This window comes from Mustela putorius, unplaced genomic scaffold (assembly GCF_011764305.1).
Source record: "Mustela putorius furo isolate JIRA1106 unplaced genomic scaffold, ASM1176430v1.1 tig00004035_pilon_pilon_pilon, whole genome shotgun sequence".
NCBI lineage: Eukaryota > Metazoa > Chordata > Mammalia > Carnivora > Mustelidae > Mustela > Mustela putorius.
The window spans coordinates 4882169-5004064 of NW_025422171.1; the positions used below are offsets into that span (position 1 = coordinate 4882169).

At 39.8% G+C, this 121896-nt stretch overlaps 1 protein-coding gene across 3 annotated transcripts; it reads left to right on the forward strand.

The window, feature by feature from the left end:
* The first annotated feature begins 30434 nt into the window (after positions 1-30434).
* TNFRSF19 (TNF receptor superfamily member 19) lies at positions 30435-121208 on the forward strand. Of its 3 annotated transcripts, XM_004774350.3 has the most exons (11): positions 30435-31012; positions 37613-37702; positions 50839-50944; positions 52392-52502; positions 65317-65495; positions 74497-74582; positions 107385-107549; positions 108000-108125; positions 112746-112848; positions 113446-113845; positions 118265-121208. In XM_004774350.3, the coding sequence occupies exons 3-11, from the start codon at positions 50876-50878 to the stop codon at positions 118271-118273; spliced, it is 1248 nt and encodes a 415-aa protein (XP_004774407.1). In that variant the 5' UTR covers positions 30435-31012; positions 37613-37702; positions 50839-50875; the 3' UTR covers positions 118274-121208. The 3 variants fall into 3 exon arrangements, with proteins under 3 accessions (XP_004774407.1, XP_004774406.1, XP_004774408.1); XM_004774349.3 differs by lacking the exon at positions 37613-37702; XM_004774351.3 differs by lacking the exons at positions 30435-31012; positions 37613-37702 and adding an exon at positions 39583-39815.
* Positions 121209-121896: the final 688 nt, after the last annotated feature.

Below are 121896 nucleotides of genomic sequence, written 5' to 3' on the forward strand. Positions count from 1 at the left end.
AAAAGACTCATGAATTTTATTATGTTAATAATATTTAACTTCAGCATTAAAATGTATCTTAGACAATGATAAAAATCATTGCACATAAAATCAGCCACAAATTAATATCAAAATTTACACGTAACATTCAGCAATTCCATAAGTAAAAAACAAACCATGGTGGAAACTGGCAAAGTTATATGAATGGGTAGTTCAAAGAGGAAATATAATTGGTTAATAAGCATATGAAAAGATATTTAAACTCACTAGTAACAGGAAAGTGAAGCTAAAAATAGTAAAATACTATTTTGTACTCATTAGCTGGCCAAAGATTAAACCTAAGCTTTGGGTGGGGATTGTAGAAAAATGAGAACTCAGGGAGCACAGAGAATCAGAGCACCCACTTTAGGAAACCATTTGTCAACAGCTAGCAAATCCCTAAATGATGTATTTAGGTGCCCTTTTAAAGATTTCATTCATACACACGTCGAGTAGCAGACAAGTTCAGTGGGTGTCCATTGCAGCATTTTGTAACAGAAATGTTGGAAACAAGCTAATACTCATCATCATCAGGGCAATGAACAAACATGAACTGTGAAGATCCATGTGAAAGAGGTGTTTGTCTCTAGCCCTTTCCTGAGGCTCAGTACCTAGAACAATGACTGGTTTTTAGTAGACACTAGACACATACTTGCGACATAAATGACTCAATGAATGTTCACGCCATGTTATATCATACAGCAGATAAAATACTCTACGTTCATTGACACTGATGAATCTCAAAGAAAAAAGGCCTGCAAAAGAACTTGTGGAGGATAAATTTGCATGTATGCATATTTTCAAAGCACACAAAACAATGTTATGTATTATTGATGCAGATGTAGGCACGTTACACAAATTCAAAATCCACCTGGAATTAAACCAGTCTTGCCCACGTCCACACCAACTAGCAGAGCCAAACCATCACCAGTCCTGTGCCGGATTATTATTGCCTTACCCTCCAAACTGGTCTCCCTGCTCTGCCCATGTCCTGCCTGGAATCTATTCTAAACAATAGTCAGGATGGTTCTGTTAAACGTTTGTCTGCTCAAAACTCTCAGATGGTTCTCAGAAATTCCTTATGATGGACTGCAAGGGTCTGCCTCGTCCCCAGCCCTTGGATCCCTAACCTTGCTCATTCCTCCAGATCTGCCCCAGCCTCTCTCCTTAAACCTAGGCTCCCTTGGCCTAGAATATCTTTGGCCCTGATGACTGTGTGCTTTTCTCCTCTTCATTCTTTAGCTCTTCCTAAAATGTTACCCTGTCACTGAATTGTTCCCTGGCGATCTTATCCAAAATTGAACACCCGTCCCATCCCCGCCCTGTTTTTTTTTTTTTCCTGCTTTATTTTTTTCTTAGCACATGTTCCCATCTAATATACTATTTATTTTACTTAGTTTTTGCTCTCTATCCCTACACTCTTTTAAGCGTCAGCCTCAAGAGTGCAGACACATTTGTCTATTTGATTTGTTGCTAAATATCCAGGAAGTAAAACATTGTCCGGTGCAGAGTGGGCTCTGAATCAAACATAAAAGCATAGTAGTCAGGATGCAGGCTTCTTCCAGAATAGTGACTGCCTTTGGGGACCAAGAAATGTGGGTAGAATGGGGGGGCTATTTCCAAATGCATTATATTGTTTTATATTCTAATCAACAAAAGAATGAAGCAAGCATGGCAAATGCTAGCATCGAAAGAATCTAAGTAATATATAGTTGTCTATTCCATTATTTTTCATGCTCTTAAATTGAGGAATAATATCTATATAACAAAGCACACTAATATTAAGTGTACAATTTTTTTTAAGATTTTATTTATTTATTTGTCAAAGAGAGAGAGAGCACAAGCAAGGGCAGAGCTGAGCAGGGAACCTGACTTGGGACTCAATCCCAGGACCCTGGGACCATGACCTAGCTGAAAGCAGATGCCTAACCAACTGAGCCACCCATTCATCCCTTGAGTGTACAACTTTGTACACTTTTTTTAGAGAAAGAGAGCATGCAAGTTGGGGGAGGGGGAGAAGAGAAAGAAAATCCCAAGCAGGCTCCATGCTCAGCGCAGAGCCAGACATGGGACTCAATCTCACCACCATGAGATCATGACCTGAGCTGAAACCAAGAGTCAGAGGCCTGACCGACTGAGCCACCCAGACACCCCAAGTGTACAACATTTTTTACATATGTGTACAGCCATGTGATCACCAGCTAAATTAAAATCCAGAAAATGTTTAGCACTCTATAAATGTTGCTTGTGCTCCTTCCCAGTTTATACCACTCCTGCCCCAGATAATCACTATTCTGACTTCAGTTTATCAGTTACATTTGCCTGTTCTGGAAATGCATACAAACAGGTTTATAGAAAGAGACTGTTCTGTGTCTGGCTTCTTTTACTGAACATAATGTCATTGAGACTTTTCCACGTTGTTGTATATACCAGTAAATCACTTTCTAAAAATTATAGTATGCCACTATAAAAATATACACAAGTATCTACCTAGCTTCCCATTCAGACATTTGATTTTTTTTTTCCTCATGTTTTGGCCCTTATGCACAAACATCTATAAATTTCCCAAACATATTTATTATAAACATATGCCCTCATCTCTCTTGTCTGTATTCTAGAACTGGACTATCTGAATCTTAGGTTAGGTATATGCTTAGACTTAGTAAAAATTGCCAAGCAGTTTTCTAAAGGGATCGCTAGCACCAGCAATGTCTGAGTTGCAGTTGCTCACATCCTTGTCAACACTTGTTATTATCAATCTTTTAAAATTGTAGCCATTCTGGGGGCACCTGGGTGGCTCAGTGGGTTAAGGCCTCTGCCGCGGGCTGAGGTCAAGATCTCAGGGTCCTGGGATTAAGCCCAGCATTGGGATCTCCGCCCCGCATCGGGTTTTCCGCTCCGCAGAGAGCCTGCTTCCTCCTCTCTCTCTCTGCCTGCCTCTTTGACTACGTGTGACCTCTCTCTCTCTCTCTCTCTCTCTGTCAAATAAATAAAAAAATCTCTTTTAAAAAAATTGTAGCCATTCTGGAGGGTGTGTGGCCATATCTCATTTCAGATTTTAATTTGCGTTCTCCTTATGAGCAGTAATGTGAAACACCTTATTCACTTCTTGGCCATCGGATATCCACTTCGGTGAGGTGCCCACTTTATAAAGTAGGTGGGTTGGCTTTGCTTATTATTTGTAAAAATTCACCTGTTCTGGAGAAGTTTCTTCAGATGCAGGTTGTGAATCTATGGCTTGCTTCCGTTTCCTTAATGAAGTTTTTGGTGAGGAGAAATATAAGATCTGGATGAGATCCATCTTCATGCTTTTGGATATTTAAAGTACTCTTTAAGTACTTTAAGTAATTAAAAATTCTTAGTTAAAAAGAGAGAGAGAGAGAGAAGAGGATCTTTCCTCTTTCTCGTAGTTAGAATATATATGGTCGGAAGGATCCTTTCTCTTCTTTCCTTCCTTTCTTTTCCTCCCTCTGTCCTTTTTTTTCTTTTTCTTTTTCTTTCTTTATTCCTTTCTTTTCCCTTCTTTCTCTTTTGCTGTGTATTGTATTAACTTACCGAGCACTAAGATGAACGTGGGGGTTAATTTTTAACTAGGCAGGACCCGCTTCCCAGCCCCCCACCCCCTTCTCCAGGGCTGTTCCGGCACCCGCTGTGCCCTGGCCTGTGCGCACCTTCCCCACAGCGCCATCCTGCGGCTAGAGGCGGCTTTGCCTCCCCTGTGGCTGATGGCCGATGGCGCGCAGGCGTGATGGGGCGCCGGGTGAAGGGCCTGGCCGCGGCGGGGAAGGTTGCCGCGGGGTGCCCCGCGGGAGCAGCCAAGTGGCAGGTGCTGCTGGAGCAGAACCGTGAGCTGCCCCGAGCAGGCGGCAAACATTTCTGGGGCTCCTGCTTCATCAGGTTTCGGAAAACCCAGTTGGCCGGTGCTGTGATAAACGCGCAGCGGCGGCAGGGCGGGCCCAGACTCACTCCTGTTTTAGGATAAATAGTTCAGATTCTACTTGAGACTAATTAAGTCAACTCCGCTTCATCAGCTTCAGGAAGAACGACGGGAGTGAAACGGGATTCTCTTGTTTGATCAGTGTGCTGAGAAGCCGGCGCTCACACAGAAGGAAAAGGGCGGAAATGAGCCTTATGGTGCATGAATTTCAGGGGCTTTGCGTTGGGCCAGATTTACAATCCAAGTGATTGCCTGGACAACACTCAGGAGCTAGAGATTGCAGTCGTGTTTCATGAATGCAGGGGAAATGTCTTCTAAGATGAGAGCAGTATCTCCAGCCCTTTGGAGTAGCCACCACCGGGTAGCTTGCTGCACTGCGGCATCTGGAATCGGGACCTTCCTTACTCCACGCGGAGCCTCCATTTCCACGCTTGCTCCCAACCCCCTGCGCTTGCTCAGGATTATCTGGGCACACATCTGTCTCTGTCACCAGACAGAAGCTTCTTTAAGTCAGGCTGTGTTCTATGCCCTCTCTCACATAGAATGTTGCTTTTGTAAATAATACTAATAATAATGAATACTATTTAACTGACCAAACTTCTGCTCATCTAGGCAAAGGCCGTTCCTGAACACCATGTATACCATGTATACTTACTATTTTTTTTTGATGTTGCACTCTGTAAAAATTCATTTATCTATCTTAAAATTTTGATTCCAGTAGAGTTAACATACAGTGTTATATTAGTTTCAGAGGTACAATAGAGTGATTCAAAGATTCTATACATGACTCAGTGCTCATCCAGGTAAGTGCCCTCTTAGTCCTCTTCACCTATTTCACCCATCCCCCCACCGACCTCCCCTCTGGTGACCATCCCTTTGTTCTCTATAATTAACAGTGTGTTTTTTGTTTCTCTCTCTCTCTCTCTTTTTTTTTTTTTTTTTTTTTTTTTTTTTTTTTTTTTTTTTTGGTTGCTTCTTAACCACTTTAAAAACAAGGACTGTTTCCTTCTGGAAAATGTTCCTTGTTCCAGGGATAGCATATGACATTGCAGAGTAAATATGCTAGGATAGGAGGAAAACAAAATAGATCTCTAACTTCAAAACTTTTTGAAATGTAAGTCTGTTAGAACTCCTCTTGTGGAGGCCACCACAACCCTGGTCCCTTTATAGTTTCCAGCAGGACAGTTTCTTTGAGAATTTTTCTGCATCTCAAAACACAAACTTCAACAGCTGCCTTAAGTAGCAATGTCTACTTTGGAAAGCTGGTCATGAAAAATTCTGGATTCTCTGGCCTCTAACAGAAGGTTTCTATTTTATTTCTTAGGTAACTGAAAGGGGCTGGTTTTTAATCTACAAAACTCTGTTGTCTAGATCTCCTTAGAGATCTCTGCTTTGCCTTGCACACTTTTCATGGTAATTAAGATGCTGGGCTTTGTTACTGTTTATGATGCAGAGACATAAATTTTAGGGAACATGATACTTGGTCTTGGAGAAGATAGTATTCTCTTAAAAATCCTCTTATTAATTCACATTGAATTAAGCAAGCACATTTCTGAATAACATGGAATCTGTCTTTTCTGGATGATGGAAAATAAGACTAGGTAGGATGGTGAAATTTTCACACATAGTCGAGGAACATCATAAAAAGTAAAAAGAGTCAAAGAATAATTTATAGAGGAAAAAATAGAGACAACATATTACAAAATAAGGCAGAGTTTAGAAAAGAGAATATGTGTTAATCCATCCAATCCAAATCAAGGAGATAACTGATAATGCCTAACAGAAATTAGTCATTTATTTATTCAACCACTCTTTCTTGGCCGTATGAGATGGTAAGAAGAGCTGCCAACTTATACAAGGCATTGATCCAGTCCCTAAAGGAGCCCTAAGGGCAGGACTGGCCCTAAGCCAAATTAGGAAATCTAGAACATAACATTTATCTTCAGTTTTTTTCTTTTCTTTTTGTGAACTTCTCCCCTGCCCCTTTCCCTTTCTGTGGTTAAATTTCCAAATTCTAGGCACAGAATTAAAAACCTTCTAGGAAATACATGTAGTTAGTATACTTATGGCTAACTAGGAATCGAGGTTGATGTTTCCTCTCAACAGTGGAATTCATATTTTAAAGCTTATCCATTTCAATAGAAATGCTTGACTGGCTCTGGTAAAACAAATCAGAAAAAGCTGGATTCAAATTCATCCGCAGAGAATAACAATAAAGAGATCTTTCTTTGAACCCCCAGGTAAAGCCATCCCACATTTTATTATTGTGAGAAACTAAAGGATAGCTTGTTTAACTGAAAACTTGAAATAACTTCAGTTATAGCCAAAAAGAAAATCTTGAGTTGGGTCAAATGCTTCAAGGATTTACATCATGGAACAGTAAAGGAATATTCTCTCTGCAATCTGCTTCTCCAAAGACTGTAGCTGGACTGCTCGGAGCACTATTTGTTAACAGAAGTAAGTTGATATAGTTGAGAGGGTCCAGAACAAGGCACCAAAATGATCAAAGGAGTGACTTGTGCATTAAGATCAAAAGACCTGGCAGTGTGTAGATTGGCCAAGTAACTGTGGAAAGGGGGTACCTGGATAGTCGATAGCGTCTACAAATATTTAAAAGGTGTTAACACTAAAGAAGGCGGCAAGTCCTTATTTTGCCTGCTTGGAGGTGAAACAGTGAAGGTAAAACTAAAGAAAGAAAAATGTGCCTGCAATATCAGAAAATACTTCTAACAAATAACAATTGACGTTTTGCAAAATTAGATCGTGTGAAGCACTAGGTCCACTATGTCCATAGCAGAAACTAAGCCTGAATAACTTTCTTCGTGAATCATTATATCTCACTGTATTTCTTGCCTCTATGATGCATTACTTAATACTTAGTAATGTATCTTCTTCTGCCTGTTGCTCAAGTTCTTTCACAGCCTTATAGGTTCCACCAGTGACACTGTACCTACTTTTTGGCAAAGTATGACTTGGGTAGCCTACTTATAATGACATACACCAATAGGAAAGCCTTGGAATGGTCGTCATCTTGGTATGTGCTCTATATGCAGCATCTTTGTTAACCAAGGAATACCTAGTTCAAAATGACAGTAGTTTAGGAGCGAGAAGCAAGCTTGATGTAATTAGCATCAGAGAGGCTGAATGACTTCTCTAAAACATATAAGCCTGATGACCAAACAGGGGCTAAAACAAGGTCTTCACCTGGTTTTCACAATGGGACCTGATTTCTACCATATGGCAATTCTTTTATCTCAAAAAAAAAAAAAAAAAATGCAGTCCTCTCTGACTCCAGGTGACTGTCTCCATTTATTTTTCTTAAACGTATGATTAGCAAATTTTAGGAATGTTTTTCCCTCTGCCAGATTTCCAAATGCTCACATTTTAATTATTGCATAGAAGAGATTCATTTAAAACTGCAAACTAGGTTCATAAATAGCATGGTTCTTATCCTAATGGGAGAATGATGTTGGGGCAAAGCCTCGCCGAAGGTCAACTCACTCATTGCCTTTGACACTGAGATGCTTGAGCTAAGAAGGGAGGCCTTCTTCCTCACACACAAAATGAACAGTCCTGCTCACTGCAACTTCTCTACCTAGATCAAGCTTCACACTTCCCATTGAAGTCTGGGATAAGAAGACCTTAAGCAGTGAAGAGCCATGATTGCCTTGTCACCACCACAGTCTGGGACAGTCTTACCAAGTGAAAGTGAGGACCATATCATTTCTTTTGACCATAAAACTTCAACAGTGTTAGGAGGACTGTGGAGAATGAGCTACATCGTATGGTAAGGAATGATGTATTGCCCCGCTGGCCTCCCTCTTCATTGATGGCCCATTTGGTTCTCAGCTAGACTCGTGATATGAGGACAAGTACGACGTAGATCCTGCCTTCAAAGAGCTCAGGGTCTGATGTGCAGAATGGAAACAGAAACCACTTTGGAAGACTGTAGGATTTGGTATGAAAGAGATAGTAGGTGCTACAATGGGTTATTCAAGAGGGAGAGACAATAGGCACCCATTCCTGCTGATGTTAGGGAAAACTACCTGAAAGAGCAGTCTATTTTGGTTTATTAAATGTTCTTCCTGTTCTATTTCTCTACATGTACACAAATACAGAATATTCATATGGTGAACGGGTTTATATATTAGACTGTTATGCAACTTGCTTTAAAAAAAAAACTTAAAAAATATCATAGATATCTTTCCATATATGTCCATGTCATTTTTCCAAATAGTTAGAGAGTATGTATTTCCATCATTTAGTTAACCGTTGCTCTGTTTCAGACCATTGGGTTGTTTCTAATTGTCACTAACTACCAATGTGATCTGAATGACAGCCTCCCCCTCATTTGGTCCCACAGAGGGTGCCTGTCTGCTCATTGGGCTTGGGATGGACCAGGGAGGGTATCTTTAGCTTTTGGAGTTAGAGTCCTCTGCTGGCTGGCATCACCCATCTCCCCGCCCCTGCCCCATCAGAGCACCACAGCAGGGTGACTCATTCAGTGCTCTTCAGAAGGCCATAGAGGAGGGGCTGCACTCTTTCAAAAAATCAATACAATCTCACATCTTTTCAGATCAAATACACATTGGCTTCTCAGGGTCCTGTTAGTAACATTTCCCCCACAAGAATAAGTGAGCTAAATACCCTAAAATATTTCAGCTTTATGGGCAGGATGGAAAGAAGTTGAGGGAGGTGGTGGTCAACAACTGCCCAACAACCAGACCCTTTGTTGTTCCAGCCAAGATGGGTAATGTGCTTCTGTTTCGTTCTCGAGAGGGCATTCCAGGTGGATATTCCAAGATTTCCCGAGTTTCTCTCATCTCCCAGGCCTCCTGAGTTCTGACATCTACTGTCCCCACCCCTAGCTCAGGACAGTTGACCCCCACTAGAGGGTAACAGAGGAGGCCTCAGCCAAACTTCAGTGGAGCCTCTCTCTGTTAGGTTTTTATCACTAGACATGGACAGAAAATGGACAGAGATGGGCATCTCTTGGTGTCTCCCCACTAGTGAAGCTGAAACTGATTAACCACCTGAAGTACCTGAAGAAAACCCAATTTACCATGACTCTATGTGAGGAATTTGTGATCAAGCCTAATTCTCCTATGACCTTGACTCTGACTCTATTCCTTCCAAGATAATGACCTTGGCTGAACTATGTCAAAGGTGCATCAACCTCACTCCTGGCCTGATTACTATTCCTTTTTTTTAAAGCTTTCATTTGTTTATTTATTTATTTATAGTGAGCAGGAGCAGGGCAGAGGGAGAGGGAGAGGGAGAGAGGATCTCAAGTAGACTCTACACTAAGCCCAACACAACGCTCAACCCCATGACCCAGAGATCATGACATGAGCTGAAATCAGGAGTCTAGAGCTTAACTGACTGAGCCACCAAGGTACCCCTGGCCTGATTACAATTTCTAATGCCTCCACATTAACCAAAAACACCTCTGCATGAGCCATCAGGGCAAATGGCACCATGAGCAATTTTTTTTCTGGTCTCCAAGTTTCTCCATTGAGAGCAGGAGTGAAACTATCATTTCACTTGCCACACAAATAAGACAGGGATGTATACCTTGTCAGCGATCCTTGTGTACACATGAGTGCATTCCCAGAACTAGAATGGATCAGCAGAGCCATACTGCCAAGTGCAAATTACAGTTCTTCCATCAGGGTACTACTATGGTAAATATCCCTTTCCTTATGCATTACCAGCTCTTTATAGGTGAAGGAGGAATTGAAAGGATGAGACAGAATTAGGCAGGGTAGAGGGCAAGGCTGGGAGGAACATAGGAGGTGCTGTTAGACAAAACAGCACCAAAAAGACACAGAGGAGAGTAGAAGTTCATGCCTCTGAGAACTAAATCCACTCATCCTAGCACTCGTTGATTTATGCATTCAATAAATGTTTTTTAAGTGCCTACTATGTGCCAGCTTTGGGTATTCAGTATGCTGGGGAAATGCTAGGCATTGAGTATACATTGCTAAACAAAATAGGATTTATGCTGCTAGAACCCAAAGTACAGAATTTCACAGAAGTTATGTTGGAAGTGCACAGAAGGTCAGATCACACACTGTCTTATAAGGAAGCTTGGTCTCCATCCTACAGGCAAAAGGAAAATGATATGATGCTATGGACTGAATGTGTGGTGTCCTCCCCCCATGTCATTCACATGTCAAAACCCTAATCCCCAGTGTGAAGGTATTTGGAGGTGGACATTGAGACATAATTAAGTCATGAGGGTGGAGTCCTCAAAATGAGATTTGTGCCCTAAGAAAAGACAAGAGATGGCTTGCTGCTCTGTCTCTCTGTCTCCCTCCCTCCACACCTACCATGTGAAGACAGGGTGAGAAGACTGCCTGTGAGTAGAACCCTGATCTCAGACTTCTAGCCTCCAGAGCTTTGAGAGGTAAATGTTTGTTGTTAAACCACCCAGTCTATGGTACTTTGTTACACAGCTTGGCTGACTAAAGCATATGATCATAAAGGGGGTCTTAGACCACCCAAACTAACCACAATAGGAAAATAAATTCAAGGAAGCCTAGACTTCAGGGCATGGTGAAAAGACATGCTTGTCTTTCCTCTCCCGGGGAAGGTGATGAGCTAGCACATTTCTAAATTGAAATTGGAGAATGTATCCCAATATATAAACTCATGCTGCACTGTTATACGTAAAGACACTATACCTTAAAACAGTTATCCTAAAAATACAAACACTGAAAACCATTTTGTGCATAAGCTAACTATTCTGAAGCTGACTTGAGGGCTTGATATTGCTGTTAAAAATAAGGATACTCTATGGGACATCTGGGTGGCTCAGTCGGTTAAGCATCAGACCCTTGGTTTTGTCTCAGGTCATGATCTTGGGGTCCTGATCTCAGGGTCCTGAGATGGAGCCCCAAGTCCTGCTCTGTGCTGGGTAGAGCCCACCTAAGATGTCTCTCTGCCTTTCTCCCCCAACCACAAGTCCACGCATGTACACTCTCTCTCTCCCTCAAAAACAAAAAGGATACTCTAATTCAGAGAAAATAGCCTTTCCTAATGATGACACAAAGTCCAGAAATCAGGAAAAAAAAATACTCAATTGTTTCTGTGTGCATTGGTGCACAATGGTGCATACTGGGGAAGGGGATAGAAAATGAAATTAGAAATGAGAATATGGGGCACCTGGGTGGCTCAATTAGTTGAGCTTCTGCCTTTGGTTCAGGTCGTGATCTCGGGGGTCCTGGGATGGAGCCCCATGTCCGGCGCCCTATTCAGTGGGGGAGCCTGCTTCTCCCTCTTACTCTGTCTCTCAAATAAATGAATAAACTCTTTTAAAAAAGAAATGAGGATAGAAGGGAAAATATGCAAAATAAAATGAAGTAAAATACAATTCAGTAAAACAAAAAAGAGTAAAATAAAACAATAGATCAGAAGAGTTTCTACATAGATAATAGTATGCCACAAGCTAAGAATAACTTATTTAATTGATTGTGTTATACCCATATATAAATACAGACAAGTCTAAAATACAAGTAGCAGGTTTAGCAATAATATTTGCAACATATATAATAGACATATTATTTATGATATAAAAATCATTGTTTCAAATAAATCAGAACATGTTAAATATTCAAAAAAGATAGCAAATCACAATAATGGAAATACAAATGACCAATACATTTCTGAAAAACTGCCTAATTTCACTTATACTGTAATAAGGAATAAAAATTAAAACAGTGAGGTAATATTTTTCACCCAATGGACCATAAAAAAGGAAATACTTATAACATTCAATGTGAAGCTAAGTAAAAGTTGGGAAAAACAGTTCATTTTCATATACTGCTAGCAATAATGTTAATTGGTGCAACCTTTTTGAGAGTAATGTGACAATACCATAAAACTGTAAATGCATATCATTTGACCTAACAATCTTCCAAAAATCTTTCCTAATATAATATAAATATAAGGAACATTCTGGCAAAGATATTAACTATGGTATCATTTACAATAACAAAATAATTGGAAATAACCTAATATCAACTAATAAAGGGATATCGTGCTAGCATTCTAATATATTTAGTGTAAAAAAGTAAGTTTTAAAACAATACAGAAAGATACAACATGGTCTTGTTTCGTTTTAAAAAATGTGTGTGGAGGGGTGCGTGGGTGGCTCAGTGGGTTAAAGACTCTGCCTTCGGCTCAGGTGATGACCCCAGGGTCCTGGGATCGAGCCCCGCATCGGGCTCTCTGCTCAGCAGGGGGCCTGTGTCCCTTCCTCTCTCTCTCTGCCTGCCTCTCTGCCTACTTGTGATCTCTGTCTGTCAAATAAATAAATAAAATTAAAAAATATATATGTGTGGGTTGGCTGTGTGACTCAGACGGTTAAGGGACTGATGCTTGGTTTCAGCTTAGGTCATGATCTCATGGGTCATGATACGGAGTCCCATGTCAGGCTCCAGGCTCAGTGGAGAGTGGGGAGTCTTCTTGAGATTCTCTCTCACTCTGCCCCCCTCCATTCATGCAGGTGTGCTCTCTCTCTCAAATAAATGTCTTTTAAAAATGTGTGTGTATGTGGTATGTTGCGTGGCATAGGGTGCGGAGTTTATGCATAGAGGGTGGTGTAGGTGTGTGTAGGACATAGGTATCGTGTGTGTGGAATACGACATATATGCAGTGTGTAGAGTATATGTGTGGTGTGTGTGTGTGGTGTATGAGTGAGGTACTGGGTCTGTGCCTGATATGGTGTGCGGAGTTGGGGGAGTGGTGTATGTATAGTGTGTATGGCGTGTGTGTATGGTATGGTGTGTGTGTGTGTGGCATATGTGCAGTATGGTATGAATGTGTGGTGTGTGTGTGTGTGTGTCCACGGGAGGCATGAGTGTGTGACCCCGGTGTAAAGGCTTTGGATTGGAATTAAGGAGGGAAGCAGTTCATTCCCATTGTACACATTTCAGTATCCTTTGAGCTCTTACTATAGACACCTGTACTGATGTTCTGATCTCTGAGTCATGTTTCTCTTTTCATGCTAGACCTTAACAGAGGAAATGGTGCAATTTCTATTCAAATTCCAGCACAAGCGACCTTTTTCTTAGGAACCTCATCTGAAAACAGTGTCTTATTTTACAATCTCTCCCCAGTGTCAGAGACATGCCCAATAAAGGGACTGATTGTCAGAGACATTTGTTTCATAACGCTTTGCACGTAGATACAATCGTGAGATAAAGCAGTGGCAACGCATTTCCCGTATTAAATATCACACAGAAGCCGGTACTTCAGATACCAACCAGAAGGTTAAATAAATACTAGAGAAGAACACCTTTGGCAGAAACCAGTGTGTTAGATACCTTCTCTGTTTGGTATTTGCCAGTAATGAAAAAGGCAGCCGTACTAGAGGCAGCAGTGGGAGCGGCCTCAAATCAAAAGAATATCTGTCTAGAGGTATGTTCAATGAGCTGTTGACAGGGGTTACTTCCGGGGGCAGGATGAGGCTTTTGCTTCTTGCTTTAATTATTTAAAACTATATAATTTTTAATTAAAAAATCAGAATTACGGGTGATATGAGTGAATTTTTTTTACTTTGTCTTTAATTACCCTATTTTCTATAATTAATATATGATGTTTTATAATTAGAAAAAATCTCAAATATATATAAAAATATATAAATATATATTATATAAATATATATTAAAAATATCAAATATAAATCTTAAAATTAACATTTTCCAGAGATGGACACATAAGCCGCCTCCTACTGGGGATCCCTGTGGCCCAAGAAACCTAGATTAATTTACAGACTTAAGTCAGCAGGGCTCCCTACTTGTGAAACAAAACAAAACGAAACGAAAAGGCACTTTAGAAAGATAATTTAACTAGCAGAAAACAATAGGGCAATAGTGTGATCTTGTAAAAGAGCACGGCTTTAGAATCATATACTCTTGAGGTTGATTTTAGGTATAGGACCTTAGAAAGTAACATCGCTCTTCTGACCCTAGTCTCCTGACCTTTGAACTTGGGGATTTAGTGTGAATCAAGCAGAGTACGAGACAGGATAGAGATAGTAAACCAGGAGGTGTTGTTATCTACTCTGCAGAATGCACATGGAAACAGAATTCCACCACATTCCCAACCTCTCAGAGACCCCAAACGAGCTGTCATGTCATCATCAAGACATTAGACAGAGGGCTGGACACTTTGTTGCCTCTAATTATAAAGCCTCTCATGCCAGGTCCCATGGGCATGCTGGCCCAGAGTCCTTTACTTCTGGTCACTCTCATTACTTTTTACCAGTTGGATACGTCTACCTTTTACTGGTGGAGGTCCTCACTATTCACCGATGTCAGGTACAGTCCCACAAGACCACACCCTTAATCTGAGTACAAGAAGTCTTGTTCCTTCCCAGAGATTTCTGGAACCCCACACCACACCAGGAGAGCAGAATCACAAAAAGCTTTCCCTCCCCAACCTCTGATATACACAGACCACCTCTATTGTGTTCCCAGTTATTCCTCCCTGTCTCCACGGACACCCGCTCTCCACCATACCCTTTGCTTGTGCATTTATGAAGGACCAAATATCCTTCTCTGTTTGGGGCACTCTGTCCCTGGGATAGTGGAAGACTCACTCACTGTGTTACTGTACCTGTATGTGAAGCTTCTACCCATCACTGAAGTTTATACACACTTCATTTATTGTTTTGAGAGAATCTTATTTATAATCTTATATGTTCATCTAAAGAATGGTGCATCCTTAACCTTGAATTTTAACATGAACAGGAATGAGGTATCCCCTTTTAAAACTTTCATAATACACTAAACTTTGTGGTTTGATAATACTGAGATGTCACAGTAACAATTTCTAAAAATCAAAGTTGTCCCCTTTCAGATACAATAAAACATGTTGCTTGCCAAAATGCAAAATATCTTGGTTTCAAAATAAGAAATGCTTTTAAAAAGAGGAATACAGAATGTCTTTCTCTTCCAAACAGAAACAACTTTTTCTCACTTGTTACAGTCAGAAATAACATATCTTTTTTTTTCTAAGCAACACTTTAAACAGTTGAGAGCTAACATGTGTTCCATACTTAGTACAGGCTGGTAGTGTTTTAATGTTGACAAGAACTAGGAGTAGGTACTCTTTTTTTTTTTCATTTTAGAGAGAAGGGATCTGAAGCTTAAAGTGACTTAGGCACCCTCAGAAATTTCTATTGAAATACTGGACTTCAAGTTAAGTGCGTAAACCTGGTGATTCAAAGACCTATACCCCTGGGGATAAAAATATATTAAATGTTTATAAAAAATAAATAAAAAATGAAAAAAAATCAAATAGAATAAAATTTTTTTAAAAATTAAAAAAAAAAAAAAGACAGCCTCATGCAAGAGACCATTCACTTAAGTTGTATGGTTCTAACTAGGACATTAAAATGTAGAAATATGACAAGAACAGTTTCCTTTTCCAAACTCTTTACTTTTACTTCCAACAACATATGTATATCTTACCTACTTTTAATGATCTATGAAACTAGAAGATAAAACCCCAAACTCTGGGAAGCCTGGGTGCCTCAGTGGGTTAAGCCTCTGCCTTTGGCTCAGGTCGTGATCTCAGGGAAGGAATTGAACCCCACATCAGGCTCTCTGCTCAGTGGGGGAGCCTGCTTCCCTGCTCTCTCTGCCTGCCTCTCTGCCTACTTGCATAGGCTCTGTCAAATAAATAAATAAATAATCTTTAAAAAAATTAAAAACAGAAAACAAAAAAACCCTCAACTCTGAGATTCATGCAATCCATAGGTTTTGACTTGAATAATGTCAGGAAAGTTCCATAATGTAGTCATTTTCTACAAATTATGAATAGCAACAGTGCCATAGCATATGCTTTATAGAAAGGTAGTTTTGGGCACCTGGGTGACTCAGTGGGTTAAGCCACTGCCTTTAGCTCAGGTCAAGAGCTCAGGGTCCTGGGATCGAGTCCTGCATTGGGCTCTCTGCTCAGCAGGGAAACTGCTTCCCTCTCTCTCTCTCTCTGCCTGCCTCTCTGTGTACTTGTGATCTCTCTCTGTCAAATAAATAAATAAAATCTTTAAAAAAAAAAAAAGAAAGAAAGGTAGTTTTATATCTAGGGAAGAAATAATACCAGTTTTACACAGACTCTCCTAGAAAAGAGGAGATGAAATAACTCATTCCCCACTCATTTTATGAAGCCAGCATTACCCTATACCCAAACCAAACAAAGACATTACAAGAAAAGAAAACTAGGGATCACTATCATGAACATTTGTACAAAAAAAAAAAGAAGAAATCAAATACAGCAATATTTTTAAAAGTTCATATATCACAACAAAATCCCAAGAATGCAAGACTAACCCAACATTCAAAAATCAGTGTAATTCATTATATAAACAAACTGAAGAAAACCATATAATCATGTCAGAAATCCTACAAATTACCATCCATTTACGATAAAAACTCTCAGAAAATTAGGATTAGAGAGGGCTTTCCTCAATTTGATGAAGATCATCTATAAAAACACCCCTATAGCTACCATTATACCTAGTGGTGAAAACTGTATGCTTTTTCTTTGAGATCAGGACAAAGGCAAGGATGACTTCTCTATTTAACTTAGATTCAACATCCTAATGAAGTCCTAGTTAGTGCAAAAAGGCAAGAAAAAGAAACAGAAGGCATAAGACTGGAGAAATAACAGAACAATCTCAATTTGCAGATACCATTATTTGTGTAGAACATCCCAAAAATCTTTTTAAAATTCTAGAACCAGTAAGTTCATCTAGCATGATGATGGGATAAAAGGCCCATATGTAAAAATCAATTGTATCTCTCTAGATTAGTAATGAAAAATTGAAATTCAGAGTAAAGAAACAACATAATTTACAACAACACCAAAAAATTAAATACCTAGGTATAAGTTTAGCAAAATATGTGAAGAATATTTATAACAATAGATATAAACACTGATCAAAGAAAGCTGAAAGAGAAAGAGAGATCACATCATGGATTGGCAAGTTTAATTCCTACAAAGTCAGTTCTCTCAAATAAGACCCACACATTCAACAAAATATCAGTTAAAATCCCAAAGAGTTTTCTAAAATAGATTTCAATAAGCTTATTCTAAAATTTATATGACAAGTCAAAAGAACTAGGATAGTCAAAACAATTCTGGAAAGAAAAAAAGTTGGAGGGTTTACACTACATGATTTCAAGACTTATTATAAAGCCACAGTAATAAATACAGTGAGCTATTGGCAAAACAGTAGAGTCCTGGGTCAATAGAAGAGAATAGAGGCCAGAAATAGATTCACACAAAATGCAGTCAATTATTTGTTGTGGGGTTTTTGTTTTGTTTGTTTTGTTTTGATTTTTACAAAGTTATGAAGGCAATTCAATAGAGAAAAGACAATCTTCAACATATTGTACTGAAATAACTGGATGGTCACAAATAAGTAAATAAGTATTTTTTTTTTTAAAGATTTTATTTATTTATTTGACAGAGAGAAATCACATTAAACATAAATAAATAAACCTTAATCTATACCTTTTATACCTTACACAATATTTAATTCCAAACTGGTCACAGATTAAAATGTAAAGTGTAGAACTATAAAAAATACTAGGAAAAAAAAAAGAAAATCTGGCCTTAGATTGGTGAAAGAATTTTAAAATAAGACCTCATTTAAAAAAATTTTTTTTAAATTTTAAAAAATTATTGCATTGGTCTTTATTAAATTTAAAATGTTTCCTCTGGAAGAGACACTGATAAAGAATAAAACAATAAGCCACAGACTGGGTGGAAATATTTTCAAATCGTATTTCTGACCAAGAACTATAAAAACTCAACAGTAAGAAAACAAAAGATGGTATGTAAAGAATAAGTCATGAGGAGGAAAGGTACAACACAGGAATATAATCACTAGTATTGTAACACTGTCATACGGTGACAGATGAGAGCTACACTTGTGCTGGGCCTAGCACAAAACATAGACTTGTTGAATCACTATGGTGTACACCTAAAACTAACGTAGTATTGTGTCAGCTATACTTCAACAGAAAAATAAATAATAAAATAAAATATAATGCATAGTCTGCCAAAAATATGTATAACATTAAAAAAAGAAAATTAAAAATAAAACAATTTTAAAACAGGCAAAAGATCTGAACGGCACTTCACCAAATACATAGATATGTGTGTGTGTATACATATATATATGTATATATACATATATATGTATGTAGCAAATATACATATGAAAAGATTCTTAGCATCATTAATCATTAAGGAATTCCAAGTTAAAACCACAAGATACCATTACATACCTATTAGAATAGCTAAAAATGTGTAAATGGCAATCTCAAATTCAAGTGAGACAGTGGAACTAGAACTAGAACTAACTAGAACTAACTAACTAGACTGGAACTCTAACATATTATTGGAAGTAATACAAACTGGTACAACCACTTCAGACAACTGCTTGGAAATTTCTTGTAAAATTAAGCATATCTGTCATGTGACACTGAAATCCCACACCTAAGTACATACTCAAGAGAAATGCAAATTTTTGTTCAAACAAGACTTTGTACATGTTTATAGTTAGCAGCTTCATTCACAATTACCAAAATTTGAAATAACCTAGATGTCCTTCAACTCGTGAGTGGGTAATCAAACTGCAATATATCCGTTCAGTAGAACACTATTCAGTAATAAAAAAGAACAACTGTTGATCCACACCACAACATAAATACATTTTAAATGCATTTTGCTAGGTGAAACAGACCAGACTCCAAAGATAGCATATTGTGTAATTCCTTTTATGTGATACTGTACAAAGGTCAAAAAAAAAAAAAAAAAAACAGTGAGAGGAAAAGATTAGTGGTTTTAGGGATCAGTGAATACAGGGCAAGTGTTGAATATAAAGGAACCATACAAGGCTATTTTGGAGGTGATAAAACTACTCTGTATGGAGCTGAGGTGGTGGATACATAACTATACATTGATCAGAAACCTGTATGCGGTGAAGCGAATATCCTGAATAAATTCTGGTTTTAGTTTATAGCATTGTATCAAGATCAATATTCTAATTTTGAGTTGAAGAAGTTGGCTTTGGGATAAATGGGAATTCTCTGTACAACTTTTATAATTCAGTAAATCTAAAATTATCCTCAAATAAAACGTTTTTCTAAGGTAATTTTATATTAAACTGGGTATGCTAAGCTAAATAAGATTTCTCACACAATTAAATTGAACATATTAAAAAAAACTAATCTGGACATAGAAATTGTGTTTCACAAATGTAGTATAAACTATGTTCCCAAATAGGCTCTTAACATATTTCTAGTGTCTGAAAGTAAATGAGTCACCATCACTCTACCACTCTTCTTTGCAATTCTATTTAGCAGGACAACTCAATTCTACTTTTTGCACCCAGATTTTGTCTTTTTCTGATTTTATCAAGAATTATAACTGTTCTGTGTTTTTTATGCCCTCAATTGTGTGGTAGAAGCTCTCACAATTTCACAAATGGTTGCATCATTAAATATTTTGACTTTAGATCAGCATTTCTTAAAGTACACCTTAAGAAGAAACTATGTTTATCTAACATTGTACTTTCTGATGAAGCTGAAATATTTCCCTAGTCCTTCTCTCTTCTGTGTTATCATTCCCAAGAAATTTCTTAGTATGTCTTTTGCCATTTTCTCACCATTCCATTTGCATTCTTTGTTAGTATTGTTGAGCTCCTGGGAACCAAGACTCATAGTCCGGTGTACTAATCAGCATGAATTCTAAATAGGCAGAAAATGAAATTGTGATTTTAATTGTAAAATACAAGTTTGATAGCTGATCTGAAAGCTAGCCTGACCTCAGAGAAGTATTTGGAGGGTAGTAGGGCAGATAAGAATGGTATTGTAATCTCTTAAATACTTAATCTCTTAAATTGAAGAACAGAAGGGAGCAAGGGTTCATTGTGAGTAAAGAACCATTTTGATCACTGATGGCCCATGTGTCTATATGTATCTGCTGAATTAATTTGTTGTTGTTTTATCAGAATCAGAACCATTGTGGGGATTCACTGTTGATGAACCACTACCTTGGAGCATCTTGAATTTGACAGATTATTAAATCACTAGCTGTTCTATTGTCTTTTAGTTATGGATAAACATTTATAATTTCCAATTTTATATGAGGGACATTTAAGAATTAAAACTACCAGTGCTATAGCACCAGGTAAACAGATGTAAGACTTTGAGAATTAGGTACTAGTATCAGCACAATTAATTTCATGCTCTGATAACAGAGAATGCACCTCTTTAATTAGATGAGAAACTAACAAAAATGGAAACAACATAATTCATAGTATCTAAGCATACATTTCCAATATAAAGAGAATCAAAATAAGTATTAACTACTTGGAAATGATGAAATTCTTTTTTAAACCACAGATGGTTCAAAGAAAAAACTCAAAACCAAAATTCTGGACTTTTTTTTTTTTTTCAAAGTAAGCTTTGTACCTATTGTGGGGCTTGAACTCATGACTCCAAAATTAAGAGTCACATGCTCTACCAACTGAATCAGCCAGGCATCCAGAATATTTAGATAATAATGATTACTATTAAACACAATAGAATTCAAGTCACTTCTGATTTTAGCTCCTACATGTGAAGAGGTTAGAAGTCATGAAAACAAGAAAAAACTGAAAACCAATGACTTCTAGATCCATCAGGGAACTGAGGTCACAGGGCAAACTGCCACCCCAAAATCTGGATAGATGAGGAGATCTCAAGAATTAAACAGAGATCCGCTTACCAGAAGCAGAAGATGCAGGAGCCAATTACTATCAGGAACACTTAAATAGTAATTTTGATGTGTTCTTGGAGACTGAGTGTAGACTTGTAAGAAATTCTGGGGGGCCCAATCTTCATGGAACCAACATACTTTCTTAAATATTACCTCCAGGAAGTTCATCATGTTCTTACAGTGATGATCAGAGAAAAAACCCTTGTGTGTTAGTCAGAGAGTAGGGGAAAGTAACCATTTACAAATATGCCCAGAACATTCTCCACAATAAAAGCCTGCCCTGCAGAGGAAACTACTTTACCAGAGACTTAACTGATTCATATGTGATATAAATTTAAGAATTATCACACAGAGTATTTAAAGCAACTACAATTAACATAATAAAGGCTTGAATTAAAAAAAAAAGTAGACTACATGCAAGAACAGATGGGTAATGTAAGCCAAGAAATACAAATTCTAAGAAAGAATAAAAGAGAAATGCTAGAAAGTAAAAATACTCTAACAGAAGTGAAGAATGCCTTTGATGGTCCCTCTGATAGACTAGACACAGTGAGGTAAAAAAATCAGTGAGTTTGGAAAAAATGTCAATAGAAACTTCCCAAGCTAAAATACATAGAAGAAAAAATAATTTTTAAAAAATCTGTGGAGCAATTACTAATGGAGCAACATGCAAGTAATGGGAATGCTAGCAGAAGAAGAAAGAGAGAAGGAATACAAGAAATATTTAAAATAATAATAGCTGAGAATTTTTCAAAATTAATGACAAACACCAAACTATAAACCTAGGAAACTTAGAGAACAGTGGCCAGGGTAAACATTCAAAATTCTACAGGGAGGCACATCATATTTAAACTATAGAAAAGCAAAGGCAAAAATAAAAAATCTCAAAAGAAATCTGAAGGTAAATAAATAAATATATACATACATACACACATACATAATAAAAACACTTTGTCTATTTAAAAGTAAAGATAAGTTATATCAGAATTCTCCTAAGAAACCACAAAAACATAAAGAGAGTGGAGTGAAATATTTAAAGAGTGGAAAGAAAAAAAAAATCCTTACCAACCTAGAATTCTGTACCTGGCAAAATTATCCTTCAAAAGGATATAAGAAATCCATTTCTGAAGAAGAAATAAACTCTTTCAGACAAATGAAAACACAAGGAATTTGTTGTCTTGAAAGAAATGTTAAAAGAAGCTCTTCACAGAAAAGGAAAATTATATAAAAACTTAGACCTACAGAAAGGAAGAGTGAGTAAATGAACATATAATAAAATTTTTTATTTTCCTACTTTTTGTTGAGCTAATAAATAACTGTTCTGAGCAATAATAGCAACAATGTGTTGGGTGATTGTGGCTTATGGATAAATGAAATAAATGACAACAATGTTATAAGAGATGAGAAAGAGTAATTGGGACTGCTCAGTTATAAGATACATTATACTACCCGTGAAACATTATAGTATTATATAAGAACGGATTTAGATTTGTTCTTAATGGTTGCCCTGGTATGTGTGATATACTTTTACAAATAATAAACAGATTGAGAAGAAATTAAATTTTCTTTGCTCACAGATCCCCAAGGAGCTGACCAAAAAAATTCTAAAACTAATAAGTGATAACAGCAAGGTTGCTTACATTTACATTCTTACTGACAATGAACTTAGGTATAAATCTTAAAACATACAAGACTTAGCTATAAATCTTAAAATATACAAGACTTAGGTATAAATCTTAGGTATAAATCTTAAAATATACAAGATCTATATGAGGAAACCTACAAAATTCTGACAAAAGAAATCAAAGAAGATCTAAACAAGTGGAGAGCTGTTCATGTTCTCAAATAGGAAGACTCACTATTGCTAAGATGTCAGTTTTTCCCACTGTGATCTATAGATTCAATACGACCTCAAGTAAAATTCCACCAAGTTATTCTGTGACTATCAGCAAACCAATTCTAAAGTTTATATGGAAAATCAAAAGACTGAGAATTGCCAACACAATGCTGAAGAAAAATGTCAGAGAACTGGTTTTATCTGACTTCAATATATCCTACAAAGCTATAATAATCAAGACAATGTGGTATTAGTATAAGACGAGATAAATTTCATCAATGAAACAGACAAAAGAGCCCAGAAATAAACCTACACGTATGTAGTCAACTGATCTTTGACAAAGGAACAAAGATAATTCAGTGAATGCTGCTAGAACAACTGAACAGTCCTGTGCAAAACCATGAATCTTTACACCTTTTATAAAAATGAACTCAAAATGGGTCACAGACCTAAATGTAAAACACAAATCTATAAAACTTCCAGAAGGCAAGATAAGAAGAGACCTTGGGTTTGGTGATGAGTTTTAAATACAATACTAAAAGCATAATTATCATTAAAGAAAAAATTGATAAGGTGAACTTTATTAAAACTAAAAATATCTGCTCTGTAAAAATATTGTTAATAGAATACAAAGGTAAGCCACGGACTAGGAGACAGCATTCACAGAGCACATATCCGATACGGGACTTGTACTCAGAATACACAGAGAACGTTTAAAAGTCAACAATAAGAAAACTTACTCCCCAATTTAAAATTTGCAAAAGATGTGAATAGGCACCTCACCAGAGAAGATATACAAATAAGAAGTAAACATATGAAAAGATGTTCAATGTCATATGTCATTGGGTGATTGCAAATTAGAACAATGAGATACTGTTATACATAATGGCTAAAATCCAAAACAAAATAAAACAACAACAACAAAAAAACTCTGACAATGCCTTGACAAGGATGCATAGCAACTGAGACTCTTACTCATTGTCAGTAAGAATGTAAAATGATGCAGTAACTTTGGAAGACAATTTCTTTTTTTTTTAATTTTTTATTTCTTTTCAGTGTAATTTTTTATTTCTTTTCATTGTTTTTGTGCCACACCCAGTGCTCCATGCAATCCGTGCCCTCTCTAATACCCACCACCTGGTTCCCCCAACCTCCCACCCCCCGCCCCTTCAAAACCCTCAGATTGTTTTTCAGAGTCCATAGTCTCTCATGGTTCACCTCCACTTCTGATTTCCCTCAACTCCCTTCTCCTCTCCATCTCCCCTTGTCCTCCATGTTATTTGTTATGCTCCACAAATAAGTGAAACCATATGATAATTGACTCTCTCTGCTTGACTTATTTCATTCAGTCTCTTCCAGTCCCGTCCATGTTGCTACAAAAGTTGGGTATTCATCTTTTCTGATGGAGGCATAATACTCCATAGTGTATATGGACCACATCTTCCTTATCCATTTGTCTGTTGAAGGGCATCTTGGTTCTTTCCACAGTTTGGGGACTGTGGCCATTGCTGCTATAAACATTGGGGTACAGATGGCCCTTCTTTTCACTACATCTGTATCTTACTGGGTAAATACCCAGTAGTGCAATTTCAGGGTCTAGGGAAGCTCTATTTTTAATTTCTTAAGGAATCTCCACACTGTTTTCCAAAGTGGCTGCACCAACTGGCATTCCCACCAATCGTGAAAGAGGGTTCCCCTTTCTCCACATCCTCTCCAACACATGTTGTTTCAGGAAGACAGGAAATTTCTTTAAAAAATCTAACCATTGTCTCACCATGTGATCCAGCAGCCACACTCTTTGGCACTTCTATATTCAAGTGAGTTGAAAACTTATATCCACACGAATACCTACACAAAGATGTTTAGCAACATTTTTCACAATTGCCAGACCTTGGAAGATCCTTGGAAGGTACTCTTCTCTATGGAAATAGATAAAGAAACTGTGGCACATCCATAAAATAGAATATTATTCAGCAATAACAAGAAATGAGCTATTAAGTTAGGAAAAGACAAGAATGCATATTACCAAGTGAAAGAAGCCAATCTGAGAGAAGAAGCCAATCATATAATAGAAATCATATAGTATGATTTCTATTATATGACTGTCTGCAAAAGGAAAAACTATGGAGACATAGTGGTATTGTGATTGCCAGGAATTTAGTGATTGCCAGGAATTCAGGACAGGGCAAGGTGATTAGGTGGAGGACTGAGGATTTTTTTTTTTTTAAAGATTTTATTTATTTATTTGACAGACAGAGACCACAAGTAGGCAGAGAGGCAGGCAGAGAGAGAGAGGAAAGGAAGCAGGCTCCCTGCTGAGCAGAGAACCAGATGTGGGACGCGATCCCAGGACTCTGGGATCACGACCTAGACCAAAGGCAGAGGCTTTAACCCACTGAGCCACCCAGGCGCCCCAAGACTGAGGATTTTTAGGGCAGTGAAACTATGCTGTATGATACTGTACTGATATATACATGATATTATGAATTCATTAAAATCTATAGAATGGCACAACACAAACAATGTGTTTAGTGTAAACTGAGGACTTTGGTTAATGATAATGGATCAACATTGTTTCATTAATTACAAATATATCACTCTGAGGCAAGATGCGAATAATAGGGGAAGCTGTTAAGAAGCGTAAGGGTTAAATGGAACATCTCTGTAAGAACTATTTAATTTTTCTGTCAGTCTAAAACTATTCCATAAAATGAAGTGTATATGTATATATATATATGTACACACACACACACACACACACACACACATATAAAGTTAAGCACTGGCATCAACAAATTGCAAATTAACACCATCATGAGGCACCCCCAGACTCCATTTGAATAGCTAAAATTCTAAAGATTAACAATAACAAGTGTAGTCAAGGATATAGAGCAAATGGGAATCTCATACATCGCTGATGGGAACATAAAATGATGTAACTATTTGGGGAAACAATTTGGCAGTTTCTTGTAATGTTAAATATATGCCATATAACCCAGAATTTCTACTACTAGGTATTTACCTCAGAGAACTAAAAATATATACCCACTCAAAGACTTGTACAGATGTTCATAACAGCTTTATATCTAATAGCTGAAATGTATGCTTTAATTCCTCTTTAATTACTTTCAACAGTGTTTTGCTTCACTTAATAGTACCCATGAACTGACATTTTGGAGAAGAAAGAAACTTTTTTCCCACAGGAGAGGAAGTGATCCAGCCAGAGCAGGAGGTATCCACAGGAGCTGAGAGAGATTTTTAGGAAGTGGGTTGGAGGCTTTCTGATGAGAATATAAGCCTTTTGAAATTTTGGGTGGGCTCTGTATTAGTTTCCTAGGGCTATGGTAACAAAGTACCTATTATAGACAGGGGAGCTTAAACAACGGAAATTGACTCTTATAGTCTGGAGGCAAGAAGTTTGAAATTAAGATGTTGGCAGGGTTGGTGCCAACTGAAGACTGCCAGGGAGAATCTGTCCCAGGCCTCTCTCCTTGGCTTGTAGATGGTCATTTTTCTCTCTGGGTCTATTCACGTCATCTTCCATCTGTGTGTCTCTGTGACTAAATTTCAGCCTTTTATGAAGAAACCAGTCATATAGGATTACAGTCCACCCTAATGACCTCATTTTAAGGTGATTACTTCTATAAAGACCCTACCTCTAAGGGAGGTCACATTCTGAGGTACTGGGGGTTAGGATTCCAACATATGAATTTTGGGGCTGTAATTCAACCCATTATGGCTTGAAACATTTCTTTTTAATGTAATGGAGAGGGTAATCAGATAATATAAGCATGGTCCTTGGCTTCTGAAGACTTGAGGACATCTGTGTTACCTCAAATTCAGATTAAGTGGTCCAAGGACCCATGCGATATTTTGCCCTGCTCCTTTGGAATATTGAGCCCAACTCAAATTTGAGTTTGATTTCCCAAGTTAAGTGTTGGTGTTTCACTATTGCTCTTTAATTCTTATGGAGAAAGAAATGAAACTTGGCTTTCCTGTTGAGTCTTTTCTGCTTGATTTTCAATTCTTCTCCATCTTAAAAATTTTGGTAGAATACACATAACATTAAATTTACTACCTTAACCATTTTTAAGTGTACACTTCAGTGGTACTGAAGACATCTATATTTTTGTGCACCCACCACTATCCATCTCCAGATCTCTTTTCATCTTGCAATACTGAATATTTGTCCCTGTTAAACAATAACTTCCAATGACCCTCTCCCCCAAGCCCCTGGTAACCACTATTCTTTGTTTCAGTTGTCCCTTTTCCCCATACCCTAGGCTCTGGTAAACACCATTCTATTCTCTGTTACTATGAGTTGGATGGGGCTTTTTGTTTTGGTTTTCTTTTTTTAGTTTGTGTGTGTGATTTGTTTTTTAAGATTCCATGTATAAGTCAAATCATGCAATATTATCCTTCTGTGTATGGCTTGCTTCACTTATTGTATATCCTCCAGCTTCCTATACACTGTCAAAAATGTCAGCATTTCCTTCTTTTTTTAGGCTGAATAAATCTCCATTGTGTGGAGATAGATATATATATATACACATATATATCTGGATATATATGCCACACAATGGAGTATTTTATATATATACACACCACATTTTCTTTATCCACTTATCTGTGGAGAGACATTTAGCTTATTTCCCTGTCTTGCCTGTAGTGAATAATGCGGCCATGAACATGGGTACACGAAGCTGCTCATTCTTTGATCTCATTTCCTCTGGATACGTACTCCCATGGGACTGCTTGATCTGCTTTGCATAAGCTTGTCTCAACAACACCGAGACTATAGATGCTGTCATCTTCTTGCAGTACAGGAAAATGAAGCTTTGTCTCTTGCCCAAATTGTTCAAGCTGTTATTAAGTTACAGATAAAAAGATTAAACCCAGGCGCTTCTGGCTCCAGTGCGCATGCTCTTCCCGTAGCATCGAGCTACTTCACACAGGCACGCGAAGTATGTCAATGGAACAAGTTTTACGGTGGCTCCTCCCGGTTTATGTACATACAGCTATGTTAGCTGATAGAAGCCAGGATGCATCTAAACAAAAAGTGGAGAAAAGAGGGCATTAGAAAAGAAGTGGGTTGGGGGAGATTGGAGGGGGAGATGAACCCTGAGAGACTGTGGACTCTGAGAAACAATCTGAGGGTTTAGGAGGGGCGGGGGGTGGGAGGTTGGGGGAGCCTGGTGGTGGGTATTGTGGAGGGCACGGATTGCATGGAGCACAGGGTGCGGTGCATAAACAATGAATTCTGGAACACTGAAGAGAAATTTTAAAAATAACAAAAATTAAAAAAATAAAAGATCTCCAGGTAACTCCAAGAACTTAGAAAAGCGGGGGGGGGGGGGGGGTGGTTGTATTACCTGAACCCGTAGGTCAGGATTGTAGGGATGGATGCGATTCATCCCTCAAGGTAGCGAAACAGAGAAAGCATGTTTCAGCCGTTGGAAAGAAGCTAGCACTCAGCGTTAATAGAGGGATACGTGAGGCGCCCCCTTAAGAATCTCGGGGAGACATGCCCTTTTTGATAGGACAAATGGAAGCTTCCTCAGTTTTCAGTACAGTGAGATCCAGCATCAAGCTCCTCACTGGGGATCAGCTTGCTGTCCCGGCGCCTTTGACACAGCGCGGGGGCTGACACGCCATTTGGAGGAGAGAGTAAAAGAAGCCATTGATAAGTGATGTGGCACCAGGGGTCATGATAAGATGTTGTAACCTGGTGTTATTGAAACAGATAATTAAGGAGAGTGTAGTGACATATTTCTCATCACCAGGGCATCCGATTTCATTTCACTGATCTAAGTTTCTTGGAGGGAAAGAAAAAAGCTTTGCAGTAGCTCCCCTTCACGGTGCCCTTGGGGAATAACAATGGTCCAGGTCACATCTCCACAATGAAGGGAGCTCCGTGGGCTGAAGCACAGCACTAATGAGCCCGGGTCAAGAGGTCACTCCTCATTGGAGGAGGGAGGGCCTTTAGCCACACTCTGCTCCTGGCGACAGATGGGGCCCTAACCTCATTCCCCTTTCATCTCACACGTGGGGTGGGGGGGGAGGGTTTGGGGCCACAAGAGGACCAATTCATAGTAATTTTTAGTGACTTGGTGAATAAACTCTTCCATTGGAGATGATACTGCATCGCTAGATGTATTTTGAACACCCCATCTTCCTTGGTGAGATTTGTATAAATCAAGGATCACTTGACTGGTTTTCAAGCGAGTCCCTGCTTTCAAATGCCTCCTGTAAGCTTCCAGTGAAAGGGCAAGAATCCTAATTCAGTCCCTCACCTATTTCCATTGGTGCTGAACTCTGTTAAGACGCTAGGATTACTTGCTGGTGCAAAGAACCTTACAGAGCATTCAGTTGTGTCGTCAACCGTCAGCGTATGGGGAGACCCTGTTCTTGAGTGTTGTGTGATGGAATATGGATTTCATGCTGGTCGCACGGCTGGATGACCTCCAGGAAGAAATGGGCACATGCCTCTTTGGAAATATTTTGTACTTTTAAATATTTTTGTTGTATTCAAAGGAGCCCTGGAAACGTTATGTGAAGTCCAGATACCAGAGGATTTTTCCTGCTCTACTTTCCTGAAGTCATAAAGAATCACACCTGCACTTCAAACACTATCTGAGCTCTGTGCCTCTTAGAGAAATGATGTATGAGGTAGAAAAATTATAAAAGAGATGCTGAGAAATAAACGTGACCATTTACACGTTATATATATTAAGCTCATTAACTGTTCAAACCAGTATTTTGCTATTAAAATTTGTTGGAGATTCAGAGGACACATTACAAACACTTTGGGGAAAATTTAGACAAAACTAATTAGGGAGGGAAGTTATGTAGGAAAGATGAAATTCTACTGTTTTCTCATTTTTTCAAATATGTTTTTTAACTGTCCTTCCAAAAGTTGGCAAATTTCCATTAGGAAATAGAAAATTTCCCTTTCACTCCATGAAAGAGTGGTCTGGAATTCAGAAGTGCACTGAATCCTGGATTGTAATGAAGGTGAAATTTCTGATTATCTTCTATTTCGATAAGTACTAAAAATAAAATAAACTTATAGTATTAAATCTGCCAATGTGAAGGACCAAGTGAAAAAATTCTAAATATTGTGCAATAGCCTTGATTTTAAATTATGGAAAATTAGACTAATGTGGGGATGTTTCACGAGTTAAGAGTGCAAACTATGGATTTGTGAGAAACAGTCCTAAAGGGACATAAAGCTTTGGGGCTAGCACAGTGCCTTCCTCTACCTAATTCTTTTCTTTCGTGAATTTTAAAATGTTCAACAGGTGTTACAGAATTATACCTATCTACGAACTACACATTGTTTTAAAATCTAATTTTCAGAATCCCTGACGAAGACCAAGAGTCAGAGTAAGTGCCTGTCCAAAGGCTTAGTGAAAGGGTGGCACTGATTAATTGTTGGTTATCCGCCGAATAATTACCTTAATTGAATACACCGCTTTTTAATTGACAGTCACTTCTAATAATTTAAGTTTCAAGGAAAAGACAGCTTCCTTTAAATCCTTAAAGATGTGTCACGTCTTAAAGGCACATTTTCAAAGTATTTACCCTTTCCATGTGTCAGAGCCCCTGGGTGTTTTCTGGAATGGTCTTACTGTGATATTTAACTACTCTGAATATATGACACTCAGTCTTTGTGAAAAATTGTGATTCTTATCAACGAAGAGGCCATTAAATGCTGTCATTTGGAACCCAGATGGATCAGGGATAGTATCGCGCTCCAGCAATCGCTGTCTTTTCCAACTGGGAAGCAGATAACAGAAACCGGACTGCGTGAGGCACAATAGCCTGACGTGATTAGAAATCAGGCAGACTCTGGCTTCTCTGGAGCTGTACTCCCCCACAGGCTGAATTATAGCTCTCCTACCAGTCCCACGGCGCTGAATGATGTCATGGGATCTGCAGTTCAGCGAGATGAAAGGGATAAAGCAGAACCCGCTGGCACTAGGCAAAGCTTCCAACACACAATCCACAACACAGCTTGGGAACCGAAAAAGCTACAGATCCAGCCACTCAGCCCAGGCTTGGGAGAGCCACCGGTATTGCCTGGTTGCAAAGGGGAAGAGGAAAAAGAAAGAGAGAGAGAGAGGAAAACAACGTGATCCGTGTTAAACAAAAGAATTTGTGGACTAGGAGGCGGGAGGGTGACTACCTGCCGAAAGCGAACTTTCTTGATATCCGTGCATATATATAAACTTTGCTCTGCCTTTGATGTTCTGCAACTGATCACCGATCAGATTACGGGCATTTCATCTCCCTGCTCCTCTGCCTTTGATCTGCATGGTTAATTTTATTTTCCTGGATTTGAAGTTTCGTCTGGGCTTGTGCTGACATACATTTTTGGGACGGTGGAAGCATTTGGCGTAGAAGCGCTGCCAAGGAGAAACTAAGCTGTGGAAAGGGTGAGTACTGGAAAGAGTTCAGCACGTTGCAGGTACAGCATTTTATGTTGTGTGGAGCTTTCACTTCACTTCTCCTGTGTGTTCTAAGAAAAAGACGGGTTTAATCAATTAAAAGCAGGCATTTTTCTACTCGAGTGTTGCATTCATTATGTTGTATGCATGTGTCAGAGGAAATATGATTCTCAAAGCCATTTGAATAGTTCATACAAGAGGGTTTGCAATCTGTCATGTAAATTTTACTTGGAAATGAGTTGTTCAAGCAGGAGAAAGCTGAGTGCTAACTTTAGCACACAACCCGCCTTCAGAGCCTGAGATCTGCAAGCTATAATTGCTCTAAGTATTTACAGGTTACTTTATTTAGTAAACAGACAGTGGAACTTTACAGGCTGCCAATGCTTTCCTTGTTTTCTTACATAAAAGAGTATAGTGCATCGCTGGCAATACTGTTCCTTTAGTTTATTTATTCTCCCACCTCCAAGATGTAAACCTATCAAATACATTTCCTTATGCAGTTTGCATCCTCAAGGGAATTACTGAAAAGGCATTCAAGTATGATTAAAGCCTTTTATGTGTAAAACTGAAGAATTTTAAAACAGGGAGCGTAAGTGGTGCCAAGTTTGGTTAAAAAAAATTCGCTAGTGATTTTTCTGTAACCTTTGGGAATAGCACAAGCCTTATTTACAGGAACATTCCCGACGTTAGTGTTCCTAAATTAACATTTACTTTAAATTTATAGTGACAGCTGTTGTAGTTAAAACTTGCCAACTGTTTATGAAAACTATCTGAGTAATCAATAGTTACTATGCTACATATAGTTTTTAGTCACATTTTCACTTTAGTTTATACTCAACTTGGCAAAACCAAAATATATATCACGGTGCGGAACTTGAAAGTTCACTGTTCGGGTTTTTCTTTTTCTTTTTCTTTTTTTTATTTTGTCGACTCAATGATCACACACACATACAGAGAAATCTTTACACTGAGATGCAAGAATTCAATACAGTGGAAAAGTAAGAGCTCCGTGTTCACATTAGTTCACTTTAATGTTCTAATTTTAGGTTTATTTGGGTAGAATAATTATCATCACAATGGTCTATTTTATGCTAACTGAACCACAAAGAAATTATAAGTGATAAGACTAGTTATCCTTTAGTTTGAAATTCTGATGAAAAAGGAAAGGTCTAACGAGCCTCATTTCAAATGTAATTAATTTTTTCAGAGCCAATTAATTTAATTACATTCTAAGCTTTCCTCCAGATATTAGAAGGAGGGTAATTAGCACTGTTTGCTTAATTTTAAAACTTTGATAGCTATTAAGTGGAGATTATTTAAAACCGTTCTAAACTGACTATATTTTAGAAATGTGTCAGTAAGAATTTAATCTAAAAGATTTAACTGTTGTTTTTAGTCATGCCAGGAGAGGCATTTAATTTTTGTTCTACTGACAATGTAACAAAGCATGTTCAAAATATCCTGAGGTATCAGTTTAGGTTGATTCTTTCATTTGTTTGCTTAAAAAATCCTCTTTAAATCACAAAAGCAGTATTAATGTTCACATTTCAATAAAGAAAATTAAGTTTCTTAAAGTAATGAGGGGAGAAGATGCCTGAAGAAACAACATGCTTAGGAATTTGATCACTTAGTTTAGATTTGGGATTTATGAAAATTGTAAATGATTGTTTATTCTGCTACCAGGTTCATTTTAACAGCTACAGACTCTCCTCATTACAAAACAAAAGGGAGAATTAGCAATTATCTGATTAATTTAAGCTTTGTAGAAAACGAGCTTGGGCAAGTCAAGTCCTTGAAAATCCACTTCAGTGTCTGAATTAATTCAGTTAATTCTTTACTACTTCTGTCTTGGTTGAGAAATGAAACAGATTGTATTTGATTTTAAAATAAAGATGGCTATTACTGAATGTACAGGTACAGTCTTAAAAAGCATTTCTTAATTAATTGCCTCATGATGATCTTGATTGTGACTTAAGTTGCTATACTCCATAATACTTCCATGAAGGAAACCCTTATGTCACAATTTTCAAAGCACTCTCCTATCTAATGCTTCAATGGTAGCTTTGTTACTGTAGAAGGTCCAAGTCTTCAAAAGACTTTTATTTCTAGTCCTGATTCTGTCACAGAGTTGCTATGTGACCTTAAGAAAGTCGCTTCACTACTCACTTTTCTCATGTGTGAACGGAGGGAGTTGACTCTACCATTATGAAAGAAGCTGGGTAGAATTTTTAGAGCCATTTTACAGATGAGAAAACTGAGATTAGAGAAGAGTTAACCTGACTATCTGAATCAAGGCCCCATAGCTGGTTTTTCAAGTCCTAATCTTATGTTCTTTCTTGTTCACCGCACATAGTCTGTTTTCTAAAAACTGAACAATGAAACCAATGCGCTGTGTAGCTGAACAGGGAACAATATCAGTTCAAAAGATAAAGGTGGCCAGTTCCTACAGGAGTGTATATATATACAAAATATATATATTTTTTCGTTTCCACAGTAGATAATGTCAGTTAACTGGATTAGTCTGGTTATTTTCCAACTGTTCTTTTTGTTCTGTATCTCTAAGCAGTCTGAACACAATTACTGTTACACATAATGTACCAGAACATTTAAAAAAATTTTTTACCAAAAATTAATGTATCAATGCAACATGGAAATACAGAACTTTGTGTGTTTCTGCCTGGGTATACATGTATATACAAGTTTGGCATTATCTAGGCCATCTTTGTGTGTTTTCAAGGAATACATATTTTCTTAGAAGATGTCAATAGGGTCCCAGAGGAGTCTAATAGTTAATGAAAAGTTGTTATTCATTGAGGGAGATTCCCAGTGCGATTTTTGTGAGATTTCACTTCACAAATTTAATATGGTTCTTACATGATAGGTGTTCCATACTACATTTGATCATGTTAAGAGTGCCATTAACTTTTTTTTCCTGGGGTAAAAAAAATTTTCATGCTTAGGAATTTGATCATTTAGTTTAGATTTGGGATTTGTTTTCTTTTGTTTCTCTTTTCCTGGGGGTGGGGGGCGGAATTTCTTGTGAATAAATTTGATTTATTTATGGACTATAAATTTTGAACATAGAATAAATTTTGATTTATTTATGGACTGTAAATTTTGAACATAGATGTCTTGAGACCAAATAGCTGTCCCTCGTGTCTTATTGTCCTCATAAAAGTTTCATCTGAAGCTTTACAAGTTATTATTTGGTAACATTCACTAATATTTATGAACTCACTAATAATTAATTAATTCACTAATGCTTACTGAATATTTGTATGTCAGGAACTCTCACCATGTTTCTTAAAACATGATCTCATTTAAATTTACAATCACTGTTTGCATTCCCATTATACAGATGAGAAAAGTGAGTCTCAGAGAGGTTAAACACCATATGCAAGATCACGAAGCTAATTAAGTGACAGCACTAGACTACATCTGATTTCAAATCTTGGGTTCTTTTGTTCTAGGGGTGGGTACTTAATTTTTTCCATTACAAGAATTTTATAGAGCCCAACTCAATTGTTAGCAAACATTAGAACAAAAATTTTGACCAAAAAGAGAGTTCTGTATTTTTTCTTTCTTTTGATATATTTTATGAGAGTTATTAGAAATTTTTATAGAGTTTCCCATCACCTAGCCTAGAATATATAGCTATAAAGTATCTCAAGACAGAAATTCTTCTTCTGCTGCTTCACAACTAGACAGAACTCAAGCATTGGACATTGGCTTGGTCAGACTCTCTTCTCTATGATGGCAGAGCCAGACCAAGGCATCCTGAAAAAATTAATAATTTGGTGCCCCTTGAAAGAATGATCTTTATAATTTTGTACGCCCAATCTACAAAAATGGGCAATAAAAAGGAGGGCAGAAGGAGGCTCCTTGGTAACTGTGCTTAATTTCCCCTCTACCATTATAAGGCATTCAGCTTTGGCTCTGGGGTTGTTCCTCAACCCACCCACTTGCTGGAATGACCCCTCAGAAGTTATCAAGTCTCCTGTCCTTAGATTGAGAGGTGGTTCAACACCATCCTTGGTGAGTTCAATCTGCTCTTTGATGAAATGGAGGAGGGAGAGGTGAGGTGGGGAGGTAGAGATTTCCATCGACTTTATCAAACCATTCCTTCACATAAACCACTCGCTGCAAGAGGTGTTCTGACAAATACAGCTTTCTCCATCCTCTTAAATGTCCCCAGTACTTGGGCAGGCCTAGCCTAGCAACAGGGGGTGCTGCCCAGCTAAACGGTTCCTTCATTAAGGCACACACAGAGAAGTCTGCCATATTTATAGGAAAGAGAGGAGGGGAGTCAAGGGTCCATTTCTTCTCCCATTAGAAACATGAAAAGTCTAGCCAGTGGGGGTGTCATAAACTCATGAAGATCAGTGCAAGTGCTATAACTTATAACAACTTTGTTCTATAAATGTCAGAAGTTTGACATTACATAAACTAACTAAATAAACCCTTTGGCCTTTTCATGTATATTGGTTTATGCACTAGTGGTATAGTAAGATTTTATTAAGATTAGGGAGCCTGGATTATTCCAGCTTTATTATTAACTTAGTGTGTGACCTTGAGCGAGTCATTCAATGTCTGGGCCCAGCTCTACACTGAGAGTCTAGAATTGGCCACAGTGGGTATTGGGATAAGCATCTTGATTATTTTTTCCCTTATTTTCTTAACTATATTTGACAAACCTGATTAATCGTTGAGATGTTCATTCGCATTTATTAATTCATTCAACAAATTTTTCACCATGCGTCAGGCACTGTGAACTGACAGAATTCAATATTCTCGCTTAGCTTGCATTCTGTTACATTTCCCAAGGAATAGTGATTTACACTAGAAATGATTAGAAAGTCAAACAATTTTCCTTGAACTTTGCTTCTAGTGAGCTGATGACTTATCGTTGAAACTATTTTTATTTATTTATTTTTAAAATTGTATTTATTTATTTGACAGAGAGAGAAAGAGCACAAGCAGACAGAGTAGCAGGGAGAGGGAGAGGGCGAAACAGGCTCCCTGCCTGACACAGGGCTTGATCCTAGGACCCTGGGATCATGACCTGAACCGAAGGCAAGTTACCTAACCAACTGAGCCACCCAGGCACCCCTGAAACTATTTTTAAAAGAAGTCAGTTAGTTCAATTTGGGGGAGCTGGTAAATATCCTAAACAAATACACTTTGTATCAGCCTAGATAGTGCTAAAGCTGGCTTCTGGAAACCAGTCCTTAACATAATCTTAAAAAAACAGTACTATGAAGATCCTCATGACAATTTGGCTTTTCCTAAAAAAAAACTTTAACCTGTTACTGATATTCAGTGTTTTAAAGGGAGAAGAATGCTTGCAGCCCTGATTCTTAGCATCAGCTTCATTCTGATTGGGCACAGGAATCACATTATTCTTTTTGTACTTCTGCTGACACTCAGTTGTGGCTCTGGGTTTTCATTCAGATACTGGAAAAGAGTATCTGAATGAGTGTGGTAAAGTGGGGAATATTTATTTAACTTAACCATCCTCTTTTTTAGAGAATAAGATGCATACAATAACCAGAGTGCAGGGGTTCAATGCTCTTTGTCCCCATTGTCAAATATCATTTCAATGATCATCTATTTACTGATGCTAGGCATTGGGTGCCCTATAGAAGATGTCCTCCTGCTAATAATGGCTGCTATTTAGTGAGCATTAACTATGTACTGAGCATAGTGCTAAGTGCTTTAAATACTTTATTTTATTTAATAACCACCAAAGACACAACACATTTGCAGATGAAAAAAAAATGGAAATCAAAGGTTAAGTTCCTTTTCCAAAAATATGCAACTAGTGAATGGCAAATTGGCACCTGAGACCAGATAATCTGATGCACAGGTCCATGTATGTTAAAAATAATTTCTCTCTCTCTGTAGTCAACCAATAGGCTAACCAGGCAGATCAATCAAACACACAAGAAATGATGCAAGAACTAACGGACCAAATAATGTCTTACTGTCTCTAAGTACAAAAGGAGGCCAGGGAATAAAAGAGCCCTTGGCTGAAATCAAAGAGGTATTTCCTGAGCTGGCAGATTAAATTCCACTGAGAAAACGTTTATTGAACATTTGCTTGGATGTTTGATATTATCAGAAATACAAGTTTGAACAAAATATACCCTTTCTCTGAAAAGAATTTTTAACTCCTTAAGGAAGAAAGCTAAGTCACAGACACTTAGGACACGAGGGAGGTGTGGCAAGTGCTATCATGGTAGTAAGAAGTCCACAAATCTTGGATGGACCCATGAGAGTTGTGACTTTTGAGCTGGTTTTGAAATAGGAGTAAGGTAAGTAAGTAAAGAGTCAGCACAGTAAGGGAAATAGGTGAGTATACGGAGAATGAGTTCAGAAAGCAAAGGGAAGGGGAAGTTCAGGGCACATTTGAGGCCAGGCATGCAGACCAGTTTGGCCAGAATATAAAGTGTGTGGTCTATAGGAGAGAAAGATAAGACTGAAAATGTGGGTGGAGCCCAACCATGGCAGACGTTCAATGCTAATTTAAAGAGTATGAAAGCCATTCTTTACAATGAGGTACCTCTTGTAAATCTTTTTATTGGTCAGTACCAGTGATGAAAAGCCAGAGGAAGAAGGACTGCTGGACAGACGAGCAAGGAGAAAGATTGGCCAACTGTGGCAATATTCAGGTGAAAGGTAAGGGGTGCCTGTACCATGGTGGAAGTAGTGGAACCAAGAGAAAGAGGGGAAGAAAGGGTGAGTATAGTGACACCTTACAAAGGAAGAAAAAATAATCCAGCTTAACAAAGACACTGAGTGCCTTATGTCCTAGACTCTGAGATGGCAAGACATGCCTTCTGATGATTGAAGTCTAGGTGAGGAAAGGAGTTCAGATGAACAGATAACTTCAATATAATGACAAGCATGTTAGTGCAGAACATGTGGTAGTACTAGGGGACAGCACAGACGGGCTAGGGAAACTCTCTTCCTCTTTCCCGATTAATGTGGCAGACTCCTCTGTGTGTGCTTTAATGAAGGAACAGGCTAGCCAGGCAGTAGCCCCTGATGATCGGCTAGAACTGCCCAAGTATTGGGGGGACATTCAGCAGGATCGAGGAAGCTGTAATTGTCAGAACTCCTCTCAAAGAGAGTGGGTTTTGTGGGAGGGAATGGTTTGATAAAGTTGATGGGAAGCCCCACCTACCCACGTGACCTCTCCCTCCCCCTTTTCATCAGAGAGCAAATTGAACTCAACCATGGATGGTGTTAAACCACCTCTCAATCTAAGGATGCGAGACTTACCTTGGGGTTCAAATAAGATAGTACATAGTATTTGTAAATTGTTTATAAAGAAATTTTCATTGAGGTTTATGTTCTGGCTGGGTTAGATTTGAAGTAGATATCCTTGAAGTGTGACACTTGGAAAGAATCATACTTTTAACACGTGTTTCACAAGAACCTGGTCTATCACTATGGCGTTCTCAAGATCACAAGACCAGCTATCAGAAATTAATTAGAACAACTTACCCATTCATTTATTCATTCAACAAATATTTATTGAGGAGCTACTATGGGCTTTGAGGTATGGTAAGGAAACAGGCTATCGTTCCATCCAAAGAGTGGTGCAGTTGTGTCAGGAAAACAAAACCAACACACAAAAAGTGGGTGCCTCTTTGTACCAGAGTCATGCACGGTATCCTGTGTTGAGGAAATTTAGCCTTTGGTTTACTCACTGGACAGTTGAAACAATAATTGCTTACATTTCTATAGCATTCTACTGCTGAAAAATATTTTTTTATACATATGATTCTTTTACTCTTTCCAACAAATCTGCAAACTGGGCACCGTTAGCTCCATTTCATAAATGCACAAACTAAAGTTTGTAAGTTTCAACACCTTGCACAAAACAATTGTAGAGGTATGGAGCCTGGACTCTATGCTCCCCCGCATGGCCAGGGCTTTGAGCATATTGAGCGACCCTATGGGTTGGACTGGGCTAGTGCTGGTGTGGAAGAGGTGGACACTGGCTCCTACAAAGATTCACCTTCACTGACAACTAGAGGTTTCTGTTCTGGAGTGGGGGGAATGGGTGTGTGCCTTGATTGAGTATCTGCTGGAAAAAAAAAAAATACATCAATGAATGAATGAGAAGGTTATTGATGAACTGGGGGTTTTGATCAGCCAGAGTAAACGTGCCACATCGTTTTCGTGGGGGGGGGGGGGCTTTCCACCTACACAAAAGCAGGTGCTGGGTAGAATGTAATCAGGCAAAGGAAAGGTACAAAAGTCCTGGGAAAAATACGTCCAGGATGGAAAGGAAGGATCTCCCTTCGCTGCAGGCAGTTCTCCTAACAGCCAAGTGCTTGCTGATCTTGGTGTTCCCTTGTCTTCCCCTCGCCCCGCCCCAGCCCTGTGGCCCTCGACGGCCTGCGGGACTCTTTCACCAGCTCCCGCAGCCACAGGGGGCGCGCCCGCGCCTCAGACCTCTGCAGGGAAAGCCTGGCGGAGCCGAGTGGAGGCTCCCCAGCGCCGGGGGCGGGACCAGGAGCGGGCGGGGCCCTGGGTGGGCGGGGCCCTAGGTGGGCGGGGCGCGGGAGGCGGCGGCCGTTGCCGGGCTACGGAGGAGCGCTGAGCCCGCGGCGCCGGGAAGCGCTCGGCGTGCTCTCGGTGAGAGGACCCCGGACCCAGCAGCCCTCCCGGTACGCTGCACCCGGCCTTTTTCGTGCTCCCCTTTGGTAGCGAGTCCGGCTTGGACCTGAAGGGCAGGACGGGGAGCGCGGGCGGCGGAGAGTCCCAGGTGACAGAGAAGGTAGGTGCCCCGCTCCGCCAGGGGCTGCGCGGCGGTCCCTAGTCCTCGCCCCGGGTGGATTCCCCGAGGAATGGCAGCCCGGGAAGAGGCGGCTGCCGAACGGGAGGGTCGCTGGCGAGGGCTGCTCCAGGGCAGAGGAGAGGGGGGAGAAGGCGGGAGAAGGCGACCCCCGGGGCTGGGGTGACAGCCAGGACAGGAGGTCTTGCCTGGGGAGAAGGGACCGGAGATGCTGGAACCAAGGAAGCCACGGTGCGAGCGAAGCGGGAGGGTGAAAGCCTCCCGGTCTCTGTCCACGATGGCAGTGACGGGACTTCGTCTTTCCAGGCAGGGATCTTGTATTTAGAAAACCGAAGTTCCGTGAGTATGTAAATAAATCTGCGTGAGGCTTAACCCGGGCCCGGAACGGTGGCGCTGCAGGGTCTGTGCTGGGCACCTCGCAGCTGCGCGGGGTCCCTGCGTGGACTCCCGCTGCTCCGGAGGACCGGTGCGCGGGCCTGGACCACCTACCCACGCCGCTGGGGAGGTGCAACGAGAACGCTCCCAGCGCTTATAAATAGTCCATAAACAGAGCATTCCGTGGAAAAGTACCTCTCGTAGATATCAGCACTATCTGTTAGTACAGTGATGGGTAGAGCATGTAATACATTTGACAGAAAGGTCAGTGCTCACAGTCCTTGTCTAGGTTCTGATGCCGTTTCATGGAATAGGAATTTACTAATATACTCTTGAAGATGAAATTTGGAAGGATTAAAATTCAAGGATGATCTGTTTTGATGGTAGCCAACTATTCATCAAACATACATTTAGGAAATCCGTGTCACATTTTGCAATTTTATAAAAGGACTCAATTTGCAAACAAAACCGTAAGACTTGTTCAGCAATACTTGAAACAACTAACTGAAAATATTTGTGAAGGTGTGATTTTACTCCATTGAGGGTTTTCCTTTACTAGAAGACAATTTCTTCACGTAAACAGGAAACAGTGATTGTTAAACATGACTTAATGCAAACAGAAGATTTTAATATGCTGTTATTTCATGATCAGATACTTCTCTTCAAAAGGGAGGATTATATTGCATTAGTTCAGGATTTACTCAATATGTTCTCTGTTGTGCAGTTTTACCTTAGGCATTTTTGCCAAAGCTACTTTCATGTAGTTTACAAATATTTCAAGCACTCCTTACTCTCTGAATTAAAGATCAGTAACTTAGAGGGGGTGAGAATTGAGTCCCACTGTGGAAGAAAGTGTTTGGCATTAATTATTATTCACAGAAATGTGGGTACTTAAAAAGAATGTAGCTTTGGGTGATATTTATCAAGTCGTTCTGAAAATACTATAAAACACAGACATGCAATTTCATTGAGAAAATATTACCTTGACATCAGTACATAGAACACTATCATGAGCTCTGTATGTTCTTTATTTTTTAAATCCATGAAACTATCTTATGACATCTATGTTATTACTGAGACCACATGACTTTATTGACTTGAGAATTTTTTCCATAGTAAGTGTTAGTATTTTCTGGGATGTTGATGGAAGTTATCTGCCCTTTGATGAGAGTGTCTTTTGACTCTGACCCCCAGGCTGCATCTTGAATTTGAGGTTAAGAACATGTTAAGACTTTTTACGCACTTGAAGTTGCATCGTTAAAGTACCTTTCCTATCTAGAAATTTGAATAAGGAGCACTGCTAGTATATAAGTAACTATAAGAGGCTTTTCAAAACAATAGAAAATGATTTTTTTTTTTTACCTCAGATGATCATCAGTTTTAGTTTACACTTACCTGCACACACATATGAATAGAAAATGAATGGAGACATGTAATTGTCATATGCTGTCCTTAATATGTTAGTTTAATTTACCAGTTATAGCTCTAGTACATGACTCAAGGGCATGTTGGAGACTTTTGAAACATAAGTGAGAATTTGATTCTCCTATTTCACTTATTTAGATCTTTGAACTGAAGCTTAACCCAACCCCCTGTGACTATTTCCATTATTCAGACATTAATACAACACAAACAAAAAAACTTCAGGCATCTTGAATGTAGGAAGAAAAAGCAAGTCCTTTTAAATCTGATGAGTCAGTATTTAAAGTCAAGCATTTAAAATGCGGGAAAAGGCTAACATGCCCTATCTATGTTCACCACAGGTTGAATGAGAATACCCACCTTGAATAAATGTACACTCCAAATAAATAGACAGCTGCTTATGTGATAAGAGAGCCAGGACAGTTCAACAGTGAAGTACATTCATTTCATGGCAGCTGATTATTAAACGTTCATAGCCTTTTTAAAGTAACTTTCTAGCTGAAGAAAAAAGAACAGTAAAGCAGTATGAACACAATTTCTTTTCAAGATTTACGGGTTAAGCAGTGAGTTCATTCATCCTATTTTATCCAGCTCAAATGTTTACATTTAAAAGTAAGATGTTTAAACAGTATTGGGCTATCTTTTAATCCACCCATCAAATGTACATTTATGTACATTTGTACATTTTATGAATATGTACATTTTACACTGAAGTTTTAAAACCTGGGTTTTAAAAAGAGAACAAGGAGCCCTCAGCAATTAGATAAAACAAAGGAACTTGTATATCTAAAGATTAAATATTATGTAGCCACTCTTCAGTGGACTTGGATATGTCTAATGTGAGGAGATCTGAAGGAATGGACACTACTTACACTGGAAAAGAGCACTTCAGATGTTTCAAAGAGAGGTTTTGGATTTGATCCAGACTTCTAAAATAAAAATTGAAACAGCTGTGTTTTAGAAATGGTTATGCCCAGTTCTCTTAAGATACACTGTGTCGGCATTGGAGGTCCCCCAGTCCTTGATGCTATAGTTGTTCTACTTGTATTTTGAGATAGAGAAACATTTATGAATGGGGGGGAGATTTATGAATTGCCTGGGTTACAATATGCTACATTTCGAGAATACTGACAGTATTTTCTGAACACAAGGATGATAGAGTTTACAACTCAGAGAAACAAAAAGAATTAGTCTCCAAAAACCCTATCCTAAGTTAAGATCTGTTTGGGGTGTGGGGAATATATATATATATATATATATATATATAGAGAGAGAGAGAGAGAGAGAGAGAGAGAGGCCTGACAGTGAGTGGTCCCTAATGTTTTTGAACTTTGGGGGAATTGAAGATATTGTGTTTGGCAACAGAACATTGTAAAGCTTGTTGAGTTTTTTAGTAGAAAATATTTCATGATTTGAAAAAGGGAAATCTTTCTCATTCCCTAGCCAACAACAATATGTATGTGCTTATTACCACATGCCTTTGTGAGCTTCCTAGGCTACAAAAGAGGCTGCCAGCTCTATGATGTAGGAGGAATGATTTTCAGAACATAATGAAATTGAAGGCTAAGATAGAGGCAGGCTAGAGGCCAGGGCTTATTGTCCTGTTTGGAAATAGCTGTATCCTAAATTTCTAACTGATTTTTTATTCTCTCAGCGTATGGCACTGACATTATTTCTAAGCCATTCATGATTATGTTCCACCATTAAAATGTAAAAGACTGTATGTATAGCATTGGCTTTATTTCAATGCTGATTTTATAAATTGTAAGCCTGCCAGTTTACTTTAATGTTGATTTTTTAAAAAAAAAATATTTCAGTTTATTGCATACTGGAAAAATGTATGAGGTGAATGTAGCTTTATTACATAATGGTGATACAGTTTTATGAGATGAAAACTGTTATGTATTGCATACACTGTATGTTAGATAATAAATCAAATAACTTTAAAGGGTGAAAAAATAAAGAAATTCATTTATTCTGGAAAAACTATCCAGATTATTTGAATTATTCTGAAATTTATCTATTTTGGTCATTTGTAAGATAAAAACTAAAGATCATTCTCAGAAAGGTTACTGAATTAAGGGGTGCTTGGGTGACTCAGTTGGTTAAGAAACCAACTCTTGATTGCAGCTCAGGTCTTGATCTCAGGGTTGTGAGTTCAAGCCCTCTGTTGGGTTCCATGCTGGGTGTGTAGCCTACTTAAAAAAAAAAAAAAAGGAAGGAAGGAAGGAAGGTAAGTTACTGAATTGTTAAAATTAGAAAAATAAATAACGGATTCTCGAGTGAGCTTTGTTAATATTGTAGCACTGTATTCAAGAAGTGGTGTCCTGAACTGAATTTTTCAGTTTACTAATTTATATTTCAATCTCAAGTTATAGTCGCACATATTTTTCACATATATTGCTTTAGCCCTTATAACAATCCTAAGAGCTAAAGTATCATCCCTAATTAGTGAAGTTCTTTATTCATTCAATGAATATTGTGGGTGGGTTACCGTTCTAGAGCAAAATCACTATTCTTGTCATTGAGTCCTCAAACCATAATTGGTTGGTTGGTGCTGGAGTGAAGGGAGGGAGCTCAGTGTGTCCTTAGGGAATGATGGAGACTGGGACACTAGAAAAGTACTTGTTCTGTGTAAGGGACATCCGATGCTCAGCTCTAACTCATGTTGCCTCCATGTGGAACAAGATTTTTCTAATTTTTCAGGAAAATTATTTAATTTTATATTGAAAACGTATTTTAAAAATTAACCACTGCAGTGACTGAAGAAAATAATGCCACACATGGCCAGCAAATAGAGTGAAGTAACTAGGTAATCTATTTTGGTCATTTGTAAGATAAAAACTAAAAGATCATTCTGCAATGTTAGAGATGAGCCCAGGGTGCAATGGAAACACAAAGGACAAGTGTCATGCGAGGTTGAGGAAGATCCCAGAAGAACGTTGACAGATTGTACGGCAGGCATGGTAGATATAGTCAGTCATAGTACATATAGGTAGGTCCCAAGGCAAAAGAGGGGGCAGCAATTAGGTACACTGTAGGTTGAAGCAACCACTGTAGTTTGGGATCCAGTGGTCTGCCCAGCCAGTAAAAAATGGTGCCTTCAGCTGCTCCTCCGTGGGGGCTCCTGGGAAGGGCTGCCTGAGACCCCGCCTCCTTTCTGTTGCCACCCCGCACAGGTTTCATGATTTGGACAAGGAAGCAGAAGGGGAGTGCATTTCAGCACCTGTGGGGTTTATCCCCTCTAGAGGCTGGCCAATCAGGACACTCATATTTGTTACCAGTCATTCAAATGAGCAGACTGAGCAGCTTGATTTGATAAGCAGCCACTTTCTGTGCAGCTGAACAGAATGTTTGCCAGCTCCACGCTTCTGGCTCCTGTGTCTTCTTTTTCGCTTGCCTGTTTTTCCCAAGACTGCCACTCCTTTTGATACCGTGGAAAAGCAGTCAGTGAGGCAGAAGTTCCAAACTCCTAGAAGACCGGAGTCCTGTCCTTTCCTTTCCTTTTCCTTTTCCTTACTGCTTGGCTAGAGCCAGTTTCTCTTGCACACGTGCTGCAAAAAATGGTTGCTGGATTGCTAGTAGATGATATCTGGTCCGGATTTTTTTTTTTTTTTCAAACTGTGAAAACCCATAATCCCAATAATCTGTATGTCTTGTGTCTCATGGTTAATAAATCATCTCCAAATAAACAGAATGCTGAAGCATATAAAAACATTTTTCTCTCTGGGCCAAATCCTGAATCCTTAGAAGTTAAAGAGCAATTTCAATAAATACCCTTTTGTTTTCTTATTTTTATTTTAAATATTATTGCTTACACACTCGTTATTTCATGAAAATTTTCTTCTTTTTATGAATACTGAAGTATTTCACAAGGTTATTTCATTTTCTTCCAGGAAATGCAAGGTCACATGTATAACACCCCACCAGCTAAACTGTTGTTTCTAAATACCCCCTTGCTGGGCTGTACTCAAAGAGATGCTACGGCCCTGGCTAAGCTGTGAGCTGCCCGAAAGTACACCTTTGTAGCGCCCTGCCCTGCTTGATACTGCCTCCTTTCAAGCACTTAATAACCACTTAATCGAAGTGTGTTGAATAAGTGGGCAAATCACTAAATGTATTATTTTGTAATGTAGTTTTGCTTCTGTCAATCATTTTTGTTCCCGTCCTCCTCCTGTGCCATGGGCCATTGGATGCTGCAGCCTAGGATGATACGACCCTAAGTCAACCTTGCAGAGTGCCTGAGCACCCCATTTTGGAGTTACTAGACATGGATTTTACTTGGTTTTCACCGTTCCTATTATGTGTCCTTTGACCCTCAGTGTTCTCTCAAATGGGATAGAAATAAATATCTACTCTAGAGTGCGGTAGTAAAGAAAAAAATTATACTTTTTTTTTTTTAAATAAAGCCTTAACATAGTACTCAACATAAAAATGTTCAGTTCAGGCTTTGAATTGATTCTTCGTCTTTGAATGGATTCTTCATCTTTGAATGTTTTCTGCATACTAGTAGGTCCAGAGGTCTTAAAGTGTTAGTGGCCACTGGACTGTGACCGTCTGAGTAATGTCTCCTGTTGTTCTAACAAGTTACAGTCTTCAAAGACCATCACATACATTGGATCATTTGATTTTCAGTACCAATGTCATTATAATAATAATTATCGCCAACTTATGTAGCACTGATTATGTACCAGAAACAGTTTGGATCAGTTCACCGTGTAAGCTGTGCTTTGTAAGTGCTATTAAACTCACCAATTCCTCACAGCAATTTCAGAAGGCAGGTATTATCACTATGCCCAATGTAGAGATGAGGAAACTGAGACTAGGTTAAGTCACTTGGCCAAGGTCACACGCTAGTAGGTTGCATTCTCAGTGCAACTGCCACAGTAACCACATCGGCCCCAGTCATCTGTTAAGTGTTCTAGGCACTGGGCTAAGAGCTTGATATACATTATCTCAGGTAATCCTCACACCAGCCTTGTAAGATAAGTTCTATCTTTATCTCAACAGATGTGTAGTTTCAAATAGAACTTGCTAAGAAATGGGGCTGAAAACCCAGGTGTTCTTGTCACCATTTCCTCCTGAGAGTTTCCGCGAAGAGCCAGGCTCTTTTTACCCATACTCGGTTTTACATGCAGAAAAGTATTTGAACTTGGACTTGAGATCATCCCAACTGCTGTCAGGACAGTCTACCCAGACTAAATTCTTTCCCAGCCCCTTGGTATAAAAAACCCAGGCTAGGAGAGAATACACAGGAAAGAGAAGTGACATATTCCAGTGGTACATTTTTTATCTCTAGCTCCAGAATAAGAAATCTTTTGTTAAAAACTCACATTTTGGGGTGCCCGTGTGGCTCAGTGGGTTAAAGCCTCTACCTTTGGCTCAGGTCATGATTCCAGAGTCCTGGGATCGAGCCCCACATCAGGCTCTCTGCCTTCCCCCTCTTTCTCTCTGTCTGCCTCTCTACCTACTTATGATCTCTGTCTATCAAATAAATGGATAAAATCTTTAAAAAAAAAACTCACATTTTTAAAAAAGTATATTAGGATTTTTAAAAAATACATCACCGTATCATTCAATTCTGTCTTCTAGTCCAATGAACTTAAATGCCTTATAGATATGACATGGTAATAGGACATATCTGAGATAGAATATTTATTCTTATTCACTACAGAAGAATTAAGTGTGCAACCAAATGTCACTTGTTTTCCACAATATACTCTTTATTGTTATGTGCATCTTTATTCACTTAATTAATTCAGCAAACATTTATGTGCCTATATGAGCCAGGTACTAAGCTACACACTGGGAATACAAAGAGTAATATGGTGGTGTCCCTGTTTTAAAGGAACATACAGTCTGTTGAGTGAAACTGGTATACCAGTAAGCATAATTGCTATGCCATATGATTGATGCCATGCATGAATGCAGAAAGGCGTATCGGGCCATGGGAAGCAAATCGCTTTAGTGTGCTTAGTTGTGAACACCATCTCGGCAGAGTGAAAACTGAGTAGTTTCTTGGAGGGATTTAGTGAGAAAGGCTCTCAGACCAAGGTTACAGTCTGTGCAAGGGGGCAAGACCACAGGTGTTCAGGAGAAATGTGGGCATTGGGCTATGGCAGCGCTGGATGGGTGTGAGCAGTGACCCGGGACGACAGGGGTGGGGGGCGCTAGCAGGTGAGGTTATAAAGAGGACAGGTGCCAGGCTAAGGACTTTCAAGGGTAATTTGCCAAGATAAACCCACTCAAACTATTCAACTTAGCATGTGTGTTGAGAGACTAAGACAGGTCAGCACATAGGGTATAGTTCCGTTCAGGTTTTTTGTGCCCTATCATCTAAAAGAAATCTTCTAATGCAAAAATCATAGTACTTCAATTTTCTTTTTTCTTGTAATGGTGTTTATGTGGGTTTTCTCTCATGACTGCTTTTAATTTATAGACTTTCTTTTTTATTTCTACTTATTCATTTGAGAGAGAGAGAAAGAGCACAAACAGGGAGAGAGGGAGAGGAAGAAGCAGACTCCCCACCTGAACAGGGTGCCCGACATGGGGCTCTATCCCACAATCCTGGAGCTCATGACCTGAGCGAAGGCAGATATCTGCTTAATTATCTGAGCCACCCAGGTGCCCCATAATTTATAGACTTTTCAAGGAGGACTATGTAATTTGCCTTTTTGCTCCAAGAACATTATACATGTATTTTTTTTTTCATTATTAATGAAGTACTTACACTAGAAAGAACTTTTAGGAAGAAGAGGGGAAAAAAATTCAGCCAGAATTCCCCGATATGAACCTAACTGCTGATAGTTTTTGACTTGTTTATTTTTTTACATAAAACAGGTGTATCTTCTAAAGTCAAAATCATATTGCCATAACTTCTAACTTGATGTGCATGGTAGTGATTGCCTTTACAAGAAGATGCTACAGTATTTGTGTATCCTTCACAATAATTAGTACAGAATTCCAGTGTAATGGTCCATCCAAACTAGATGCTTGATTGTGGTATGCACTGACTCTGTCGATCTCTTTTTTCTCATATTTTGTGTAAATGCTTTGGTATTTATACCCTCTTTTCCCTATTAGCTTAATCCAACAGATTTTATGTTTTTCTTTTAAAAAATCAGCACATTTTAAAAAATTAGGACCATGTCAAGAAAGAGATAGCCCAAAACACACCTTTCAGGGAATGTGACTTTATCTTCTCATCCCAGTCTGGTGCCTGCACAAGCAGGAAGCTGTCTGGGTAATGGCTGGGTCATTTCGAGATATGCAAAAGAAGCTATGACCAAGGAGCTGGAAAAGCCAAAAAACTTTTGAATTCAGTCAAAATGGGTCATTCATTCAACAAACATAAGAGTGATTTTTCATTGTGCAGATAATTGGAGCTATTCAGGCAGCTGCAATAGTCTTGTGGGGTTGTCTGTCTCCATACTGTGCTCAAGCTCACCCCAGGGCTGGCTGCTTGGCCAACAGAGAGACAGCAGCCTGACAGCGGAGCTTCCTTTGTTGTTAATTGCTATTGTTTTTCTTAAGGTCTTTGGCCCACAGTTCTGGTTCTCTGCTCTGGTTTCTTTCTAAGTAGTCACATTGTCTGCTCTTGGTCTCTGTTAGTTTTGGAAGATTCCACTTTGAAGAGAAACTGAACCCTTGTTTCTCTACCGAGTAGATGGAGCCACCAGCTGAGTCTCCCCCTCCCCCATTTTTTTCCCCCCAAATTAATCTCTTCTCTGAACATTGTGTGGATCTGAAAAGAAAAGAAAAAAAAAGACAACCCTGTTTTTTCCACATTTTACGTCATTCTCGCAAAGATAAGGTTTGGTTTACCTTTTCTTGAAAAGTGAATGACTCCAAGTTCATCATTTGTAAATAATTTTTAGATGTTTTAAAATAATTGCTCATTTTTCTGCTCATAGATTATTTTGACTGTTCTGGCTGGAGGAAGAACTCACAAATGCCAGACATTAGCTGTATCTGGTTCTTAGTGGAGCCGGAGGCCCAAGACTCAAGTGTAATGTCTTTATGAAACAGAGCAGATTGTGTTACAGGATATATACGACTTAGGGACACTGGAGCCAACCCACCCTCGGTGTGAATCCTTCTCTGCCTCTTACTAGTGTATCTTTTTGTTTTTTTGTTTTATTTTTTCAGTGTTCCAAGATTCATTGTTAGTGCACCACACCCAGTGTTCCATGCAATCCATGCCCTCCTTAACACCGACCACCAGGCTCACCCATCCCCCCAACTCCCTCCCCTCTAAAACTGTCAGTTCGTTTCTCAGAGTCCACAGTCTCTCATGGTTAGTTTTGAAAAAGGGGCTCAGTCCTCTCTGAGTCTGTTTCCCCATCTCCAAAATGGAGATAAGGATAGAAAAGGATAATATCTACTTGTGAAGGTAAATGAGTCCATTAATAAGCTGGAGAATCCCTGGCCCGTAGTGCTTGGCACATATTCATTGCTGTTTTATCACCATTCTTGACCTCTTGGCACTGACTAAACACATCCACATGGAAGGTTTATACAGTCCCTGTTTGAATATAACTCTCTACTGGGTAGAGTGGTTGAACACTCTATAGAGACTTGGGTAGAAAATAAAGGCATGTGTAGGGGCATCTGGCTGACTCAGTTGGGAAAGCATGCCACTCTTGATCTCCGGGTTGTGAGTTTGAACCCCGCATTGGGTGTAGAGATTACTTTAAAAAGTAAGATCTTTAAAAAAAGAAGAAGGAGGGGCGCCTGGGTGGCTCATTGGGTTAAAGCCTCTGCCTTCGGCTCAGGTCATGATCCCAGGATCCTTGGATCGAGTCCCACATCGGGCTCTCAGCTCAGCAGGGAGCCTGCTTCCTCCTCTCTCTCTCTGCCTGACTCTGCCTACTTGTGATCTCTGTCAAATAAATAAATAAAATCTTTAAAAAAAAAAAAAGAAGAAGAAGAAGAAGGAGAAGAAGAAAATAAAGTTAGGTGTACCCTAGGAGTTCAGAGCCCATAGGAGTTTTGCATATGTGTAGGGATACAGAGCTTCCAGTCTCCTAACCTAAATTGTGAAAGGCTTGCCTATTACTTGTCCATGTCTCTTTTACCAAGTGATCTCCTTTAAAACATAAATAGTGTGACCTCTAGTATATAGGTTAATGGTAAACTTTCTGAGTGAGTACAGAGTGAGTACAGTGACCAGCGTCATCATGGTTAAGTACACCTTCTTGTCTTTTAGAAAACTTCTTCAACAATAAATACGTGTAATAAGAGCCATGGCTTTAAAAGTGCTCCTGGAACAAGAAAAAGCATTTCGCACCATCGCAGTTCTACTGGTCTATTTGGTGAGTCAAGTCTTTACTTTCATAAGAATGTGGTGGAAGGGTCATTTTAGTAGCACCGAAACTATTTTTGATTTCTAATCCCATCTTTTGAATTTTTCTTTTAAATTGTAGTTTATCGATGTTGCAGGTCATTAACAAAAGATTGTTGCTCAGTCTTGACATTTATAGCAATTGTTTGAGATTATTTTATTTACATTTAGATGAAGTAAAAAAATCACAGCGTTACTCAGAGCCCCATGACAATGGTGCTCCCTTGGGTGTATGGGCAGATGTCTCTATAACACACCCGAGGCCCTAATGAGACCACATTCTTTTTGGAGCCCATGACTTGCATGGATTGTGAAGAAATTAGAATCTGTTTTTAAAAGAGCTATTCTTTTTATATGGTTATTTATATCCTTTTTGGTTCCAAAAAGCATTAAAGACAGGTGGAGAATTTTAATGTTTGAAAACTTAACTCGAAAGATCTAGGCAGGTGTCAGAATTGAAATTTATTTAATCTGGAGATAAGATCATTATCTGCAAACGTAAAATGAATTACTGGATTATTAGAGACAGTACCTAAAGTCTTCTTGAAAGACAAAGCAAGAGGAGTTGGGGTCACATTGGAGTCTGGGAGAGAGGGGGAGAGAGTCAGAGAGAGGAGGGAAATTTTCCTTTCTTTCAACTGAGGCTGTTCCACATCCATATGAACTGTCTAGAATGGAGGCAGTGGAATTTCTTTCTCAAAGAGATTACAGTCTCTCTGTGGCTAAATGGAATCTCCTTCCTCTCGTAAATAAAATCAGACTCCTTAGGATGGTTGTCAAGGGGAGTTAAGAGAGGCAGGAAGAGATTATTAGACCTTTAGCCCCAGATTTTTTTCTACTCCTGAATTTCACACCGACTTCTCCCTCCTGCCTGCTGGAGAGGTTCAGACTTTGATATTATTTAGTTAGTTTGCAGGACTTCATTATAGGTACTCCTGCTTCAAGATGGAGGTAGTTTGTACTGAATAATTACTTATTATTACAATCATCAGAAACAATTTCCTGTGCCCCTGGTGTAACAGTCATTCTACAGACAAATAGATTGTTCACCCAGTGCTTCTTTCTTAGAAAAGAGAACAGATCCTGAGTCATTTTCTACCTTAGACTCTCAGAAAAGTATCAGAAGAAGACAGCCCTGAATTTTAAAAAAAAAAAAAAAGAAAGAAAGAAAGAAAGAAAAGGAGCCCTCATTCAGAAAATACAGAAGAGAATCAGGCTTATTGATTTATTTGCTCCACTGACTTATTCAGAAGGTCATTTTTCTTCCTAAAATGCGAATTAAGTTGGCCTCACCCTGAATTTAAGCTAACATTCATTGATAGAGTGAATAATAGATACTGATGATATTGTTCCTTTCTTGCAAAAAAATGTAATCAACTTTCTTTAAAAATACTGTTTTGTGAAACTTTTTTTTTCAGACATGTAAAGTGATTTGTGAAACAGGAGACTGTCGACAACAAGAATTCAGGGATCGGTCTGGAAATTGTGTTCTCTGCAAGCAATGTGGGCCAGGCATGGAGTTGTCTAAGGTAAATATCGAATGCGTGGTGAAGTTGCAGATCTGTGCTTGTTTTTTTTGTTTTTGTTTTTGTTTTTTAGGATTTTATTTATTTATTTGAGAGAGGGAGTGAGAGGGAGAGAGAGCACGAGCAGGTGGGAGGAGCAGAGGTTTGTTATTGAGCAGGGAGCCTGATGTGGGGCTTGACCCAGGACCTTGGGATCATGAGCTGAGCCGAAGACAGACACTTAATAGACTGAGCCACCCAGGTGCCCTAGATCTGGGTTTTTAAAGTACATTTTTTTTGCGGGGGTGGGGGGGCTAAAAAAGAATGTACTTCACTAGTTCATTGCTAGTGAAGATTCTTGGCTCATTATGTTACTTTAGCCAAAGATTACACTATACCTTTGATTATGTCTTACTGAGCTAAAAGGTGTAGGTTCTAATAGAATTTGTTATTTTGTGTAATTCATGTTTATCATATTTCATTGAAAGAATGGAATTTTTTTTTAAGATTTTATTTATTTATTTGACAGATAGAGATCACAAGTAGGCAGAGAGAGAGAGGAGGAAGCAGGCTCCCTGCCTAGCAGAGAGCCCGATGTGGGGCTCGATGCCAGGACCCTGAGATCATGACCTGAGCTGAAGGCAGAGGCTTTAACACACTGAGCCACCCAGGCGCCCCGAAAGAATGGATTATTAAGGTGTATTTGAATTAATTTATAAGAATCTACTAAAGAATTAAAAATAAAGCAGTGATAAGAGAATATGCTAATGCTACTTTCTTCTACTGGACCTTCCTTCTCTTAAAATAAGTATTACCATTGCTAGTCAAGAAGTAGCCTCTCTCATAACCAAACTCCATGGTGGCGGTACCTTTCCAAACCAGGGTTACATGCATTCTTTTGACAATGCAAGCACTATTATTAGTCGCCATGCTAGGCACATGGTATTCCCAGGAGCATTTTAAATATTTTCATCTTACCCACTATTTGTTAAGAAGCGGTATGTTTTAGGAGGGCATATTTCAGGGTCTTGAATATTCTCAGACCTTTCTTTTTTGTGAATGTGTTCAGAGCTATACATCCATTTGCTTTATTTTCTGACCTTTTGAAGGTGTAACTTGTGGATAATGGATATATCATTTTGTTCTAAATAAAGCATCAAAGTCTGCCTGTTAGAAAAGGAACAAAAGATTTTTCTTTTTACTTAAAGTGACTTTTAAAAGAGAAGTCCTTTTCTCCTAGAGACTGCCATTATTTAAAGTTGAGTCTTGTCATTCCTAGATTTTTGCATCAATGATCCACAAACAGCAGGAAACAAAGCATTCTGCATTCTGCAAGTAATTCCTGGTGGATGGCTTTTCTCTGTTGGTTGTGTTCAGTAAGTGGGGCCATTTAATATCCTGAGTTTTCCATTTGGATTGAAATTGGCTGACCTTCAAACCCTGTGTTACCTTGAGTGTTAGCTATAGCATCTCAACCAGTGTTTTTCAGCTCCTACTGATTGTAGTAAGGTGCATTTTCAGAGGTAGGTTTTGTGGTGTTGGGTGTAAAAGGATTCTTTAGAGCAGACTTGTAGATCTAGGATCAGTGAACAGAATAGTGGAAAATGCGACAATGCCCCAGAGGAAAATAGACAATGAAGTTGCTACCTCTCAAAAGTTCTTTCCACAAATCTCGGTGAAAATCTGAGTGATATATAACAGATTCTGAGAGATAAGTAAATCATTTTCAAGAAGCTGCTCCTTCTCCTTCATCCTTTGGATCTAGAGAATATAGCCTGACTCTGGAGAATCAGGTCAGAAGATGAGAGTCCTATAAGCTCCAGAATCTTTTATTAGTTAGTATTTATAGCTAAGCTTTTTTTTTTTAATCAAAAAATTTTATTTAAAAAAGCTTTTCTATTTAAAAAATAGGATGAAGATCCTATTGTCCCTAATATTATTTTTATTTTAAGAATGCATCACCTAAGATTATCTGATAACAGTTTTCCTATTTCACACTTTTCCGTGGATTTCCAGAAGAATTATTTTTCTCTAGGTAGTAATTTTCCCCAAGTACTGAAACAGATATTTACCTCTATGACACTGGAAGCAACCAAAGGGAAACAATCTGAATAATTCTGACTTTATTACTAATTTTATGCATTAATAATTCTGTTTCAATATTTATTATCATTTTCTTCATTAGAAAAAAAAGATTAGGCCAAATTGCATGCAAGAGAATAAAAGTCAAGGTAATGATGTCACTGAAAAATTAGGGTAAGACCCACTCGGATGCACAACTGTTACAAATATAAATACCATGTTCCTGCATGGCCTGCAGTGTCCACCTCAAGGTGGACATGGCACAGCCACAGAGAATACCTCCGCTAAAGGAGCGAACAAATCAGTCAACCTCAGAGAGTTTTGAGGGCAAAAGAAGTGCTACTTAAATATTGTCATATAAAAGGTAATGAATTTCTGTGTGTGTGTGTGTTTATGTTATAAATTAAATATTTCGCCAAGTCTTTTATCTTGGTTTTAGCTCCTAGTAAATGAAATTAGTAACTTAGCCTTGCTCATACCCTAAAGAGCAGAGGAATTCAAATATATCGATGGAATATATATATACTCCATTGGTATGATTGGACATATTAAACATATGAAAAAATATATATATATATAGTTAATTAAGGCAAAGAACTTGAGTTTTTATTAAATGATTACTTTGGGGCTAGAAATTTCTAAACTATCTATTCCTGATTTGCAGTTTCTTCTTTCCAAGCTTCCTTGATTAAGTCTTTAGCAAGAACATGTATCTTTCAGAGGATAAAAAAACAAAAAAACCCCAAAAAACTAAGTTCTGAATATATTAAAATCAGATAAATCACTTAAAATTAGAGAATTTATTCAACTGATTAATTATGACATCCATGGTTTACAAATTAAAGGAAAGTTTACTTTTTTGCCTAAGACCAAGCTTTAAAAAAAAAATAGTCAGATATTTATAAATAATTGAATTGCTTTTTACTTGTTGCACTGAACATAAAATTTGGAAGAGGGATACCTGTTTATTCATAATGAAATGACTGAATTCAGGAGTCCTTACTTTTTAACTGAAGCTTAAAATTTTGGTTACCTGTGGTGCTTGAAATTTTGAATGCACAATAAATAGTAAATATTTTAAAGTGAGTTATTAAAAACCATTTTCATCAGATGTGAGAGCTTTCAAATAACCTTCATTCTAACATCATTAAGTTACTTGTTTTGTTATAGTAAACATAACTTAAAACTTATTATCCATTTTCTAATATCATGTCTCTCAACCCAAAATAAAAAATGCCGGGTCATGAAGTTCTTTGCATTACAAACATGTTATCTGTGTCTTAAAACTAAAGCCTGGAAATACTTTGGGTAAGCAGGTAGAGTTAAAATTTCCATCTGTGGTTTTATTACTCCTAATGATTATTTTCTTTGGAAGGCATTCAATTCTATTTTTTTTTCTAAAGGTGTCTGGGCTTACTTTCCCATTGTTAGGTCTCTGCCATTTCAAACATGTAGTTGGGTTTGGGGGAGGTTCCCGGAATAGCATTCCTGGAGACAGTGTACACTTTGGCACACCTGTCACGTGTGGTCAGCAGTTCCTCTGACCTCTTTTCACTTCCTTTCAATGGTTAGATAGTAAGAAGTCTGCGCAGAAGCTCCAGGCTCAATAATAACCATCGTTGCTTGTTTAAATTGAGACACTTCCCTTCATTGGCCATTTTTTAAATGATTCCTTATTTTAACCTTTTACCCTAGATACTTTGGGTTATGTGAATCTAAAAGATGTCTCTTAACAAAAATGCACTATCTCTCAAACATCCCTTCAGCTATTATTTTGTAATATATATCGTGCAATTAAAATAGATAATTAGCCAATGTTTGTTATAATAAGCCAGTTTCTATGTGGTATTTGTATATTAAATAATGGAGTCCTTTTAACGTATGTCTTAAGTAGGGGGTATCACTTCTCCTGTTTTATAGATGGAGGAACAGACACAGAGATGGTTAGTTGATCTATCCATTGTCATCATTAGTAAGTGCTGGGAGAAGGTGCTGGAGCCACATGGGGTAATAATTTTTTTCTCATTTTGCATACTGCTCATGTATAGTGCTGTCCAGTAGAACTTTCTGCAGTGATGGAACGGTCTGTATCTGTGCTGGCCAAGATGGGAGTTACGAGCCGCTTGAAATGTGTTATTGAATACTTGAAAGGTGGCTTGTGTCACTGAACCACTAGATTTTGCATTTTAATGAATTAAATTTATGTGTTGCCACATGAAGGTGTGGCTGTTGTATTGGACGGTGCAGATCTAGAATGATGAACTTCCCTTCAGAAATTCTGGCTAGGGACCAACTTCTAACACAGGGAGATATCTAAATCCTTTGACCTGATGCTTGCACATTCCAGGCGCTGCCTCCCTGGCCAGGCTCCTTCCTCTCCTTCCTTGGCTATGCCACCCTTAGCCTGGCCACTGGTTTCCAAACATCCATCTGCTTCTCTTCCTCCAGCACTCATGTTTGGCCCAGCCACGTGGGCACCATTGCCATGGCTCCTCACACCGGGTGGCATTCTCTGAGTCCCCTCCCTGCCACCTGAGCTGTCTCATGGCATGAGCGCTTTTGGTTTCCAGTTGTTTCCCTGAAAGCCCCAAGCATCCTGTCTTCTCAGCCGGGTTCTTTTTGGCCATTCAACTTAATGGGTAGGCTTCGTGTATCTTTGGGAAAATATAGGACAAACCACTGAGCCATCTGGGCTTGGTTTTGAGGATTTTCTCCTGCTGAGCCATAGCTAGTCTCTCTCTCTCTTTCAATACAGGGTTTAGGTTTAGAAAGTTTATGAGAAAGAGAATTGATAATGTCTTTTTCCTATGTTCGAGGCAAAAAATAAGTGCTGTTTACATAGCTCCACGACTGGTACACGCTGGGCATTTGGAGCCACAAATGTGCACAGGAGTGTTACACAGCCAGCCCTTCAGCTGGTGAAAATAAACAGCATTGCAATGCATGGGGGAGGATGACTTTTGTTTCCCTGAAGTGACCACATTAGCCTTTTAATTCTTACTGTCTAGAATCTGCCCGGCCACAGCCCCTCCTCCTCACCGAGTATTAATGCCAACAATGTGCTTTTAACATGATCACCTCCCAGCAGTAAACCAGGAAACTAGTTTTTGCATGAACCACTTGAAACAGTCTTCAAGTCTCTGGCACAGTTTTCAAAGTCAGCTTTTCTAACCAATTATTGGGATAACTTTAGCTAATGTGAAGAAGTTAATTCTCGTAAACAACAACACACTTTCCTCCACAAGGATGAGTGTCCGGTTTCCCATTTTTAAAGATGTCTGCTTTTTGGTAAGCTGTTTTCATCCCTATGAAGAAAGTCACACGGGCACATATAAAATTAATATAATTTGCAAGCATGAAAAAGATTCATTTATGCCATTTAATTATAGTGTTGCTCACTTTATTTATGTTTAATTATACCTAATCGGGCCCAGCGATGTTTGGCAGATATTAGCAAGCTCTAGCTTGTAATTTTTCTTTAAAAAACTCAATTACAGATTTTCATAAACTGGAAGTTGGTTGTGGGGGGGGGCTATGTCTTTGGTGTTGTTTTATTAAAGGAAATTAAAAAGGTGATTTCTAAACACCAACTACATAAATCTAATTTGTCATTTCCATTTGCTTGTGCTAGATTTTTCTCCACAAATAACTTCTTCTCTGTCCAAATTTGAGCTTTTAAAGTTCAAAGAACCAGAGTTAATAACTTATTGGCTGTACAAATAAATAGTGCTTTAGACCCAAGGGCCCCAAATGTGTTTCCTCGACAATGATGGTCTGTGAGGATCTCCCCTGTGGTCTGGGGAACGGCTCCTAGAACACGTAGATGGGATCCGCTTGTGTTTTTGTTAAGTGCTGAATTTGCAGAGGGAGAATAGAGAGAAGGGGATCTGAGGACTGTTTACTTTGAGTCAGTTTGCCATTGGAAAGCCACCAAATGTGGCTTAAAAAATATTGGGCAGAGTGTCAGGGCTACTGCTGTGGCCAGCTTGGGTGGAAATGGCCCAGCTGGACACAGCCCTCTCTTGCCTTGGAACCCAAATAAGAAAGGCCACTCACTGCTTCCACCCCCACCCCATATAGACCCCCACCCTCATCTCCCACCCCCTGCGCACCTCCACCAGCCCACAAGAGTTATCTGGCCTTACTAATCGGGACACTGGTGTGACCTTTATAGGCTTTTGTTCCTTGGAATAACGTAATAATGATACCAATAAGGAAACAACAACAACTTCAGGAAATACTGCTTTCAGTGCTATTTGTTCATCCATTTGTTTAGCCGGCAAACATTATATGTTACTCACCAGCCTGGTATGTATTGTTAAAGAAAAAATATTCAGTGGCACTTGTTGATAAGGATGGCAAGGCAGGCTTTAGTCGCTGGGTAGGGAGGGGAACCACTGCAAGGGGATTTTATGGTGGGGGAAACCACTGGCCTCCATCCCGATACATGAGCTCATGGGAATTTAGAGTCAGGGAGCAGGGGTCAGTGGGTGAAAAATTACTTAGGGCTTAGAGGGGTCCTGGCTGAAGCCAACCTAATAATTCTTTGCTGAAGACAAACCAGGGTGATTGGATGCAAAGCTCCATGAGACTTCAAGTGGAGCGTGGGGAACCCAAGCAGATATTAGGGTGAGTAGTTCTGGTTAAGCTGAATTAGCAGAGCACTTGCTAAAGCTGGATTTTATAAGGAAGTACATGTGTGGGTCTGGAAGAAGGTTAAGAAGCCTGGCTGAAGTTTGGTCAAGCAAAGAATCTTTATAAGTACCAGGTGCCCTGATAGGCTTTAGGGAAAGAGTGACGGAGGGAGGCGTTGGATATTGGGGATTGTTTGCTTATTGTAGGATTTTGGGAAATCACTTGGAATCCTATGGCAATGCTTAAAAAAAAAAAAATTGGGTTATTATTTTACTCATGTGTATATGTTTACCCCTTGAAGCTTATTAATAGAAAGGCTTCTTTAGGAATTCAGGGAAGTTGCAGGTATTTCTTTTAAGGTTTTAAGGTACCAGGTCATAATTTCAAAAACAAAGACTCCAGGATTATTTTAAAGCCTAAATGCATCTCTACAATTGATATTAATGGCAGACCACACTGCATAAAAACAAAACCCATTTCTAAGTGTGACGCCCAGGCCAAGGGCTGCCTAACACCCCCATTCCCATCTCAGACTCCTCCCATGTATGCTCCCTCACCAAAGCCACGTGTCCAGTCCTTCTGACGAAATGATGAGAGGGAGAGCTGTAGTGTGCGTAACCTGGAAAGTGTCAGAGAACCAGAGTGGGACAGAGGTGAAAGCGGTAAAAACAGATTTCACTCAGGGACTATTGCATTGGGGGAAGAGAGGCCTCAGTATAGAACTGGGCTCAATTCCAAATACAACATGGAGAAGTGGGGATTTTAGCCAAGGAGTGGAGTGGGGGGCAGTGGATGGAAAATTCCTAAGAGGAAACATTGGGGCAGGGGGGGTTCTAGCTAAAACGGACCTAACAGGATTCTTACTGAAGGCAGGCCAGTGGGATCAGAGGATAGAGGGGCAGGAGGAAATCGGATCAGAGATTGAGGGTGAGCAGATAGGACGGTGGGGGATTCTGGCTTAACCAACTACACAGGATTCTTGGACAACTGGGTTCTTGAGGACAAGGCCCAAGGCTGGGGCCTAATTGAGAAAATAGCTCACAGGAGCCTGTAAAGTTTGGTCAGAAATGAGGTAAACCTAACCACAGTGAGCATGGCCAGCTAACTCTCTTCTTTAAGTACTCTTTGTTTGATCTCACCAAAAATCCATTTCTACCATTTCTTTTATTCCCAATGGTAGTATACTAGCCTGCTATGGGAAATCATTTGCCTGGGGAAATTGCCTCCTTTATATGCAAAAGTAATGGGGGGGAAACCCAAAATATTCCATACTGTTTTCATTAGATGCAGGATCAGACCACGTGATCAATGCCAACTTACTTCAACAGACATCTGTGGTTGCCCCCTGCCTCCTGCTCTTGGGATGCAGTGATGACCAGGCTCCGTAGAACAAATTCAGCTGTAACCACACAATGGCGTGCTCTGTCTGTGCTGATCGGTAGCACTCTCCAAGATGCACTGGGTGGGGAATACTTGCTCAAGTAACTGCCTTCCTGCTCAGGGGGGAGTCTGCTTCTTCCTCGGACCTCCCCGCTCTCATGCGCTCTCTCTCTCCCATTCTCTCTCAAGTAAATAAATAAAGTCTTAAAAAGAAAAGAAAGAAAGAAAGACACACACACGGAATTAGGATATTTCTGTGAGGGTTTCCCAAAACCTGGTAGCAATGTTTGCCTCTGTGGAAGGAATAGGAAGTGAAGAGACCAGGGATGGGAAGGAAGGCGTACTGTTTGTTTATTAAAATCTTGTGTGTACTAGTAGTTTTTCAGTATAAAAAGTGATAGAAAGGAAAGGGACCAGAAAGCACAGCCCTTCGGCCACTGGGGGTGGACCCGAGTTTACAGAGGCACGATTTCGGCGCAAGCGCACCAGCGCTGCCCTGGCCAGGAGGCAGTGGCGCAGCCCGGCTCTTGGAGCTGTTCAGCCTTTCCTCTTTTGCTCTTGGTAGCTCTTTACTGAACTTTATGGAGGAAGATTTCAAGGCATTTTAACCACCTAGTTTTATTGAATGAAATAAAAACATCAAAGTAGACATTTATATTGAGGGTAATTTAATGTTTATATGCTGTTTACATTACAGCCTGGATTTCAAATAATTACAGCATCTCTGTGTTGATGGCGCTTTAGAAACACGACAGTCGCTCTAAACGAGGTTGCCGCTATGGACAGTGTGCTGTCATGTAATTCCTTGGAAATATCTTCTCTACATCCAGAATGATCACTTCATAAATTTCTTAGACTATCATGAACTGCAAGCATTTTTTAAAAGCTTAAAAATAATATTAGGTCGTTATTTTGATATTATGTTTTTAAAAAATAACAGGTACTGTAGAGAAAATATATTTTATTTTATTTATTTATTTATTTTTTTAGAGAAAATATATTTTAAACTAAATTCCCCCAAATAATCAGTCTCTATATAATAATTCCCAGGAGACTATACAGGTCACAGTACCTGTTTAATACATTTAGGTATTATTTTGTGCTTGTAATGGACACGCAGCCTTATCTCAACCTCTCACGTAAATTACTCTGAACTTAGTGTTGTTATTACTAAAACATATAAACTCTAAGCAGAAACAGTAAGTAATATCCAGACAATGAAGGCAAAATATGATGCATTTGGTGCCTGGCTTTGTTGTCTTTTCTTTTCTTTTTTTTTTTTTTAATTGTTTTTTAAGGTTTTTATTTATTTGAGAGAGAGAGAGCAAGCATATGCTCACAGGAGTTGGGGGAGGAGCAGAGCAGAAGGGAGAAGCAGGCTCCCTGCTGAGCAGGGAGCCTGATGGGGGTTCAATCCCAGGATCCTGGGATCATGACCGGAGCCCCCTGGGTGCCCCTGTTGTTTTTTCTATACATGATTTGAACATAGAATGAACCCCCAAAAATTTTTTCATGAAATCCTCAGTCTATGAAGTATAGTGACATGTAAATGACGCACAGTGCAATGTGGGCAAAAACACAGTGGTCAAATCGGTCCTCATGTATGTGCAACACAAACTTCAAAATACAGTCGAGAATCAAAAAATAAGCAAAGCACGAAGATCTTCCCAACGCTTCACGTATCCCTTAATTTTCAAAAGAGATGAGTCTGTCAATTCCTTCAAGTCCATGTCTGCTTGGATATTCATCTAGTTTCTCAGGAATGGAGAGAGGAAGTGAATTGTCAGAGACAGTGATATGTGGCAGGAGCAACAAATGGGAGTTGACTGCTTGTCAGGGGCACTACAAGAGCAAAACCGCCTATATAGACATGGGGGCTTCCTACTTCCTTGTATTACAACACAATGTAGTAGTTGATTCAAGCAGCTATGGCTAAATTGTATTTTATGTACCTTTTTCAAAAGACATTCTATAAAAATAATTTAGATGTAAATTGACATTGCAAGTAACCCAGAAAAAATTGGAGTCTAAAGATCCTTTTGTTCCCCAGTAAGGCTTTATTATACTTGAATCGGGAAAGTTCATTTGTTGGGTTGTAGAGAATCTAAAAAGGTATCATTTATTTGGTGAATGCCCCTCTATGCTTGATTTATAGGTTACAACTTTTACATATATACACACACACACACATATATATATAATTATATAATATATATTATAAATATAAATAAATAAATATTTCCTGTTTATTCCTCAAAACAACCCTGTGGAGCAGACATGTACTGTTGCCATCTCAGAGATGAAGAGACTGAGGGTCAGAGAATTCCCAAAATAGCTTAGAGGACAAGAGGCAGAATTGGCCTTCAAACTCATATGTCTCTGGTTATCATATGTCATTGTAGGAAGACATATACTTTTTCTCTTATGTCAGCCTCACTCGAAAAACAGGATTTCAGACATTTATTCCCAGTTAATACACTTTCTTCTCGTTCTCATTTCTCTTTCCCTTTGTTTTCTCTTCTGCTCACTTCCCGTTTCCTCCATTTCTTTGTTGCGTTGTAACTTGCATCTAACACCCTTACAATCCAAGTTGCTTGGATCAATGTATGATTTTGAAACTTTACTCTTGCTTGAGCTTTTGACGTGGAGATGCTGAGCTTGTGGACAACGAGGGCCCATCCCACTTCCAAATGTCACATGTCACCACACTTTGATCCTGGAAAATTGTGAGAGGGTGGCTCCTGTGTGACTGATGGAGAGTTTTTGGATGCACTCAGCTTTTAGCAACTACTTAGCAAGAACACCCTCTGCCCCAGTGCACGACCACATCACCTGTGTACAGAGCACCCAAAATGGCAGGGACCTCCCCGCAGAGACCTAGTCCACACCCCAGGCAATGCTTTCTGAATATGTATCTTTGGTGTTTTCTTGATTACCTGAGTAATAGATGCTGTTTGGCAAAAATTAAATGATCGCAGAATTATCAAAATTCAAAACATCTCAGGATGTCACTCCCCACCCCCCAGAGATAATCCCTGTTAACAATTTGAAGGAAATTCTACTCGTGAATGAATTCTTCAATTTTTTTTTCCTTCTTCTATCTGTGCCTTGGTTTAGAAATTTGTCTAGTTGGAGCGCTCGGGATTCAGAAGGTTGGTGATCTGCTTTTTTTCCCTCCGTCTCTCTTTGCTGTGTATGTTCAGGGTACACATTTGAAAGGCTGGCTGGAAATGAGAACAGAAGGTATTGCTCCTCCAAGATGTGTACGAATTAATTAGTAAAACTGAATTGCAGCGTTACTATGAATCTCTTTTAGTCAGTAGTTTGAGTACAGAGAATACTATCTTTTGTGTTGGTTTTGATTTAATTTTTGATAAATAAGTACTGCCTTAGTTGACTGTGCATATAAGTATGGATAAAGAACTTTATATATATAAATTGGACAGGCCAATGGGCATTTTGAACTAACAGGCGTTTGTATTCTGCATCGGAAGGGTGTGGGTAAGGAAACCAAGAGATTTCGTTGGAGTCCTTCCTTCCTCTGCTGCACTGAGCTGTGTTTGTGGGCTTCCTCAGTGTGCTCTCCACATGGAGAGAGGAAGTACCAGAGGGATCCTACAGTGTCGGGGGTATAGAATCTGACTCCAGAATTAAACAATGTGGGTTCAAATCCTGGTTCTAACATTAGCTATGTACCTTGGTTAAGGTACGTACCTTAAGGTACGTACTTTAGATACCTAAGGTACCTTAACCAAGGTACGTACCTTCTGGGAAGCTCCACACCCACATTCATGACATGGAAATAATGATCCTGCTTCCCTCATTTGGAAGACGTATGACTTAATGAGATAATGTGTATGAAGTTCCCAGCACAGAGTAAGCACCCAATAAATGTTAGTACTAATTATTAATATTTTTGTAAGTGATGGGATCATACTTCTAATTCTATATTAATAACTTTTTAAAGCTACCATGAACCCATATCAATGTCATTCTTATGGTTGCATTGTATTTACATTATATGATAAGCTGTGATTTATTTGATTATGGGCCTTGTGGAAATGATCATACATGCATCAAAGAACCATCCGTTTTGCCCATCCATGGTAAGCAATATTGTGTGCTGACATTCAAATCTAGAGAAGCATGCGGCCTGTAGTATGACACAGTTTAATCCACATGAGAATTTAGTGTTCTTTTAAGAAATATGTCAGAATCTCCCTGCCATCACACAATAACATGCAGCTAACACGTAAGGATGCTCTCTACTGCATAGACCTCTAAATTTGTCAGCTTAGACAATTTCTTACAGTGAGCCTCGTTTCTAAAATATCACTCTTGATAGCAAAGTATTTATTTCCTGCCTCGAAAAGTGAGTAAGTGCCTGGATATTACCCTGACTTTAGTTTCTGAACATGCCCATGACTGTCTTAATTAGAAAAGAAGAAAGTGCCATAATTCTGCCATAAGCTAGCAATAATGCCCCAGTGGGGGTCCCGGAGAACCTTTCTTATTCAAATGCTCACGGCTTCTTGAATAAAGTGGATGACTAAGTATACTTATCCTAGTAAGAGAGATTATTAGCAGTGGGAGACACATTTGAACCTGCTGAATGAGCCGTCTTTGTATCCAGGAAGGCCGGCACTCGGTAATTATTAGACCGGGTCTTCCTTTTATCCCAGCCGTCTTTTTCACGCTTGCCACGTCTGAATAGCGTTCTGTTGCCTGTTAATCCCTGCAGGAATGCGGCTTTGGCTACGGGGAGGATGCCCAGTGCATGACATGCCGGCCGCACAGGTTCAAGGAGGACTGGGGCTTTCAGAAATGCAAGCCGTGCCTGGAGTGCGCCGTGGTGAACCGCTTCCAGAAGGCAAACTGTTCGGTCACCAGCGACGCCGTCTGCGGGGACTGCTTGCCAGGGTAGGTCGGGCGATTTCTTTCCCTCGTGATTATGGAATGATTTTTCAAACGCGCCTTTCCCTGGTTCCGTCCCAAAGGTGAACGCACACCCACAGGAACCCGAGCGCAGCTGTGGGGTGGCCGTGACTTCCTCTGCGCCCACCGCGGGCTGTGAGCCCGTGACGGGCGCTGGTTATAAACAAAATGAATACGCGCACTAACGAAGTATTAGTGTCAGGAGAATCGACAGAGTTCCCTATAAATCGATGAAAAAGAAAATGGGGACAAATGGACAACAGAGGGGACGGGGCTGTTCACAAAAGAGGGAACACGTGCGGCCGGTGATCCTATGGCCATGTTCATCCTGGTCAGTGATCAGAGAAATGCAAATCAGGGCCATTCACTCATTTCTGCCGCTATTTGTGAAGCAGCTAGGAGGCAGGGCTGTACAGAAGTCAGGCGTCGCTGAGGTAAAGAGGCTGGGAACCCTACCCACATGCAGATTATATCCTAAGAAGGTTTTAGAAAGCTCTAAGTGGTAAATAATGAAGCCGTACCTTCTGCAGAAAGGTAGCAGAGGATGATTTCTGTGGAAGAAGAACCTAGAGTAGATAAGGCAGATGAGGCTAGGCTGGCTCAGTGATGCCTAGGCAAACGGCAGCATCTGGGAGGGTGACCGGGTTACCTGAGCTTTGAGCAAGACTCAGAGTTGAGGCAGTTTGCTGAGTAGGTGTGTGGGGGAAGAGCCCTGTGGACACAGGGAACAGAGAGACAGGCCCCAACGTGGACAGGACCCTGGAGTTCAGGGACCCTAACGTGGGAATCCGGGCTCTCAGTCACCACAGAGGCAGGTGTCTAACTAGACAGCCAGAGGACCCCCACAGATCACAGCCCTGCTATCAGAATGGTGAGTGCTAGCTCTGGGGCTCTTGTTGAGGGCAGAGGGGAAGACAACCTGTGGGCCTGAAGGGCAGAAAGAGGTACAAAATAGCCTCATGGGCCAACTGTGACCCTATGCTAAGCACCTGAGCAGGTATGAAATGTAATGGTTTAAAACCAAAGGCACAGGGAATAAAAGAAAAAATAACCATTACACTTCACCAAATTAAAATCTTTTGTGTTTCAAAGGATATTATCAAGAAAATAAAAAGACAACCCACAGAGTTAGAGGAACAATATATAAATCATATATGTGATAGGGGACTGTCTTATCTAGACTATATAAAACTCTTATAACTCAATAATGAAAAGACCAATATCACAATTAAAATGTCTGAGTAGACATTTCTCCAAAGAAGATACACAGACAGCAAATCAGCACATGAAAAGATGCTGAGTGTCATTCGCCATCAGGGAAATGCAAATTAAAACCACATACTTCAAGCCAACTAGGATGGCTGTCCCCACAAAGACAATGACAAGGGTTGGTGAGGATGTGGAGAAACTGGAACCACCATCCACCATTAGTAATAGAAAATGGTGCAGCTGCTTTAGAGTTTGGCAGTTTGGCAGTTCCTCAAATAGTTAAAATAGAGTTACAATGTGACCGAGCAATTCTGCTTTTAGGTATATAACCAAGACAGTTAGAAACCTGACCACACAAAAATGGGTACACAAATGTTCATAGCAGCATTATGCCTAATGGTCAAAAAGTGAGAAGAACCCAGATATCCATCGACTGATAAATTGGTTGACAAATTGGAGGATATTCAAACAAGAGAATATTATTTGGTGTTAAAAGGGGATGAATCACTCGTTCATGCAACAAAATGGCTGAACCTAGAAAACATTATGCTAAGTGAAAGAGGCCAATCACAAAAGACGTATTATATGATTCCATTTGTATGCGATGTCCAGAACGGGTGATCTATAGGGACAAAAAGTAATTGAGTGGTTACCTGGGGCTAGCGGTTGGTGTGTGTGTGGTGGAGGGGGGTGGTTGCTGGGAAGAGTCAGGGTTGACTGCTTAAGGGTACAGAGTTTCTTTTTTGTTGTGATAAAAATGTCTAAAACTGATTGTTCTGATGGTTGCACAGCTCTGTGAATACACCAAAGGCCATTTAATTGTATGCTTTACATGGGTGGATTGTAATATATGTGAATTAGATCTCAATTAATCTGCTACTTTAAAAAAAGGAATGGTCTATAACTTCAGGTGATGCTGATACCTGTGAATATCAGTATCCAGAGTTCTGACCTAATGCAGATGTAATTGAGGAACACTAACCAAATACCTGACCCATCTCTGCTGTTCCTACTCTACAGTTCTGCTAAAAGCATGTTAGTGTCCATCTCCTCCTCTGTGGGGCAGGGAGAAGAGGAGGTCCACGGGAGATTCAGAGGCAGAGAAAGTGAGGAAAAGCACAGGACCAGAGGATCTGGTTTTACAAAGAGGGAACTCACACAGTTATGCGGCTGGAGTATGAGTGAGGTCGCGCTCTCCCCACGACCTCCCACCAAAAGTGTTTCCTCATGCTTAACCTCATTCATTGTCACCTGAGCCCACGCCTTTAGCTGCAGTGTTTGCTCATTCTTTAAGTAAATGCTTAGATGTGGGAAAGTCATATATAAGTGAGTAGACATTTGAATGATATTTCATAGTTTATTTATATGATTAGTTTAAAATTACATGCTTCCTAAGCCAGCGTGAATGTACGAGCCAGGCGATAGTTATATAGTGACTTTTACCGAGGTTATCCAGAGTGTTTTTTTTTTTTTTTAAAGATTTTATTTATTATTTATTTGACAGAGAGAGAAATCACAAGTAGGCGGAGAGTCAGGCAGAGAGAGAGAGAGAAGCAGGCTCCCGCTGAGCAAAGAGCCCGATGCGGGGCTCGATCCCAGGACACTGAGATCATGACCTGAGCTGAAGGCAGCGGCTTAATCCACTGAGCCACCCAGGCGCCCCTATCCAGAGTGTTTTAAAGTGCTCGCCCAGCTTCACTATATTTGTGTGAAGAAGGTAAATAGTTGAAATCCATTTTATAGACAGGAAAATTGAGGCAGAAAGAAAATAAGCAAATTGCATATTGTTCCCAGAAAAGTGATGCCAACATCAGGCAGAGGGTGGCATTTTCATTTCTAGTGCTACCCCTGCCTTCTGAAGGCTCAGCCTCACCTGATCAGAGTTTTCTGCTGCCTGGAGGCTCAGCCCCAGTGGGACAGCAGTGGCCTTTTTCCCAGTGGCAGTACCGCGTGGGAATAGTTTGTCCTCTGTGCCCTCAATCTGAGTGATTGAAGAGTCTCCTTGTTTCCAAATATGTCCAATGACTTTATGCCAATACCTCAATTTCTCTGACACCCATTATTCTCACCTACAAATGATCATCTAATAATACCAACCTGCAGAACTGGCGGAATGACGGAGACTATAATGCATGCAAAATGCCAAGCAGAATGCCTGACCCATAGTAAGCACAAATACATACATGACCTTGTCACCAGTTAATGTTCCTGGGAGCCAGTGAACGCTTTACATGACTGGTTTTTTTTTGTTGTTTTTTGCAGTGGGCTTCCAGCCTTCTCCTCTGCCTGCCATGTTCCCATCCTTTCTCTGCTAAGGGGACCTAGGTCCCAGCCCGAAAGAATAAGCCAGCCCCTGCCAGTTCTTTCTAGTAACAATGATAGCTAATATTTTTCTTTAAATTTTTATTTATTTGTCAAAGAGAGAGAGAGTACAAGCAGGGGGAGCAGCAGAGGGAAAGGGATAAGCAGGCTCCCTGCTGAGTAAGGAGCCCTATGCGGGACCCTGGAATCATGACCTGAGCAGAAGGCAGACGCTTAACTGACTGAGCCACCCAGGGGCTCCTATAACCAGGCATATCTTAGAAGGGCACTTTTCCACATGGTGTTCATTAAGCAAACTGGTGTTATTTGGATTGAGTTGAATTAAAAATTCCTCTCCAAATTCAGTGTTGGAGAAACTTTAGAGTTTCTAAATAAATAAATTCTAAATAAATAAATACAAATGTATTAGTAAATACATCTTTTAGATGCCTTTCAGCAAATCATGATTAAGTAAAATCCAATATGATTTCCTTTTGTTTTTTTTTTTTTTTTCCATTAGCTATCTGAACATCCAGAGTAAAAGCTGAAGTTCAACTAAAGGCTGTTTAGCCAGACAGCTGTATCCCTAATCCCTTTTATTTTATTTTTTAAAACTTGTGTTCTTTCTCACTTGGTCAGAAAGCAGAGTTAGAAATGTTTCTGTGTCTCCAAAACCACAGAAGTCTAAGCAAGAAAAAGTAAAATAATCTTTCAAGCTTGATACATTTATTTATGCATTTAATACTTTCAATTATATGTTAAAATTCTAATTTCTATAACTTCATCTTCACATTGGAGGGTAATTTTGAGGCAACTCTTCCAAAAATTAAAAAACCATCCATGTCTATGATGGTTACTATATAATTTATAATTTAGTGAATGTACTATGTTTTAGAGTTCTGATTTTTTTTTAAAAGATTTTATTTATTTATTTGACACAGAGAGATCACAAGTAGACAGAGAGGCAGGCAGAGAGAGAGAGGGAAGCAGGCTCCCCGCCGAGCAGAGAGCCCGATGCGGGACTTGATCCCAGGACCCCAAGATCATGACCTGAGCAGAAGGCAGCGGTTTAACCCACTGAGCCACCCAGGCACCCAGGGTTCTGATTTAATCTCACTTTGTACAAAAAAGGAAAAAAAGAGTCAGTTGACGGTCTTGAAAATTTTGTTAAAAACTTTTTTCATTAAAAAATTAAATTTAAGGGATGCCTGGGTGGCTCAGTAGGTTAAGCAGCTGCCTTCGGCTCAGGTCATGATCCCAGCGTCCTGGGATCAAGTTCCACATCGGGCTCCTTGCTCAGCAGGGAGCCTGCTTCTCCCTCTGCCTCTACCTGCCATTCTGTCTGCCTGTGCTCGCTCTTTCCCCCCCTGATAAATAAATAAAATCTTTAAAAAAAATTAAATTTAATTACATTAATTAAATTAAATTTAAAAATTAAGTTTAAAAAAAAACTTAGATTCTGCCATCAAGCCATTGTCACAAAGAAACTGGCAGAGCAGATTCTAAATGCTTTTATATAATCTCTTTGTAGCTGCAGATAGCTGTCCTCAGAGTAAAGTCCAAGCATCATCTATCTCTCCTTGTGAGCAGGGTTACACGCATGGGAACCCTGTGAATCAGTGTGCCCACTCAACCTCCTCTCCAGTTAGGATTTCAGGCTATTTCTACTTTGTATTTAATGATCATTCAAAACATGATGTAATTTGCTCACCTTCTAGTCTCATTTCCTTGATGGCTCAAACCCATATTTTAATCTATATATTTTTGGCAAATGTATTTTATTCAATTGTCAGGGAAATCTCAGACCTCAAGACTGTTCTGTCACTAGATTTCCTTATTTTAAAAATGTTAAACATCCATGTTTGTTTCCCCAAAAGTTTTTAAAGTATGTATGTCTGTATCAATAGTTGATACAGAAGATGTTGGATATTACATTTTTTGTTTCACTCTTTGTTCTGATTATATTTATATAGAATGAGAGTTTATGTATAAAACTATTTTTGGACTGTGTCAATGTTCAATTACTTATTATTTGGCAAATTTTCCGGATGAAAGGATAAATATATTACACAGTTAAGTAAAAAATACATCTTTAATAAGAAAGCTCTCTTACATTGCCCTATGGTTTTTACCTTATTTTAATTTTTCATGTGTTTTCGTTGTAAAAAACATGTAACATAAAGTTAACCATCTTGACCATTTTTAAGGGTACAGTTCAGAATGTTAAGTACATTCACATTGTTGCAAGCTGATCTCCAGAACATTTTCATCTTCCCAAATGGAGATTCTATACCCATTGAATGATAAGTCGCCTTTTCCTCCTCCCCTCAGCTCCTGGTAACCACCATTCGACTTTCTGCTTATCTGAATTTGATTACACACATACTCTGAGTGGAATCCTGTAATACTTGTCTTTTGTGACTGGTTTGTTTCACTTAACATGTACTCAAGGTTCATCCATGCTCATGCTGTAGGATGTGAAAGTACATTTCTCCATGGACATTTGGGCTGCATTCACACATTGGGCTGCATTCAATTTTGGCTGTTGCGAACTATGTGGCTAGGAACATGAATGTACAAATACCTCTTCCACACTCTGCTTTCAGTTCTGTGGGATACAGCTCAGGAGTGGAATTGCTGGGTCATCTGGTAGTTGTATTTTTAAATTTTTGAGGAACCACCATACTGTTCTCCACAGAAAATGGCTCTCTACCATTTTCCATTCCCATGAACAGTGCATGGTGGTTCTAATTTCTCTTCATATCCTCCCCCAACACTTCTTATTTTCTGATTGTTTTGGTTTGGTTGTTTTTAATAGTCGTCCTGATGGGTATAAGGGATACTTCATTGTGGTTTTGATTTGCATTTTCCTAATGATGAGGGGTGTTGGCTGTTGGCCATCTTTTCATGTGCTTACTGGCTTTTTCATCTTTGGAAAAGTATCTATTTAAGTCCTTTGCCCATTTTTTAATCAGATTATTTGATTTTTGTTTTTGAGTTGTAGGGGTTCTTTATATGTTTTAGATATTAATTCCTTATCAGATACCTGATTTGCAAATATTTTCTCCCCTACTGTAGGTTCATTTTTCACTCTATTGATTGTATCCTTTTTTTTTAATACTGGAAAAAAATATTATTTTATTATCAGTTAGTACTTTTTTGATGCAACTTAACTTTTTTTTAACCACTTTACTATGATTGACATGTAAAACAATGTATACAATTTGATGAGTTTGGGGATAACTATACGTTGATTGTATCTTTTGATGCATAAAAGTTTGAAGTTTTATGTAGCCTAATGTAACTTTCCTTTTGTTGCCTGTCTCACATATGCCTTTCGATTGCCTTTTGGTGTCATATCCAAGAAATCATTGCCAAATTCAATGTCATGAAGTTTTTCTTGATATTTTAGGAATTTTATAGTTTTGAGCCTTATGTTTAGGTATTTAGTTCATTTTGAATTGGCTTTTGTATATGATGTTAAATAAAGTTCCAACTTCATTCTTTTGGATGTAGATATTCAATTTTCCCAGCACCATCCGTTAAAGAGACTGCCCAGCCCCATGTAGTGGTCTTGGTACTCTTTTTGAAGATCATATGACCATATATGTGAGAGTTTGTTCCATTGGTCTACATGTCTGTCTTTATGCCAATATTGATTATTATAGCTATAACTGTTTATTATACTGTATTGTACATTGTACACTGTATTGTATGTTACATGCTACATTGATTATTATAGCTTTGTGATATGTTTCAGTATCAGGAAGTATGAAAAAGGAAGGCTAAGCAAATATTGAATGTATCTGGGCATTTGATATAACTTACCTGTTTTAAATGCAAATTTTGCTTCAACCATAAAACATACAGATTTGCTATTACAAAATCCAAATTGCATCTATCCTGCCCTCTTATTTTGCAAATTTATTCTCCATACCACCATTTTGTCTGCAAATTTATTCTCCATACCGCCATTTTGTCATAGAAAAATAGACTTGGAAATACATTTAGAAGTAATCACTGTTAATATTTGGTATATAATAACCTTCTAATTTTTTTCAATGCAAATATCTATATGTAAATTCTTTTAGCTGCTTTGGTAAAAAATCTCAAGGGATCTCTATACCAAAGTATGTACTTGTACAATATATAATCATATTACTCACCTTTCTTTTTTTTTTTTTTACTTATTGTTATTTCGTGAGTTAAAAAAATACGTGTGGGAGATCTACATTATTGTTTCTTAAAGGCCATTTTGTATTCCATTGCCTTGGGACTACCATGGTTAGTCATTATCTGCTGTTGTATATTGAAATTGTGCCTGCTTGGCTTTTTCCCTTTTATAAACAATGCTTTGTTTGCATTGTTACACATACAGCTTCACCCATTTGGTTGTTTCTTTAGGATATACTTCAAAATAATGAAGGTACTGGTCAAAGGATATATAAACAATTTTTATTGCGTTCTGATGGCATATTGCTACATTGTCCTCCCACAAGTAGCAATTTATAATGTCCCTGGCATAGAAACATGTGCTTATTTTGTTTCTGCTCACACCACCACTTTCCCAGTTTTCTAAGTAAAATGGGATCTTTTCATTGCAGCTTGCCTTTACTCATTAGTTTAATGAGACTGAACATTTCAGTGTTAAATTTTGAAAAATTTAATTGCAACATGTATTCTAGTTTTAACTACAAAGCTTTAAAATTATGAAATGTTCTTCTTTGGGGAATTAATGTGCTTTGCCTGTTGTTCAGTTGCAGTGTTCACCTTTACCATTATGATTAAGGTTTCTACTACAAACTGAAGTTACAATGATATTATAACTATTTTTCAGTTTAATTTTCCTAATAACTGTGCCGATGATGCTTTATTTATTTTTACTCTTCAGATGGCTTTACTATTTGTGTGTGTGTGTGTGTGTGTGTGTGTGTGCGTGTGCATTTGTGTGTATGTGTGTATTTGTGAGTGTGTGGTGAAAACCATTGATTTCCATTCTGGCTGCTGGGTTTCTTATCATGCCTAGAAAGATATCCCCTTATGAAGACTGTATAAGCATCTACCTAAATTCTTCCATTGCTTTTATAGTTTGCTGGGGTTTTTTTGGTCTCTGAATTTCAAATGTTTAAAAACTGGCACTTGATTTAGGAGGGGTACTGTCATTTAAATGACAGTAGAGATGCCAAAGGCCACTGAGCTCCTACTCCAGCACCAGCACCTCACTATAGTGGGGCTAAGTAGAACTTACGATGTCATGTTCAGTGGAATTGATTATTTCTTGAATGGTCCCTGCCTCTGTGTCTAAGATACTGTTGTATTTAAGCCTTTGAGTTGCTGGTTTTTTGTTTTTTTGTTTTTATGTTTTTTTTTTTAAATAAAACCAGTAATGGAGATGACTGATAATTTATCATGAATCTGTTTGCCACAACTGTGAGCTTAGGAGAAAGAGCTAACAAGGGGCATTTTTCTCTTCTAGATTTTATAGGAAGACAAAACTTGTTGGTTTTCAAGACATGGAGTGCGTACCTTGTGGAGACCCTCCTCCTCCTTACGAGCCACACTGTGAGTGAACGCCACACGAACACTGCAGAAGGCCTCTTGGCCTTTTTTTAGAAACCTTTCTGCAGTTAGCAAATGGAGCAAAATCTCTCTCCGCTGTGGGGCTTTTAGCTTGCCTTCTTTTATCAAAGCCTCCAGCAGGACATAAAGCCCTTTTGTTGGGTGCCTCAGTCAGCAAACTGTGTCCCTTGATTTGAATCTCAGAGTGAAATACAGAAATTTTGCTGCTGCTCGTTTTATTCAAACTTTTATCTTTCATTCTGATATAAACCTCAGGTGACTCCAATTAACTAGGTGATCCAAATCCTAAGGCATAATATCTTTGCCTCAGGCCCGTGAATTCCTGTTTTTTCCCTTCTTAGTCCTGTGCTGTCACGTGGTGGTTAGAGACATTCCTCTCCACGAATCACCTGCCCTCACTAATGCATTTAAATACTGGCTCATTTCCTTCACTCTTTCATTTTCTCTTTAACAAATAAACAGGAAGAGAAAACCCATTGCACAGTGGGACTACAGCTGTAAATAAGAAAATTGTGCCTTTTCTTCATTGTATTTAACAAGAATCATTTTGATTGTATTTTTTCCTTCCACATAAAAGATATTTGTTACAAGCTATCAATGTGCATTGATGTTTGAATAAGAAGGGGAGGAACTCCCCACTTTTCTTAATCCCAACTACAGACCTGGCCTCAGGTGATGGGCAGGGAACACAATCAGCCGGTGGGCTCCCCCACTGTGCTCAGGGCTTCTCTTTACTAAGCAGAGCTTTAGTGAGCTGTGCTTCTGGTACACAGATACCCAGTACACAGGTCCAGCAGGAAGGATGGGGCAAGGTGCTTCATCCTGTCCATAGTTTGGTCCTGCCTTTCTGCGCAGCATAAGATAATATGGATGGGATATTTTGTTTTGATATCTTCTTGCTTCTTTCTGTGACAAAAGCCCCCTCTGAATGAACTGAAAGTTAGTGCATTATTGATAAAGCCACACAGTACTTGTGTTTCCAAGAATGTCATGGAATTTGCAGTCCATATTATTATGTCCTTTACCAAAATGCATTACTTTCTCTTCGTTTGATGTAGTAAAAGGGCAAAAAACAAATAAGCAAAAAAAAAAAAAAAGGATTCTAAGTCTTACAAAAATGTATGGTGACCCTCTTTTTTATAAGATGCAAGCATTTGCCAATTAATTCATTGCATTTAACTAATGCAGTATTAAATGTTACGTATCAATCATAGTAGGTAAACTGTTGTTTCACTTAATTTTCTCACTGTCCTATCATCAGCCTACATTTGTCAATGAGGGTTCCAGGTCCAGAAAGGTTATGAACTCTCCCCTGTTGTCTGGGAAATGGCAGAGACAATTCAGACCCAGGTCTGTCTAATGCCAAACATTGTGTTTTTGTCACTCTGTTGTCTCCCTAAGAAAAACCAAACTGTCTAATCTGTCCGCTGTTGGCTGGTGTAGTCTACTACATGTTGACTTTTTGTTTGCTTTCATATTATTTTTTTTTAAAGAAAGAAATGCATCTTCTTTTAAAAAGATTGTATTTATTTATTTGAAAGAGAGAGAAAGCATAAGCAGGGGGAGCCTCAGGCAGAGGGAGAAGGAGATGCAAACTCCCCGCTGAGTAGGGAGCCCTACTGGGACTCTGATCCCAGGACCCTGGAATCATGACCTGAGACAAAGGTGGATGCTTACCCGACTGAGCCACCCAGGCACCCTGTTTAATAGTCATCATTTAAACAAAAACTCTAAAAATCAAACATAGAGGAGATCTTTTACGCTACAGTCTGTAAAAGGACATGTCCACTTGCCAGTTAAAACAGGGTGGTGACCTGGGCTTGCCTGTTGGGTCCACTCGGCCATCATTTTGTCCAGAAGGCAAATTAAGATCATGCACTTCATCCCAAACTACCATTAAAAGATTTAGTAAAGTAACTGCTCTTGCCCAGTGTAGAGTTGGAAAGTACTAGGATTATTTTTTTTTTCCTCTTTAATTTACTCAGTTTAAATTTAATATGATCTGGTCGTAAGTCTGAAGCATTGGAATTTTTGCCTTTAGGGATCTGGCTAAGCTCAAACGTCATAAATTAGACTTTAAACATAGTTTTCACATATAATTTCCAACGTCTTTGTAAAGCCCTGAGTAAGTTACAGTTTGAAAAGAAAATTAACTAGTTTAATTTATATGTATAGATCTATGTCTCCATATATGAAACTATTTAGAAAGCAAAGAAAAACAAATTATTTTTGTAAGTCAGAAATGCAGTGCACAAAGTAATAGTCTTTCAAATCATGAGACAATAGTCCGGGGTCTTTAGTAAGTGTTAATCCTTATCTCTGTAAAGGAAAAGTTTGCTGCCTTTGGCATAGGTCGTAGGAATAATTCCAGGGCACAACTAATCTCCTCAAAAGCGATCTTGAAATCTTTTGGGGGAATTATGTAAGGCGTCTTATGTTTTCATTTCTCCTACTTTGAGTATTTCAACTCATCCACAAAGAACTACTTCTCCACTGATTTTTCCCTGCTAAGGAGTTCCCGTTTTCTTTAGACTCAGCTGTAAGAAAGTGACACCCATCAAGTTGCCTCGAGTAATGGGATTTGGGGCACCTGGGTGGCTCAGTTGTCTTCCCCAGGTGATAATCTCGGGCTCCTGGAATCGGGTCCCACATCAGCCTCCCTGCTCAGCGGGGAGTCTGATTCTCCCTCTCCTTTTGCCCATACCCATCACTGCTTATGCTCTCTCTGTCTCTCTCAGATAAATAAAATCTTTACTTTTTTAAATCTTTTTTTAAAGATTTTTTATTTATTCATTGAGACCAAGTGAGAGAGTGAGAGAGAGAGAGAGAGAGCTCTCTCATGAGTGGGAGGGGCAGAGGGAGAGGGAGAAGCAGGCAGCCTCATGTAGGACTCTATCCCAGGACCACGACATCACGACCCAAGTGGAAAGCAGACACATAACCAACTGAACCACCCAGGCGCCCTAAATAAAATCTTAAAAAAAACGTAATGGGGTTTGTTTCAAGGATATATGTAGTAGTGAGAGGTTGGAACTTCCCTGAACTTGGGGGCAGCTCATACTTGGGATCTGAGGCAGCCCTGGAGTCTGGGGGCTATAACCCCATGTCACAGGAGGCTCTGAGTTCTACCCTGGGCTCTGGTCAGCACCATTGATGTTTTCTCAGCCTGTGGGACTCTGCTTATGTCACCTCTTTTCCCCTCATGCTTCCAAGGGACTGGTCTGTACTTCCCAGTCATGCTTCTGAAGGAGAGAGTCTGATTGGCCAAGTAAAATACCATCGTCCTGTGAGACAGAGCCTTTTTCATTTAACTGTTGAACAAATATTTGAGTGCCTCTTGGGGGCCAGGCACACGATGAACAAATAGACCCCAATTCTTTTCTTCTTGGAGCTTACGGCATAGTGGGGGTGTTGTCAAATAAGTGTTCCAAATTAAACAGTATTCGGATACTACCCATATAGATGCAAAAGTGTGATTGGCCGGTCCTGTGCCTGGAGGGATCTGTGGTGCCCTAAGAACAGGTAATGGATAATGACGTGGGAATGTTAGGGAAGATTTCCAGAACCATGACTTCCAAGCTGTGATCTGAAGGGTCCATAGGGGAGGATGAGCCAGAAAAGGAGACCAAACCGAGGGCCAGGGAAGTCGGAGGAAGCCAGGACAGTATGAGAGTGTCCTTTCCTGTGCAAGTCAGGTCAGTTGACCCTGGAAATTTCCTTTTAAATTTCCATTTAGCACCCTGGAGGGCTAGGGTGACATTGACAAGCACCATCTGAGTGAGTAATGGGAACGAAGCCAGATTATAATGCAATGACAAGCTAATGTAAGGGGAGGAATAGAGATGATTATGGACAACTGTCTAGAAGTTTGCCTGTGAAGGTGATGTGGGAATATGCAGACAATGGAGGGGTTTTGTTTTATTTCATTCCTGAGGTGAGAGACACATTTGCTTGTTTGCAGGTTGAAGGAAAGTGTCCAGCTGAGAGAGGCTGAATTTATGAGAGAACAGTAGAATTATCAGTCCTTTTCTGGAAAAGGATCCCAAAGCACACTTGTTGGGTTGTCCTTCTCTGGAAGGAGGGAGTGCTCCCTGCTATAACCAGTGAAAGAGGGCAGTGGGGCAATGAACATGGCCTTCTGCATTTGGTGGCAGGGAGTGAGGGACTCATAGTCTTGGCTAGTATGTGTGTGAAGTAGGAGGCATTGTGTTCTGCCAAGTCAGGCAGGAGCCAAGGAACTCAGAGGCTGGAAAAGCATAGGCCTTTGAGATTCTCATTACAGAGTATGGGAGGGAAGTTGATTCGAGAAAATAGTGGGTGTCCTGGTACTACCAAGAGTCCAAATGAAGTTCGTGGTCATTGATGAACTTCATTTGGACTCTTGGTGCTACAGGCATTGAGAGGCATTGTTTGCGTCTCATATGACGTCTATAGGCACTTCTGCTACAGGAATGACTCAGGCCACCTCTGATTCTGCCCTAAACATATGTAAATTATGCCCTAAATGTGCAGCTTGTAGCAAGTTACAAACAAGTCTTGAAAATAATTGATAACACAAGAATAATTTTAAATAAACGTAAATACATTTTCTTATATTTCTGTAATACCTGAAATAAACCAAAGTAATGACTTAACAGAAACACAAGAATTGAAAACTTCCCATATTTCTGTCAGCTCACTAAGGGGCCACATATCACATTTTCTTTATCCATTCATCCATTGATGGGCACTTAAGTTATTCCACATCTTGGCTATCCTAAATAATGCTGCAGTGAACATGAGATGCATAGATCTTTTTGAGTTAATGTTTTCATTCTCTTCAGGTAAACACCCAGAGGCGGAATTGCTGAGCTGTATGATAGTCCCCTTTTTATTTTTTTGAGGAAACTCCTACTGTTTTCCACAGTAGCTGCACCAATTTATACTCCCACCAACAGTGGACAAGAGTTCCCTTTTCTCCACATCCTCACCAGCATTTCTTATTTATTGTCTTTTCTATAATAGCCATTCTAACAGGTGTGAGGTGATACCTCATTGTAGTCTCGATTTGCATTTCCCTGATGACAAGTGATGTTGAGCATCGTTTCATGTACCTGTTGGCCATCTGGATGTCTTTATTGGAAAAATGTCTATTCAGAACCTCTGCCCACTTTTTAATCAGATTTCTTTTTTTCTATTGAGTTGTATAAGTTCTTTATATATTTTGGATATTAACCCCTTCTTAGATATATGACCTGTAAATATCTTCTCCTGTTCAGTGGGTTGCTTTTTCATTTTGTTGATGGTTTACTTTGTTGTGCAGAAGTTTTTTAGTTTGATAGTTTGATGTAGGTCCTACTTGTTTATTTTTGCCTTTGTTGACATTGCTTTTGGGGTCAGATCCAAAAAAAATCATCACCAAGAATCAATATCAAAGAGTTTACCACTATTTTTTTTTTCTAGTTTTATGGTTCAGGCCTTACATTCAAGTCTTTAATCTATTTTGAGTTGATCTTTGGGTATGGTGTAAAAAAGTGGTCCAGTTTCATTCTTCTTCATGTGGGTGTCCAGTTTTCCCAACACTATGCATTGAAGAAACTGTCCTCTCCTCTTTGCCTATTTTTGGCTCATTTGTCGTAAATCAACTAACCCTCTACATGTGAGTATATTTCTGGGTTCTCTATTCTGTCCCACTGATCATGTGTCTCTTTTCATGCCAATACCATGCTGTTTTGATTTATAGCTTTATAATATAGTTTGAAATTAGGAAGGATGTTACCTTCAGCTTTGTTCTTTTGTTCTCAAGATTACTTTGTCCATTCATGGGCTTTTGTGGTTCCATACAAATTTTAGGAAGGTTTGTCCTATTTCTGTGGGAAAAAAAAAAAGCCATTAGAATCTTGATAGGGACTTCATTAAATCGTTGCATTGCTTTGGGTAGTACGGACATTTTAACCATGTTAATTCTTCCAACTCATGAGATAGAGTATTATCTCATGCAGATTTTGAGTAGAACTAAATGAAATCCTATCCAGAAACATACTGGCCCCAGAGTTAGCTCAGTCATGACTACCTTCATGCCAGCCTGCTTTCTTCTAAATGGTGACTGATCTGCCCTGCATCTCCTCCATTCCCACCTACCCTCTTCCCAAGCCAGGTGTGCTCTTTGGAGGACATGGAGATTGGGACTTGTTCCACATGGGGAGGATCTCATGATACAGCTGGCTTTGATCTTTGTCTTGCTGTCCTTCACCCCCTCTGGCAGGTGGGCGATGAAGGATACCTAGAATGGGGCTGCGGTAAATTTTTGTGTTTGATTGCTTGAATGGCTTGAGTACCAGACTGAAGAAACCCTACTTAAGCTGGTCTATTTCCTCCCTATCCTACCGCCTAAGGCCCAAGTTTGCCTGCCCAACCAACATGAGCTTAAAGCTTCCCTCCCCTCAAAATAATGATGGATGTGTGATTGTAATTGATTGTCCACTCATAACCTCTTGGTCAGGTCGCCAGTAGCGTTAATTTGTGAGACTGACTGGTTGGGCACGGAGAACAGAGCTGATTAGTGACATCATTGTAGACTGCAGATCAATGAAAGGCACCCATAAAAATCCCTGCCCCAGGCTCTGTTCCTCATCACTTTATCTTCACCTCCTGAAAATGTGCACTCATTTAGAGTATTAAAGGGAAATCGAGAAAAACACACAAGAAATTTTAGAAGCACTATATCCTGCCCTGGGCCTGATAAGAAATGCAGATTTTGTATGATTTCTTTTAGCAATGTTTACTTAATTTGGAACAAATACTCTGGTTGGAACAAATGGTTTTGAAAAAATTCAAAGCGGTTTTTCATCTGAGTACAGCTTTATTTAAGTGTGTTTAACCTAGATGTTTGCTTTGTTCTTGGGGGCTTTGTAAAACAAGCCACGTGATTCTGAAGAGATAAGTGACCAGATAAGTCGCTGTAGGGGGGATAAAGGGGAGAGAGACAAGCAGGAGCTCTGTTGGCCTGGAACTATTTAGGAATTCTGCATGGCTTACTGGTCTCAAAGAACAGCAGGTCTCTGTACCGACAAGTAATAAGTGACATTAAAAAAGGATTCTTTTCCAAAGGAAACTGAAACTACCTTCTAAGTAACAGATAAAAGTAACATCAAAATAAACTTCTAAAAGAAATATTTGCTCATTAAAGATAATTCTTAAAGTTTCATAGAAAAAAAGAAGGGAGATTACCATAGGCAAAGCATTTCCCACATTAGAGCTTACAAAACAAAAACCTGCATCTTGGTGGTTTTCTTTCATCCCTTTTCTGTCTATGCTGCTGATTTTTGGCAAATGGATGTAATTATGCTGCACATGCTACTTTGTATCCTTTTCCCACTTGCGGTGTAATTTTTTTTTCATCCACTACTTACTTAAGTACTATTTTCATGATCTTACTGATGAAAGTACTATGCCGGTATTTGGGCTCCCATTGGATTTTAAGGCTGCTCTGCTACCCATGTTGCTGCTGTTCACATCTCTATGGAGGAGGGAGCCTTCCCTCCTCCTGCATTAGTGAGTGGGTGCTCACAATGTATGTGTCCAAAGGGATTAATATTCAATGTGCAGTTATTGCAAGGTTATTTTAAGTGCGCCGGTAAACACGTCTTTTAAAGAAAATACAACACATTTAAAGGAAATACATTGGGGGTGTTTTGAAATCAGTACCAAGATGAGTATTCAGGTTTTCTCTAAAAGCAGAGGAAGGAGGCAGAGGGGGAGACCTTGCCTTTAGTGAATTACAAGCAGGCTTCAGCTGTGGCCTGAATGTTTAAGTCAATAGACTGGTGAAGTTAAACACCCAGTTCCTGGCATTCTCACAGCACCCAGCACCCCACATCCTGGGGCACTTACACACTTACTGAAACTGATCAGAGGAAACGGCCATGCGAGAGGATATGGAAGAGATGCATATACTCCGGGAGTATTTGGTATTTGCTTTGGAAACATGATGTGATTTTTATTCCATCTATGGGTGTTTATCGTTTCTGCACCGGAGTTCTTAGGACGAGCGCACTTCATACTTAGTGGCCTGACTTCCAGGGTAGTCCCTGGGCCCTCTGTGGGATGGGGCCATATGGCCACGAAATGCTAATGAAGGGTTCCCTTCACTGAGGGTTTTCAAGTAGTCCTTGGTCTTAAGTGTCCGGCCAGGGGACGGTTGCCACAGGTTGCGTGGATGGAACCTGGCCTTGGGGATTGTTGCAGAAACAGACAGGTGCCTCCAGGCACCCTGAGCAAGTCCAGAACGCAGCAGAGATGGGGAACTTCTCCAAGAGGAGTCTTACAAAGTTTAGCTCTTTACTGCTAAACAGAACTTTCAGGGTAGGAGATAGGAAGACAATGAGATAAAGAGAGAACTCAGCATAGATGAAACAGTCCCTGGCTTGTGGCTGATGGATTACAGAGCCAGCCTTCCCCTCTGCTGTGGGAATGGGAGCTTGCCTCTGCTATACCCCTACTGATTTGTTGGTTTAAGGGACTGTCGCTCTTCTCTTCTTGCACTCTCCACAGTTCCCTGCTTTTCCCTACGATCTCCCTTCTTTCCGGTCAGTAGGATGCAATTTCATTATTATATTGGAAAACAATCTAAAATAGCAGTGGTTAAAGGTTGCTTATATGGAAACCAAAGAAACAAGTATCAGCCAGTTTCCCCATAGAACCCCAGCAGGAGAGCTCCCTGCCAAGGGGACCACCTTTTCAACTGTCTCCCAGAATCTTTTTTTTTTTTTTTTTTTTTTGTCAGAAGCATTGCTGTGCCAATAGAAGGAGCCACAGTGAGGGAAGAAGGAAGGGAAGGAGCTAGCAGAGGCAGAGATGGAGAGGGCAAGAAGCAGAAGGGTAGCCTGTGGTCCAGCGGAGAGGAGTCCCAAACAGGCACAAATCCCCCACAGGAGCTCCAAACCTGCTGAGATTTGGTGCCATTTAGTGTAGCGTAAACAGAGCTATGCATCCTCAAGTACTGACCCCTGAGGTTTTGTCCCGAATACCACTGGATCCAATAATCCTACTTCTCATTATTCTTTCTGGACCCTGCAAAAGGGGTTGGAAGACAGTCAAATTACGTTTGTTGAAATATCTTCTTTTTAAATTTTATTTGTGTATTTATTTTTGAGAGAGAGGGAGCACAGTGGGGAGAGGGGCAGAGGGAGAAGCAGGTGCCCTACTGAGCAGGGAGCCCAAAGCAGGGCTCCATCCCAGGACCCTGGGATTATGACCTGAGCTGAAGGCAAATGCTTAACTGACTGAGGCACTGAGGCGTCCCTGTTGAAGTATTTTTAAGAAAGCGGCAAGCCATTGTAATTGTTTTAGACTGATTGTTGTAGAAAATGGTTAATCCTTCTTTCGGCTTATTTGCTTACTGAGAGGCAAACAATGGTCATCTACGGAGAGGTTAAAATGTGCTATGGCAGACTCCTTTCTCAAGGATATGGGGAAAAGAGCTGGGCAGTTTAAATGTGTTGACCTCTTTAGAGGGAAAGGGTGCTATAAATGCTACTGCTTCGTACGATGATGTCGCTCTTTCAAATATTTATTTTAGCCCTAGTTTCATGCCAGTTCTAGAAGTCAAAGCTTCTTAAAAAAAAAAAAAAAAAAAATGTTTCTTAACTCTGTACTTGTCCTTTTGCCCCAATATGAAAGTGCTGAATATTTGTAAGCTACTAACTGTTCCAAGGGGGAAAAAAAGAAAAGGAAAGGAAAATCTAAATACCTTGGCTTGGTCAGGTGACAGTATCCCTTGAACGTGGAGATGCTCTGGAGAAGGGCTTGTGTGCCTATGACGTCAGGGAGGCAGAGTGTCACTAGCTGTGCCCACAGGCTTTGATCCCGCCCCCAGAATGGTAGTTGTTGATTGTTACCCCGTCAGCTATAAATCTGACTTCTCTGCCCTTTATCTTCAGTCTCTCTGAAACATTTAAAGTCAGTGAGCTGGTTTAAATATTTACTCATGAAGAAACAGGTTATGGTTTGTTAAAGGCCATCGCTAAATTAAATGGAAGTTAGATTAAGTACAGTTTACTTAAAAAATATAAAATCCAACAGGTCTGTTTCATGACGTTACGGACTTTTGCAAATGGAACAGTGATTTGTGTGTGCGTCCATTAAATGCTTAGCATATAAATAAACGTGGAGAAAGCGTCCTAACAGTTTATGCCAAACTACGGTGAAAATACTCAGCGTTTAGGCTCCAAATGCCCTCCCTTCCCCCGGCAGGACATTTATTCTTGTGAGGTAGTATATAAGGGTTCACATGGAGCCAGGGGACCAGGATTTGGTCCCCTGTGGGCTCACATTCTAGAAGGGACTGGAATATGTTGCCTTCACCAATGGATGGAGACCTTTTCGTTTTTAAACAAGGGTGAATGCCTGGCTACTTCCCATATCAACTATGTAAGGAAGGGGATTTAATTTAGGGCATGTTATTTTGAGGACAAAGAAGAGAAGGACCAGGAGAGTTTAAGATCGTAAATCTAAAATTCTGAAGGGGCTAGACATTTCCTCTGTATTTCTCAGCCTGAGTTTGCAGGAATTCTCTGTGGTGTGCTTATTTAATGCCTTTACTTCACAGCCAGACAACACAGAGAAGGGGAGATAGGATTTGAACCCTGGTCAACCTGACAGCACAGACATGCCAAGTTCAATACTCACCTCTCTAGGTGAACTTGGAAGAACCTCTCTTATTCCTGTAAGAGAGTTTAAAATAATTTTTTCAAAAGATTTTATTTATTTGACAGACAGAGATCACAAGTAGGCAGAGAGGCAGGTAGAGAGAGAGGAGGAAATAGGCTCCCTGAGGAGCAGAGAGCCCGATGTGGGGCTCGATCCCAGGACCCTGGAACCATGACCTGAGCTGAAGGCAGAGGCTTTAACCCACTGAGCAACCCAGGCACCCCTAAAATAATTTTAAGATTAAGAAAAAAATTGAAACTATAAATGAAATGTAATTGAGTCTTTCTCCTTGGAGAGATAGTTTAAAAAACTCAAATGTTACAAAAGGTGGTAAAAGATAAAAACGGAAAGCTTCAAGTCCTTTATCAAACAGAAATTGGGTTTTTAAAGATAATATTCCACCTTAGGGATTTAAAATATCATTTTAACTGCTTTTTAAAATTATTTTGTTTATCTCAGAGAAATTATTTTAAATATTCATGAGAATTCTGTCTATATTATGAATCATGTAGCAATTTCCTTAAACATTCAAAAAATATCTTTTGATACACAATTATAATTAAAAGGAGGACATGTTTCTTTTTTTAACTGTTGCAAATAATTTTTTAACTTATTGAAATACAAATCACATACAAGAAGATGCATATAATTCAGTGAGTTTTGATAGATCTATACACCTGTGTAATCACCTCTCTAGTAAAGATGTGAAACACTGCTGTCATTTCTCTCAGAAGGGAAGTCCTGTTAACTGATGACTTTGGAGTAACTTCAGAATGTTTCTCTTTATCTTACCAGCTGTCGTGAAAGATATGGTTTAGGCATCTTTTTGTTCTCTTGCATTTAAAAAAAAAGTATGCATGTATATAGTATTGTTTTCTGAACATTTCATTTTCTGTCAGGAGACCCAAGAGTTATGAAATGAAATGTTGAATTTGTCTTTAAATGAGCAAAGTCTTCAGTATGAAACTTAAAAAAAAAAGTCATTGAAAACTAATCATTTCTGGAAAGCTTTCCAGTGGTTATAGGAGGCATACTTTTCTTTAAAATAGGAAAAATCACTTTTTGGTGTTAGGCTGCTTAGCTCAGGAAGCACGTCAGGGAGTACTTTTTGACTGCCTAATGCTAGTCTAGATACAGTGGAATAATCATAAAGACATTTCTGCGATGTTGTAATTTACCTGTGGACCAGTCTGCCCACATGTACATTGACAAATGCGTTGAATGCCTTCTCTGAACATTGATGTGGGTGCTAGGGACCCCGCAGTCAAAAACACAAATGAAATTCTCAGTGTTCAAGGAATGGGCATTCCGATGCTCCAGAGAAAGGCTATTTTTTAAAAATAAGGTAGTCACAAAATGCCTAAGTAAAGTGATTCTACGGCAGGACCCTGAAGGAGGAGAGAAGGGAGTGAGCTGAGCTCCGAGTGTTGGGGCAGAGCCAGCAGCACACTTGGCAGAGCTGGAGCTCAGTGAGTGGGGCGGCTGGACTTGGGGAGAGGGCATAGACTAAGCAAAGCTGGTGGACCATTGTAAGAGCCGCAGTCTTGCTACAGGAATGACACTGCCTGACTTCACTTTTAAGAAATCCGTCTGGCTGCTGTTCAGAATAGATCTCAGGGGAGCAAGGGAAGGAGTAAGAAGACTAGTTAAATACAGTATTATTAGCTGTTACAACAAATCGATGCACCTTGAAAAATAGGCTTTCCACCCTTTTCTCTAAGATTTCATTATTCATGTATTTAATTTAATCAATTTAATTTAAATACATTTAGTTAATTTAATGATTAGTTATATTAACAATATAATATTTGTTATACTTTGCTTGCTCTGTGTGATGCCAAACAAAATCACAGAGGAATAATGTTTGACTTTTTTTTTCCCTAAACTTGGGGAAGCTACAAATTTGGAAGAGGCTAACTGAAGATTTTACATCAGTGCCATAAGATTTTAGTTCATCACAACTGTTTTCTATTACCTTAGGACCTAGGGACACAGATGAAGATCTGAGCAATAAAATTGGGGAAGTTTCTCTCTAACTTCCAATGCTAATTAACACTGAAAGGACACTCTCATGGAACTATCCACTTTGGTCATCCCAGGATGAATGGAGATCAGTATCCACGTGACGTTTCTCACATGTTAGCTCATGTCACTTTCTCTGTAACATGACAAGAGGATGTGATTCTGAGTCCTGGTCCTAGCAATAACTCTCAACTCAATAATTTAACTTTTCTGGGACCCAGGTTTTTCATGTGTCAAATGAAGATCCTAGTGATTTTAAAAGCAAATGAGGTGTTGGTTGAATTCCCTAATCTGCTTCACTGTTCTCAGCCTCCAGAAAAGTGGGCTCTTTCCAACTGCACCCAGAGTTGTGTCCTTTATCATGAGTTACATCAACTGTAGAATTTTAAATAAATTAGTGGCATATCAATTCTGCTGGACTAGGAGATAGCAAGAAACATGATCTGAATCCAGATTTCCTTTTCAGTGGAGATCCATCCATGTGAGGCTGTGCATAAACATATATGCCTTTTTTTTTTTTCCTAGTTGGAAGTTAATGGGCAGAAATAATTTTGAGTTTCATCATCTTGGGATAATTTCACAGGAGATTACTTCTTTAAATGCTGTAGTGAGGTAAATAAAAATTATCCACTTTACTAATAACAGGGAACCTGACAATTATAGGATGCAGAGTCCTTGGGTGAAAGCGTGCCTATCTCAAGACCGCCTTCTCCACTTGGAGGAAGAACGAACAAGGTCGTGCTTTAACAAGGACTTGGAGTCCAGGCGCCTGAATGGAGCCTGGCACTCAAAGGGTTAAGCAGTCCGCTCAGAGAAGAGGGAGGGCCAGGGCCCGATTTCATATCTTTGTTCCGGTTCCCAGATGGCAACCCCATGTGTCAGTCCCAGTTGAAGCAAAACTATTTTTGAGCTTGTGTATCCTTCGGCACAGATGTTCAAGGCCGTAATAATGTGTTTCTCTTATGGTGTCCTTTCTGTTTCTTGGTGTTGAAGTTTCAAAGCTTCATTGTTTCATCGGTCACATAAACACAGCAAGACCTTATAGGACTGTGGAATAATAAAAAGAAGAAAAACATCCTTGAATGCAGGAAAAAACGGTTTCACTTTATCATATGTGTAGAATACTATAGACAATTTGTATTTACTATAGTAAATACATTTACTATAAATTTATAAATAAATTTACTATAGTAAATACTATAGACAATTTGCTGCCATTTTGTGGCTTATAATTTTTCAGTGTTAATTACGGTGTTTATGGTAATTAAGGTACCAAATAGTTATACTTACAATGTACCCAGCACTGAAGAGAAATTTAAAGTAATGAACTTGCTCTTGGCATGACAGACTTTCTCAAAACAGCACAGAGAGGAAAACGTCTTGAGTCAACCCTGGGGTTCAAAATGTGGCCAGTGAGGGCCTGTTGCTCTGCCCCTGACCAGCCAGCTGCTCTCCTGTGATAACTGCCTTCTCTGCTCCTCTTCTTTCCCTTGTTATCCCTCAGAGACATGCATGGTAGTATTTATTCTGTACAGTCCTGGTGGGCAACGCAGCTCTGGGCCAAGTGATCTGGAAGCAAGATTGAGAATAGAAACAGAGTCTAGTGAAGTAATTTACCAAGTCTCGGCTACTGTGACATCAGCCTCCTGTCATAGGCTCGCCACCTGGGATTTTCTCCGAGGATGCTTCTTCCCGTCATGATGAGCTTCAGGATCCGCCCTGAGCTCCGGCCCTTCAGATAACTCTCTTCCTGCCTCCTAGGCCTTCACAGATGTCTGTCTTAACTGTTGCCAGCCTGAATTCCTCACCGACCACCCCAGCACCTCTCTTAGCAACACTCCTGACCCCTTCGTCTGCTTAGCTCCACATCACACTTGCTCTGGTCCTGTCACCGGGCTGCTGAGTGCCTGTATAGCCCAGGTCCCGTTAATTTCACCTTTGCGTTTCTGATAGTGCATTGCATATCGTGTATCTTAAAGAGTAGAAACTGTCTTCTTCATCTGTAATTCTGTTTTGTCCTGTTGAGAAGAAATACAGCTGTTCAGTTTAATGCCTTATAAATACAGATAATTTTCATTTTCCAGGTAGAAACATTCACATTTAGGACTAATTAATAAAATCTAAAACCAAGGGACACCTGGGGAGCTCAGTCAGTTAAGCAGCTGCCCTTAGCTCGGGTGATAATCTCAAGGGTCCTGGGATCGAGTTCCACGTCACCAGGAATCTGCTTCTCCTTCTGTCCACCGCCCCCCCCACCGCCGTCTTAAATAAATAAAATCTTTTTTAAAAAATTCAAAGCGAATTTAAAGAAATTTTTTTTAAAAGTCTCTGCCACTTATGGTTGGTAACAGAGTCAACAGTGATGGGGTAAAAATTCTGCCACAGACACACCCTCAGTTGAGCTGTCCTCCCCTTCACCGGCTGTCTCCCCACCAGTGCTGGGAAGCAAACCATGGGAGATGATGGTTCTGGGTCCACACTTAGTCCTCATTGCTTTGCCTGCTCCCCCACCCACCTTGTGTGGTCTGAACAAAACAGGCTTCTGTGGCCACCCAGTGGTCTGCACGGCCCAGCCTGGCAGGATGCAGGCCGGTTAGGAGGCCTTGGTGTGCAGCTGAGAAGGAGGTGATCACTGAGAACCTGGGTAGTGGTTGAAGAGAAGCAGAGGAGAAAAATCCAAGTATTCAAGTATTCAGGGAGATGATTTTCAAAGCAGTATACAGTGCTGATGTGAAAGAAGAGTCTAAAGTCACTATTTTTCTAGCAGTTTCAATACAAAGTACTTATTAGAGCCATCAGAATGAAAGCTGGCACTGTGGGTTCTGGCTTAGAAACAAAAGGAAACTGTATTGGCATGGTAATGCTTTGTACTTGAATTAAGTACTATCAACTTCCTTTTCAGTGTGGGTCATAGACATCTACACCATCTAACCCATTGGCATGGTGACCCCGGGAGCAGTGGGGAGGGTTTGGGTGGTGCTGCCACAGAGGAGAGAGGAGCTTGGCTGCCCCCAGACTCATAAAACATGCTGTGAGAGGTCGTGTATGTAGTTGGAAGAGCTTTGCAATGGAAAATAATGGTCTTGGTTGAAAGCAGAACCAAGCCCATGTCTACACACACCAAGTGCAAGCTTGGTAACTTCTGCCTTGTTTTTCAAAATCAGTTTTTATAAACACACAGGTTAGCAATTCAGGTCAGAAAATGCACCAGGTTGTGTTGATGAGAATTGGAAACTGCCAAATCTCTATTTAATTTCACACCATCCACTTATTGCCGCATAATGCTGCTGGGAACTTCCTTGACAACTACAAAGCACCAACGTGGAGGGGGAGTTTGACTCCCCAGGTAAAACTGAAAAGGCAACTGGAGGAGAGAGAAGAGGCCTAGGATTAAAATATGGCCAACATGGGCTAGAACTTTCCATTGGTCAGTGCATCTGTTTGCTTGCGAGTGCTCCGCTCAGCCAGATGGCCTTCTAGGTGTCTTTCTCTCTACCATCTCTTCCCTTTACTTCACTCGGGTGCAAGTACTTCCCTTCCCGTGCTGGCAATCCAAAATGCCCATTTGATTGTCACCAGCCCACCTTCAGGAATAAATAGAGTCAAATTACCTTGTCCAAGCAACGGGTCTTTTTTTCCACCGTAATTTGGCGGTAAGGGAAGACCATTTAAATATGGGCAGGAGAACAAGACACATGATAGTATACATGAGAAAACAGAGATTTCTCCTCTGTGCCTTCCTTGCAAACATCATTTCTATCCACGGCTTTTCCTTCATTACCCCTTTTTTGCATGATTTAAGTATGTAACATTGGTTTTGCCTAGGGTTTGTTCATGTTTCTGTTTGTCTGTCACCATGTAGATAATAAGTTCAGATCATGGTCTTAGTGCTCAAGGAACTAGGAAGAAAGAAGAATCGTAGTGTTTTAGTCCCTTCTCTCCAAATATCTATACCAGTCATACTTAATATAAGCCTTTGAAACAATTTGGAAATCTACTAAAATTGGACTCAGGTGTGGAACTATCAGTGTTAGTTGTATTAGTTGGTGTATTAGGTTGGGAGAGGTTTGCAATGGAAAATAATGGCCTCAGTTGAAAGGGGAACATTTCAACTTTATTCCAGGTAAGATAAAGATCAGAATCCATGCAGCACTCTCTACACATACATTTAAGGAAGAGGAAGTGCCGGTCCTAGACCTCGTCTTCCATGTCCTTCAAGCGAGACCATGAACTACAGGGTGGCTTTAAACTCTTGGCTGGTGTGTCTGACCTTGTATTACCAGAGCTATCGCTGTAACTGATAGATAACTAAAATTTTTATTTGCTTACCAAAGAATTTTCTTATAATGGTTTTACTATTTTAGTCACAACATTCCTTGAGGTTTAGGTATTTTGTTAATTGTTGCTTATTGTTCTGTGACATTGCTTAATGTAACCAGTTAGATCATGTTGGTAAGACTCTGAGATACTTACATAAAAGCAGTGGTAGCTTTTAGTCTTGTAAGAAATGCATCTAAATGGGGCGCCTGGCTGGCTCAGATGGTTAAGCATCTGCATTCGGCTCAGGTCATGACCCCAGAGTCTTGGGATCGAGCCCCACATTGGGCTCCCTACTCAGTGGAGAGTCTGCTTCTCCCTCTTCATCTCCCTCTCCCCCTGCTTGTGTTTTCTGTTTCTGTACCTCTGTCAAATGAATAAATAAATCTAAAAAAAGAAAAGAAAAAGGAATGCATCTAAACTTCTGAAGGGACTATTTTGGTATGTTTTTATTGTTAATTTTCCTTCTGAACTTTCCAGTGTTTTAGGGATGTGTTATGAGGACACAGGCATGCACACGCTGTTACAAGTAGCTCATTCTGTCGGTTTAGTCCACGGCCTATCTATGACATAGGTGGTTTCAACGGTGTTAAAAGACAGTCCAGATTCTGACATCATAATAATTATAATACAGTGTCTGATTCTGAATAATAATGGGAAAAGCGTGGCTAACACTTACAGAAATCTTACTGTGTATGAGGTACTATGCCAATCAAGTACATTATTTCATCTAGTTCTCACAAAAATCCTGTCCATTTGATCTCATTATATCCTGATTTTACCAGTAAGGAAACTGAGGCAAACAGCTGTCATTGCTGGTTGTAAGACTGCTGGTCAATGGCAAAGTGGGGATTCAAGCCCAGACTGTTCGCTACCAAGCTCTTAATCGTTAGAATGTGCAGTGTTTACAGTAAGTTTTAAAGTCAGAAAAGGACAGAAGGAAGAAAGGGTGAAGACGTGCTGATATCTATGTTGACAGATGGAGTAGTGGAGGGAGGCTTCTGTCTCAGTCCTTTTTAAAGGTTTAATCCATGGTCCTTCAGATGCAAAGCACTTAAATTGGTCAACAAGAAATGCTTCCAGCTCTAGGAGCACCTGCCAGCAGATTCCCAGTAAAAACAGGAGATCAGACCTTTAGAGTCTGTGTGTTTGCTATTTTAGTTCTCACTTAGTAAACTCAGGTTCATGTAAACACAACTTAAATAGGCTCTTGAATATTCGAGCAGTTTACTGCTAGAATCTGCTCATTCAGTTTGTTATTATGTATATTAATTTATCTGGACAGTCATTGGTACCATTTTCTGCTTCATCAGTAGGTAAATTAAAAGCAACTGTTCTATATAACGAAAATAATGATACTGCATTCTTATCTTTCACCCTTTGATTCATAACAGTGTTCTGTCAATACCAAGATATTAACAGTTGATTGCCTTTCTTTACTCCCCAAGAGATGTTTTAAAACCACTGACTTTAGTGAAGATTTTCTATAAGCAGAGACAAAGTTGCAAATAAGAACTGATAACGGATAGACCTATTGTTTAAAGAACTTTATACTTTTCTAATAACAAAACTGTTCTATGGTGCAGTGTTTTGGTGAAAGCTTTCCAGAAGGCAGTAAAAGGCTTTGATATTCATATAACCGATGTTTTAATTGCAATATTTGGACCTTTCCTTCTATAATTTAAAAAGTAATAATGGAGTAACTGGAATCACTTTAGAATATTGACTATAACCATATATTTTTAATTGTCTTATATGAGAGAGTAATGTTTGTTGATAATCTAAGGGAAATTACTATTTAAATGACTTCTCACAAGGATATGAACATATCCTTGTGAGCATATAAAGCACTCCTTAGTGCTTTAAATTTAAGAATGGATATATTTTCCCCCTCCTTCCCTGCTCCCCCAAGAAGGGTATTTCACATTTTCTTCGTGGTTTCCTCCCAAAAAACACGATAAAAGGCTGATGACGCCAATAAAACAGTGATGGGCAGGCAGCCCAGAGGAAGACAGAAACTGACCAAGTCAGAGCTGGAAGGTGAAGAGAAGGTTCAGAGATCCTCCATGGGAGCTCTCAGGGTCACCTGCTCTGCACTGTTCCCAACAGAATAGCCTCCATCCCATGATACCACAGTTGGAGAGCCTGTCGGTGCTATTGCAATATACTAGATTTCATACAGATGGATTTTTTTTGGTTCCAAGGTTATTCTTTCAGCTTTCACATTCCACTTTCTTTATATTCTGTGGACCATAGATACAACTTGGCCAGATGGGAAATAAAGATATAAAAGTTTACTTCTTAGGGGTGTGTCCTGTTTATAACACAGCCATATTTGTGAATCATCTATATTAACATTAAAAGAAAGTAAGCTTGAGACCACTTTGGGACTCTGCCTTGATTTGCTCGCATTTATATTACAAAAAAAAAAAAAAAACAAAAAAAAAACCCAACCCTGGTAATTAGTGCAGTGCCCTGAAGGGAAGTTATAAGAAAGAATCAAGCTCAGAAGTTCTGTATTTATCAGTAGATGTTAGTTACAACACGGCTCAACAAAGGAAAGGGGCTTACAAACTTGTACTATTTTTGATGTGCTCTCTTCAAAAAAGAAAATCAGTAAAAACACTTAGGGCAGGCACTACCTTGGAAACTCAGCACTCAGAGCATGTTTGAAACTGGCCTGACATGATGAACCTTTGGTTTACGTGCATACAACTGCCTGTCCTAGACATAGGTGTGGGATGATACTCTGCCCCATGCCTACTAGTCTCAGAAGCTGGTAAACAGATGTCAAGCTTAAAAACATAGTATTTGGCTCATGCTTCACAAGTAAAGTTGTAATGATTCCTTAGGGAAAAGATGCATATCCTAGTCTGATGCTTCTATCATTCATTTGAAAAATGATACTTTTTCAAGTTAAATAATTTAATTGCCTAGTCTGATGCTTCTATCATTCATTTGAAAAATGATACTTTTTCAAGTTAAATAATTTAATTGCCATTGCTTATTGTTCTTATTGCTTAATGTTACCAGTTAGATCATGTTGGTAAGGCTCTGAGATACTTACATAAAAGCAGCGGTAGCTTTTTCTCTTGTAAGAAATGCATCTAAATGGGGTGCCTGGCTGGCTCAGATGGTTAAGTATCTGCATTCAGCTCAGATAATTCAGCGTAAGTAATGGCATCTTGCTTAAGTCATGATTACTATTTATTATAAACTTGCACTGAGCTTTGTGCCTATAATTTTACTTTGTGACATCATATCTTAAAAATCATAGCTTGGTTTCATCTTAATTCAAAAATTCATTCAGCAGTAAATGGCTACAATGGCCAAGGTCACTAATTTTTCTTTAAATCACAAATCTATTTCACTTCTGCCAGAATGTTAAAATTTGATTTCTGTCGTTAGTCCCCCAAATAAAGTATCATCTGTAGCCTAGATATTTAAGAATCAGCAGAATTCATCCCATTAAACTCTGGTTTACTACTTCCTTCTAGACATGCGCCTTTCCCAGGCTACTTTGACACCATTGTTTTCTTCTGATCTCAGAGGCTAGCTTCTCCTCTTCCATCAGATTTCCGAATTTCAGAGTGTACCTGGTTTCCGGGCTAGGTCTTCGTCTTTATCTGTATGATACACAGATGGGATTTTAACAGTCCTTTGGCATTGGCTATTGTCTGCGCACTCATGATGTTCAAATTTATATCTCCAGGTACTGTCTCCCTTCTGTCTTGCTCAGTCCTCCTGCCAACTCAAGAGCTCCACATGGGTAGATAACAGGTATCTCAAGCTTAACATTTCAAAACAGAATTTTTATTTCTTCCCCACCTCCTCACCACTCTCCACCATCCCTCACGTTTTCACTCTCCCCCAAAAACTGAGAAACAGCACCATAATTTTCCCCGTGGTTTACAGAAACCTAGGCATCCTTCTCAGTTCCATCTGACCTCGCGTCTAACTCACATTCAGTATATCCAGTTGTTCTTACAATAAGTATTTCTCAACTACAGCCAGTTGACAGCATGTCCCTGGTTATCTAAGTTCAACTCAATCCACCATCATCATGATCACCATCATCTGAACCACTGCCGTCCTTCCCACCGGATGTCCTCCTCTCTTCCCCTCTGCAGGCGGGCGTCTTTCTAATGCTAGAGCTTGTCACCTTCTACACCCCAAACCCTCCAGTCACTTCCTGTTCTTTTTTAATGGTCGTGAAACTTGCCATTATTAAACGGACAGTAGCATTGACTACATCCACAACGCAACCCTTACCACCATCTACTTCCATAACCCTTCGTCCCACCAAACAGAAACGCTGACAGTCCTCCCTCTCCTCCCATCTCCGCCCCTTTGTAATGTCGGATCGGCTTTCTGACTCCATCCACTCCCCTGTTCTAGATATTTCATATAAGAGGAGTTATAGCAATATGTGTCCTTTTGCATCTGGCTTATTTCACTTAGCATAATGTTTTCAAGATTTGTTTATGCCATAATATCTATCTTATTTTCATTTCATATCTTCATTTCATTCCATTTCATCTGTATACCACATGTGTGTTATCCAATCATCTGTTAGTAGATGATTGGGTTGTTTTCACCTTTCAGCCACTGTGGGTAATATTGCACACACCCACCTGTTTGAGTCCCTGTTTTCTACTCTTTTGAGTATGGGCCTAGGAGTAAAAGTGTTAGGTTGTATTCAATGTTTAACTTTTGGAGGAACTGCTGGACTGTCTCCTCCATTCGCTGTATCACTTACATTCCCACCAGCAGTGTGCACATCTTTACCAATACTTACTTTCTGCTTTATCCTCCTCCTTCTAGTAGGTGTGAAGTTGTAGCTCATTGTGGTTTTTATTTGCATTCCCTGATGACTAGTGAATTGGAGCCTCTTGTGTTTATTGGCCATTTGTATACCTTCTTTGGAGAAATGTCTATTGAAGTACTTTGCCCATTTTGAATGGTTTGCCTTTTTGTTGTTGGCTTATAGGTGTTCTTTATATATTCTGAATATTAAACGTCCTCAGATATATAGTTTGCAAATATTTGCTCACATTTCATGGGTTGTCAATGTCCTTGATGGTGTCCTTTGAAGCACAAAAGTTTTTGATTTTGATAAAACCCAATTTTTCTGTTTTTTCTTTTGTCACCTGTGCTTTTGGTATATATGTAAGGAACCTTTGCCAAATCCAAGATTTTCCCCTATGTTTTCTTCTAAGAATTTTATAGCTTTCACTCTTAAATTTAGGTCTTTGATTCATTTTTTTATTTTAATATGATATGAGATCGTATCTAACTTCATTCTTTTGCACATGGATATCCAGTTTTCCCACCAGCATTTGTTGAAAAGACTGTTCTTTCCCCTATTGAATGGTCTTGGTACCCTTGTCAAAAATCAGTTGACCATGGTTGTATGGGTTTATTTCTGAACTCTCAATCATATCCCATTGGTCTGCATGCCTATCCTTATGTCAGTACCATACTTTTCTGATTACTATAGCATTTATAGCAAGTTTGAAATTTGGGAAGTGTGAGTCCTCCAACTTTGCTCTTTTTCAAGATTTTTTTTGTTATTTAGGGTTCCTTTTTCAATGTGAATCTTAGGATTTTTTTTCATTCCTTGAAAAAGCCATTGAGATTCATTGATAGAGATTGCATTGAGTTATGCATATTACTTTGTTATTTTTTTAATGGATTTTTTTATTTAAATCTGTACTCTTTTTAAGTAAGCTCTATGCCCAATAAGAGGCTTAAACTCACAACCCCAAAATCAAGATTTGCTTTCTCTATTGACTGAGCCAGCCAAGTAACTTATGTGTGTCACTTTGGATTGTATTATCATCTTAAGTATTCTAATCTATGAACATGGGATGTCTTTCCATTTATTTTGGTCTTCTATCTTTCAACAATGTTTTGCATTTCCAGTGTACAAATTTTTACCTCCTTAGTTAGATTTATTCTTAAGTACCTTAATCTTTTTTATGATATTATAAATAGGATTATTTTCTTAATTTCCTTTTTAGATTTTAGTCCTAATAGTTTCTTTGTAGAATCTGTAGGGGTTTCTATGTATAAGATCAAGTCATCTATGCACAAGGAAAGTTTTGTTTCTTCCTTCTCAGTTTGGATGTATTTTATTTCTTTCTCTTGCCTAACTACTCTGGCAAGGACTTCTACTATGTAAAGTAGAAGTGGTAAAAGCAGTTTTCCTTGTGTTCTTCCTGATGTTAGGGGAAAAGTGTTTGGTTTTTTACCATTGAATATGATGTTAGCTGTGGGTTTTTCATATAACCTTTATCATGTTGAGGAAGTTCCTTGTTTTCCTAATTTATTCAGTATTTTTATCATGAAAGGGTGTTAGATTTTGTCAAGTGCTTTCTTAGTGTAAAATTGAGATGATCATTTTTTTTTCCTCCCTTTCATTTCATTTTTGTATATTACATTGACTGATTTTTGTATGATTAATCATCAGCACCTTCCTGGGATAAATCCCATCTGGTCATGGTATGTAACCCTTTAACATGCTATTGAAATTGATTTTCTGTTATTTTGTTGAGGGTTTCATGTCTGTCTTTGTAAGGGCTCTTGATCTGTAGTTTTCTTTCTTTGTAGTGCCTTTTATCTAGCTTTCGTATCAGGGTAATGCTGGCCTCCTAGAAAATCTGGAGGTGTTTTGTCTTCAGTGTTTTGGAAGAGTTTGAGAAGGAGTGATGTGAATTCTTTAAATATTGGCAGAATTCAGGGCACCTGGGTGGCCCAGTTGTTAGATATCTGCCTTCAGCTCAGGTCATAATCTCAAGGTCCTAGGTTGGAGTCTGGAGTCTGGTTCCCTGCTTAGTGGAAAGTCTGCCTCTCCCTCTCTCTCTGCCCCTCCCACCACCTAATGCATGCACTCATTCTCTCTCTCTGTGGAATAAATAAATAAAATATTTAAAATAAATAAATACATGTATCTATATTTATATTTATTCTCGGTAAGCTTCACCAGTGGGGCCATTTGGTCCTCTTTCTTTGCTGGGAGGTTTTTGATGACTGATTCTGTTTCCTTGTCTTCTAATAGTTCTTTTCTGATTTTCTATTTCTTCTGTTTTTTTTTTTTTGGTTTGTGTATTTCTAAGAATTGTCCACTTCATCTGGTTTATCCAGTGTGTTGGTGTACAGTTGGTATTCTCATATAATCCTTTTTATTTCTGTAAAGTCAATAGCAATGTACTCTCTTTCATTTCAGATTTTAATAATTTATATATTTCTCTTTTTTTTTAGTCAATCTGAGGTTTTATTAATTTTGCCAATCTTTTCGAAGAATCAACTTTTGGTCTTGTTGACTCTCTCTCTCTCTTGTTTTTTTTTTGTTCTCTATTTTGTTTATCTCTGCTCTAATCCTTATTTCCTCCCACCTAGCTTTTGGGTTAATTTGTTTTTCTTTTTCTAATGTCTTTGAAAGTTGATGTTTAAGTTATTCACATGAGAGCTTCTTTTTTAATATAGACATTTTAGTACTATAAATTTTCCTCTAAGCATCGTTTTTGCTGCTTCCCATAGGTTTTGTTATGTTGTGGCTTTGTTTTTATTCATCTCAAAGGATTTTCTAATTTCTTCTGCAATTTCTTCCTTGACCCATTGATTATTTAAGAGTACATTGTTGAATTTCTTCATATTTGTGAAATTTCCAGTTTTCTTTCTGTTAGTGATTTCTAGGTTCATTCCACTGTGATTGGAAAAGTTACTTTGCATGATTTCAGTTTTTAAAAATTTTTGAAACTTGTTTTGTGACATCACATATGGTCTATCATAGATAATATTCCACATGCACTTGAGAAGATAGTGTGTTCTGCTATCGTTGACCATATCCTATTATTCTTAGAAAAGAATCCAAACTCCTCACTACGGTTTTTAAATCCCTACATGAACTGACGCTGAACGGGTTCTCCAACAATCATCTTCCTCTGCTCTCCTTTTAGTTCTTGCTCAGGAAATAATTTTATTTCCTGAATTATTAATTAACTTAATGCTTGTTGCTGTAATAATATTGTATCTTTTGATAGCATATGAAACAATATATCTTTGTGAAAAGTTTTAAAAATATATGGGAAAGGCTTATCTGTGAGCCAAAAAGTGGAGATACCCCACATGTCCCTCAGCTGATGAATGGATAAACAAAAGTGGTATATCCATGCCATGGAATGTTATTCAACTGTAAAAGGAATGAAGCTCCTATACATGCTACAAAATGGTTGAACCATGAAAACACTATGTCAAGTGATAAGAGTCACATAATATTGCCACAAAAGGCCACCTAATATTGTATGATTCCATTTATATGAAATATGTAGAATAGGGAGATCCATAGAGACAGAAAGCAGATTAGTGCTTGCCTGGAAGTAGAGAGAAAGGAGAATGGAGACTGACTGCTTAATGGGTAGGGGGTTTCCTTTTGAGGTGATGAAAATGTTCTAGAATTAGTGGTGATGGTTGCACATCATATACTCAGTGTCACTAGTGGTTAACTGTTATGTATATTTTACCACAATTCAAAAAAAATCAGTCCAGTTTAAATATATATGGAAACACACAGAAAAAAGTCATTTTGGAGTAATATTTCTATTGGTTAATAAAAAAACAAAAAACAAAAAACCACATAGTTCTAAGACCAAAGTCTAAAATGAAAAAATAATAAATGATGGAGGCTCACTGTTTAATTTTATCCATATTATACCAATGATTGGTATAAAGTGGATAAAAAAATTCATCTATTTTGTTTAGTGACAGACTCTTTTGTGGTACATCTGGAATTCATATGAGTGTTAACATAGATTTTTGTTTAGCCAGTTTAGATTAACAAGATAAAGCTTACACTCCAGAACTGTATCCTTGCCTCAATTAACATTGCAAAGAACTCTTTGTTAATATTTCTTTTTTATTAAAGAACATTACTAGAAATAGATTCATCAGGTTTTATTTTGTTAAACCTGTATTTGATATGGGATTTTTCTTGGCGGTGGTAGAAGAACACAGAAAGCAATAGATTGAACTATAGTTTACTTGAAAGAAATTTAAAAATCAAAGGTAAAATATTTCAGTGAAAGTTATTGGGAAATGTCTGAAGTGTATGTTTCTATTTCAGAACTAATTTTTAATTGCGTTGCTTGTGCCAGAACGTGGTCATAAGTGCTCACACTTCCAATTCTGTCAGAGTGACATGTCCTAGGGCAGGAAACCGGATATATTATTTGCATGTGTTAAACTAGCTGATGAAAATGCAAGACATCATTGAAATCTTGAAAACAGAAGCTTAGAAAGCATAGTTCACTTACCGCTTGTTCTTCCCCACTATATTTATTTTATACTCATCCAATTATATCCTAGAGACCTTAAAAATAACGTTTAAAAAGGCCATACCTTATTTTTCACTGCAAAAAAATACAATAGCCTCTTTAATCTTGGGGATAAGACAGTTTAAATTTGTGAAGTTAGATTTGTGTTTTTAAATTAGGTCATGTTAGGGTCGCCTGGGTGGGTCAGTGTGTTAAGCGACTGCCTTAGGCTCAGGTCATGATCTCAGCGTCCTGGGATCCATCCCTGCATCTCATTGTCTCAGGCTCCCTGCTCAGTAGGGAGCCTGTTTCTCCCTCTCCCCTGCCCCCTCATGCTGTCACTATCTCTCCCCCTCTCAAATAAATAAATAAAATCTTTTAAAAAATTAGGTCACATTATATTGTATATTTTAGCTGATTACCTAGAATTTATTAGTCTGTACAAAATTTCAGCCAAGAATCCTTCACACTAGTAAATTTTTTTTTTAAGATTTTATTTATTTATTTGACACACAGAGAGAGATCACAAGTAGGCAGAGAGGCAGGCAGAGAGAGAGGAGGAAGCAGGCTCCCTGCTGAGCGGAGAGCTCGATGCGGGGCTCCATCTCAGTACCCCAGGATCTTTTGCTCTAAATAGTTGGGAAAAACACAATATAATTTACAAAACACACACACACACACACACACACACACACACACCCCAAACAAAAAAATATCCATGAATTTTAGAGTCATACAAACGAGGCTCAAATCTAGATCCAACCACCCAATATTTGTTCGAAATAAAAAAAAAATACATATATATGTATGTACAGCCTTCTTCATGGACAAAACCCTCACTGTAAAGGATTGTTATGACATTTCAAAAGTGAGTAACTAAGGAGCTGACCTTCTGTAGGTGTTTGGCCTATGGAAACTGTGATGGTGTTGTGATAATCTGAGTTAAGTGTCTCCAGAAAATAATCACGGATTCCTGTCATTAAGAGTTCTCCAGATGCTCGTGTTACTTTCTCCATACTTCTACCTAGTTTTAGGGGGAGACGTTCAGTAAAAATGTAAGATTAGCATACCTGATTTGATCAAATGATAGGAATGCTTCATCATCCCCTTTATCCAATTCAGCTAGTAATCAGCTTCCAAAAATGATACCAAAGCGGCTTTCACTGGAGGATGTGGTTGGCCTCCCCTTTTCTAACCTCTTTGGTCATTCCCTATAAATTAGTCCTCACAATGTATGGATTGTTAACTAAGATTACATTTGGCATATAATAACTAAAATAAGATCCTTTCATGATGAGTCCATGAAGTGCTAACTAAAATTGACTAGAGAAGGTGAGGGTTTTGTTTCTTATTCATTCTGCGGTTATATTCAATAATCTTCAAGGTTTGTGTGTTGATAAATCGGAGCAACCCTTGCTCTTCCACCTGTGGTCACCTTAACATCACATAAAAAACGTGCCAGGGGAACTGTTCTTTGCTACCAGCTGTGGCCATCTGCACTATCACCAACTGTGTAGCCAAGGGTGGAAGCAAATGCAGAAAACACATTATTGGCAAAATCTCAGCCTATTAATTAGAGAGGTCCCTGTTAAGTAAACCTCTGGATACTTCAAGTTTTCCAGTCTCTTTTGCAAACATCCATTCATCCCATCATTGATCATATACACATGGGCACCAACTATGTGCCAACAACAATTGCAGGTGTTATAACACTGGTAGCAGATGAAACTGACAAAAATCCCTGCCCTTATGGAAGCTGGATTTTGGTGGGAGGTGAAACTGCTTAGGTGAATTGATAAGTTACTGTTACAAGGAGACCCCAAAAGATGGCCACATAACTAAGAGAGATGTTCCCGTCTGCATTCTGCAGGCCTGCATGGGGGAGCAGGTCCACTGCAGGATGTCACACAGAGCCCAGGAGCTTGTGCCCAGCGCTTTACCAGCCTTTGGATATCTTCATCTATGGGATCTGAGCATTATTCAGCCATTTTCTGCTTAGCGCCCACAGTGAAAGGGACGGCTGGGGCAAGCCATCAGTCCCCAGATCGGAGAGGACAGAAACTATACACATCACTTCCGTTCATCCCTCCTACTCCCTACTGACTCTCACTTCGACATAACATCATGCCTAGCTGCAAAGGAAGCAGGAAAATATGGCCTCTGGCTGGGACCAGCTTACACACAAGCCCAGCAGGTGTGTTGGGGAATGCAGGACAGATTTTTTTTTTACCCCCACTGGAGGGGAGAATGAAAACGAACCAAACAAGTTAAAGACATAAAGTGCCAGATGGCAGTAAGTACTCGGAAGGGAAAGGCAGCAGGGAAGGGGTAAGAAGCACAGGTCAGAGACTGCAGGTTTAAAATACTTTGGTGGAGAAGCCTTGCTAAGTAGGCGATGTTTGCAGAAGGGCCGCTGACAGAGCAATCTGTGCAGCCCGGGATGAGCCCTGCCAACAGGCTGTGTGTGTAGCGCAGGAGAGGTCTGTGGGGAGGGAGAGATTGCAGAAGGAAGTGAGGAGGTCGGGGTTGTCAAGGTCTTCTTTTGGACTCGTTTCTGTGTTTAAGATGCCTCCCTCCCGCCCACCAAGTGGAGAGGTTCAATAAGCTGTTGGATAGATGAATCTCGAGTTCAGGGAAACAGCTCAGGCTGGAAACAAAAATTTCAGAGTCATGAAATACAGCATCCTACTTAATCTCATTCTTCAATGTGAAGGTCATGGTCATTTCTGTAAGAAGAAATCAGCCAGGCCACAGATAGATCACAAGGCTTTCTTAATAGCCAGCGTGTCCTAGTGTGCCTGGCAGCTAGCTCCATAGGAGCTCATCCGGCCCCAGGGACACTTTCAGTGAGTCTCCAGCCTCACTGATGGTGGATCTTGGTGTCTGCATGGTGGCCCACTATTTAATCTTGTCATTGAGGAAACCAAGCTTCAGAGAGGGGGAAAGTCTTGTCTGTGGCCAGGGCAGAAAGCGTTGAGAGCTAGAATTGGGAGACCTAGTTTCCTCCCTCCTAAGCCAAGACGGGGCTCTTGGTCAGGACAATGATCTGGGAAGAAGGGTCTTCTGTTTAGCGGGTTTTTTAAACAGACTGCTAGGAAGTTGGGAGGTTAAACATGTCGGGAGATCAGTAGGAAGCAGAGCTATGGAATTACCAATGAAACCTCACAGAGTGCACGCGGGAGCCTGATGCTTCTGACCCGTCCCAGACTCAGTGGCCTCCCTTAACATGCCTCTCCTCCCCACCTCAGTGACACTCGGGCATTGCTCCATGTGCCTGCCACCAACATGCAACTCCGAGAGCCACGCTGAGACCGAGGGACCTGAAATGTTCTCTCAGGCCAGGGGCCCTTGTGCGGAACTGGCTTCATGCACACAGGGCCAGCCTGCTGTTGAGAAAGTCCCCAGATCTCTCTGTGTCCAGGCTAGTTTCCCTCAGCAGAAATGAGCATGGCCTGCATGCAGACACAAACCACATTTGGCTCCTCTTCCCTGTAGAAAGGTTTACTCACTTACAAGCTACATGCACCCACGAACCAATGTGGTCCACTGGAAAGGGTCCCAAAGCCTGGTTTCAGATCTCCAGCCATCTCGCTTTGCTGTGTAGCCTTGAGCAAACTACCCCAAGTCTTGGTTTCCTCATCTATACAAGGAGGCCCATCAGTGCATTCTCACGGCTCTGCCAGGTTGCAAAGAGAATGAAATCCCTAGAGGTATGTCAGCAGTGTCCAGGACTCTAAAAGCACCCAGAAGTCAGCTGAAGCCTATTTCAGTCAAGTCTATGGCCTGCACACTGCATTCCTAATTTGCATCTTCTGAGGACTTTTCCATGATTCATCAGAGTCCAGTAATACAGATCTCTCTACTACACGCGTCTCTCCAGCTACATTCTGAAGCTGCTTAGGGGTTGAGATATAAGGAGAGTATCTCTGCAATTGGGATATTTTGCACTGGTCACTCCAAAGAGGGTAAAAGTGTATGTGAATAAAAACATTTGCCAGACTTTGTTGGCGACCTCTCTTTTCTCTTCCTCTTCTGTTCAGATTCTCATTTAGCTTACTTAATACCTCTTAGGATGCCTTATCCAGAGTAGATACTCAGGATATAATTGTTCTGCTGAGCTGAACTCCTAAGGAAATGTATAATATAAAATTCCACTTATTTAATGTAATACAAAATTTAAGCTAAGAAAACAGTTCTCACTCTGAAGTAACTTTGCCAGAGGGTAGTGCTAAGATTATAGTGGAATTTAATAATTTCATTAGGGTAAGAGATGCCTTTGTATTCCAGAAAAGTTAAAACTTTCCAAAGACTGTGGACATTCCTGTTCCCAGTTCTTCAGAACTCCTATCAGAATCCTAATAAAGTATGGGGTAAAATTCCTTGCGGGCATTCAATACGCTTGGTCAACTATTGACGGGGAATTCAGTCAAGGCATGTGGGTGGAAAGAATCTTTCATCTCAGCATCATTGCAGTGAGCACAGGTCAGCAAAACAATACTTTTCAGTTTGTGGTAGATACATCTTTTTCTGAGAAATTCTCAGCAACACCTCAATTAACCAGAACTTAATAGACTAGAAGCTACTTCATAAATTGGCACCAACCTCCTCTGCCCCGTTCCCCCTTTTTTACTACCCAAATCAAAAAGAATTATAAGAAAACAGATTTTTAGCAGAAACTCATGTGAATAAGTTTCTGGAGTTGTTCTTAATCCAAATGATAGGCAGCCCAATCTCCCATAACGTCCACATAAATGTCTGCATTGTCGTATGTGATGATTGAACCTATAGAGGATGAGACTATTTCCTAGAAAATAAATTGTTTGCTGTAATGGTTGCATTTACTTGTACATATAAACAAAAACCCAGAATGGGGTTTCTAGAGCCCTGCTTCCCCTGGGGACCTCTCTGAGAGGGTGGCTGGGTTCACAAGACAACTTTTTTTTTAATGCAGGTGTCAAATGTTGAGAGGTAAAACTACTATATTTTTCTTGTTCATCCTCAGATGATACTTCCAAGGAAATGTATACAGAAGGGGCTTACTGAGTGCACTTTTGTAAAAAAAAAATCAATGTTATTATGGCAATTCGATATCCTTGAGATTACAATATTAGCATCCTGCCGTGGAAAGACATTTATTCCTAAGACTTTTACGATTAGCTTAGGGAAGATAAATCCTGAATCATAAACACCAGACTCAAAATCCTCATCAGGGGCATTTTAGCATGTTTATAAAGCAAGAACATTTCCTTTCACATGAAGGCAAATAAGCTAACATACTTACAAAGAAGTTCAACAAGAACGTATAGGACTCTCTTTGTGATTCCACTTTAACCCGAAATCCTGATTCTCAGTAGGGTTTTCCTGAATATCCAATGCTATGTGAATTGATGAGCTCAACCCAAGAGCTAAACCAGGGTTAGGAACTTTGCGATCTTCGGGTCACGTCACGTGCTGTGTCTTGCTCGGACGACAGCTCTTGCTGAAGCCCTGTGTTGTGTGGAGCTGGGTCATTTGACGAAGAGTTTCAGCTTACCTTGCTCTGAAGTCAGTCACCTTTGTCACCAACATAAGCAAGGTGGCAGGTTTCCACAGCTGCACCATTTGATCCAAAAAGATAAGAGTCACCTCTCCCAAATCCGTGACCCTGGGGTGTAGTCCACTATTTCCCTTGTGCGGGATACAAATTCCTCTTCGGTTATTGATTTGTCAGTGTTTGTACAGCTGTGCCTGTGTTCGTAGATCCTCTTGTCAGTTTGTCCATTGATAGAGGCTGCTTCAGATTTCAATTTAAGTGTGGCCCCAAAATCATTGAGCCTAGAAATACCATGACTCAATATTCCCAGGTGATCACTCCTGCTATCATATTTTTATGATTCATAGATGGTCAGTCATTCAACGGCCAGACATTAAAAAAATGTTCACTGTCTCAGAAATTGGGGGTGACTACCAGGCTGTGAATGATCCCACTCCTTATTTTTCCCTAAAGTTCCCCCCCCCCCGCCCCGCATCCCTTAATTCAGTGTGTTTGAAAATGTAGGTGATCTCATTCCAATTAAATAGCAAATATTACATACCTACGATGTGCCAAAGGCATGTCCAGCACTGGGACAGAGAGAAAGTTGAGGGATTCCAGCTCGCCAACAGCTCTGGTCTAACGGGCCTTAAAAGCACATTCTGGCAACACAGTGTGCTGAAGGTTGTGTGTCCACACACAGTCTTTGTTGGGGGAAAGGAAGCGTGGCTCATCCACACATTTTGGGGTGCAGGTGAAGGTGTGGTATTAAAGAAATCTAAGAGGAGGGAGCACTGAGCCTTCTTAAAATACCTTTTCTTGTCTTCTGGAGTCTTACTCAAATAATAAAGGTGGCCACCAAGTTGGGGGTAAGCGTCTGAGTCTCTTGGGTGGTTGAGAGCCTGCTGACCCCATTCTTGTGGTTTCCAGGTACCAGCAAGGTCAACCTCGTGAAGATCCCGTCCACGGCCTCCAGCCCGAGGGACACAGCCCTGGCGGCCGTCATCTGCAGTGCGCTGGCCACGGTCCTTCTGGCCCTGCTGATCCTCTGTGTCATCTACTGTAAGAGGCAGTTTATGGAGAAAAAGCCCAGCTGTGAGTGCGGAGCTCTTTCCGTTCCTTAGCATGTGGGTGAGGAGTGTTTACCTTCATTGTCACTGCAGGTTCCACGAGGCCTTGACCAAGACAATAGTCAGGAGCTATCCAAAGGGACAAAGTGCACACGCAGACGCAGCTCCCAGTCACCTGGTCCCCCAGAGGCACCACTTTACAAGGACCCTGAAAAGGCCTCAGGGTCCTGTGCCACTAGACAAAATGGAAAATCCTTCCAACTTCTGGCAACAGAAGTATCTGTAATTTGAGCTTTTAACAGATTCATTCCTAGTTGTGCCTCTGCATAAGAAGATGTATTTTTAAATGTGTGTGAGAGCCATCTTTTTCTTCAGAAATATTAAGAGCTAGGAGGGTACCTATCTGCATTGTGGTGGTCATGGGCTCCTTAACAGAGGCAGTGATCTTCGCTGACAGAATTCTCTCCCCCTGTAGGGTCGCTGAGAGCGCAAGACATTCAGTACAATGGTTCTGAACTGTCATGTTTTGACAGACCTCGGCTCAACGAATCTGCTCCCAGAGCATGTTGTCAGTGCCACCGGGACTCTGCTCAGACCTGTGGTAAGTGTAGCAGGGCAAGGGGCCATTAGGGGAATCTAGGGACATATACGTTGCAAAGAAGTGTCCCTGTTTGCCACAGCTCGGTTGCTCTGCTTAGTTTCCTAGTTAAAGCTAATCTTGTTAAAGGATTCTTTGTGCCCTCATGGTTTGGGTGTTTTGAGCCTCTTAATAGTGAGAAGAAAAGAAGCATCTCATTAAAATTCTAGAATTGTTGGGCAACTTTTTAAAGCAAGTTTGCCTTTATTGTTTTGGGTCCATTGACTGATTAAAAATAAAACCCTTTTGTAGAGTAGGAGCATGTATCCTGTCTTGTCTGGTGGATTCAAGCTGAACTTTGATGGGTCTTCTAAATGTCTTTTGGGATTCCTTAAAGAAGAGCAGGGAGGGAGCACTATGGCAGGGGTTTCCACGAACCTCAGTTGCCCCCGGGGACTACTGACAGAAAAGGAAGTTTAGGGGAGTCATGCAATGGAAATTGGATTCTCACCAGGGCAAAACACAAGCACAGATAATACTTTTCCTGCCACTTATTTACATTCATCCACACAAGGCTCCCACATTTACACTGCCCTCTCAACCCCTGTTGTGAGGACCCCTCCCCTCCTCTGCAAAGCAGATTCTGGCAGTGCCCTTCCTGGACATCCCCCCCTGCCTGCCTGGTTCAAGTGCTCAGAGTCCCTTTAAAGCAATGCTGACGGGGCCATTTCTCTCTAAGCTGAGGGTTTCCCACTTAGATTGACTGACACTCTTGGAGCTGTGCTGTCAAGAAATCACAGGATTCCACTTTCTGAGCTGATGTTCTGTATGTGGAGGAAGACGTTTTTAGCGGACTGATTTTGCTACAGCTCGTTATTGTCTTCTGTTTTAGGAATGGGTCGGGAACAAAATATAGGTCCCTCTGTGGTGTGTGTGAATCTATTTTTGCCTTTGCCTACGTAGGGGCTAGACTTCTAGACAGTATGGACGATAACTGGGTGAACCTCCAAACACCCCCAGAGCTGGGGTTCCCAGACACTGAACTGGCACAGGAATCATTTCCTGAGACCTGAACTCAGATGTAATAAAATGCAGCACTGGGCAAACTCTGCCTCCTCTTAACTTCTGTCTGAGAAGAAGGATTAAATGGGCAGATGGCCTTGGTGCTCGTCCTCTTAACAGAGCAGCACACGGAGCCTGGAAAGAATCTGCCTGCCCCCCGCGCTCCATAGAGCTTGCCACTTAACGTGGTTTCCTCCTCCATGGCAGCGCCTTCACCCTTCGACCTTTTTACTTTGACATCATTTAAGACTTAGAAAAATGCTGGAACAATAGCACAAAGAATTCTCTCACGCTCTTCACCCAGATTCCCCCAATATTAACATTTTATCTCGTTTCACATCTGCTTTATCGTTTTTCTAAATATGGTAAAGATCTATGTGTTTACACACCGCTTTCGTGTCCACTTAAAAATCAGTTGCAGAGATGATATCCCTTTACTCCTCAATACTACGGTGTTCGTTTCTTAAGAACAAGAACATTTTCTTACAGAACAGCATGGTTATGAAAATCAGAAAATCAGCATTAAATCAAACCTATTGTATAATCTACAGAGCATATTCAGATTTTCTGAGTTGTCGCAAAAATGTCCTTAAAAGAGGGAGGCCTGGGGCGCCTGGGTGGCTCAGTGGGTTAAAGCCTCTGCCTTCGGCTTCGGTCATGATCTCAGGGTCCTGGGATCAAGCCCCAGATCAGGCTCTCTGCCTGCTTCCCCCCTCTCTCTGACTGCCTCTCTGCCTACTTGTGATCTCTCTCTCTCTCTGTCAAATAAATAAATAAAAGATATATTTAAAAAAAAAAAAAAAAAGAGGGAGGCCTGGGTGGCCTGTCTGTTAAGTGTCTGCCTTCAGCTCAGGTCATGATCCCAGGGACCTGGGATTGACTCCCGCATCGGGGGGTTCGGGGGGTGTCCCTGCTCAGTGGGGAATCTGCTTCTCCCTCTGCCCCTTCCCCTGCTTGTGATCCCTCTCTCCCACTGTCAAATAAATAAATAAAATTTTTAAAAATAAATAACTAAAAATTAAGTTAAATTTAAAATGTCTTTAAAAGAAAATCCCAGATAACATTATTGGATTTAGTTGTCAAATCTCTTTACCTTATTATTTTTTTTTTTAAGATTTTACTTATTTATTTATTTGAGAGAGAGAGAGCGCAAGAGTGTGAGCACAAGCAGGGAGAACAGCAGGAGAGGGAGAAGCAGTCTCCCTGCTGAGCAGGGAGCTCGATTTGGGACTTGATTCCAGGACCCTGGGATCATGACCTGAGCCAAAGGCAGACGCTTAGCCGACTGAGCTACCCAGGTGTCTCTTGACCTTTTTTTAATCTGGCATAGGTCCTTCATCTTTCTTTGTGTTTCAGGACATTATTGTTGTTGACAAGCACAGACCAGTAATTCTGTAGAATAACCCTCAGGTTGGGTTCGTCCGATGTTTCTGTATAATTAGAAACAGAAATCCTACAGGGGTGATGCTGTGTCCTTCCCAGTGTCCCACATCAAGAGGCACAGCGTGAGCAGCCGTCCCCTTCCTGGTCGGGTCAGTTTGGTTCCCTTCGTTAAGGAGGCATCTGCCAAGTTTCTCTGCTATAACATGATTGTTTTTCCCTTCGTAATTAAGAAATACTTTGCAAAAGACTCTTCGAGGCTGTGTAAATATCCTGTTACTCTCCAAACTTTCACCCAAGAGTTTAGCATCTTCTGGTGGTTCTTACCTAAATCAGTCATTACCATGATGGTGACAAATGCTAGTTTTCTAATTCCATCCTTTTGTCCACATTTATTAGTTGGCTTCCCACAGCAAGAAAGTACTTCTTCTTCCCCTCTTATTTATTTACTTGAATTAGCATGGACTCGTGGACCCTCTTCCACGGCTTCTATTCCTTTGCCATCATCGTTTATCTTGGTGCTCATGTTTTCCTAGGCTGGCCCGGGACAGATCCCTTCAGCCTGGCTCATGTGTCATTCTGACATGTCCGGATTATTCTTTCAGCACTTGCTTCATCTCAGGCACAAAGAAACTTCTAGGCTCAACTTGCTCTTGGTTGCTTGAGCCCTAAAAACAGCCATTTCTAAAAGGAAAGACAGTGTCTTTGGCTTTTAAATAATTTTTTTTGAAGAACTTATTTATTTATTTGATACAGAGAGAGAGACAGCAAGAGAGGACGTGGGAGAGGGAGAAGCAGGCTTCCCGCCGAGCAGGGATCCTGATGCGAGGCTCCATCCCAGGACCCTGGGATCATGACCTGAGCCGAAGGCAGACGCTTAACAATTGAGCCACCCAGGTGCCCCTGGCTTTTAAATAATTTTGAAACAGCTCATGTGAGCATGACACAGGTTTGCTGAGGATCAGCCGTGTATCCAGGCGAGTTCTCCGAGCTCACAATAGCATATATTCACACAACACAACGTGGGGCCTGAGCTGAGAGACATTTAGGCAAAGGTGTGTGTGGGTATCCATCCTGCTGGCAATTGCATGTCGATGTTTAACATTCATTTTTGAAAAGGCCAATAATTTCACTATATTTTTCCTTTTTATGAGAGTGAAATCATTTCACATGCAGACTTTGGATCCACAAACACATACATGGATATGGAAATAGAGAATTTTTTCACATCTTTCTCTCTCTCCAAATGTGTGTCTTTATCTTTATGTGCTTTAGTATGTGTTTGTATATAATCAGAATTACATGTGTATGTATGTAGAGAGCTCACCAAACGTCGACAATGTTCATTTCAGTTTATAAGGTTGGGTCATATTTATTTTTGAATTTCTCAACTTAATCCCTGTGCTCTAATTTTTTTTTTCTTCTGTACACTTACATTATCTTTGTAACCAAAAATCGATGCTGCCTCAGTGAACAAAATGGTTTGCAAAGCTGTGCTGTGTGCATACCTCTAATTATTCCTTACGTTCCATTACTAGCAGGAAAACATTAATACCTCTGTGTGGTGTGTGTGCATGCATGCACGTGTGTGTGTGTGTGTGTGTTGTGTTGTGTTCAAGGGTTTGAACGTGTCTCTGTTCATGTTCTGTACCACTAGCCCACTCGGCAGGACTCTGTTCCGCTTTCTGCCGTCTCCTCAGCAGTTCAGGGAGTCTCATTTGACACACTGTCTCACAGGCCATGCTGTCACCTCTCGTTATTATTTTTACTGTGGTAAAATACACATAACATAAAATTTGTCATCTTAACGCTGTTTAAGGGTGTCATTCAGCGGCCCTGAGCCCATTCACACCGGTGCGCGGCCGTCACCGACCCCTATCTGCAGAGCCCTTCAGCTCCCCCAACTGAAACTCTGTCCCCAGCAATCCGTGATGCCGCCCCCCACATCCCACTTTTCCCAGCTCCTGGCACCCACAGTTCTTTCGGTCTCTACAGCTTTGACTACTCCAGGTACTTCGTATAAGCCCTTTCATTATTTTCATAATATAACAAAAGAGAGAGAATTAAACCTCAGATTTCCTTTCCCCCAAAAAGTCACCCAAAGGAGACTAGCTGGATTTCCTCCAGCAATGTTGGGCCAGTATTAATGAGAAAGTTCCCAGAAGGCAGCCTTGTACTTCACACCTCTGCTGGCTTCCCTAGGGCCTGTTCACTTGATTCCATCTCTGTGCTGTGATGAGGCTGGCAGCGTGGACCGGGTGACTCTTGGCTGTAGGGTGCATTCCAAGGCCACTCTTCAGGAGAGGTAACTCGGGATTTTTAATCCATATAATATCACATCCCCTTGTCTAAATGTGCCTTCTACCAACTTAACAATTTTCATGTCAAACTATGAGACGTCAATTAAAAATATTATTGATGGCATTCTGGATATCGGAGGGGGACAAATCCTTGACAAGAGATATGTGAGTCTCTCGGGGTTACTGGATGCCCAGTGAGACATTCTTTACACTTTACACTCCATTAATTTTGGTTTTACTTCATATTCATGATTTGTGACACTTCTGTTACCTGTAAATAATTCGTAACATGTCATTTACTCACAGAATTTTCACAGAGCTATGAAGAAACTCAGTTAAGACCCAGGAAACTGCCTGTTTTAGACATTGAGTTATACGTATAACTACATTGGTTAGAAGTAGGTACACAAATTCAGTTTGAAAGTAAGCAGAATAATTAAACATACTGTATGGAAGCAAGTTTATAACAAAGGAAGCACTAGAATTCAGATGTAATCCATTGCTGTTTCATCTAGAAAATTTAAAAGCAGAGAGGGTATGGCTTTGTAGTGGTGTTTTTCCTCCCCGTAGATGACTTGAGCGTCTTTTGAATGTGTGTTCAGACACCCAGGTCCAGTGGGGGAGACCATGCCCACATTCTTCGGGTCCCTTTCAAGGTCCATCTGTGGCGAGTTTTCAGACGCCTGGCCTCTGATGCAAAATCCCGTGTGTGGCGACGACATCTCTCTTTGTGATTCTTATCCTGAACTCACTGGAGAAGATACTCATTCTCTCAATCCAGAAAACGAAAGCTCTTCCTCCTTGGATTCCAACAGTAGTCAGGATTTGGTTGCTGGAGCTGTTCCAATTCATTCTGAAAACTGTACAGAAGCTGCTGGTTCCTCTAGACGTAACCACTCACTGACGGAGCCAGTGCTGACTCAGGATACACTGACCGCCAGAAGCCAACTGTGTCAGGAGAATGGTGACATTGTCAGCCTGACCACGCCGACGTCCCTCCAGGTAAGTCAGTGACTACCCTCAAGAAGGACACAGCACTGACTCATGGCAGACCCAGGGGACTGGAACTCCTCTCACCAGAGAATGTGGGAGGACCTGATGAGAAGGTTTTTTCCATTGTCCATAACTTCTTTTTCTTATATGTATGGAGAATATATTGTAAATTAAATTTCAAGAGTCTTTTTTTCCCCCTGTAACTAACAGGTACTCTGAAGTTTATAATGAGCAGCTGCTTTCTTTTACTCCTTGTAAATCCAAGTATTAGCACAGCACCCCCTAGCCCCGTTGCTGACTGAGAGAGAGAGTCACAAGAACATCTTGTAAACAGTTCCTCACCTTCGTTTTCCACCCAATGATGGTTTCTGCCCGAAACTTACATGCACTTCATTCACCATCAAGCTAATGGCAGTTTAGATCTCCCAAAGTTTAGATCTCTTTTCCCTCTCTGTTCCTGTTGTTTTCAAAACTGACCAGTGTTGTTGGAAATTGATTGTTGGTTGTGATCCAGGTCCACATACTGCAGAAGTACCTTCTGGAAAGAAGGGTTTAAAATCAGATTTGCAAGGAGATGGTTGCTACAGGGAGCTGGGGCTTTCAAGCATGCTACAAGGCCAGAGGCAGAGAAGCATCAGGGAAGCCTGGGCACTAACCCTGCTTTCCCCTTCTTGTGAGGATGTGGCTGGTCCTGAATTTGACCTAATGTCTACAAGCATCTCCCTACTATAAGAACATATACGTTGGAATACATTCTTTGGGGAAAAAATGACCAGCCTTTAGTATAAAAGGGCCGAGTCACAGCAAAAGTGAGGCTTCCAGGTGCCAGAAGGTCCCACCTGCACACCCAGCCTTGCTCTCACTGCTCGTGAGCAAACCAGCTCAGGAGCCCCAGGTCCTGGGGAGGCGCTCTGGCCCGTGCTGCGTCTGCTTTCGAGAGGGGACTCGATTTCCCATGAGGTCCTGTATCCTGGTCTCATGATGTCAGATGCAGTCTGAAGTCGAGGTGTGAATGGAGAAGTGTGCCTTTCAAGAATAGCACGTAGGTTATAGGTTGATCGAAATCTGCAAAACTTTTTCTCTGAAATGCAAAATTTAGAAAATTTACAGGGAATGCTATGCAGAAGGCATTTGTTGGCTTTGGAGAAAAATAATTTCATTTTTCTCAAAATAAAATAAATGAAGAAGATATAAGGGAAGACAAGCAAACAACTAAGGCATTTGAAATGTAAAACACAGGGGTGCCTGGGTGGCTTCTTCGGAAAAGCGTCTGCCTTCGGCTTAGATCATAATCTCAGGGTCCTGGAATCCAGGCCCAAGTCAGCAGGGAGTCTGCTCCTCCCTCTGCTTCTGCCTGTCCCCCCACTCATGTTTGTTCTCTCTCTCTCTTTCCTCCAAATAAATAAATAAAATCTTTAATAAAATACAATGTAAAATACATACCTCTGTAGTGAAGAATGAGTCTTTACTGACCTTGTTCTTTTGAGCCATCCCGTAATTTTTATAACTTCCACGATAAGACTAAGAAAAGATAAGAGTTAGCTGAGTTGTGTGTAGTTGTCAAGAACATACCATGGCCCACAAGCCTTGAGGACCAAGTGCCACGTGCAGCTGCCTGGAGGAGGAGGTAACAGGCCCTGAGAACAGTGAAAGAGGCAGAGAACAGGATGCAGAAAGATCCTGTCCCTTCAGCAGCCGACCCCAACTTCCCAGTCAGATGCCTTGCCAAGTACTCTAAAACACAAGTCTTGGGAGACTCTTAAAATTCAATCTGAGACAGTTTCATTACAAGATGCGGAAGTTTCTTTGATACCAAGTCAATTGGTTTTGGTCAGAAACTTGTCCTACGTACACAAATGTTAGAGTAGCTGGAATTGTGTTTCCAGTGACTACCTACAGCTTTGCAGAGTACCGTCAGCAAGTAGAATCACCCCTCCTCTTAATTGTGTAGCTCATCCCCAGGTTCGTGATGTAAATTCTATGACTAAGGAGTGAAACTTCTCAATGCCAAGTCATATCAGAACCAATTCATTTTCTACCTTTTTCTGTTTGTGTTGTTGGTGAGGTGGGCATGGGAAGAAGCGTCATTATTACAGCTGTATGAATGTAAAATCGTTTAGTGTAGAAGATTGCTATATGTAACAGCATTAACTTCTTGTCAAAGACAGTTGTCAAGGTAATCATGATCTACATAAAGATACTTTCAACTCAGGTTATTATGAAAGAAAGTTAGAATCATGTAAAATGAATGAGAAAATGTTACATTCAAGTTACACAATGTAATGTATTAGGGAAAGGTTTAATAACTTTCTGAGATGTGTTGTCTTATAATTATCAGGTAATTTGGTAAATATAAATGAGGCATTCTGAATTCAGGAAAGGAATTTTTAAAAAAATGAATCATTTCAGTTTCCCCCTATAGTTAAAAACAACAAATAATATCATGAGCCTATTTTGAGATAATCTTATCCAGGTTCTGAAAAGCACTGTGTCTTTGGTTGCCTTTACTGAGTGTGTGATATTTAGTGAGGGAACCTTAATCTTTGAAACAAGTAGGAGAAATACAATTGTACATCTTTGGGAGATTGATTCTCTTCTTTGTTTCAAGGGTTGGCCAAGTAGGTAGCTCAACAGTTCTATTTTTTTTTTTTTTTTCAAAATGTTAAATTCCAAAAGGCAATTCAGACTTCCTCTTAACAGGTTGCTTCTCCAATGTAGGAAACATACTTACTTCTCACAAATAATTTGCTTTCAGCAGCTTGGTATTATGAACCAAAGGACTTTCGGCTCCTTGAGTTTGTGTTCAGTTAGCTTGGTCTGTGTGCTCATTCATAATTCAGGAAAGCACAACACTTCTGTTTGAGAAATGCATAAGGGCAGCTTGAGCCATTATAGTGCCCTCCCCCTTTAGTGATTTATTTCTACTTATTTTCAAAGGAACTTGAAAATCCTACCTAGTCATTCACTCATATTTTCAGTTTTTTAACCTTAATTTCCGCCTTCTATCCAACTTTATTGAGATAACAATCGACATTTGCCATTGTGTGAGCTAAGGTGTGCAGTGTGATGATCTGATACACATCTGATACACATCTATATTGCAAAATGCACAATGGCACTTTTGTCTTACAGGGTCACATTGCTAATGAACGAGGCGTTTGTTTCCAGAAACTGTATTTTTACACTGTCGTTTTCTTGTGGGTGGTTTGAGACCACACAGAATCTGATGATGATAGTTATGGTGCAGGATAAAAGAGGTGTGAGAACTTTGTTTAGTCTGAATGACTCAGTTCTAATCAAATTTCCCCTATACACACCTCCCCAGAAAGCAAGAGAACTAAGATATTTGGGACATCATTCACTAAGGTACTTGGGAGAATGAGACCAGTCTGTTTACTTACAGAAAAGGTTCTTTTTGGTGATGTTTTTAGCCATCATTGGAAATGTCAACATGAAATAGTAGAAAGAATGGTAGGAAAGAAATTAGATGACCTGGGTCCTAGTTGCTCAGTCTTTTCAAATCTCTGTTTCTTTCCATGTTGGCAAAATGAGTGCCATTTTTCTCCCACAGTCGTGTTAATGTGATAATCATGGTCATACCAACTGATCAACATATTTGATGAAACTATTTTAGATTATTGAGAGTTCTTTCAGAAGCTTCTATTTCTAGACTCTCTTCATCTACCTAGGGAAAAAAAATCTTTTCCTGTAAACTTACCAGATATGTCACCAATGTCAGATTAGTGGTAAATAAGTGAATGAAAGATTACTGCTTAAAATGAAGGTTTATTTACTCACAGTAATGTGCCTTTGGCTGATGTTTTCAGAAGTCAGGTCGTTGCCCTTCTGTGATAAGGGACAGATTGAAGGACACCACTGCGCCGAGGATATTTGCCCTACGGAGAGTGTGAGCCTTCCAGGAAGATCAGGAGGGAAATCATTTCTAAACCATCTCTAAACTTTCTCCAGTGGGTTAGCAGAAGTTTTAAATACAAAGAATGAGAGTGTCACTATTCACTAATCATCTTTGTCCTTTCAAAGAAGGGACCAAAAGGATCCTAACAGCTTTACCTATAAATGCTTCAAAAGAGTGCAACATAGAAACAAGCTTTAAGTGTTTGAATGGGGTCAAAATGAGCAAAAGAATCATTCGTTAATACATTTGTTTTTTTCCTGTGGGACACACATTATTGTCTCTGCAGTGTCATTTGCAAATACTGAGTGATAGTGAATTGTTATAAAATCTTTATTTTATTCTTGGAGTACATACGTACCTGGATATTCAAACATCATTAATGATGTTCAAGTTATTCAAGTCATGTGTGCTACTAGTAAAAGTTATTTACAATAATTTTTAACAATGTTAGCCCAGTAGCTTTCATGTGTAAGGTCTTGTTTTTCAAGCTTTCCTTTCTGTTGCTGTTTTAGGAAGCTTAAAGGACTTGCTTCTTTCTACAGTAGAAGAAAATGGATGGAACCCAGTGTGCACTCACCCCTCCACTTAGGCTTACGGACTGAGCCCCGTCTGGACCCTGCATGGCTTCTGGGGGAAAAAAATAAATCTGAACCAAACTGATGGCATTTTAAGCCTTTCAACCAGTTGCTTCTGAGCCAGACCAGCTGTAAGCTGAAACCTCAAGGAATAACAAGAAAAGACTCCAGGCACTCACGATACTCTGCATTTTTCCTAAACAAGAAGCTTCTATGCCACAAAGCGTAACTTCAAAGGCTGATGGCTCGAGTTTGCAGCCTACGAGATTATGAGCATATAACAAGAAACAGAAATGCACTCATGCTTATTTTCATGGTGAATGTGGTTTTACCAAACTGAAGACCCAGAGTATAGGTTTTCATTTACACTTTCTTTCCAGAAATAATTTCGTATAGCCGATTAGCTTACTAAAAGTCAGTGTCCAAACAGCTACTTTAGTTGTTTCTGTAGAGTGGTTCAAAAATAAGTGTTTTTGTATTTGGTGAAGCTCACTTTTTCATCATCTGATTAGCTCAGGCAATTAGAGTTGACTTGATGCTGACTGCCTCAGTCAGGGCTTTGTTAGTTGAAGTTAACATCTAGGAACTAGGAGTAAGAGGATAGCAAGTCTTTTCCAGAATCAGCACTTGTAACCTTAGTCACTGATTCGTGAACCCCTGCTGAAGCTAGTAGGGAGAGGGGCCCGAGCTGAGGGAGTGGTGGTGAAAGAGCCCCCTACCCCACCACCCTGCATTCAAAACCACTTAGCACACGTATCCTAGAGACTTGTATACAATGATTAACATATTTCTGTGAAAATCAGTTGACATGGAAGCATTTGCTACTTCTGTCCCTGTGACTGAGCTTAGAAGATCCAGAATTCTCTCTTAGAGAAGAGTGATGATTTATAAAGATAATGCTTTCTTTTCCTCCACCTCCCCCTCACCCCCTGCCATCTGACGACCACCCCCCTGTTCTCTCTACCTGTGAGTATGTTTTTCTCTTTGCTTTCATGCATCGCATCTTATACTAAGGGCTTCAGAAAGTACCCCCTGTCTGGTTCCCCTCCTACTGAAATGCAACACAGGAGTCATCCTAGGAGACACTACAGACTAGTAGGAGAAGAAAACGCCCTATTTGTAGGAGGCCTATAGGTGAACAGCTCATCACTGCCTTTATGGGGTCTGACCAAGTGGCGCTCCCATGGTGCCCGCTTCCTTAGCACAGTTCTCTCCTACCCTAGCCAGTGATGCTGGATTTAAGCGGGGTCTCAGGTGTCCCATCCTAGTATTTACGCACTAGAACTTTCTCTACAGCTAAGACAGACACGAACCCAGCTCAGTCACGAACATGGGGATGGCTCATTTGTTCTTAGTCTTGGTGTCCTGGAGAGGACTACCGGAGCAGGATTTATCTTTTTCCTTCTTGAACCTCCATGATCAGCTCTGGCCTTTGTCTTCTGACTGATTACTATTAGCTCTGTCACATTTGCACTTAAAAAAGAAATCAAACATGACCTTGTTGGAGTCACTAAAAAACTTGGTTTCACAATCCCTCCCCCACTGCCACCCAGATCAGTGCCTTTTACCTAACATTAAACTGAACGTGGAAAAATTCTGTCTTTCTTAGGCCATTTTTCTCTTCTCATTTATTAGACTATGCTTTTCTCTCTCTGTAAGACATGAGGCAAATCTACTGAGCCCCCTTCCTCGTGGCGGGACCAGTTTCTCTCCCCTATTGTCAGTCTTAGGCTCTGACATGTGTGGATTAGCTTGCTGGGCTCAGTTCTCCTCAGGACCGCAGTTACCTGAACCAAAACAAGAAATTAGTGTAATCTCAGGGTGACCCACAATCTTTTCTGTCTGTCTCGTGCCCTCTTTTCTTTTCCCTTCTTAGCGTTAACCAACGGTTTTTCAACTTGGATAACTTGCCAGCTCTTATGAGAGCTGCCTTTAGGAAAATATTTAGGATTTGACCACAAGATGTCTATGAAAACGCACACTAGAGTTTCCTCGAGTGGCTTCACTGTAATTCACATATGTGTATGCCATTGTTTGCAATCTGATCGTTTTGTTTTGACAGAGGGATGATCAAAGTCAGTCAGAGTTGTGCTCCTTCTGGTGGCCTAAATATATTTTCCACATGTAGAAACTCTCTTCAACTTCAAAGACAAATACTTGCCGGAGAAAGCTAGATGGACAGGCATGAGACTGTGGCCCCAAACCCTAAAACATCACTTCGGATCAGTAAGGAAACACTTCGGGTTGAAAGTCGATTTCATCTGATATTGCTCTGGAAAAATCCCAGGCTGTTTTATCAAGATAAAGACGTTTTACCACCGCCTACTGCAGAAACATCCAATAATGTTAGATTCTATACTCTGTATAAACCCTTGAGAGGGAAAGCCCAATCTGCATTTTCCGGGGTTGAGTGCTCTACAACGCTTACAGGAACTTGGCTGCTAAGGTACAGGCACCAGGAAATCATCGTCGGGTCTAGGAGTGAGAATTGGTGTGACTTCGAAAGTTGCAGAAACCCACCAACAAGAATGAGACAAGGATTTGGGGAATGACCATGGAAAGGCATGGGTTTTCTCATTTTGTGTATATGGAATATATTTTTCAAATATAGATTTTTCTACTTTAGATAACATGTTAATGTTGCTATTACCTAGTGAAGCTCTATTGTCAGTGCTAGTTTAAAAAAAAAAAAAAATTGAAAAGAAAAGGACAAGAGTCCGTCCCTGCTTGCAGGTCGCCAGCTCGAATCGATTTAGAGTTCATCGTTACTATTTTGCATACTGGAATTTATAAATTTGTAAATTTTCTTTTTCTTATACAAATAGTTTTGTAATACCCTTTTTCATACGTGAATAAAATCGTTATCCGGTATTCGTATTGACATGTGCAGCACAGAAATGATTGGTGATGGGAATACTGACGCGTCTTCCTCCCTGGCTCTCCAGGTGGGGACCTTGCTAAGTTCTGGTCCTTCCGGTTGAACCCTCCGGCCCTTCAAATGTCACGAGGGGGATTTGAAATCCTTTGCAGTTAGCTGGTTCTATTTCTCACGCCTGTCAAGCTGCTGAGGAGTGCTCTGAGTTCATTGAGAAGCTTTGGCATCAAGATTTTATTATCACCTCTTCTTTTTCCTCCTTCATTTTATGACGTAAAGAGGGAAAGAACGAAAGGTGGGGAGGTTTGATGTTCATCCTCTCCGGCGGTCAGTAGGGTGTTCTGCAGAGGAGTGGACTGACTCCCACAGAGCAACACGGGTCCCTGGAAGAGTTTCTTCTTTCCTTCCCACCTTTTGACCTTCCTTCCCCCCAGTAAAGCTTTTAAAGCTATTATTAGATTCTGAGAGAGGACTTTAAACTTCCTGGAAAAAAACTGAGTTATTTTAAAGTGCACCGTATTCGCTCAGTCAGTCTGTGGTGTTAAATGACACTATGAATTCCCTGAAGGGAGAACATTAGATTCTTTCCTCCTTCCACACCACGCACACCCCAGCTCCTTGGCTCAAGTATACTTGTCCCATGTGTGTGCAGTCTGGCTGGGCGTGTGGGTACCATCCTCTCTGAAAAAAGTAA

Bases quoted from the DNA above. Each gene is read 5' to 3' on its own strand.
- TNFRSF19 (XM_004774350.3), top strand. From the start codon at position 50,876: ATGGCTTTAAAAGTGCTCCTGGAACAAGAAAAAGCATTTCGCACCATC. The intron at 74,583-107,384 runs GTGAGTGAACGC...TGTGGTTTCCAG, and splicing joins TCCTCCTTACGAGCCACACT to GTACCAGCAAGGTCAACCTC. The intron at 107,550-107,999 runs GTGAGTGCGGAG...CTCCCCCTGTAG, and splicing joins TATGGAGAAAAAGCCCAGCT to GGTCGCTGAGAGCGCAAGAC.